This window comes from Dendropsophus ebraccatus, chromosome 6 (genome assembly GCF_027789765.1).
Source record: "Dendropsophus ebraccatus isolate aDenEbr1 chromosome 6, aDenEbr1.pat, whole genome shotgun sequence".
Classification (NCBI taxonomy): domain Eukaryota; kingdom Metazoa; phylum Chordata; class Amphibia; order Anura; family Hylidae; genus Dendropsophus; species Dendropsophus ebraccatus.
The window spans coordinates 127,606,333-127,750,511 of NC_091459.1; the positions used below are offsets into that span (position 1 = coordinate 127,606,333).

A 144,179-nucleotide genomic window follows, 5' to 3' on the forward strand; every position below is an offset into this window, starting at 1 on the left:
GAGCTGGGGGGCGGTCCGGGTCTTCTTCCTCCTCGGCGTCTTCATAGAGAGTGAATGGGATGGAAAAGGCTGCTGGTGCACATGCGCACCAGCAGCCTCTTCATTGGCTTCATTGGCTTCATTGGCCCGATTGGCTGAGGTTGCTGGAAGCCATGTGATGCGCTCCAGCCAATGAAAAGGCTGCCGGTGCGCAAGCGCACTGGCAGCCTTTTCCATCCCCAGGACCTGGAAATCAGAGACATCGCTGGACGGCGGTGACGGTGAGGCGGACGGCGGGCGAATGGAGTGGCGATCGTCACCGGAGGGATGGTGAGTATGGTGTCTGTGTGTGTCTGTGTTTTTTTTTTTTTTTTGGGGGGGGGGGTCCCGCGGGAGTTGTCCTTTAAGACTGTGGTTAATACCACAGATTTTCTTCACCCGTGCCCATGCTTTAGTCCATTACAGTGCATAAAGTACACCGCCACCTTGTGAACTGCGAGTCAGCCCCGCTTCCAAAAAACTCAAGATGTTATCAAAGTATTAACCTCGTCCCCCTCGTCCCCCAAGGGCTGATTATGGTATATTATAGAATTCTGGAGTTGTATCACCAGTCTGGCATAGAGAAACCTCCCTCTTCCTTACGCAAAGTAAAGCTACAATATTTTATGCGAACACGTTTGCGTCCCCAGATCAGCTTGTTAAGTACCATCTCTATTCCTCTAAACCACCGGTCCGATATCCATATTGGAGATGCCCTTAAATTATATAGGATCTGTGGTTGGAGGACCATCTTTATCAAAGCCAACCGGTCGGCCATCGATAAAGGCAATCTGGCCCAAATTTCTACTTTTTTTTTCCATTTTATACAACAAAAGGTTTAAGGTTTAGTTTAGGGCAACAAATAGTTAATTTACTACCACATCACCGGCCTATCTCCTCTGAAGTCAGCATTGACCTCTCTGACCTCTGAATATCGGCTTTAACACAGTTCCCGCTGTGTAATCCTTTGTTCTCTGCTCTCTGCTGGCGACTAATCTCCCTCCTCCCCCCTTCCCTCTTTATAGGTTACACAGGGCCCGAATGATGTAAAAGAGTGGAGATTTCCTGATAATGAGCAGTGAATGAGAGAGGAGGGAGGGGGACCTGGGGAAAGTCTTTTTGAATGCAGATAATTGCCTGGACTGATTTCTGCAAAATAAAAACAAAAATCGACAGTGACACTTTAACCCTTTATGGTCTCAGTAATGTTTTTACTTCACAGCATTCCAGCTGCCGGAGCTTTTTTGGTTTTCCATTATTGCAAATATGAGTTTGTTTGTTTTTTGGTATGTTTGCTACTTTGTGTCTTTCAATGGTATCATTTTATTTACAGCCATGTCCACATAAAGGTTCAAAAATATGTTTACTTTAGCAAGAACAACATTTCCAAGTGATTTATTTATAAATTTTTATGTTTTTGTTTTCCAGAGCATTCTCATGGATTTTTTTTTTTCCTGGAGCTTTTCGGATGTTTTATGAACACTTTTTAAAGTGTTTTAAATTATTGATGTGTCGAAAAGCTCAAAAAAATATATCTTTTTTTTTTTAATATAAAAATGACCATAAAGATTTATTTTTTTTAAATTGTATTACAGTCTGTAAAATCATGCCTGTAAAATTATACTACACATCTTCTCATTGAAGGGAAACACCGGCAAATTGTTCTTTTTTTTTTTTCAAATCAACTGGTGTCAGAAAGGTACACTAATTTGTAATTTACTTCTATATACAAATCTCGTCTTTCAGGACTTATCAGCTGCTGTTTGTCCTGCAGTAAGTGGTGACGCATGGCTCTCTGCTGCCACTTCTGTCCATGACAAGAACTGTGCAGAGCAGTAGCAAATCCCCATAGAAAACCTCTCCTGCTCTATTCAGTTCCTGAAATGGACAGAGGTGGCAGCAGAGAGCACTATGTCAGACTGAGAAGAATATACCCCTTTCTGCAGGACATACAGTAGCTGATAAGTACTAGAAGACTGTAATTTACTTCCATTTGAAGACTGCAAAAAAAATTGTAGAAAAAAGTCAGCTCACCGTGTGAATATGTCCCAATATTAACGGCAATCCTCTTGGTAAGGAGCAGGTGATAAGAAATGGGCCGTTCACCCAGGTATGTGGTCCATAAAAGTAGAAGGAAATCACAGCTCCAAAAAAACGTGAAAGAGTTAAAATGTCCAAAATTATGAGGCTTGTCCCCAAAACGCGTAGACGTGCTGTTTTTAACATGGTTGTTGTTTTTTAATATGCTTTGGAATAAAGATTTTTGGACATTTTAACTCCTTCACATTTTTTTGGAGCTGTGATTTCCTTCTACATTTGAAGACTGTCTATCTAAATTGGCCCAGTTTAGTTAATCTGGGCCATCAGGTTCTGAAGAAGAGGAAGGAGGTGAGACCTGGCCTGGAACTAGGACCAGCAGCATTGAGGAGGGCTTGTAGACACACATACACAGTAGCAACATTTCCAGATGAATGGGACGAGTACTTGAATGGTTGCTGATGCTATACAATGGCCAAACTCGGTCTATGATCAATTCCAAAAGATTTCACAAGGTCCAGTGTGTGGTTAGGCTCTGGTCACACAAGTGTTAGTAAAGCTTCCATTGACCTTTGTCGTATTTTTAATGCTGGTACTCCTAAAATACCCATAAGTCAATGGAATCCATCAAATTTTGTTGCCATCTGTTAAACAGATCTAGTAGTGCTGTCGTTTTGTTATAACTAGTGATGAGCGAGTACAAAAATCCTCGGGTGCTCGTTACTCGAACCGAATATCTCCCGATACTCGAGTGCTCGTTTCGAGTAACGAACCCCATTAAAGTGAATGGGAGACTCAAGCATTTTTTGAGGGGACTCAGGTTCGGTAGAGGGAAGGGCGTGTGAAAACCTGTGAACCTCAGAAATTGATGGAAACACAACGGAAATGGACAGGAAACAGCAGTGGCAGCATGTATGCATGCCTATGAGGCTGCCTAATGGCACCATTATGCCTAATTCTGTGCAACAGCCTGGTTACAACAGAGGTAGGCATATGGACCACCAAAAAAACTCAGCCTGACACAGCATGGCAGTGAGAACACAGAAAACCATTAAAACAGAGGTAGCATATCATGAACCACCCAAAAATTCAGCCTGACACAGCATAGCGGTGAGAACAGAGCGAACAAGGTAGAAGCGGTAGCCAGTTAGCCCTCCAAAAATTATACCAGACCTAGAATGGCATTAAGCACACAGAGAATCCTTAAAGCGACTCCGTACCCACAATCTGACCCCCCAAAACCACTTGTACCTTCAGATAGCTGCTTTTAATCCAAGATCTGTCCTGGGGTCCGTTCGGCAGGGGATGCAGTTATTGTCATAAAAACAACTTTTGATCCGGCAGCACTGTGTTTAACGGCCGAGGCTTACATTTGTATATGCATTAGGCTGGCACCACCTCTATGTCCCTTCTCCCCACCCTCCTCATTATTAGGAATGATCCAGGAACATTTACTGCTGTTTGAGCTTTGCACAGGTGTATTAACGATCCAGCCCATGTGCCGGGCTGCCACAGGAGGGGAATAGGAAGCAATCTGCCTGGAGTATTCCTAACGATGAGGAGGGTGGGGAGGAAGGACAGAGAGGGTGTGCCAGCCTAATGCATATACAAATGTAAGCCACGGACGTTAGACACAGCGCTGCCGATTTAAAAGTTGTTTCTATGACAATAACTGCATCCCCTGCCGAACGGACCCAAGGACAGATCTTGGATTAAAAGCAGCTATCCGAATGTACAGGTGGTTTTGGGGGGGGGGGTCAAATTGTGGGTACGGAGTCGCTTTAAAAGTGAGTGAGGAAGCAAGCGAGCCTCCCAAAAATTAGGCCAGACACAGCAGGGTCGGGAACACACAGAGAACCATTACAAGTGAGTGAGGAGGTTAGTGAGGCTCTCCAAAACTAGGCCAGACAGTGCAGGGCCTTGAACACACAGAGAACCATTACAAGTGAGTGAGGAAGCAAGTGAGGCTCCCCAAAACTAGGCCAGACACAGCATGGCAGTGAGGACACAGGGAATCATTACAAGTGAGTGAGGAATCAAGTGAGCCCACCCAAAAATTGGAGTGAGTCCAGGGGCTGGGATATGTAGTGGACATGAACCCAGGTGCTTACAGCTAACTGGCTAGGCCTGCTGTAAGTCATCACTCAACATCAAGAGTACACTTGATGCCTCTCGACCGGGGGTGGTGAGGCCAAGGCCACGGCTAGACAAAAAAAATAAAATAAAACAGCTGGCCGTTTGGCGGGGGGCGCGATCGGCGGGCCCCGGGCAACCAGTCCCGCTCCTCCGCAGACATAGTGTGACGTCAGAGCATGGCAGTGTGGACACAGAGAACCATTAAAAGTGAGTGAGGAAGTAGTAGTCAACATGGATGTCAATTAAGGCCCAGCAGTAGTCAACATGGATGCCAGTTAAGGCCCAGCAGTAGCCAACATGGAGGCAAGGGCAGGCATACCAGTAGTCAACATGGATGCCAGTTAAGGCCCAGCAGTAGTCAACATAGATGCCAGTTAAGGCCCAGCAGTAGTCAACATGGATGCCAGTTAAGGCAATTTTACTGTAAATTTCCCAAAATATGTATTCACCTGAAAAAATTGTTTCAGGTAAATTCCAAATTGTCTGATCACTGCCACCAAAGGCCGTGTCAGCAACTGCAGGGCTGCATATGCCTTGGTCCCAGCATATTGCTAGTGCTGGTAGCATTAGAGTATACATTACACCTCGGGAAGCTGTCTGTGTCAGTAGTGCTGCTGTGTCAGTCATCACTCGGGCTGCAGCACTACTGACACAGACAAATTCCCAGCTCATAGTAAAACTTTCTGATGCTTGCTGACATCATAGCAGCTGCAGTTGGGGATAGGGACTCTGAGCAATTGTCCTCTTTGCTTCCCCCCTTTACGTCAGTTTTCCAAGTATCACAAGCCTAGGACCTTTGTGGGCCTCTGACCGGGCCTAGTAGATTGTGGCTGCCCAAGCTACCACTATGGGGGACTTATACACCACAGGGTAATTGCAGTGGAGTGGAGTGAGCGGAGACATTTTCTGACAGACAACTGGATGCTATAGGAGAGACACATAACCCATAAATTACCAACATTAAGGCAATCACTAAAGAGACTGTATCTCCAAATTGGACAAAGTTATTTCTGATAAAAGACTCCTCAATTCCCAGTATTTGGCTTTCTGCACCACACCATCATGGGCATCCTAACTTCCCCCCAGATGACCACTGCCACCTAGAGCATCCCTTGGGGGAATGAACGTCACCTTACATCGCTGTGCAGCTTCCCCCACCACCACCACCATGCTAGCCCATGGGATTGTGGGATTGTCCTGCAGACCACTGTCTGGAGAGCCTATGACTGTACCAATGTTTTCCAGGACTCCCTAGGACTGCATAAAACTTCTTCAGCCACCAGGAGTCAAATGTCAAGCATTTGGGGTGTGGCCAAACTTTAACGTTCGGCAAGTTCGTTCATCAGTAGTAAATACAGTTTTGAAATGACTCACTGAGGGAATCTTTATGGTTGTCCGCCAGTGGGTAGAAAAGTGCAAGGTTGTAGAACACATGAAGGTTGAGCTGCAGTTTTCTATTGCAGGATGCAGGTCTGTATGGAGACGTGATTCCCCCCAACATATTTTATTAAAGGTTTTTAAAATATAACAGTGCAGACAGATACATCAATATATATTTGATCTGCTTTTGGTTTTCAGGTCTCCCGTGAGGGGAAAACTAGGCAATCAGTTGGGATCAGTAAGCGAGCAGCAGAAAAGAGGTAGTGCTTCAGGGTAATCTGTGGCTTCCGATACCCTTCGAGAAATATAAATAAAAAAACAATCTTCCGAGTTGGTACAATGAACCTTTTACAAAAAGAGTTACATATCTGAAAAGTAGGAAGCAACCAGGAATGAAGTGGTGGGCAAGTCTACCAGGTGAAAAAGAACAAGCTGTAGGCTTCCTTGCAGTGCCAGCAGGTGGAAGAGTTTTATGAATCATAGAGGTGACATTAGTGGTTTTATCCCACCAGGACAACATTTTTGTTGCTTTGAGCTGGCGTAGGTTTCAGAATCTTCGCACGGACTGGATTTATGTAGAGACAATGCACTTCTACATAAATCCCCTGAGCTTCGGAGCTGTGGGGACATTTGTAAGCCCGGCGTAAAAAAACTTCCGACCAACTTCATAAATGTCTCCCATAGTATTTCCATCAGTATTTTGGTCAGTCTTTTATCAACCAAAACCAGGAGTGGGTTGAAAACACAGAAATTTAGCAAATCTTTCCAAAATAACCAAAAACAAAGGATAATGTAATAAATCTGTAGACAACATAGATTCGGCGGAGAACCTCTTGAAAAGTTATAATGACATACATCATGTCCCATGCCGCCATTGACTGAATAAATAGTCTATCTGCGAGATATGGCACAAATCTCAAAGGGTTTGGGGGAGTTTGTGGAACCCACTCCAGGGGTGAGGTCCAGGTTGGCTCTAGGTACAGGCTTAAAAGTGAAGTTCTGTAATAGTGTTGTGAAGAAGAGGAATAGCTCCATTTTCGCCAAGGTTTCCCCAGCACAGCTCCTTTTACCTATAGGGAAGAACAGAAAACATTGGTGAAAAATGTCTGATCATCGCAAATTACAACTGGATGAAAAAAAATCCGGAAATATTTGGTTTAAAGTTGTGGGAATTTGACCTGTTACAATAGATGGTTGTTTTTTCCAGTCTTTGTTACTTCGCTTCCATACGGACAAACAATCTATATAGGACTTGCCCATCCTAGTCCTTTAGTCTCATAAGCATAATCTCTGCCTACCCATATTCTGCCAGGTCATTCCTGGAGTCTACTTGTATTTGACCCACCTGGGGACCTGTAGTAGACAACACACAGCTGCACTCAGCACCTGATACCTAAGAGTCCAAGAGCCCTTCTTGAATATCAGAAGACACCAGAACGTGAGGGGCTTCGGTAAAGCTTTTGGATCTCAATGGAAATTGTATAAATTACACCAGTGTATTAATTCCCTTTACAAGATCACAGATCACAAGGTCATCTGATGAGGGGCAACACCCCGAAACAGCTGTATGTGGATGGTTACCTAGCCTTGGTTTATCCCTTGTCATTACATTGACTTATAGGGCCACTTAATATGGTGGTTTTGGGGGTTTCCTAACAGGAGCTGCCCCTTGGCCGGGTCCTTCCCGGAGGGATATCTGGCTAGTCCTGAGTTTTGAGACTCTTCAATGAGGCTCCACTGGCTCCTCTTTTGCAAGGTCATACTGTAGCAATACAAGGCTAGGAACTTTACAGGGAGCCACCTGCCAGAAGACACTCATGAGTCTTGCAATAGGAAAAAAAAAAAAAAACATCTGGGCCAGACTTGAATGATGGATTTAAGGCAGATCAGAATATTATTGGGAATGCCAACCTTGTGGGAAACAAGTCATCCATCCAGGGATTGGTTGCACATCCAGAATCATCCTACGACCATTACACAATTTTGCATAAGTAATATCATTGCTTAAAGTGTTTCTAACTACCTCTACCCTAAGGACTTTAGGTCACTTTCCAATGGTAGATGAATAAAAGTAGGAAAATAACAGAATATGAGGGAATCTGGTACAAGAAGTGAATACTGGATTTAGGAAATGTGTCTCGGAGGAAAGAGTCACTAGATGCCACAAACTTCAAAGCATTGTTTATAGACAGTAAACCACTTTAGAAAGGATAAATGTAGAATGTGGCCACCTGGACTTTCATCAAGGTTAGTTAAATGAAAGACCAGAAACAACACAAGCAAATATTACTTTACTGAAAGAGTAGTAGATGCTTGGAACAGACTTCCAGCAGATGTGGTTGGTGAATCTACACAATAAGTAAATGTAATAAGTAAATCTATCCCAAGATAATAAGAAAGGAAAAAATATACGGGTAGACTAGACGGACCAAAAGGGCATTTTCTGACAACAATCTGTGTCTCAAAATGTAACTCCTATATATATATATATATATATATATATATATATATATATATATATATATATAAAAATAAAAAATTATATATTATATATACACACATAAAAGTATTACCTATGGAGAATGGTATGAAGGCCTCATTCTTTTTGAAATTTCCTTTTGAGTCAAGAAAATGTTCGGGGTAAAACTCATACGGCTTCTCAAAGTAAGTTTTCTCTCTGAGTATGGAGTGCAGCAACGGGAAAACAACAGTGCCCTGAAGGGGAAAAAATAAGTTATGATGTATACATAACAAATAACAGAGATATCATATGATCGAAAAGTAAGAAACATAAACAGATAAAACAAAAGTTTATTACAGATATGTGTAATACTACTGCAGATTAATGAGTGTCTCATGGCTGTGGATGGCAGATTGTTGGCCGCTCCCAGGCCCACACAGGCTGTGGCGCATTGAACATTGTGCTGTTTAATGCTGTCTGCTGAACCTGGCCATTTAGCTAAGGAGTGTATACAGTTAAATGCGGCAGTGTGAATGATAAAGCGGGGAGCCATTGGCTCTCCGCCCTGCCAATCATTTTTGTGGCCAAAGGCAGCTCTATCCCCCAGCTCTCCAGTGCACGAGTGTGCATGGAAAGCAGAAAGGAGAGCAGATGGCAGAAGACTGCAGTGCTGCAGCCATGTAGCAGGTAAGTACAGCTTTTTTTCAGTTAAAGAGGGGGATGCCTACATGGGGGTTGAGAGCTAAATACTGGCTGGCTAACTTAAAGCAAAAATTTTTTTTGGAGCATAAAGTCTACTGAGGGGACAGCACTGTCTACCAGGTGTGACTACTTTGGAAGGTTAGTTATGATGCATACTGGGGGGGGGGGGGGGGGTAATGATTAATTTTGGTGGCTCACGGTGCTCCAGTCTGACATGTAGCTTACTAATGACATTCAGCTCCCAGGACACATGACCCTGCTTTGAGGTGTTCATCATACAGCTGAGCATTGTTTCTTACCTTTGGAATAAAATACCCTCGGAATGTGACATCTTCTGACGTTGCATGTGGCGCATTATTTGGTACAATATCCCCAACCCGTTGAATTTCATGTATGACGGCGTCTGTATACGGCATCTGTTTCCTGTGCTCCATCTGAGGTTGGGCCGATCCGATCACTCTTTCAATCTCATCATGTACATTTTCTGCCAGAGAATGGATCAGATATCACTCATTCAGGTCTGTACAGCTAAACAAATATTAACGTCATGTCTAAAATGTCAGAACAGCAAGACAAGATTAAAAGGGTACTGTCAATTTTGCTCAAAATTTCCCCAAAATTATTTGGAGTCTTCCAAATAATTATTTTACAAGTCGTTGAAAATTAATCCAAAGTTGGCCGCAAATTTCGCGAGATTGACTGAGCTTTAATCCTAGAGACTGCCACCAATGGCTGCGTCATGAACTGCAGGGCTGCACATGCCCTGGTGCCAGCATAGGACTAGTGCTGCTGCATGAGTGGATGTCTATATAATCCATGTGACCCTTAGTATATATATTACACTTTGGGAAGTTGTCTGTGTCTCTAGTGCTGCAGGTGCGGCACCGTATAGCAGAGGGAGAGGGGGTAGCTGTCAATAACCACTCTGTTACACAATGCCGCTGCTGCCACGCTACTGACGTAGACAGCTTCCCCAAGTGTAATGCCTGTTCTAATGGTAATATACATTAAGGGAGGCTCAGTATATAGTAACATCTTGCTGTGCCAGTACCAAGGCTTGTGCAGCCCTGCAGTGGCTCCTGCAGCAGCAACATCATGGCCTGGATGAGCAATTGCCCGCTCAGCCAGTCAGTGACTGGGGCAGTGTCCCACCCCATCACTGATTGTCTGGGCTAGAAATCACTTAGCCCTAGTGCAGCTAGTGGACTGGACTAATAGGACCCCAGCTGATGTGAGCAGGATCCCGGAGCAGTGCTATGAGGCATGGGGACAGGTGGATTAACTTGTTTGTTATTTTCTCACACACCCCTGCCTGCCATTTTTACTGTTCATGGGATTTACAGTGATTTAAAGTATCTCAAGTACCAACAGTATACCTGCCAAAGCAGTGAGTCTTAAAGGGGTAGTCCAGTGCGGAGGCATTTTTTTCCCGGGACCGGGGAGGAGGTGGCTGAGAGAAAAGACGTCCACTCACCTCCCCGGTTCCAGCGGCAGGTCCCGCATTGCGGCGCTCCGGTCCCCGGCCGCTTCCTGGTGTCTGACGCGGGCAGTAGACATGACAACTCAGGTCCGCTCAGCCAGTCATTGATGGAGGCGGGATCCGTTTCAAGTCCGCTCAGATCCCACCTCTGTCACTGACTGGCTTAGCGGACCTAAGACGTAATGTCTCGGCCCGCATCAGACACCAGGAAGCGGCCGGGAACCAGGCACCGGAGCGCCGCAATGCGGGACCTGCCGCTGGAACCAGGGAGGTGAGTGGACGTCTTTTCTCTCAGCCACCTCCTCCCCGGTCCCAGAAAAAAAATGCCCCCGCGCTGGAGTACCCCTTTAAGTCATAAGTATAAAAGAAATCTGAGTCAGCAAACTCTCAAGCTATTGTATTTTGGTATCTTGCTTATGAAAGGACTGTTTATAATGTGTACTGCACCTTTAAGAAACAACTTCAGTAAAAGTTTCTACTATTCAAGTTAATTCTGGACTCTGTGGCTCATCTGTACTAACTAGCCAACTAGCAACCTCTTGGTTACCACAACAATTGTTCACAGCACCAAGATATAAGGCTTTTTGTTAATATGTAAATGAGGCTCAAGTGTCCAAAGGGCGTTCCCTAGCAGGACAGGAGCCCAGTTAACTTCAGCACATATCTCTTTTTCTAGTAACACTTGATCATTTTTGAGTCGTAGAAATCATTATAAATCTTTTTCTTTTTGTAAACATAATATCTTACGCTGAATTTCTGGATATTTCATCATGAGCAGTAGACCCCATCTCAGTGTGGTTGATGTGGTCTCCATCCCGGCAGCGAACAGGTTTCCTACCAGTACAGTCAGGTTGTCATTGTGGTAAAACTCTGTGGATTCTGGCTTTCCCTACAAAGCACAAAAGAGAAAATCATATTCTGTTTTAAAAAATATTTGTCCCCTTTCCACAGGATAGGGGACAAGTATGAGAATGCGGGGGTTTCAACCTCCATGCCCCCTGCGGATTGCTTTATTTTTTGTTTAACTTTACTTACAGTGACATGGTATTAATAAAAACTGGCATCAATGACAAGTTTTCTTGTAGTAACTCTGTGACTGTTACATTGCCCTTTACCACTACATTAAATTTTAGGGTTTTGGGGTCCCCAGGTCAATAGTACTATCCATATCAGGTATTCATGTGAACATTTTTTCACTAGTGTGTTTTTCTATTTTATTTATGCCAAAAGCACAATTATCCTGTTATTAGGTTTTCTGGGTTATTGGATTCCAGATTAAAGTATTATACAGTACATATGAACTGTATGCATACTGATTTTAAAGGGTACTCTGAAAAAAAAATGTTTTCAAATCAACTGGTGTCACAAAATTATACAGATTTATAAATCACTTATATTTATTAATAATAATAATAATAATAATAATAATAATAATAATAATAATAATAATAATAATAATAATAATAATAATAAAATCTTTAGGTACTTAGTCGTATGCAGTGCAAAAAGTGAGTTTTTTCTTCTTCTAGACATTGTGCTCTCTGCTGCCACCTCTGACCATGTCAGGAACTGTCCAGAGCAGTAGCAAATCCCCATAGAAAACCTCCCCTGTTTGCAGTCCAATGTTTGGGACTGTCTAGTTCATTTATTATTCTCCTACCAAATAATCATTTGACCTATGTTAATATAAGCATTGTATTATGGATGATTATTTGTTAAGTATAATCTTTATTTGTTAAGATAATCTTTAATAAAAAATATTGAAACAGAAATCCTCTCCTGTTCTGGACGGTTCCTGACATGGACAGAGGTGGCAGCAGAGAGCACAGTGTAAGACTGCAAAGAATACACCACTTCTTGCAGGACATACAGCAGCTGATAAGTGCTGGAAGAATGGAGATTTTCAAATAGAAATAAGTTAGAACTCTGTATAACTTTCTAAAACCAGTTGATTTAAAGTGACACTGTCACCCCCTTCTTGCATTATGCATTCTCTACTCAGGTGTAATGGGTACATTTTGCAGTTTTCATACCTTGTTTTATATCATACGTCATGGTGCTTGTTCCAGTAAAAAGTGATCTTTTATCATCTGTGGACTGTGCTACCTGGGCGGTGCTTCACGGACGAAGCACCACTGAGCCCCGCCCACATCACCACTCTAGGCCATGCCCTGGTGAGATCATGGGTTCATAGGCTCCGCCCCCTGGACAGCTATTGGAACAGGCCAGCCTAAAGGTCTAGGTCAACCCATGCCAATAGCAGGGCCTATGCACCGTTGATGTCACGGGGGAATTACAGTGGCGATGTGGGCGGGGATAAGTGGTGCTGTTGCCGTGAAGCCCCGCCCAGGTAACACAATCCACAGATGATAAAAGATGACTTTTTACTGGAACAAGCACCATGACGTATGATATAAAATAAGGTATGAAAACTGCTAAATTTACCCATTACACCTGTGTAGAGAAGTCAGAATGCAAAAAGGGGGGGGACAGTGTCCCTTTACAGAACATTTATTTTCTCCATTGTATTCCTTAAATGGGGAATTAACAATAATTGATACAATGTGTATAATACTCTACCTCTTGTTGCTTGGCCAGGAAGGCGTCAACCAGGTTCCTCTGGTCATTGATATCCAGTTCTTTCTTCTGCTTTGTAAATGTCGCTCTTATAAATGACTGAAACTCTCTGATGTTTTCAAAAATGGTTCTGTGGGGTCCGGGCAGCCAGTCCATCAGTGTCGGAAAACTATTATACAGCTAAATATAAAAATATAAAAATCGAGTGTCGATCAGTAGGGGTCTCACTGCTGGGATTGTCCCTGTTCAGGAGGACTAACTAGGAAAAGTGCGCCATAGCAGCGATCCTACTCAAGACTAGTAATGATCGAACAGCGCTGATGTTCAGATTCGTGCAAACTCGAACCATTGACTCCCGCAGCCTGGGCCATTGGTTGTATTCCTGTTTTCCAGGCGGGACTCTGCTGTCTCCACTTCTGAAGGAGTCAAATACTGATGGTTCGAGTTCGTATGACCTGAATGTCAGCGCTGTTCGATCATCTCTACTCAAGACGGCTCCTTTAAAAGTCTATGGGGTCCGTAGATGGAGATGATTGACAGCAGGGAACTGCAATGGTCCCCGATTATTCTCCTGATAAGCTAGGGATCCCTAGCGGTGCCGTAGCAAACTGACATGTCATTGAATAGCAGCCGAAGAATAAGGCTAGATTCACACTGCGTTTTTGCAATCCTTTTTTTTCATCTTTTTTTTTGAAAAAACGGATGAAAAACGGATGGAGAAAACGGATGCATTAGTGTGCATCCGTTTTTCCATTGACTTCCATTGTAAAAAAAAAAAAAAAAACGGATCCGTTTTTTTTAACGGACACAAAAGTAGTGTCAGCTACGTTTTTGTGTCCGTCAAAAAAAAAACTGATCAAAACGGATGGACACAAATGCATCCGTTTTTTTTGCAAATAACGGATGAAAAAAACGGATTGCAAAAACGCAGTGTGAACCTAGCCTAACTAGTATTATAAATAAAGGAATAACAAAATAAACAAATAAATAAATACACAAACATAATAGATCAAATAATACAATTGTGACTTACCCTAATCCATGGTTTCCCTGTAAGTGTTATATTTTCATTGATTAAAGCCAAAAGCCTCTGTATGGTCGGATCCTCGTAGTCGAATCGATGACTGTGCAGTATGGACACAATGATATTGGCTACGGCTGCATTGATGCTTGTCAAATTATCAAAGGGTTTTCCTGAAAAATTTGAAAATATATTGATAAAATAAAACTCCATGTGTATAAAAACCATATAAGGGTAGCTTCACGCGTACCGGATTCACAGCGGATTTCACGCTATGAGTTTGCAGACAAATCTTCTGCGAATCCATGTAGTGTGAAGTTCAGTGGGGTCACATACCCGCAGCGGAATTTTCATTTTTTGCGAGTATGTAATCCGGCGAAATTCGCTACAAACTCGCAGCGTGAAATCCGTCAGGAATCCGGTACGTGATAAAATTAACTTTTTGCCAAGAGGTGCAGGATTTGCAGTAAAACTAAGAGGGTTCTGTGTTGCAGAGTTTTGCAGAAACCTTGTGTCTATACAATATCTATTCTGTATCATTGCACTTGAGAATAGATGGCCACCGCTCACCATTATAGGATCGGAATCTCTGCACCAGACATTCGGCCTCCTCAATAATCTTCTCTTCTATGGTTCTCTTCCCCATCCCATAGTCCCGTAGTGTCGAGAGGGTAAATCTTCTCATCACTTTCCAGTTCTCTCCATTGGAAAAGACAACCCCTGAATAAAATAAATGTACGTCATACCATCCACACCACAGATTTTCAGGTCCAGTATGAACAAGCATACAGTATGCAACTAGCAGTTGCAGTGCAGTGAGTTGCAGTGAGCACTATGGTACCTACTGTATATGTACCACCTATGTTGGTGCTATAGCAGAAAAAAATTCTTTTATCATTACGTCAGTTGCGGATTTTGCACTGCCATTGGTTTTGAACCCCTGTAGACGCCATTTAAGAAGAGAGCGGGCTGGGAAAGTAAATGGGGGGAGAAGCAATGCAGCCTGAGAGCAGGTTTGAAAAAAAAAAAAAAAAAAAACTTTACCGTTGTTGCCTAAAAATTTTACAGTCAGGGGTTGAATGGGTCGGTCAGAGAAGGCATCAGCGTGGTTGATGAGTGCATCCTTAACCGCTTCATAACCGCACAGGACCACTGTCTTTGTCATGCCTATCTGGACACTGAAGACTGGACCATAAGTCTTAGCAAGCTGTGAACACAAGACATGTCATGGTTACCATGGTTTATCTGTCATCTGTCAGCTCCCTGACATGGACAGAGGTGGCAGCAGAGAGCACTGGGTCATACTGGAAAGAATACACCACTTCCTGCAGGACATACAGCTGCTAAATACTAGAAGGATTGAAATAGTTATCAGCTGCTGTATGTCCTGCAGGAAGTGGTGTATTCTTTCCAGTCTGACCCAGTGCTCTCTGCTGCCACCTCTGTCCATGTAGAAAACCTCTCCTGCTCTGGACAGTTCCTGACATGGACAGAGGTGGCAGCAGAGAGCACTGTGTCAGACTGGAAAGAATACACCACTTCCTGCAGGACATACAGCAGTGTATAAGTACTGGAAGACTTGAGATTTTTAAATATAAGTAATTTACAAATCTGTATACTGTAACTTTTTGACACCAGTTGATTAGAAAAAAAAAATCTCTGAACTAGCCCTTAAAAAGAAAGTAATAGTCTTTTCCATATCCCAAAGTCTCAGATATGTGTTATGTGGCCCCTGGAAATAATACAGTTTGACAATATGTCCCTTAAAAAAAATTCTAATTTGTGTCCTACCTCCATGAAGGTTTCATAAGGTTTTGCCATGTTGATCGTGAGAATATTTCCAATGATCGGTAAAGGTTTTGGTCCAGGTGGAAAGTTTTTATCATTTTCATGTTTTTTAAAAGCATTGATGAAAAATAAGATGACAATGATGGACAAGAGAACTGTGACCAGGTCCATAGTGAGTGCGGCGTCTGTGAAATGTAGATAAGGATAGGCTTTAGAATGTATCGTAACAAACTGAAAGGATTGCTTTATGATTAGAAATGAGCAAACCGGGTTCGGGTTTGAGTCCATCCGAACGCGAACTTTCGGCATTTGATTAGCGGGGGCTGCTGAACTTGGATAAAGCTCCAAGGTTGTCTGGAAAACATGGATACAGCCAATGACTATATCCATGATTTCCACATAGCCTTAGGGCTTTATCCAACTTCAGCAGCCACTGCTAATCAAATGTCGAAAGTTCGGGTTCAGATGGACTCCAGCATGCTCCAGGTTCACTCATCTCTATTTCTGATTCTATGTGTTGCTATTATAGGGAACATACAGTACAGTCACCCAAAACATGTTTGTGTAGTTTTTGTCAGTTTTCTTTTTATGCTGCTCAAACGTCTTTGGGTATTGTACAATTCACAGACAGTCGGACATTCTATTTGGAGGTTATGGCCTTGTTCACACTACATAAGTACCGTAGTAATCACGGTAAGGCAGCGCACTGGTTGGCTGAGGGAAATCTAGAGACCAGGAACTCCCGAAGCACGCCATTTATGTATGCACTGGGCCACCGGGGGTTAAGGGGGCTGCCTTTTAGGGATGCCAGTTCCGCTGGGAGTATGTAATCTCATTGAATGTAATAATTAAGGACCCGCAGTGGATTTGGCTCCAAACTCCCAACGTGAAATCCGCTGCGGATACATTATGTGTGAACCCACCCTTAACCGTTCAGGACCAAGGACGTAACTTTACGTCCTTTTTTCCGGTGCGTTCCCGCTCAAGGACCTACAGTTACGTCCTGGGATGAAATGGGCCCATCTCACGGCAGGTCCCGGCTGTCAGTTATAGCCGGGCCACCCGCCGCATCTGCCGCAACCCACGCTGAGCACGGATCACGGCAGTTAACACTATAGGTTCTGCGATCAGGCCTATCACAGCACCTATAGTGTGGAATAGAGGGAGAGTCTTCCCTCTATTCCCATCGGGGCTGTGCAGAAGAGATCACACAGCCCCAAAGGTTGCTATGACACCAGAAGGCTTCCCTGACGCCTTCTATGTCATAGCTATGGTGGCTGAGCGGGGTCAGCTTTGCCTATTACAGGCACATTACAATGCAATGCAGATCTACATTGCAATGTAATGTGCTTGTAATCAGGCAATGAAATAGTGATGTCCCCATGATGGGACATTAAAATAAAGTATAACAGTAAATATAAAACCCACACACAAAAATAAAGTACACAACACATAAATTTCCCATAGCCCCCATTGCAATAATAAATGTAAAAAAATAAATAAAAAAAGTACACATATTTAGTATCGCCGCAGGCGTAATGACGCTGGCAATAAAAGTATCTCATAACTAAATCCGCACAGTGACCGCAGAAAAAAAAATCTGAAAATCACTAATTTTGTCATTTTTTCATGAAATATTGGCAATTTTTTTACACCCAAATTGTACGGATATCGGCCAAATTTTACCACTAACCAAAAGTGCGATATGTCGCGAGAAAACATTCTTAGGATTGCTAGGATAAGTTCTAATATCACTGAGGTATAACCACATAAAGTGAGACTGCTCAGGTTTAAAAAATGGGCTCTGGTCCTCAAGACACTTTCTGGACCGGTCCTGAAGGGGTTAATGATGCTCTTCTGGTATGATATATTTTTTGGCGGGTATTATCTAGTTGTAGGTGTGTATTGATTGTAAAGGGGCCCTTTTATCTTTTCCCTGTTTGGGATCCTATTCCTTTGGTGTGTGTATGCTGAAACAATGCAGTTTTAGGCCATGTTCATCCGACCGGGTCACGGAACGGCTTGTCTCTGCAAAGATCATCCCGGACGGTTTTGCAGTACCGGCTGGATGATCTTTCCAGCCACAGCGTTCTGATGCGGCTGGAGCCGCTCGCTTCATAGTGTGCACTGACAGGGTTTCCTACGGCTGCAATTCACTGAATTGCGGCCACAGAAAACTGACATGTCAGTTGTTTGCGGCGCCGCTTGGGGTCCCGGCCAGAGTGTATACTCCAGCTGGGATCCCATAGATAAACATGCAGGGTGTATTGGCGTACAAAGTACGGCCGTTGTTGCCGATTGCAACAATGGCCGTAATTTTACGCTGTGTGAACATAGCCTTAGTCTATGTTCACACAGTGTATTCTTTGTTGCTAAATATAGCAATGGTGGTTTGTGTAAAAAAAAGAATAGAATTCACACAATGTATTGCACAATGACCACTGTTCCCCTTCAGCCCTGGAAATAATTGACTTGGGAACGATTTCCGGCTGGCAGACTAAACAACAGTATATTCTCACAATGTATGGCTGTGCTGACAGTGCTGAGGTCAATAGTTAATTGAATTGCAGGCACACCCAAAGGTGTCCGTAATTCAAATAACCATTCAGTAGTGTTCTGCAGCCAATATTGTAGGATCGGACGCAGAAACATGTAAAAATGCAGCCGGAACTGTACTGTAATGCATTGGTCATTGTATTACAGGGTATGAACATAGCCTTATAGTACAAACCCCAGCTGCAGCAGAACCTCATAATACACCCCAGCTGCTGCAGAACCTCATAATACACCTCAGCTGCTCCAGAACCTCAGAATACACCTCAGCTGCTGCAGGACCTCATACTACTCCTGAGCTGCTGCAGAACCTCAGAATACACCTCAGCTGCTGCAGAACCTTATACTATACCTCAGCTGCTGCAGAACATCATAATACACCTCAGCTGCTGCAGAACATCATAATACACCTCAGCTGCTGCATAACATCATAATACATCTCAGCTGCTGCATAACATCATAATACACCGCAGCTGCTGCAGAACCTCAGAATACACCTCAGCTGCTGCAGAACCTCAGAATACACCTCAGCTGCTGCAGAACCTCAGAATACACCTCAGCTGCTGCAGAACCTCAGAATACACCTCAGCTGCTGCAGAACCTCAGAATACACCTCAGCTGCTGCAGAACCTCATACTACTCCTGAGCTGCTGCAGAACCTCAGAATACACCTCAGCTGCTGCAGAACCTTATACTATACCTCAGCTGCTGCAGAACATCATAATACACCTCAGCTTCTGCAGAACCTCAGAATACACCTCAGCTGCTGCAGAACCTTATACTATACCTCAGCTGCTGCAGGACCTCATACTACTCCTGAGCTGCTGCAGAACATCATAATACACCTCAGCTGCTGCAGAACCTCAGAATACACCTCAGCTGCTGCAGAACCTTATACTATACCTCAGCTGCTGCAGAACATCATAATACACCTCAGCTTCTGCAGAACCTCAGAATACACCTCAGCTGCTGCAGGACCTCATAATAATGACCTCAATTCATTACGGAATACCCCCATATGTCTAACAATCTACCAATGTAAATCATGACCTTGGTCCATTCTGTGCCATTTAATAGACAGTATTACACAGTGTTGCAGCTGTACACATGGTACAGTATATATAGTAGCTTTACACATAGTATATATAGTAGCTCTCCCTGAAGAACTGCATGTATGTAAAGTCAAAGTCAAATTTGGTAGAAAAAAAAATAAAACCTTGTTCCTCACCTTGTGCAGTGCAGAGAGTCCTGTAGCTAGAGTCCAGCAGTGGAGTCTCCAATCTTTTCTCCTCCCTCAGTAAATACACCGGGTGTTTACAACCCAAGAGATTACATAAGTCCATGAGACCTGACTTGACCCCACAATCTCCAGGAAATGTAAGGAAACCTGCCAGTGTTATATCCAGGATTAGAGGACGTAGTTGCTTTCTTCCAGAAACAGCTCCACTCCTTTATACTCCATTTGTGTGTGGTATCAAATCACAGCTCCATTGAAATGAGTCGAGCCAAGATGTAATACAACGGGCAACCTGAGGACAGGTGTGGCGCTGTTTCTGAAAGAAATCAGACATGTTTTTCTAATCCTGGATATTTCCTCTATGTACTGTAGATTGACCTTCTTTGACCTCAGCAAAGTTTTTTTTGCCTTTGCCTCACTGCAATGCAGCTGCTATAAATTTCTTTGTTTTTTACTATTGTCACTTTTTTTTTTTTATCAAGTAGCACTGTAAGGGTATATGTATTGTTGTGTATGTGATTTTTGATATGTGGTTCTCATTGTGTCGTGAATATGATATGTCCATATACAAAAAGACAAATTTGGTCACCTCTCCAACAACACCAGTCGGTTTTTTGTGCGTCTGATATGTCCATATAATTTGGAAAGTAAGATGTCTAAGAAAGGTGGGTTTATACGGACATTTTTGCTGAGTTTTTTTTTTTTTTTTTTTTTTACCTTCAACGCTTATCTTGGTGTTTTTTCATGCAATTGTGTTTTGTTTTTCTTTTTTTCCCTGATGTTCTTGACTTTAGGTGTGAATGGCTTTTTTTTTTTTTTTTTTTTTGTCTTTGCAGTTTTTGTGTGCTTCCAGGAGTGTCGTTTCCCCCCCCCCAGAATAAGTGGGTGAAAAGAATAGGAAAGTTGACGCCCTCTTTTGATGTCATTTCCTCAGTAGAGTTCTAGTTGACTCCACCCCTGAGGATTCCTGTCCTCCTTGTAGGTGGCTCATGCTTTTTCCCAGGACATTATGCAGGAAAAGTAACTAGGCTGCACACATAGCACGCTGTTATGTCTGTGATATCAAGAAGGAATAAAAGACTGGAATAAAAGATTGGCCTCTTCAAAAACGATTCCAACACAGAGTTCACTTACTAAGAAATATAGAATAAGGCATACTTTCATACTGGGTGAGCTTAGGCACATCTACTACAGGTCTAGCAGGCATGGCGGACTAACAGCACCAGCACACCAAGAGAAAAAAACACAATGAAAAAGCACTATACACATAAGAACTGGCTTTTTTTTTTTTAACAAACAGAAAAAATCCATTGAACTCTATGGGAGAGAAAAGCCACAGAAAAAATGCCAAACCCTCAGCGTGCTGCGTGTTAGATAAAACTGCAAGAAACACACTACCAAAGGGCCGAGAGCCCAAAAACACACTTTACAGTGACTTCCTACATTTTAGGACGTAACTTTTAATGCTAGTAGCTACTTATTAAAAACAACCCCTCATTATAGAAATTTGGTGCTGACACCATTCGTAGGAGCATGATCAGGAGGAGGGCCCCACCAGATCTGATATCAGAGCTCTAGGGATTTGGTGGTATACAGCTGGCAGCAGTGTAGCTCAGCAATAATAACACAATACCTACAGAAGAGAGAGGTGGAGATCCATGGGAAGAAGCTATTGGTGTAGAGCAGAATGAAGAATAGGTAAGAGGTGAGACAAGTTTATTTATTAAAGGAAAGTTGATACGAGTTCTCGATCAAGACACAATAGCACCGACTAGAGGAAAGGTGACCCATGCTTTATGTATATGGAAAATAACAAATCGTCTCCATTTATCATAATAATGACCAAAAATATTATACAGTGGTGCTTTGGATTACGAGCATATTTCGTTCCAGGACTGTGCTTGTAATCCAAATCCACTCTTAGGGTAGCTTCACACGGGCGTATTAGCTGCGAGCTTTCCGCAAAAAATCGCATCTAATCCGCACGGTACATATACACAACACAATGCGAGTTGAGTTTGCCATTGACTTACATTACTAACCGTCTCACAGCGTTTTCACCTGCGGTTTTATCGCTTGGTTAAACTCGCAGCTAATACGCCCGTGTGAAGCTACCCTTATGGTAACTTCACACGTATTGTATCGCAGCTGATTTTCTGCTGCGGTTCCGCAGCAGATTTGACTAAATGAATGGACACAGCATTAAGTCTGCACTGTAAAATCCGCTGCGTATCCGCAGCAGATCCGCAACAGATTTCATCTAAATAACTGAACACAACATCAAATCTGCTGCGGATCTGCTGCGAATCCTGTATGTGTGAACGCACCCTCCTTAGGGTAGTTTTACACCTAATGAATCCACAGCGGATCTCATGCTGCTAATTCGCAGCGCAAACTGCTGCTGATCCGTGCCCTATACCCGCTATGGCAGACAAACTCGTAGCGGGATGTACAGCGGGGGGTAATGGGGCGGGCTGCAGACATGCGAGTTTGTCTGCCATAGAGGGTATAGGGCATGGATCAGCAGCGGATCACGCTGCGATTTCACAGCGTGAGATCCGCTGCAGATCCGTGAGGTGTGAAACTACCCTTAGGGTAGCTTCACACGTACCGTATTGCAGCTTATTTTCTGCTGCGGATCTGAGAGTTAACCCTATAGATACTGTGGTCAGCAAGACCGCAGCACCTATAGGACTCCTGACACTCTCCATTGTGTGAGCTGTCAGTGTTGTGCGGCTGTTACTCAATGAATAGCGGCCGCACAAAACTGACATCAGTTTTTCATGCGGCCGCTAAGGATCCTGGTCGGAGTGTATACTATATGTATATACTCCAGCTGGGATTCCCTCTGACTACAGTGCAACATAATTTTTCTATGAATCACAGCCATTGTTGCAAATCAAATCAACACAACAAAGTTGTGTTGTGTGAACTTAGCCTTAATGTGCTCAAGCATGGGGTAGCAAAAAAAAAAACAAAAAAAAACATATACTTACCTTCTTTGCTCTCCCACCGCCGCTGCTGTCACAGAAATTGGGATCGTATTTGGTACATGACATTGCCTACTCAGCCAATCATTGGCCACAGTATTGTCCCACCTCAGCTGCTGATTGGGCAATGTCTTGTGTCAACCCTGATGACAGAAGTGATTTGCCTGAGGACTTGGGCCCTGTAACAGCACTTCCGCTTCCTTGAGCGCATTTAAAAAGTCTATCCAACTAACCATGAATACGTTAAAGAGGATGTACCACCAGGTACATCCTCTTTAAGCTGAACCCACGAATCGAACGGCGCTTTTCGGACCGCGGCCCGGTTCCCGTGCAGGCCCGGTTCAGGCCCTGACCGATTAATAGCTTAAGAAGGGAGATGCCAGCTCAGCCATACAGTCCTGTCTCGGGCCTACGTCAGTTTGAGGAGACGGCTCCATAGACCTGCATTATGGGGCTGTCTCAACATATGGCACAGATCCAGGTGAGAGCGCTGAGCATGGACTTCTCCTGACTCGTTCTCCCGATTAGTCCCGGTCTGAACACTCAGACTCTGGCCGATCAAAACTTTTGACATATCTCTCTGAGATGTCAAAGATTCATTTTCATGACAATGCCTCTATAAATATTATTATTATTATTATTATTATTATTATTATTATTATTATGAAGCACCGTCGCACAATTCATATAGTAAGGGGTTAAGTACATAAGACAAATGCAAGTCCAGTAAATAGGAAAATAAAATGACAGACTGGTATAAAGGGAAAGAGAAACCTTCCCCGGAGGCCTTACAGTGTACAGGGAGAATGGGGGGGACCTGGTAGGTAAGAGCAGTAGTTGTTCATGACCGATCGCCAAACCATTAGTCGTCCATCAGTAAAATCTCCCAGCTTTGTCCTCCACATACACAGAAACTTTCGTCATGGCTGAATGATCCTATGTTTTCTATGGAAAGGAGAGGGTTGAGCCGCAACCAGAGAACTCTGGCAAGTGGCAGGTAAAGCTGACAAAAATATAAGGTGTATGGGGACCTTTACTTTAGGTTGTAGGCATATCTGAAGAGAAGGATTTATAAATTACTTTGGTGGCGGAGAGTCCGATTTGTTGAGGTAGCATGTCCCATATGGAGGAAACTTGGTAGAAGAGATCTTCTATCACTAAGATAGTTCAGCGAGGAGCAAACAAGACAAGAGCAAAGAAGGAGGTCTTCTGAGGATCAGAGATTGTGTACAAGGCTTTTTTGTTCTTCCTTAGGCAAGAAGAATTTAGGTAGAAGAGTAGATGCCCCGGGGAAGAACCTTGGGGGAACGTCAACAGTGAGGCAGCGAGGTGAGGAGGTGGTGGGTGAGCGGGAGACGTTGAATGTTAAGTTGTAAAATTTATCTACGGGATATAGCACAGATTTCAAAGGGTTTGGGGGAGTTTGTAGACCCCAGGGCAGGGGTGAGGTCCAGCTTAGCTCCAGGTACAGGCTTGAAAATGAAGTTCTGTAACAGTGTTGTAAAGAACAGGAACAGCTCCATTTTGGCCAAGGTTTCCCCAGCACAGCTTCGCTTACCTACAAGGAAAAACAAAAAATTAGCGGAATATGCCTGATCATTAGTGATGAGCGCATACTGTTCGATCGAATAGATATTCGATCGTATAGTAAGGTATTCGATCGTATCGAATATTATCGAATAGTTAGCCGAATATTCGATAAATATTCGATGAGCGTTCAAATCCCCCTTCTTCCCTGTTTTTTTCCCCAGTTTTTTTAGCCAATCAACATGCAGGGAGGCTGCCAAAGCCCCTTGGTGTACGTAGCATCGCGAGAAACGAGAATAACAATGATTAGATGGCATAGTCACATGACCCAATAACATATATATGTGTGTTCATCCAGTGCTACGTGCTGCTACGGCATACATAAATACAAAGGGTAGTGCAAGCACTCTGCTCACCAAGTGCTTTGTGCTGCTGATACGTGCTAGACTGCTAGATCTAAAAAAAAAAAAAAGAGTAGTACGTGTGTTCATCCAGTGCTACGTGCTGCTACGTCATACATACAGTAAATACACAGGGTGGTACAATCAGGCTGCTGTGCTACTATAAGGCACTCTGTTTACCAAGTGCTACCTGCTACATAATACAGCCGACCAGCTGCACCTATAAAATATTCATACACCCTTTAATAACCAGGTAATTCACCTGTATAACATCGACTTGTGACTTTATTACCGGCGATTTTGGGGTGTTAGATGCTTCCCCTGCTGTCCCAGTTGCATTCCAGTGGTGTTGGCATCATTTCCTGAGGTGTCATTGTGGACTTGGTGACCTCCAAGTGGTCGAATAGATGTTTTTCAATAAACGAATACTTGTTCCCATAGACTTTAATGGGATTGAATATTCGAATAAATAGTCGAATATTGGGGAGATATTTGAACGAATATCAAATATTCGAATATTTCACTATTCGCTTATCACTACTGAGTTATTGAAATAAGATTTTATAAATATGTGCTCATATAATTAAAGTGATGCCAGTATTCGGTGCCCATTCTTGTCCAAAACTATACACTCAACCCTAGACAGAAGTGGTCATTACCAACCTAGAAACCTATATTAGAAAACTTACTATTACAGTGTCTTCCATATAAAGCAGAGATGTATAGTAGCTAAGAGGGAAGCAGAAGTAGCAATTGCAGCTGGTCCCTGATACAAAGATACAAGTACTTGATACTTGGAGGCTCCTTGTACATCTTTTACACTGGGGTTTAGGAGGTTACACCTCTGGCATGTAGTGAGCCTTTCCTTTTTGAAAATCATAGATGGGTCATGTTTTACTTTAGTATTTTTCAATACATTAGATCTGAAGAAGTAAGGAAATAATAGAACATTATGGAGTCTAACTAAAGAATATAATGTGGTGATCTGAACATTCATGATGTGACCCATCAAAAAGCCATACTTTATAACTATTACCTATAGAGAACGGTATGAAGGCCTCATTCTTTTTGAAATTTCCTTTATCATCAAGAAAATGTTCTGGGTAAAACTCATTGGGTTTCTCAAAGTAAGTTTTCTCTCTGAGTATGGAGTGCAGGGATGAGAGAACGAAAGTGCCCTGGAGGGGGGGAAGAAGATATGATATATACTTTATAACTAGTAGAGTATACATAAAAGTACAGAAAATAAATTAGTATATAGGATCTGTCAGCTCTACTGTGTGGTGTAGTATAGAGGATGTGTCCTGTGTGGTGTAGTATAGAGGATGTGTCCTGTGTGGTGTAGTATAGAGGATGTGTCCTGTGTGGTGTAGTATAGAGGATGTGTCCTGTGTGGTGTAGTATAGAGGATGTGTCCTGTGTGGTGTAGTATAGAGGATGTGTCCTGTGTGGTGTAGTATAGAGGATGTGTCCTGTGTGGTGTGGTGTAGTATAGAGGATGTGTCCTGTGTGGTGTAGTATAGAGGATGTGTCCTGTGTGGTGTAGTATAGAGGATGTGTCCTGTGTGGTGTAGTATAGAGGAGGTGTCCTGTGTGGTGTAGTATAGAGGATGTGTCCTGTGTGGTGTAGTATAGAGGAGGTGTCCTGTGTGGTTTAGTATAGAGGATGTGTCCTGTGTGGTGTAGTATAGAGGATGTGTCCTGTGTGGTGTAGTATAGAGGATGTGTCCTGTGTGGTGTAGTATAGAGGATGTGTCCTGTGTGGTGTAGTATAGAGGATGTGTCCTGTGTGGTGTAGTGTAGAGGATGTGTCCTGTGTGGTGTAGTATAGAGGATGTGTCCTGTGTGGTGTAGTATATAGAGGATGTGTCCTGTGTGGTGTAGTATATAGAGGATGTGTCCTGGGTGGTGTAGTATATAGAGGATGTGTCCTGTGTGGTGTAGTATATAGAGGATGTGTCCTGGGTGGTGTAGTATATAGAGGATGTGTCCTGTGTGGTGTAGTATAGAGGGGGTGTCCTGTGTGGTGTAGTATAGAGAATGTATCATGTGTGGTGTAGTATAGAGGATGTGTCCTGTGTGGTGTAGTACAGAGGATGTGTCCTGTGTGGTGTAGTATAGAGGATGTGTCCTGTGTGGTGTAGTATAGAGGATGTGTCCTGTGTGGTGTAGTATATAGAGGATGTGTCCTGGGTGGTGTAGTATATAGATGATGTGTCCTGGGTGGTGTAGTATATAGAGGATGTGTCCTGGGTGGTGTAGTATATAGAGGATGTGTCCTGTGTGGTGTAGTATAGAGGATGTGTCCTGTGTGGTGTAGTATATAGAGGATGTGTCCTGGGTGGTGTAGTATATAGAGGATGTGTCCTGGGTGGTGTAGTATATAGAGGATGTGTCCTGGGTGGTGTAGTATATAGAGGAGGTGTCCTGTGTGGTGTAGTATAGAGGATGTGTCCTCTGTGGTGTAGTATAGAGGATGTGTACTGTGTGGTGTAGTATAGAGGATGTGTCCTGTGTGGTGTAGTATAGAGGATGTGTCCTGTGTGGTGTAGTATAGAGGATGTGTCCTGTGTGGTGTAGTATATAGAGGATGTGTCCTGTGTGGTGTAGTTTAGAGGAAGTATGTGAATAGCGTATTATTCAATCAAATAGCTATTTGGTTGAATACTATTCACTCATCACTAGTAAATATATACAATCCACATAAAATAACAATTCTAAAACATCTTTTCTGTAGTTACAGATAAAATATAGTTTGTTGTCCTTACTCTGCATTGGATGCTATAAGTAAGGGGCTTATTGATGCCTGTACTGACACTCGGGGTACATGACCCGCAACCCCTTCCCTTAGCTATAGCCAATCTCATATCCAGTATTCAGCTGAACATTGTATCTTACCTTTGGAATAAAATATCCTCGGAACGTGACATCTTCTGACGCGGCGTGGGGTATACTAGTAGGTACAATATCCCCAAAGCGTTGAATTTCATGTATGACGGCGTCTGTATACGGCATCTGTTTCCGGTGCTCCATCTGAGGTTGGGCCGATCCGATCACTCTTTCAATTTCATTGTGCACTTTTTCTGCCAAGGGACGGATAAGATGTCTCTTATTATTCAGATGTACACAGATAATGCTGCCAAACAAATCTTAACACCAGGCCTAACAAAGGTTCCAGAACAGAACAATAAGCCCCCGATACAGTCACTTTGGGTAGTTTTTACATAAACTTTTCCTGTTTTGTGGCCCAATTTGTGGGATTCTCTTGAACAGTAGAATCTATGGGGTATCTACAAGAAAAAATTGTAACCTGCTGTTCAGTCAAGGAGACACATGGTACCTTCATATATCTGTCTGTTTCCTGAATATAGAAAAATGCTACTATTTTCCAGAGCTAATGAATTGCTGTAATCTACCCCTGTCCAAACCTCCTTTAAAGGGGTACTCCGGCGGGGGGGGGGGGCTATTTTTTCCTGGGACCGGGGAAGAGGTGGCTGAGGGAAACGACGTCCACTCGTCTTCCCAGTTCCAGCGGCGGGTCCCGCATTGCGGCGCTCCGGTCCCCAGTTCCCGGCCTCTTCCTGGTGTCTGACGTGGGCCCGAGACGATACGTCTCACGTCCGCTAAGTCAGTCAGTGACAGAGGCGGGATCTGAGCAGACTTGAAACGGATCCCTCCTCCATCACTGACTGGCTGAGCGGACCTGAGACGTCACGTCTCGGGCCCGCGTCTGACACCAGGAAGTGGCCGGGCACCAGGGACAGGAGCACCGCGATGCCGGACCCGCCGCTGGAACCGGGGAGGTGAGTGGACGTCGTTTCCCTCAGCCACCTCATCCCCGGTCCCAGGAAAAAAAAGTAGTCCGTTAACGCTAGATGTGAACCCAGCCTTACTATATAGCTATTTATGCACTAGTATACCTTATATTTTTTGCCCATTTTATTCTTACGTTGAATCTCTGGATATTTCATCATGAGCAGAAGTCCCCATCTCAGTGTGGTTGATGTGGTCTCCATCCCGGCAGCAAACAGATCTCCAACCAGTACAATTAAATTGTCATTGTGGTAAAACTCGGTGGAGTCTGACTTTCCCTAAAAAACAAAAATAATAAAATAATCAACCTCTCAGTGTCTTAAGTGAATTTTCATTTTCTCACTCCCCTCCCCCTCCCCCAGTGTTTAACTCCTTCATGATAGAGGTCATGGATACACGGATGTCAGGGTTAAATTAATGCAATGTTCCTCCTTCTAAGAGCCATAGCGCTTTTATTGTTCCACCTACTTGGCTGGTTGGGTGATCTCTAGTTTTTATTAGCATCTAGTGATGAGCAAATACTGTTTGTTCGAATAGATATTAGATCGAATAGTAAAGTATTCGATCTATCGAATATTATTGAATAGTTCGCTGAATACTCGATAAATATTCGATAAGCGTTCTAATCCCCCAGCTTCCGGTTGATACCTCCTAGCGGTCGAATAGATGTTTTTCAATAATCGAATACTTGTTCCCATTGACTTTAATGGGGTTGAATATTCAATCGAATATTCGAATATTCAGGAGATATTTGTACGAATATCGAATATTTCACTATTCGCTCATCACTATTAGCATCATATTGGTGTAAAAGAAAAAAAAATATGCTCACTTTTTATAATTCTTTTTTTCTGATATACATTTAAAAAAAAGAAAAAAAAGAAAAAACAGCAATCCTGAACCCCCCCCCCATCCCCCGTTAACACCATTCACCATGCGGAAACAATAATGTTATATTTTAATAGATTGGACAATTCAGCACGCTACGATATGTAATGTTTACTTTATTTACATATTTTTATTTTTCTGTGACTCCTCCATTGGTCTCCTAAAATTTGACAAATCAAGAGCAGTGTTGGGGAGTGACGCATACTGTCCCCTTCTTCTCCTGGCTTTACCTAGAGATTGGTCTCAGAGACCCAAACAAAGCAAAACTTTTAACATTTCAAAAGTTTTCGTAAATTACAGTATTTCCTAAATACTTTCTGTATTGGGTGACAGGTGGCCCCTTAATAGGGGATCTATTATGATTCTTACTATTGACCCCCGCTATTTTATGTGAGCCAAAGATTATCAGATTATCTAGATCCCACCTCTTGTTGCTTGGTCAGGAAGGCGTCAATCAGGTTCCTCTGGTCATTTACATCCAGTTCTTCCTTCTGCTTAGCAAATGTCGCCCGTATGAATTGCTGAAACTCTCTGGCGTTCCCAAAAATAGTTTTGTGAGGTCCAGGAATACAGTCCATCAATGTCGGAAAACTATTATATAACTAAATACAGATATATAAGTAAAAGTAGGTGTTATTAAAGAGGTATTCCTTTTTTTTTCTTTTTTTTTTACATTTCTTCAACCTATTATTAACCTAATATGCCTTTTCCCATCAGTCACTAACAGGCCTTATTCTGATACATAGGCCTTTTAATGGCGGGACTGGAATAAGGTTCTGCTATGCTCCTGCCTACAGTAGTAGTGCACTGTGTTGTATGAGGATTCAAAAGATTATCAGTTAATATACACTAGTGTAAAAGTGAAAAAAAAGTGCAATAAAACTAAAAAATATATACATTTATGGTATTGCTGTATCTGTAAAACATGCTATATCATTATTTTTACCGCTCACTGAATAGCATAAGTTTAATATATATATATATATAAAAAAAAAAAATTATTAATAATAATAATAATAATAATAATAATAATAATAATATAATAACATTTTTCCATTATCCCTCCAAAAAATGTTAATAAAAGTAAGTAGGTTTCATGAATCTCAAAATAGTGGTAATAAATTGGTTATTATAGTTATTATAGTGGTTATTTATTTATTTGTTTCTGTGTTACAGCAAATTGTGAAATTTAGAGACAGACCAAAATTGGCCATAAAAATAAATAAATAAAAAGTGAGATGTCACACTATGTGGATGCCTAGTGCTTTCAGTTGTCACCTTAAAGTGAATCTAGCAACAGGTTAGGCAATCTAATTTTGGTTATAGATTGTAATAGGGCCTTTATTATGTTGGAGCGAATATGTAAATAAGGGTGTCGGGTGCACTGGGGGGGGGGGGGGGGGGTCCAATTTTTGCTGAATGGGCATTACCAGACATTTTTCTATAATTTTAAATCGGTTAGTATTTTGTGTTAATTAAATGTTACTGTCTTCATTATGTAAAATGAACGCATGCTGTATAAATGTCACTGGACTTTTGTATTGATGCTGTAATGGCTTTGTTTTCAAATCTTAAAAGCTCCATCTAGTGGATATTAGCATACACTGTAGTCTGCATGAAAACCCTGTCTGTAGCCTATGACCCTGATGACATCATCATCTTCAGCTATTAATCTCAGAACTAAATCCTTCTCCACCGAAGTCTTTGCCAATGCAGAACCGCTGATATGATACTTGGATAGAGGATTCCTCTTCCCCAAGTGCAATTTTTTTACATTGAAACATTGAACTGCACTTTCTGTTGTTTGGACCACTTATCTAGCAAAGATAAATCATTTTCCATAATACTGACACCTCCAGGAATATCAACCCTATTGCACACTGTGTCATCAGCAGACAAACCTTACCTACCAAACCTTCTTCTATATGACTATCCTTACCTACCAAACATTCTCCTATGTCACTATCCTTACCTACCAAACCTTCTCCTATATCACTATCATTACCTACCACACCTTCTACTATGTCACTATCCTTACCTACCAAATTTTCTCCTATGTCACTATCCTTTCCTACCAAACCTTCTCCTCTGTCACTATCCTTTCCTACCAAACCTTCTCCTATGTCGCTATCCTTACCTACCAAACCTTCTCCTATGTCACTATCCTTACCTACCAAACCTCCTCCTATGTCACTAACCTTACCTACCAAACCTTCTCCTATGTCACTATCCTTACCTACCAAACCTTCTCCTATGTCACTATCCTTACCTACCAAATCTTCTCCTATATGACTATCCTTACCTACCAAACCTTCTCCTATGTCACTAACCTTACCTACCAAACCTTTTCCTATATCACTATCCTTACCTACCAAATCTTCTCCTATATGACTATCCTTACCTACCAAACCTTCTCCTATATCACTATCCTTACCTACCAAACCTTCTCCTATGTCACTATCCTTACCTACCAAGCCTTCTGCTATATCACTAACCTTACCTACCAAATCTTCTCCTATATCACTATTCTTACCTACCAAATCTTCTCCTATATCACTATTCTTACCTACCAAACCTTCTCCTATGTTATTAACCTTACCTACCAAACCTTCTCCTATATCACTATTCTTCCCTACCAAATCTTCTTCTATGTCACTATCCTTACCTACCAAACCTTCCTCTATGTCACAATACTTACCTACCAAACCTTCTCCTATGTCACTATCCTTACCTACCAAACCTTCTCCTATATCACTAACCTTACCTACCAAACCTTCTCCTATGTCACTATCCTTACCTACCAAACCTTCTCCTATGTCACTATCCTTACCTACCAAGCCTTCTGCTATATCACTAACCTTACCTACCAAATCTTCTCCTATATCACTATTCTTACCTACCAAATCTTCTCCTATATCACTATTCTTACCTACCAAACCTTCTCCTATGTTATTAACCTTACCTACCAAACCTTCTCCTATATCACTATTCTTCCCTACCAAATCTTCTTCTATGTCACTATCCTTACCTACCAAACCTTCCTCTATGTCACAATACTTACCTACCAAACCTTCTCCTATGTCACTATCCTTACCTACCAAACCTTCTCCTATATCACTAACCTTACCTACCAAACCTTCTCCTATGTCACTATCCTTACCTACCAAACCTTCTCCTATGTCACTATCCTTACCTACCAAACCTTCTCCTATGTCACTATCCTTACCTACCAAACCTTCTCCTATGTCACTATCCTTACCTACCAAACCTTCTCCTATGTCACTATCCTTACCTACCAAACCTTCTCCTATTTCACTTATAAACAAATTAAAAAGAACAGGAGCTGGAACAGACCTAGAACCGTAATGGCACACCACTTGTAACCAGTCTCTACTGGGAATAATCGCTATTAACAACCCACTGATATCTATCCTTCAGCCAACCACAAATCCACTGAACAATCCAGAGATTAAGTCCAATTTTCTCTAACTTTTCTATCAGCTCTTTATGGGGAACTCCATGGAACCCTTCATCCAGCACTTTTTTGACATAAAGAAATCAATGAGATTAGTCTGACATGATCGGCAGTAAAGCCATGCTGGTTTTGAAGACACATTAAAAGAAAAAAAAATCATAACATTTAAATAAAAATAAATATATAAATAAAAATAAATAATTTAGAAATACAAATAAATAAAAACAAAAATAAAATTCTGACTTACTCTGACCCATGGGTTTGCAAAAAGTCGTACATTTTCATTAATTAAACCCATAAGCCTCTGTATGGTCGGGTCCTCATAGTCAAATCTACGACTGAGCAGTATGGCCACAATGATGTTGGCTACAGCTGCATTAATACTTGTCAAATTATCAAAAGACTTTTCTGAAAAAAATAGAAAAACATTTATATTTTGTTTTACTGTCTTCCAGTAAAGTAACCGATGCACCTCCTCCTTGTCTCCTCCTGCACCATCTAAGCTGCCGTACAATCCTACCTAATGATGATTGAGACCATTTGGGTGCCTCCTACCAAGGGAAAATATTCAGAAGGCCTCATGGCTGAGGCTATGTTCACACTATAATATAATATAATATAATATAATATGTTCTCTAATTTTAACCTTGTGTGTTTAAAATTAGAGAACATATTACCTGCCTGTCCAAGGGGGTGATTTATTGCATTATATGTCCTTGTCACAAAATGTACATTGGCAGAACCAAAAGAGGCTTATACATAAGAATAAATGAACATATTTATAATATCCAAAGAAAGTATGAAGGACACCCATTGTCAAATCATTATAAGGAAAAACATCAAGGAAAACTAGAGGGTTCAGAATTTTGTGCCATAGAAAAAGTGAAGAGTGACTGGAGAAAAGGAGATTACATCAAAAAAACGTCAAGAGCTGAAAGTAAACATATATTCAACTTCAATACAATCACACCAGCAGGCCTAAACTCGGAAATAGAACTTTTTGCATTTAAATAAGGACTTTGAAAATGAAGCCTTTCAGGATCCAGGTCACCTATAAAAAGCTGTATCAAGGGAAGGCCAGATCTTCTTGACAAAGAGGGGCGTATCCCTCGAAACATGTCGAAGGTTGTTTGACCATTCCAGGCTTCCTTAGGAGACGTGACGTCACATTGGAATCTGAAGGACTCAAAGTTCTGCAGTGGGAGAGAGGAGCGTAACCGGCCGGAACGCGACCCCCCCCCCCATATTATATTTTCGAGGACTCAGACAGCCAATTACTACTCGGATATCCGGGAACTGATTTCACCCAATGTGGAGAACATTAAGGCAATCCACACTTTTGGGTGAGTGACACCTATATCGTATTATTTTTAAACACTGACCATCACTGCGTGGATACAAACAGGGCAGAGGAACGTTTTTGGACTGCTTGACAGTCCACTTGTATATATACCATCACATAACATAGGAAGAGGGCCAGCAAACACACATTAGTGTATACTAATACAACTGTTTGTTTCATCCGGCTAGACAGGGTATCCATCTAGCAGAGTCATCTATTCCTCTAGTTGCTGCACTCACACAGGAGCCCGATCAGCCACATTTTTACACAGATTATCTCCAATTTACTGATTACAGGTAACAGTAATCTGACACGCAGCTCCAACAACCTACATTAACATCTATATTGGGTTGTGCAAACAATATAATATAGGCAGCGCTTTTTAAGTACAAAAAAAACCCCATGTTCACACTACGTAAGTCTCCGGACGTAGCGTGTTCCGTGAATAAGCGGCCGGAGACTTACGTAGTTTGCGTACAATGGAAAGTATACGATCTACAGCTGCACAGTTCACACTGTGATGAGCCAGACCATTGTTTGAGGACGAAAATGCTGTAACTTACGCCCGTAGCGTTACATGCGGTCCCGTACGTAGTGGTGATTTCTTCATTTTTCCAGCTTTTTGTGCTGATCCAAAAGGTTCTCTGGGGTGTCCGGGGCTAGGCGAAGATTTCCAAGTAAAAGACCGCTGTCAGATCGCTACGTAGGGCGCTCGCGAAGCGTAAGTAGACTGCGGGCGTAAGTTCGCGCTCTGTACGCGCTCACTTCCACTGGCTGCTGCGAGTCCTCTTCTCTGACCAGTGATTATACGCCGGAAGTCACTCGCTTCCATGCATTCTCTATGGAAGCGCGTGACTTCCGGCGTTCAAATTACAAGGGAGAGAAGAGGAATCACAGCGCTGGCGGAAGTGAGCACGCGCCCGATGTGAACGGCACCACAGGACGGAACTGACCGACGGGAACGGGACACCGATCATCTTCTTTAAGTATACTTGACAGCGGCTACCCGGGGGCCGAAAAAAAAAAACGTGAACTGCTTCTTTAAGGAGCAAATTTCGGCAGAGAAATGCTTTGACACCGCAGAAACATTGACCGCATTCACTTTGATGCTGCACATGTTGTGCTGTATATGACAGGCGTACGTTTTCAAAACAATGGTGTCAGAAAGTTATACAGATTTGTAAATTACTGCTATCTGTGAAAAAAAAACAACTCAAGGTTTCCAGTACTTATCAGCTGCTTTATCTACCCTTGATAGAACAATGCAGACTTGAACATATTGTGCAGCTTGGACATTGGACATTGATTTCAGTTAGGCCTTATGCACACGTTCCGTAATTTACGGATCCGTATTTCCGTATCCCAGTTAGTGCACATTGAAGTCTATTGGGCTATTCACACGATCAGTAGCAGAAATGGATGAAAATCAATCCGTAAAAAAAAAAATGACATGTCCTAGTGCGGACCCAGATTTTTTCACGGATGCTCTCATTGACATCAATTGTCTACGGATTGTTTGCGGATTGCAACATGTTTGGCATCCGTATTTCCATAGAAAAAATATGGATAACTCATGCTCCTATTTGCACAGCAGTATATAGAAGTGCTGGGATCTATAGTTCTCCGGATCTCTGTTGCTGCACACCGTATGCCGATTGTAGCAGAATCCTATCGTGTGCCGATTGTAGCAGAATCAGTAGACGAATGTATTGAGGCAGTGTTGGTGATGGTATATCAGAGAGCTGGGATCTGTAGTACTCCACAAGGTGAAGACCATACAGAAGGGTGCCTGCTCGGAACATTGCATACTTTATATTGTGCCGAATTAAGCTGACAGGCTAACACTGCTCACAGTCTCTTAATTGATTAATTGATACTTTCCTAACCACATAGTAAACACCAATTTATTGTGCTAATTGGTAATGATGATTGGCAGCTGGGGTACAAGTACCAATTACCTCAATAAATTGGGGTGTTTACAATGTTGTTAGGAAAAGTATCAATTAATCAATTAAGAGCACTAAAGGCAGAACGACACAGGAGGATCGCATAGGAGATCGCATCAGTACCGCAGGAGGGGTCTGATGATGCCGCAGGAGGGGGTCTGATGCCACAGAGGGGGTCTGATGCCGCCGCAGGAGGGGGTCTGATGCCGCCGCAGGAGGGGGTCTGATGCCGCAGAGGGGGTCTGATTATGCCAATCCCTGCCGAGCACGGAAGCGTCCCCGGTTGCCATGGTGATCGCAGGAGGGGTCTGATGATGCCTGTAAAGACCGAGCACAGAAGTGTCCTCCTGCAATCACCATGGCAACTGGGGATGCTTCCGTGCTCGGTGGTGATTGCAGGCATTATCAGACTTCCGTGCTTCCGGATGCAATACGTCCAACCCGTAATTTTTAGCGGGTGGTTTCCGGACCTGAAAAAATTACGGAACGTGTGCATAAGGCCTTATGGTTTTGCTATCTCGAGATGATTGAGACATACACCCACCCTCTCCACATCTTAGAAAAAGTATTACTTCCGAGATGTAAAATGCAGAAGGCTTCTGTTCCCTAGACAACCCCTTTAAAGTGAATATACCAGTGAATGCCCCCAGTGTGACGTTGTGCCCTCCCACCAATGACGCGGCTCCATTGATTCTAATGGAGCCCTGTCACAGAGGGGAAGGCAGAACGTCACGCGTGCTCGCCTCCAGTGCTTAAGGCCGGGATGGTGCCCGGGAATAGTCCGGTCTATTCCCGGGTACCAGCCCGGCCTGAAGCACTGGAGGTGGCCTATTGATGTAAAAATCTTAAAGTGATGTACCTGTTGGTACATTCGCTTTAAGTTTATTAAACCACAATAATCTTTAAAAAGTTACAATAAATTAAGACATTTCAGCCAGAATTTGCAGGAGTCCCAGTAAAACTTATTACTATTATTAGAAGTAAAGGCCCTCACCTTCATAGGATCTGAACTTCTGCACCAGACACTCGGCCTCCTCGGTGATCTTCTCTTCTATGGTTCTCTTCCCCATCCCATAGTCTCGTAGTGTGGAGAGGGTAAATCGTCTCATCACTTTCCAGTTCTCTCCATTAGAAAAGACAACACCTGAATAAAATAAATACATTTTATACCATCCATACCACATGGGACTTCATGAGTTCCAGTATGAACAAGCCCATGCCAAAGAACAGGTTAGTTATAAGGGAATAAATTTATTTAACCCCAAAAGCAAATTCAACCCGAAATTCCCCAAATCTTCAGTTTTACAAAGGCAAAACTTGCGGATTTCATTCAGTAATTGAAGTGGAAGCCACTATTGCTTTACATTGAGAGCATTTGTAGACACACAACTTTGGCCTTGAACTTGCGTCAAGCTTTCCTGTAATTTATTGTCCCAAAAATACCTTTAAGGGTGTTATCCAGTGCTACAAAAACATGGCCACTTTCTTTTAGAGACAACACGACCCTTATCTCCAGTTCAGGTCCAGTTTGCAATTAAGCTTCATTCACTTCAATGGAACCGAGCAGGAAAACCCCGCCCAAGCTGGAGACAAGAGTGGAGCTGTCTCTGCAAGAAAGTGGCCATGTTTTTGTAGCGCTGGATAACCCCTTTAACTCATTTTGATGGGGAAGAGAAGCCCCATCTCCCTTGAGTAAATACAGAAGCAAGACTCATATTCGGCCACCTCTCCACTCACTCTCTGTAGGTCTTATGAATATAGCGGAACATAGCTGAAACGAGATGATCTCTGGTAAGCTGTTATCATTGGGGGAAGCTGCCAGAGTCTTTAATAGACTGGCCATATTGCAAAAAGCCCTATGAGGGGCCTTACACTTTATATAATAGGGGGGTCCCTCACACCTCCATTACATTCAGAAATAGTACCACAACAGGGTTCTTTTGGTTGAGGAGTCAAAACACTATTAACATTTCGGGAGAACCCCTTAAATGTGCACTTATTGGGATTTCCAAAGGTCCAAAGGTTACTCCAAGAGATATTCTAATGCAGATCCGAAAATCCATCCTATACCAGGGCCATAGGCACTCTTTGTGTAGCCATATAGTTAGTATGTATGGCACCATGAAGGTAATCCCTTCTAGAGGCAAAAAATATCATATAAAAAAAAATATAATTAAATTAAAGGAATGCTTACCATTGTTCTTTGAAAATTTCTCAACCACTGGTGCATGGGGTCTGTCAGAGAAGGAATCAGCATGGTTGATGAACGCGTCCTTAACCGCTTCGTATCCGCATAGGACAACAATTTTTGTCATCCCTAGGTGGACAGTGAAGATTGGACCATATGTCTTGGCAAGCTGTAAACACAAGAGATGGCATGGTTAGAGATGAGGGAACCTTGAGTGGGTTCATAAATATTAAGGTGGCACTCGGCAGTGACGTTACCCCGGCCACTAAGGGAGCTGGTAGTTCGGTGCACCAAAGGCTATGGCACTACCCCAATGCACCACACTAACTAAATTACATGAAAAAAATGGAGGATTGCAGAAAAGTGAATGTAAGAAAATTACCTTCTTCCATACTGTCCCTGGCAGCAGGTTAGATTCTTCCATCCTGCTGTTATTTTTCCTTTAAAGGACAATCTAGGCAAAACTTTTACCATGGTATGTCTAGTCAAGACCCTGAGTCCTTGCACACTCAGTAAAACATGTTCATTCTTTGAGTGTAGAGGAGAAACCTGTTGCTAAGGGGTGCCTCCTGGTGAGGAGATCACCAAAGCACCCTGACATTTAGTTCCACTCAGTTGCAAGTATTGGGACACAAATAGGGAAATACCGGGGTGGCCCCTTTTACGCCAAAGTCTAACTCAGTATTGTGACATGACAAGGGTAACACCAAAGCCAGGCATCCATCCACAGACAGCTGTTTCAGGGTATTTGCCCCTCATCAGTGTGGAGCAGGATTCTGGCTAACAGGGACAATGAATCGTAGACCAGCAAAACACAATTATCACTGAGCTCAGGGAGATCAGCAAAAAAATTCTTTGGAGTCTCCATTGATACATTGGCCTCTAAAAAATGTTAATATGCAAAAAAAGAGGTCCATGAAGCCTCAGTCATGTGTCTCAACAAACGGGAATAGCCAAATATCCCTCCTGGGAATTAAACCTGTTGTTAAGGAGTGGCTTCTAGAGAGGAGGGAAAAAACATGAGTGCTCTATACCCCTATGCTTCACTGTACTATTACAGAATTTGTGTCCTACCTACCTCCATGAATGTTTCATGAGGCTTTGATAAATCAACAGTTAGAATATTTCCAATGATCGGTAAAGGTCTCGGTCCCGGTGGGAGGTTTTTGTGTTTTCCTTGTTGCTGATTCATAAGAGCTTTGGCCAAAAACAAGATGACAATGATGGACAGGAGAACTGTGAGCAGGTCCATGGTTAATTCCTGTAGAAAAGGAAGATAGGACAGGAATGATTCTCATGTACAAATATATAGGAGACTTTTTGTGTTTTAGAGACCTGCAAAAAAAACCCAGAATGGATTATTTTATTTCCTGGATTTAACATTTTATATTTTTCCATAACTCTTAATTTTCCATCCTCGGCGTCATGTAGGGGCTTGCTTTTTTCCAGGACCAAATTTACTTTAGAACAACACCCTTCTTTTCACCGTAAGTTATACTGAAAATAAATAAATAAAATGATGGTCGTAGTAGTATAAGCAGTAGGTGGCTAGGCCTCTCTCTCCTGTGTGTAGCTCTGAGCTCTGGAATGAGTGAGAGTATAGTGCTGTACCTATTCACAGCTCTACCCATGGGCCCAAAATGCTGTTAAGACGGCCCTGCTTGTTCTCCTCTTTCTGTAGCAGTTTTCCTCAGCTGTTCCTCTGACAGCTTCTCTACTTGTTCTTTGTTTGCTTGTCGCTTCAACAGTTAAAGGGGTTATCCAGCGCTACAAAAACATGGCCACTTTTCCCCCCTCTCTTGTTTCTGGATTGGATGGGGTTTCAAACTCAGTTCCGTTGAAGTAAATGGAGTTTAATTGCAAACCGCACCTGAACTGGAGACAAGAGAGGGGCAAAAGTGGCCATGTTTTTGTAGCGCTGGATAACTCCTTTAATTAACTTGTCTCAGCTAATCCATATCTCAGCAGGCCTAATTTAAAGCATGTTAGCATACTCCATGCATTTTCTAGTAAGTTCTAAAAAAAAGCTGGAACTTCTACACTACCTAAAGCAGTACCCACTAAAGACTATAGGTGTCACTGTTGCCCAACAGTTAAGTGTAGTGTGTGTGAGGCAATGTAACCCATTATTTGCCTGACAGTAACATTGGAACAGAGAATACATACTGTAGCATACTTAAATAAGAACATGTTACTTTACAAAACATAAAAAAAAAAAAAAACACATAGTGAACAGGTGGCATCCTAGGCCCAGCCGCAGGAATTGCGCTCTGGTTTACTACATCAGTGTTATCTAGGAAGGCACCGGTGCCCACCCTGCACCACCTGCTTTTGCTATGACTACATTGTAAAAACAAAGAATTGCACAGAATAGAGAGTGCCACTCCTTCTAATGACAAGGTTGTTACATGGACTTTGCTATGTGAGTTGAGCATAGGATTATTTATTTATCTTACACTATCGTGATGTTCTGCCATAGGACACTTTTATGTTTTATTTTGCTATATGTTTTGGCTGCTGTGTCTTTCTTCAACCATCATAATACACCTCAGCTGCTGCAGAACATCATAATACACACCTCAGCTGCTGAAGAACCTCATAATACACACCTCAGCTGCTGAAGAACCTCATAATACACACCTTAGCTGCTGCAGACCCTCATACTACACTTCAGCTGCTGCAGACCCTGATACTACACCTCAGCTGCTGCAGAACTGGATACTGTAAATGTTATGGAAAAAAATATAAATAATAATACAGGAGCAGGATAAGTAAAGTAGATAAAAGGCTATTTCCTTGAATTCCAATAATACAGCAGCTTGGACTACTCATGTAGAAAGCACTAACTTCCCTGTAGACCCCTTGTAGCTCCTCACAGAACCTTATAAGTCTAAGACTCCTACAGTCATTGTAAGGCATACTATGTAAATCATGACAGTAGGAAGCATGTAGCATAGTGGTAGTGTCACCTATGCAGATACACATATATACTATGGAGTTCAGGACTTTGTTTCTTACCTTGAGCAATGCAAAGAGTTCAGAAGATACAGCAGCGGAGTCTCTGATCTTCGTCCATCTATGGGGGAATCTTCACTTCTTATAGAATCAATAAATCAGATGACTGCAGCCTAAGTTACTACATGACCTGCTCCTCCCCACCATACAGTCTCCAGGAAGAGGAAACATACAACCTCAGCCTTCTGTTATGTAGAGATTAACTCTTTATGGCCTCAGCACAGTGGCCTGTACTTGCTTTGCTGCATTCCGGCAGCTACAGCTTTTTTTATTCGTAAAGGGATGGCACCAAAGTCGCTCTTAAAGGAGAACTCCGGGCAAAATCTATTTTTTATTATGTTATTACATAAGCAAAGTTAAACAACTTCCTAATGTACACTATTTATGGGAAATTCACATATAGTTCTATATAGTACATCAGACACATCAGACAGGCTTCAATTTCTCTAAAAAAAAGTGACGTCTCGTCCCGTCTGTATGTACCTGAAGGGTCCAGCAAGGGGTGCGGTATATGTAGAAGTATATAAGTAGAAGTCTAGGCAGAAGTATATGTAGTACAATCATCTCTGTCCCCAGCCCCCTCCCATGCAGCGGGTGAACTCTTTATTTACCATCTATCCCTGTCCCATCTGCCTTCCTCCCTGTGCAGGCGGCGCGCACCTCCGCCAGTGGCATAGACACCATTTTATGGCCGGGCCGATTCCGCCATCCGCCGAAAGAATTGACAGAGATGGCAGAGAGGCGCGCCACCATGAACGGTACAAGCAACGGTATCCGCCTGAACTTCTCCGCGTGGATTACGTAGAGTAAACATACCCTCACATTGTAAAAACCTCTATAGTATCTTACCTTGAGTTGGCAAAAACATGTAGTTATTAAAGAAGAGGGAGCTCAAACAGCTCTATTAAGCATCACATGCAACCACCAGCCTCTTTCCTTTATTTTTAGTTTGTAGGATTTTTATTCCGATTGGAGCTCCAAAAGGGTTAAACACAGGGGCACAACTAGGATTCATGGGACCCCAGGAATCTTAGTGTCTGGGAAGGACTGTCACCAGCCCACCCTATCATCCCACGGGTTGGGGGGGGAGGGGCTGCTGCCGCTGTGATTGTTGTCCCAAGATGCTCTTAGATGCTGCTGGGAGGCAGCTAGTACCATGGAGGCAGGCCATGTTATACCAGGGGGGCCCAGCCCGCATGAGCCCCATAGCAGCTGCGTGGTCTGCCTCCATGGAAGCATTCCTTTATATTTCCCACTCCTTTTTATTCCACACCTGGCTTTGGCACAGAAAAGGCAGTGGCAGTTTTCCAAAAAGCTGCCGTGTGTGAAACCAGCCTCAGGTTGGTCATTTATAGGGTTTATTACCTAAAATATATATTTTTTAAATTACAAGATGAAGATATTTGACATGATTTCACAGTTCACATATTTTATGTTAAATTTCTGATGGCTACCGCTGCAAGGAACCAATATAGGCTTCTTCTTTCTCATTTTCCATCAGCAGATTAATTTTCAGGGTTTATGTATCAAAACCTGATTTACTGCAGATTTAAGCTATGTTCACACAACATATTTTTTACGACAAGAACGGCCGTTGTTTGCCATTAAAACAACGGCTGTTCTTCTCATAAAAAAATGTCATGTCAATTATTTCCTGTCGTTGTGCATTGAAATCAATGCAATTTTCACTGCAACAATTGTCGTTGTTTTTGAGTGCCGAACAACGGCCATTGTTCATGCAGTGTGTGAACATAGCCTAAGGGCCCTATTACATGGGACGGTTATTGTGCGAATTATCATTAAATTGTTAAAATTTTAACAATAAGCGTTTTGTGTAAATGCAGACAACGATCAAATGACCAACGAGAGATCGTTCTCCAATCGTTTGGTGCTGACAACAAAATCACTGTTAACAGGGGCAGATTAACTTTTCAATAGGCCCCAGGCTGTTCACCAAGCCTGGGCCCCCCACCCCACTGTAACTATGGCGGCACTAGTGTGGTGTTCATAGTACAGGATAGATAATGTCATGATGAGTTGTGCAAAATTGTGGTAAAAAAGCATTTTTTTTTTTTTGCAAAATTCATGGCAGAGCTGTAGCCAGGAGACAATACACCACTGAAAGTATAAGTCTTTTAGGATGGCCATGGGCCCCCCAGGAGCTCAGGGCCACCGGGCTACCGCCCAAAACGGCTCTATTATAATCTGCTACTGACTGTTAATCTTTCACTGTAATTCCACATTCATTCACTAATCGATCAGTGTAATTCCACATTGCTCTTTTACTTGCTGGGATCAGATGGAGTAAACAATCGTAGAACCAATCGTAACTAATGACTATCGTTCTGTGTAATATGGTGAGTGGTTTCAGGTTTACAATAAACAATCTCATTTGAGATTGTTTATCGTTAATTGTTAAAAATGTCTTCATCTAATAGGACCCTAAGGCTATGTTCACATGCTATACAAACAATGTTGTTTAACGCTACCTACGAACGATCATTAATTCCATCCGTAGGTAGCATAAACAACATGCGTTCAGGGCGGAACAACCATTGTTTGTACATAGTGTGAACATAGCCTTAGGCTATGTTCAAACATAGCATTTCCGTCTAAATTTTCCAAATTTTAAAGGAGAAGTCCTGTGAAAATTTTTATTAAAGTATTGTACTGTATTACCCCCCAAAAGTTATACAAATCACCAATATACGGTTATTACGGGAGATGCACATAAAGTGCTTTTTTTCCTTGCACTTACTACTGCATCAAGGCTTCACTTCCTGGATAACATGGTGGTGTCATTTCCTGGATAACATGGTGATGTCACTTCCTGGATAAAATGGTGATGTCACTACCCGACTCCCAGAGCTGTGCGGGCTGTGGCTGCTGGAGAGGATGATGGCAGAGGGACACTGAGAGACACAGGGCACTGGAGGAACACTGAGCATCCCTTTGACATCATCCTCTCCAGCAGCCACAGCCCGCATAGCTCTGGGAGTCGGGTCGTGACATCCCCATTTTATCCAGGAAGTGACATCACCATGTTATCCAGGAAGTGACATCACCATGTTATCCAGGAAGCGACATCACCATGTTATCCAGGAAGTCACACCACCATGTTATCCAGGAAGTCACACCACCATGTTATCCAGGAAGTGACATCACCATGTTATCCAAGAAGTGACATCACCATGTTATCCATTAAGTGACATCACCATGTTATCAGGAAGTGACATCACCATGTTATCCAGGAAGTGACATCACCATGTTATCAGGAAGTTACATCACCATGTTATCCAGGAAGTGACATCACCATGTTATCAGGAAGTGACATCACCATGTTATCCAGGAAGTGAAGACTTGATGCAATAATAAGTGCAGGGAAAAAAAGCACTTTATCAGCATTTCCCGTAATAAGTGTATATTGGTGATTTGTATACCTTTTGGGGGGCAATACAATACTTTAATAAAAAATTTCACCGGAATTCTCCTTTAAGCACAAATTATTATTTTTTTTTTCTTTATACGGTGGCTCAGTGGTTAGCACTGCAGTGCTGGGGTCCTTGGTTCAAATCTTACGAAGGGCAACATCTGCAAAGAGTTTGAATGTTCTCTCTCTGTATGTTTGCCTGGGTTTCCTCCCATACCTAAAACATGCAGTTAGGTCAAGCCAACCTAGATTGTGAGCCCTAATGGGGACAGGGACAAAAATTTATATACTGTGTAAAGTTCTGTGGAACCAGTTGGTGCTATACAAATAAAGCTTTATTGTTATACTAGAGCTAAGTGTCCTATCTGTTGTTTTTATTGATTCCAACAGGTACTTTTTGATTATTTTTTCCTCCCTGAAATATGAAGTTACTACAAATCAGCCATATTGGTGTTACATTTACGCCATTTACCATGAAGCAGAACTAGCATTATGTTTTAGTAATATAACAATTACAAATAACAATATGTTTATTTTTGTTTACATTTTTTTTTTAATTGGAAAAGTAGGGATTTGAATAATAAGGGTTTTCATATTTTTAAACTTTTTTTATTTACAATTTTTTTTTACACATTTGAGAATTAACAACAATAGAGGGGTCGTTATATTTTCAATTCCCACAGGCATTGATCATTTAGATTGGTGCTCTGCCCTGCCTGAGACAGACTGCTTAGTCAATATGGAAGGCACAAAGGGCCTAGTAAATGCTTCCAGCTGCCATTGTGACCAATTGGCACCCTGAAATCGCTTGGTAAAGGTGATGAACATTTATGCAGTTAAATGACCGACATCAGTGCTATCGCTGATATCGGTAGTTAGCGGTGAGTGCCAGTTGCCAATGAAGTGAACTCAGCTCTTAAAATAACTTCATACAGCTCGACCGCACATCTGCTGTACATATATGGCCCAGAGTGTTAAAACGGTTATCCAGGATTTAAAAAATACAGCTACTTTCTTGCAAAAAGAGCACCACCCCTGTTCTTAGGTTGTGTGTGGTATTACAATTTTTTTTCTCGAAGAAAGTGGACGCATTTTTTCTAACCCTGGATAACCCCTTTAAGTGGTTAAAATCCTAGCACATATAGGCAACATGGATTCCGTGGTGAACTTTAGTATTATCATCATCTTCATATAATCAGACTCCTTATATAATAAGGGTTTAAAATACATAACATACAGCAAGACAGAACCAAGTACAACAAATATGAATGACAGACTGGTACAGAGGGACAGGAGACCTTACCCATTAGTAGAGATGGTCGAACAGCAGAAAATGCTAGGTTTTGTCAAACTCGAACCTAGCCGAACCTTCAGCATTTGATTTCTGATGCCTTCCCGGTCCGTGGGGAAGGAGGAGAGAGCCCGGGGACCACCTGAAATACAGTTTATTACCTAGGCAGAATCCTGGAATTCCAGGTGGTCCCCGGGCTGTCTCCTCCTTCCCCACGGACCGGGAAGGCATCAGGAATCAAATGCGGAAGGTTCGACTAGATTCGAGTTCGATAGAACCTAAAGGCATCTGCTGTTCGATGATCCCTAACCACAAAGGCGTATATTCTACAAGATGTGGAGTCACTAGACAGGGAGTGAGAAGTGGTTCATACAATATTATGTTAGCAGCAGGGTTATTGGAGGTTGGCAGTCTTTCTGAAGAGATTTAAGTCACATTTGAAGATCTAGATGGTGGGTAAAAGTCCTTTTTGTTGGGCAGTGAGTTCAAGAGCAGAATCAAAGGTGACTCCAAGGCAGTAGAACCATTGACTGTAAGTAATAAGATTACTCTGAGGCATTGGAATGAGATGATAGACAGATAATGGATTTCATGTTGAATTGTAGAAAAAGGAAGATACTGCTGACATATATTCTGGATCCTAAAAGGCAGAAGATTGACATCCTGACCGGAGAGGTAGCTTGATAGAATGTTCGGTGCAGTCCTAGGCCAGTATAGATCAAGTAAGGGCCCCATGACGGAATCATGGGGGACTCCAACAGGGATTGAAGGCGAGGAGATGGAGCGTAAGATACACTGAACGTTAAGATGCTGAGGTATGAAACAATTATGATGACAAAGGTCTCATTGCAAAGTTTAGCTGCGAGATATGGCACGAATCTCAAAGGGTTTGGGGGGGTTTGTAGACCCCAGGGCAGGGGAGAGGTCGAGTTTGGCTCCAGGTACAGGCTTGAAAGTGAAGTTCTGTAATAGTGTTGTAAAGAACAGGAAGAGCTCCATTTTAGCCAAGGTTTCCCCAGCACAGCTTCTTTTACCTACATGAAAAAAACAGAAAACATTAGTGAAAGATGACTGATCATCTGAGATTACAACTCAATGGGAAGAAGTCTATTAATAAGGCAAAGTGATCGGCACTCCACAATAAAAGGAAAGAGACGGCACCATCGTCCACATAGGGTATAGCAATATATTATCGCATCTGTCCAGTTAGGTTCCACGTAACAGTAAGCGGTGATCAGTTCATACAAGGGTAAATGTAATAATCACCAATAGAGACACAGTGACGGCACTCACCAAATGCTTTACTGATGGGGTATTCCGGGAAAAATTTACTTTTCCCTATCCTGTGGATAGGAGAAAAGAAAGAGATCACGGGGTCCGACCCCTGAACCCCCTGGAAATCTCCGTATTGGACCCCGTCGGCTCTATTCATTCCTATGGGGGATAGAATGAGCCGAGTTTGCCGGAAGAGCTCTGTACTAGGTTTTTTCCGTCGGAATGAATAGAGCCCGGGTCGCGTGTCAACCCGGGACTATACACATAACAGAGTCGGCGGGGTCCGATATGGATATTTCCGGGGGGTTCGGGGGTTGAACCCTTGGCGATCTGCTACTTTTCCTCTATCCTGCGGATAGGGGAAAAGTTATTTTTTCCTGCAATACCCCTTTAAGACAAAACTAGCAGGGCTAAAATCAAGCTTACAATCAGCAAGTGGCGGTCCTTTTTTTAAGTCACATTGCTTCTTCCAGCTCACATACTGTACATGCATCTAAACAAGAGGATCTAGTGAGTGCCATCTCTATCGGTGAAAAGTGATCGGCACTACACTCCTGTGTCTTCACATCTCAACCTATATGAGCCATATGAAGCTTTGTTGCTGAAGATGGTTATGCAGTCAAAATGAAAGGTGCACAAATGGTGCGGCACTGGGAGCTAGAGTGTTAAGTTATTCCAGGAGCGAAGCTTTTAAGATAACACCTCTTAACAACTTAATAGGAGGTACAAAAATTACATAAGATGGCTGACCTGGCTGTTTTCAGCTTCCCAATCATCTTGGGCGGCTGCAAGCAGGCTAGTAACAGCCAGGAAGGCATTTTTTGTTTTTTCATCCATGGGAAAACCCCCTATAACTGAGAAGTGACGCATATAGTGCATGCCTTGCTGTTCCCTGTATAAATACGAATTGACAGTAAAATCCAATAAGAATCTTCCCAAGACAAATGTCTGAAGATTTGCCATCTTTAATTGTTAGTGCCTTTGCTGTGTGAGATTAAAATAATGATCCCAATGTTTGCCCAGAATTGCAGGGAGCATTCTACTGAAGTCATCTTATAGCAGGTGGCAATTGGAGCAATGGCTGCCATTACTCACCTAATAACATGTACTAAAAAAACGAAGTATTATATCTGTAGGTGCAGCAGGGTTATTGCTATATGTTTTGCAGAGGTCCAGATGCAAGGATAACAGTATATGGAAATTGGAAGGTCCAGTTATAGATTTTGCGCTGGGGTTTGGGAACTTCCACCTCTAGCATTCGGCGAGTTCTGCTCTGTGCAAGATCAAGGAAGCGTCACGACTAGAGATGAGCGGATTTACATTACAAACTAAGCACATCTCTTTGTTTGCTCGGCAGTCTGCTTATATGCCGGCTTCCTTTGATCTCCTTGCCGCTCCATGCCATTCCACCCCGGGTGCCTGTAAACTGGATGTGACCACTCTTACGAAGAAGTAATTTATTAGAAATCTTACCTATGGAGAATGGTATGAAGGCCTCATTCTTTTTGAAATTTCCTTTAGGGTCAAGAAAATGTTCTGGATAAAACTCATCCGGCTTCGCAAAGTAAGTTTTCTCTCTAAGTGTGGAGTGCAGGGATGGGAAAATAATAGTGCCCTAGAGAAAAAAAAAAAAAAGAGATTACAATAATTACGATTGACAACAAAATGATATTGTATAAAACTCTAGGAGGTGAAACACCAGGACCCAAGTTGTTCTATTAAGCTAAACTAAAATATTTTTTTTACAGTTGAGATGTTTGAATCGGTCCTGTGTGGTGTAGTATAGAGGAGGTGTCCTGTGTGGTGTAGTATAGAGGAGGTGTCCTGTGTGGTGTAGTATAGAGGATGTGTCCTGTGTGGTGTAGTATAGAGGATGTGTCCTGTGTGGTGTAGTATAGAGGATGTGTCCTGTGTGGTGTAGTATAGAAGATGTGTCCTGTGCGGTGTAGTATAGAGGATGTGTCCTGTGTGGTGTAGTATAGAAGATGTGTCCTGTGCGGTGTAATATAGAGGAGGTGTCCTGTGTGGTGTAGTATAGAGGAGGTGTCCTGTGTGGTGTAGTATAGAGGATGTGTGGTGTAGTATAGAGAATGTGTCCTGTGTGGTGTAGTATATAGAGGATGTGTCCTGTGTGGTGTAGTATAGAGAATGTGTCCTGTGTGGTGTAGTATATAGAGGATGTGTCCTGTGTGGTGTAGTATAGAAGAGGTGTCCTGTGTGGTGTAGTATAGAGAATGTGTCCTGTGTGGTGTAATATAGATGAGGTGTCCTGTGTGGTGTAGTATAGAGGATGTATCCTGTGTGGTGTAGTATATAGAGGATGTGTCCTGTGTGGTGTAGTATAGAGGATGTGTCCTGTGTGGTGTAGTATATAGAGGATGTGTCCTGTGTGATGTAGTATAGAGGATGTGTCCTTTGTGGTGTAGTATAGAGGATGATGTATCCTGTGTGGTGTAGTATAGAGGAGGTGTCCTGTGTGGTGTAGTATAGAGGATGTGTCCTGTGTGGTGTAGTATAGAGGAGGTGTCCTGTGTGGTGTAGTATAGAGGATGATGTGTCCTGTGTGGTGTAGTATAGAGGAGGTGTCCTGTGTGTGTAGTATAGAGGAGGTGTCCTGTGTGGTGTAGTATAGAGGATGTGTCCTGTGTGGTGTAGTATAGAGGATGTGTCCTGTGTGGTGTAGTATAGAGGAGGTATCCTGTGTGGTGTAGAATAGAAGATCTGTTCTGTGTGGTGTAGTATAGAGGATGTGTCCTGTGTGGTGTAGTATAGAGGATGTGTCCTGTGTGGTGTAGTATATAGAGGAGGTGTCCTGTGTGGTGTAGTATAGAGGATGTGTCCTGTGTGGTGTAGAATAGAAGATCTGTTCTGTGTGGTGTAGTATAGAGGATGTGTCCCCCTGAGTGGTTTAGTAAAGAAGATGTGTCTTGTGCAGTGTAGTATAAAGGATGTGTCCTGTTTGTTGTAGTATAGAGGATGTGTCCTGTGTGGTGTAGTATATAGAGGATGTGTCCTGTGTGGTGTAGTATAGAGGATCTGTTTTGTGTGGTGTAGTATAGAGGATGTGTCCTGTGTGGTGTAGTATAGAGGATGTGCCCTGTGTGGTGTAGTATAGAGGATGTGTCCTGTGTGGTGTAGTATAGAGGATCATGTGTTCTGTGTGGTGTAGTATAGAGGATGATGTGTCCTGTGTGGTTTAGTATAGAGGAGGTGTCCTGTGTGGTGTATTATAGAGGATGTGTCCTGTGTGGTGTGGTGTAGTATAGAGGATGTGTCCTGTGTGGTGTAGTATAGAGGATGTGTCCTGTGTGGTGTAGTATAGAGGATGATGTGTCCTGTGTGGTGTAGTATAGAGGATGTGTCAGATCTCCTGTGTGGTGTATTATAGAGGATGTGTCCTGTGTGGTGTAGTATAGAGGATCTGTTTTGTGTGGTGTAGTATATAGAGGATGTGTCCTGTGTGGTGTAGTATAGAGGATGTGTCCTGTGTGGTTTAGTATAGAGGATGTGTCCTGTGTGGTGTAGTATAGAGGATGTGTTCTGTGTGGTGTAGTATAGAGGATGATGTGTCCTGTGTGGTTTAGTATAGAGGAGGTGTCCTGTGTGGTGTAGTATAGACGAGGTGTCCTGTGTGGTGTAGTATAGAGGATGTGTCCTGTGTGGTGTAGTATAGAGGATGTGGCCTGTGTGGTGTAATATAGAGGAGGTGTCCTGTGTGGTGTAGTATATAGAGGATGTGTCCTGTGTGGTGTAGTATAGAGGATGTGTCCTGTGTGGTGTAGTACAGAGGATGTGTCCTGTAAGTTGTAGTATAGAGGATGTGTCCTGTGTTGTGTATTATAGAGGATGTGTCCTGTGTGGTGTAGTGTAGAGGATGTGTCCTGTGTGGTGTAGTACAGAGGATGTGTCCTGTGTGGTGTAGTGTAGAGGATGTGTCCTGTGTGGTGTAGTATAGAGGATGATGTGTCCTGTGTGGTGTAGTATAGAGGATGTGTCAGATCTCCTGTGTGGTGTATTATAGAGGATGTGTCCTGTGTGGTGTAGTATAGAGGATGTGTCCTGTGTGGTGTAGTATAGAAGATGTGTCCTGTGTGGTGTAGTATAGAGGATGTGTCCTGTGTGGTGTAGTATAGAAGATGTGTCCTGTGCGGTGTAGTATAGAGGATGTGTCCTGTGTGGTGTAGTATAGAGGATGTGTCCTGTGTGGTGTAGTATAGAGGATGTGTCCTGTGTGGTGTAGTATAGAAGATGTGTCCTGTGCGGTGTAGTATAGAGGATGTGTCCTGTGTGGTGTAGTATAGAGGATGTGTCCTGTGTGGTGTAGTATAGAGGATGTGTCCTGTGTGGTGTAGTATAGAGGATGTGTCCTGTGTGGTGTAGTATAGAGGATGTGTCCTGTGTGGTGTAGTATAGAGGATGTGTCAGATCTCCTGTGTGGTGTTATATAGAGAATCTTTTGGCTCTCCTGACAAATCTTTAGTTTAATTTTCCGCGGCAACAAGGTACCAGTTGACAATTTCAAATGGAATTCAGTAGGGTAGATTACAGAGAAAACAAGTGGTACAATCCAGCGCTCACCCTTAGTATGTTTATGCCATGTTTACTGCTAAGGATAAGCGGTGGGTTTTACCTGTTTTCCTAAGTCCCTCTGGTCTTAGTTTAATTTTTTTTAATTCTTCAGGAAAAAGCAATTTTCAATAAAATTTCCCCCAAAAAAGTTCTATAGGCTTTCTTGGAGGTCCTTTATCTCGTAGCTCTTCATTTAGATGCCCTACCCAAGCAAAAGGAATCAATGCCTCTACTGGCACTCAGCAGCCAGAATACATGGCCCACTAGCCCTTTGCTTTAGTCACACCTCTGCTTGAATATATCCAGTATATATTTTATTACCTTTGGAATAAAAAACCCTCGGAATGTGACATCTTCAGACGTTGCATGTGGAACACTAGTTGGTGCAATATCCCCAAACCGTTGAATTTCATGTACGACAGCATCTGTATACGGCATCTGTTTCCTGTGCTCCATTTGAGGTTGGGCCGATCCAATCACTTTGTCAATTTCATCATGTACTTTTTCTGCCAAGAAGAAATAATATGTCACTTATTATTCAGGTCTGTCGCCCACCGATCCTGAGAACATGGATATAAATCCACCACAATGAATGGACCGCTCAGTCTAGACACCCCAGTTGGTGCTTTATTCATTCTCTATGGGGCTACTAACTCTTCCCAGTGGTGAACTTGGTGGCCCCGTAGGAGAGCTGAAGGCTTCATTTATTGTGGGGTGATTGTGTCCTCATTCTCGGGATTGGTGGGGGTCCTTGTGGTCAACTATCAGCCCTGTGTCCCCTATGCTATGGGTAAGAGATAACAAGCTTAGGTGGAAATACCTCTTTAATCTGAATTTATTTTAGGGCAACACTGTATGTAAAAATACACATACACTATTTTAAGCTACAGTTTCATAGTAAATGTAGAATAAGATTAAAAAAAAAAAAAAACTGCAATCATCATAAAAAAACGCACGAAATATCAGGCCAAACAAGCGCAAAAATTCTAGTTGTAAAACTACTAAATAAAAATAACAAACAGTGCCGGCCTGGAGCATCACACATCACTTTAGCAGATGGAAGGGGCCTTTACATTGACTCCCCTACCCTGCACAAATTTCTGAGGCGGGAGAAGTTGGCCCTGCCACACCGCTAAAGCTTTTGGGTGGGCTCAACTACCTGCTGGGGGCATTAACTGAACTGTGAGGTAGGTAACTACCTTCTGGTGGTATCTACTTAATTGTCTACATTGTCTGCACTGTCAGTTATGTCTGACCGATGTCTTGTACCAAATTAATATATAGTAGATTCACTAAAATGAAGATAAAAAAAAATACATGAACTAGAAACACTCACATTTTTGATCCATAGTATCCCTTAAATTCATAGATATTGTATAAGTGTAAGTCTTACGTTGGATCTCTGGATATTTCATCATGAGCAGTAGACCCCATCTCAATGTGGTTGATGTGGTCTCCATCCCAGCAGCAAACAGGTTTCCTACCAGTACAGTCAGGTTGTCATTGTGGTAAAATTCAGTAGATTCTTGTTTTCCCTACAAAGTACAAGAGCCAAATAGCTAGAACCATCTGTTTGATGAGAGTAAGCCCTTACCGTATTTACTACGGTACTATGGTACCGTATTTACTACCAATCTATACCATGCAGTAAACTCCCCAATAAATTATTTACGGTATGTTTTTATGATGTTTTTGTGAGGATGGCACTTATATTAAGCCTTTCTGTGAAGGATGGCAAAAGCTGGCCCTATAATAGGGGGTCCTTGCTAGTGGTCCCCTCTATTTTATGTATGTCACAGACACACAAGTGCCAGATTATTCGATTTTCTATTCTTGATCCCACCTCTTGTTGCTTGGCCAGGAAGGCGTCAACCAGGTTCCTCTGGTCATTGACATCCAGTTCTTTCTTCTGCTTTGTAAATGTCGCTCTTATAAATGCCTGAAACTCTCTGATGTTCTCAAAAATTGTTCTGTGGGGTCCGGGCAGCCAGTCCATCAATGTCGGAAAACTATTATACATCTACAAACAGAAATACAAAAATCTTCAATGATACGGCAAGTATAATAGTCACAGTGATATTAACAACAGTGTCTTACATCTAACAAAAAAAAAAAAAATCAGTCCTGCATTTTTCTTTTAAAGAATTTTCCAAATTTAAATTTTCAGAATATTAGTTTCCAATAAGTACAGGAAAAAGCTGGCTGTCAGTATAGTTGTGTGTGCAGCAGTTCTGCTAGAGCTGAGCTGAGCAAAGCCACCATACACAGTGACACTGACAGCCAGCTTCCCCCTGTATTTATTGGAAATATTACAAAGCACTACGACTTTTCACATGCATCACTGGTAATCCGGTGGCCCAATTGGCATTGATGCCAACCTTAAGAACTGCAGTGACTGGTATAGTTTGGCAGACTGAAGCAGCAGGGAACAGCACAGAAATCTCAGTCTTTCCTTTATGACCTGTTCTCTGTTTAAAGTCTGTTTCTGGCTTTGGATTCAAAGATCTGTCATATAAATTTCCGTGTAAACACACCATAAGGCACATAAATTACTAAATCTATATAATCCCATTTCTAACTTACCCTGACCCATGGGCTCCCAAAGAGTCGTATATTTTCATTGATTAAACTCATAAGCCTCTGTATGGTCGGGTCCTCATAGTCATATCTATGACTGAGCAGTATGGCCACGATGATATTGGCTACAGCTGCATTAATACTTGTTAAATTATCAAAGGGCTTTCCTAAAAGAAAAAAATATTTATACAGCATTTATACATTTATATATTTACCAAAAACAATAAAACGTTCTTAGGGTACATTCACAAGTACATGATCTGTTGCATACAGATATCTGCTTAATGTGGAGGAGCAGAACACCTGTCCAAATGATGGATGTTTTTCTCCTCAATATTGACTTATCACTTACCCCTCCCCGTCCATGTCTATATGGCATTAAGCTGTATATGTAATGCTGTGTTACTGTAAATGGGGGTTACTACCTACTGGCGGCCCAAATGCAAAGATGGGACCTAACTACTATATGGGGGCAAAAGGACCTAACTATAAAATATGGAGGTGGGGGGCAGAGGGACCTTACTACTATACGAGGGCTAAGACGAACCTAACTACTATATGGTGGCACAGAAGGACCTAACTACTATAGGAAGGCTAAGAGGGACCTAACCACTATAAGAGGGCTAAGAGGGACCTAACTATTATAGGAGTGTTAAGAGGGACCTAACTACTATAGAAGGGCTAAGAAGGACCTAACTACTATATGGAGGCACAGAGGGACTGAAAAAGAAACGTAATACAAAGGTGAAAAACTGCATAAAACTGCTATGTTTACAGCCGATGCCCAGCAATTACATTTGGTGTCTGTAGTTTCTGCACTTTGACTGCCTCTGTGTGAGTTGCCCTTAAAATGGGCCTCTTAGGTTCTGTCTTCCAAGGGCTTGCTAAATCCTGGAGCCAGCCCTGTTTTTACCCCTGCAGTTAACAAAGACTATGATAGAAACTAGAAAACTATGTACTCCAGCATTCTGGTGTAAAAAAATGTTGAGCAACTTTTTGACTTTTTCATCACTTTATTCCCTCAAGGGTCAATACCATTCTCTTTTTTGAAATCTTTGCAGGGCTGATGGGTACAGTACCCTATGACAGAAATATGTGGACTATGCACCGCCAATATTACAGGGGGCTCAGTAAATGACAGGAAAATGAATAGTACCAACCAAAAAGAAAGGAAAGGCCTGTCATATATACTCATTGGCACAATAAACAAATAAACAAGAAAATATGTATGTTTATTTCACATGAATCACAGTAATGTAAACAGTTAAAGACATCTAAAAACACAGAAAATAGATCAAGAGTGCCCCACTACATATAGGGAAAAGCCCCCAGGACACTCCGATAAACAAAAATGGTAAAAAAAAAATCTGGTTTCCACACTGCGGCCATTAACCCCTGTTGAAGTTCCCAGTAAGGAACAGAACGTGTGGGAAGCAGTGGACCCCAACATGGACCTTCTGATTATTTGGTTGTTTTGCACATCATCATTGTTTACAGTAGTGTGGCATAGTCATCACTTCAGATTTATTGGTTAGATATGATACTTGTAATTTTTGCTTGTCGGAGTGTCCTGGGGGCTTTTCCCTACATGTATTGGGGCCCCCCTGATTTTTTGTGTGTTTTTTTTTTAGATGTTTTTAACTGTTTATGTCCCAGTGTGATGTTTGTTACTTTGATTCTTCTTTATTTGTTCGGTGTGCCAGTGGGTATATATGACGGACCTTTCCTTTCTTTTTGGTGGGTACAGTACCCTGTAACAATACAGTGTTTTAGGTTCAGATTTTATTTTCCTCCATATTATTGTATTACCAGGATTACTACCAGGACAAAGCTTACATGAATTTATGCATTTTTACTATAATGCTTTAATACTTTTTCATTCTCATCACATCCTCTTAAAGCGACTCTGTAACCACAATCTGACCCCCCCCCCCCCCCCCCAAAACCACTTGTGCCTTCGGATAGCTGATTTTAATCCAAGATCTGTCCTGGGGTCCGTTCGGCACGTGATGCAGTTAATGTCCTAAAAAAATAACTTTTAAACTTATAGCCCCGTGCCCTACGGACGTGGCTTTGAATATCTGTGCCCTAACTTTGCACCACCCCTCCGTCCCTCCTCCTACCCTGTTCATCTTTAGGAATGCAACTGGAACATTTTCTCCATGCTGAAAATTTGCACAGGTGTCTTAACGATCCAGCCCTTGCGCCGTGCTGACACTGCTGACGAATAGTAGGTAATCTGCTTGGAGCATTCCTAATGATGAGGAGGGTGGGGAGGAGGGGCAGAGAAGTTATGCCAGCCTAATGCATACACAATCTAGGCCACTCGAAAAACAGTCTTGCAATTTTGGGGATCTTTCTTTTCTATTGACCTTACTGTTTATAGCCGATGATCCAGTGACCACAAAGAAAGCAGCAACCAATACGTCCACTTAGAATTGTTGGTGCAGAAGTAGACAAGTTAATGGCTTTCCACTACGGATATACAAAAGTCTACATGATATTCCATATAAAAGCCTACATATGCCTAATACAACAATGCAGACACCTTATTTAAGTTTAGAGAATTGCCAAAATCTGTATTAAAAAAAATAAAGAAAACTAAAGTGAATAAAGAATCGACATCTCACCTTCATAGGATCTGAACTTCTGCACCAAACACTGGGCCTCCTCGGTGATCTTCTCTTCTATGGTTCTCTTCCCCATCCCGTAGTCCCGTAATGTAGAGAGGGTAAATCTTCTCATCACTTTCCAGTTCTCTCCATTGGAAAAGATAACACCTGAATAAAAATGCATACATTAGACCATTCATAACATAAGGAACAAGGAGCCTCCATACTGGTGATCAATATGGATTCTAGGGGGAAAATACTAGTGAGTGCTCAATGGGCTGTAAATGGGTTGTCTATAAACTACTCTTACTAGTAGAGAAGGGTCCCTTACACCTACATTACATTCAGAAACAGTATTACATCTTTAATAGAGCTCATGGCATATGCTAAAATGTATAATATCAACTTTTTGCACTGCCACATTGCCAAGCTGGTAAAGGGCAGTAGCTTGACATGCCTCCTTGTTTCTCCTCCCTGCTCCTTCTTAAATGACATACAGGACTAAATGTGAAATTCTACACTGCTACTGGTATCCATGGCACAGACATGGTATTTCAGTAAAGGGCTTGGCTATGATGAGCCATGTACGTCATTTAAAGGGAACATGTCACCTGGCATTACGCGCAGAGCCCGCCCGACCCCCCCGGTGGAGTCCCAGATACTTACTCTTTCCTGCAAATCCCTCTCATGGCCCTGGGCCCCTGGACGGAGATCTCGCCTTCGGAAGCCGTGCGCGCGCTCTGCAGAGATGAGTCCGAGGCCCATAGAGAATGACGGCTCCAGTCATTCCCTATTGGCATCGGACTCATCGCTGTTAATTAGCATACAGCGCGCGCTCACCTTCCGGTGCTTATATGTCTGTCCAGCGCCCGGGTCCAGGAGCGGCACTTGCAGGAAAGCAATCCTTTGAGTTAGAAAAGCAATTGAGTACTTATGGATGTTCCCTAGGGGCGATAAAAATGGTAAAAGAAAAATTTAAAAATGTTTTTAAGGATTAAAATAAAAAGCATTCCTTAATAAAAGTTCAAAAATATAAATAAAAGTAAAAATGAAAAAATGTGCATGTACAATTGAACTGATAAAAACTTTATATCATGGCAAAAGAGATGAACCCTTAACTGCATAGATGTATCTTCTGGCATCAATAGGTCAGTATTTCTTTTTTTAAGACACTTTAAAGTAGCAAAATAAAACAAACTCCATATAAACTGGGTAATCACAGAAGCGCTAATATGTATGCGCGCACTCCGGTCACTGAATCTGCAGGCACGGGCTAAGCATACAGGACCTGCAATCCGTCATATCATTGGGGGTGCTCTGCTTGTAGACACCGTTCATAAAGTCCTTCCAAAGAAAGTCAGTAGCGGCACTCACCCATAGGTTCAAGACGCTTTATTTCGAAGGCAGGTAACAAACAAACGATCCACAGGAAGAGCTACGAATCGTTTCACGCTACACACGCATGAACTGGCTCGAACATGACAGTGTGCTACATGAAGTGGCACACAGACATACGTTTTGTCTATAGGAAAACACGCACAATAGGGGATCGGCTATCTAGACCCATACACACAGAAGAAAATAAAAAACGCACATGGCTAGAGAGAGAGACTTACCCTTGGGTAAATTTAAGTGTGGTCATTGTCCCCATTGTAAGTTTAATGCGGAATCTAAGTTCATCTGTTTATGTGGAGTGAGTTGGGAAGTGAGGCAGTTCATTACCTGTCGGTGAGGTTACTTTGTATATGCAATAGTATGTCCCTGTAATATGTTTTACATAGGGAAAACAATCCGCAGTTTGCAAGTTTGTTTTAGAGAACATATAATATGAGTGACTACTGGAGTAGGAGCAGCTAGACTGATTGCACATGTTAGGGAAAAACATGATAGTGACCCTACTGTGCTTAAATTCTTAGGTCTAGAACTGATCCGTAACAATCCAAATGGAGGGGACCGTCAAAAAAAACCTAGCAAAAGAAGAGGCGTCATGGATCATCCGGACGGGAGCGATGGGCACACTGGGACTAAATGATAGAAACTAAATGTCTGCCTTTTTGTAGATTCCTCTTGTTTCTTTGATTTTAACAATTATAACTTCGATATGTTTATATGTGTTTTGTTTTGTGCACATTAGCAGTTGTTATAGTGTATATTATCAGTGCATGCTGACGTATTTAAGCTGCACCTGTGACGTAAGGGAGTATGAGCCCCTTGATGCGCGTGTAGCATGAAAAGATTTGTAGCTCTTCCTGCAGATTGCATTATTGTTTGACTGTTACCTGCCTTCGAAATAAAGCGTCTTGAACCTATGGGTGAGTGCCGCTACTGACTTTCTTTGGAAGGACTCCATATAAACTGGGATGTTTTACCCCTAATGTAGTCTTGTACAATTTCTGTATATATATATGGATTGTGTATGGAGCTCTGTTTGTCAGAAAGAAGGCCGGTTATGTTATATATCTTCGCCCTGTTACCAAATAAGTATAATAGAATGTACATAATATATTTTATTATATATTCTATTAAAGAATTGGTTACCATTGTTCTTTGAGAATTTTGCAGTCACAGGTGCATGGGGTCTGTTAGAGAAGACATCGGCGTGGTTGATGAGCGCGTCCTTAACCACTTCATAACCGCTTAGGACAACTGCTTTAGTCATACCTATCTGGACACTGAAGACTGGACCGTACGTCTTAGCAAGCTGTGAACACAAGACATGTCATGGTTAAAGGAGCTATCTAGGTGTGGATTCACAAAGCATGTGTTTTTTTTTTTTTCATCAGAAACAGCACCTTACCCCTGTGGATCATAATATCTTTGAAGGGGCATATCTATAGGGCACCAAACAAGAGAGAAGGTGATCTCCAATAGATGGCCTATACACTCAATACACCATGAATGTCTCAGGACATTCTAGGAATTATACAATATGACAAATTAACCCTTGTACCCATACTTGATACTATCACAAAATTGGTGTCCTACCTCCATGAAGGTTTTATGAGGTTTTGACATGTCGATGGTAAGAGCATTTCCAATGATCGGTAAAGGTGTTGGTCCCGGTGGGAAATTTTTGGGATTTCCATTTTGCATCAAAGTCTTTGCCAAAAACAAGATGACGACGATGGACAAGAGAACTGTGACCAGGTCCATGGTGAATTCTAGAATAGGAAAACGAGACAAGAGTGATTCTTGTGTATAAACATATAATGAAAAACATCAAAAACCCATATATTTGTCTCAGTCATACCTGCAAGGAACCAAGCCTGGAGCAAAAGTTGTTAAGGGTGAGACTACAAGCAGAGGCCTAGCTATAGAGCTGGTGTAGCAGGTAGAGATGATCGAACAGCGCTAATGTTCAGGTTCGTAGGAACTCGAACCATGGGTATTTGACTCCCTCAGTCTTCCCGTTCCGTGGGGAAGGTGGAGACAGCCCGATTCCCGCCTGGCCCAGGCTGTATTCCTTGGGCCGCTCCACCTTCCCCACAGAACGGGAAAACTGCGGGAGTCAAATACCGATGGTTCGAGTTCCTACGAACCTAAACATTAGCGCTGTTTGATCATCTCTAGTAGCAGGCCAAATTAACCCTCACCCAGATTATAGCCAGGTACATTTTGGCCTAGACCAGAGTATGCCTGGACTTTAACCCCAGGTATAGTCTGGACTGGGGGTATACTCTGACCTGTTACGCCTGGATGGGGATTTGCAGTGTCCCAGAACATGCAGACTACTACTCCTATTATGCCCATTTCTACTGCTATGTCAATGCCTGTTCTGGTAATTGTTTGCACTGCAACTGCTGCTGGTTTTTCCCTGGTATTCTCAGGCTATGTCTATTCTTATGCATATTCTTATATATTCCTGTGTACTATTACATTGTTCGGTGGTATGCAAGGCTGTTGATCACGTGACCGTGCCAGTGCTCTGTAACCATGGTTCCTCCAATGGCCGACTAGCTCTGGTCAGGAGCAACCATGTGACCTCCGACTTCCTCATAACAAGTTAGACTTCGCGTTGCTGCTGAGTGCAGCCCCTGCTTCCGAGCAAGGAGGTGGTGTGTGTTCCTTCTCCTGCCTCAGAGGAGCTGGACGTGTCGCAGATCCCACTACACCATTAGAAGTGTGGGTCAAGTGCTCTGCTGTATTCCAGTTATCGGCTGTATCTGCCTGCTCAAGTGTCCGGAGTCTTCTCTCTCATCTGGGTGTCATTCCGTTGTCTCTCATCATCGCTACAAGTATTCACAGCAAGTATTCTTCTCAAGTTAAACTACCCAGCAACGCTATCTCTCTCATACTCCTACTCCCATCATCCGGCACGTATTCTCACAGCCTATGCAGCATCACTCTTGCTTTACATGTTAAAGTCTGCAATATACCCGGTTGCATCCGGATGAAACTGTTACCACAAGTTACCTCATCTACAATAAAACCGCTGTTACTGAACCCTGGCATTGGTGTCTACTAGCTGGTGCCCCGACTAGGTGCAGCGAAGAGTCGCATGCCCATCATCACCCGCAGATTCCACAGACCGGCCCTACAGCTGTGCCGCCCTCAGGCCTATACCGTGATAATCTAATACCCTGCAGCTGCCCCTGTTATTGCCCGCTCATAACACCAGCACTGCGGAAGTGGCCCCCAGGGGCCAGGGCATCGCCGATTGTTCTGCCCTCCAGCTCCAGCCGAAGTCAAGGCATGATGGGAATTGTATTTTTTGCAATATCCGGAGGGCCGACCGTTCCCCATCCTGGCTATAGAGGATGAAGAGGCTGCAGTCATAAATGGAATTGAAGGGACACAAGTCCCACTGCAACATTATATGGTGACCACTGGCGGAACTACCGCCGTAGCAGCCGTAGCGGCTGCTACAGGGCCCCGCCGCATCAGGGGCCCGTGACGCGGGCCCCTGGAGCATACATATCCTGCAGCACCCGGCGGCTGAGCATGCCACCCGGGTGCTGTAGCCGGGGGCCGGTCCCGTGCTCCTCCCGACCCAGAGACTCCTTTCCCCAACCATAGGGAAAAGGAGTCACTGGGCCAGGAGGAGCACGGGACCGGTGCACAGCGCTCCTGTCACCCCCTGTCTGATGCGCGGCTGCCGTCTGATGCCGCGTCCTAGCCCCGGCAGCGCGCGTATCATAGAGTTCTGTGTGGGCTTGTGCTGCGGTTCGACTTCCGGCACAGAGACGTGTGCCGGAAGTCGCGGCCACAGGCCCACACAGAACTCTATGATACGCGCGCTGCCGGGGCTAGGACGCGGCATCAGACGGCAGCCGCGCATCAGACGGGGTGACAGGAAAAAGGCTCGACGGGGGAGCGTGTTGTTAGGTGAGTTTTTTTCTTTTTTTTTAAACTTGCTTTCCTCGGACGGGGGGGACGGGGGGGGGGGGGCGGCATATATAAGGAAGGGGAGGGAGGAAAGAAGGGGGCATCTATAAGGAAGGGGGGGGAAGAAGAGGGGGCATCTATAAGGAAGGGGGGGGAAGAGGAGGGGGCATCTATAAGGAATGGGGGGGAAGAGGAGGGGGCATCTATAAGGAAGGGGGGGGAAGAGGAGGGGGCATCTATAAGGAAGGGGGGGGGAGAGAAGGGGGCATCTATAAGGAAGGGGGGGGGAGAGAAGGGGGCATCTATAAGGAAGGGGGCATCTATAAGGAAGGGGGGGAGAAGAGGAGGGGGCATCTATAAGGAAGGGGGGAGAAGGGAAGGGGGCATCTATAAGGAAGGGGGCATCTATAAGGAAGGGGGGGAGAAGAGGAGGGGGCATCTATAAGGAAGGGGGGGGGAGAAGGGGGCATCTATAAGGAAGGGGGGGAGAGAAGGGGGCATCTATAAGGAAGGGGGCATCTATAAGGAAGGGGGGAGAAGAGGAGGGGGCATCTATAAAGAAGGGGGGGGGGGGGAGAGAAGGGGGCATCTATAAGGAAGGGGGGGAGAAGAGAAGGGGGCATCTATAAGGAAGGGGGGGGGGAGAGGAGGGGGCATCTATAAGGAAGGGGGGAGAAGAGAAGGGGGCATCTATAAGGAAGGGGGGGAAGAGAGGGGGCATCTATATAGAAGGGGGGGGGAGAGAAGGGGGCATCTATAAGGAAGGGGGGGAGAAGAGAAGGGGGCATCTATAAGGAAACGGGGGGAGAGAAGGGGGCATCTATAAGGAAGGGGGGGCAAGAGAAGGGGGCATCTATAAGGAAGGGGGGGGAGGAGAGAAGGGGGCATCTATAAGGAAGGGGGGGAAGAGAAGGGGGCATCTATAAGGAAGGGGGGGAGAAGAGAAGGGGGCATCTATAAGGAAGGGGGGGAAGAGAAGGGGGCATCTATAAGGAAGGGGGGGGAGAAGAGAAGGGGGCATCTATAAGGAATGGGGGGAGAAGAGAAGGGGGCGTCTATAAGGAAGGGGGGGAGGGGGACATCTATAAGGAAGGGGGGAGAGGGGGGCATCTATAAGGGAGGGGGGAGAGGGGGACCGTCTATAAGGAAGGGGGGGAGGGGGACATCTATAAGGGGGGGGAGAGAGGGCCATCTATAAGGGGGGGACACCATAGGGGGAGAGCAGGCCATCTATAAGGGGAGAACATAGGGGGAGAGGGGGACAACATAGGGGGAGAGGGGGATATAAACGTACAACATTGGGGGAGAGGGGAACATCTATAAGGGGACAATAAAGGGGGAAAGGGGGCCATCTATAAGGGACAATATAGGGGAAGAGGGGGCCATCTATAGGGGGGGCAACATAGGGGACCATCTATAAGGGGACAACATGGGGGGCATCTATAAGGGGGACAGCGGGGGGGGGGGCAACATAAGGAAGCTATCTATAAGGAGGGGCGACAGAGAGGAGGGCCATATACTAAAATGGGATCACATAGAGTCAGCCTGCCCACTAAATGTGGGTGTAAAGGGGCCAATACAGATGTGCAGTTGGTAGAGATGGTGATGGTGAGTGTGGAGCCTAATATGTCTGTCTGGCAGATTCTGTGGATTCGTGGCCCGGAAAGGTTCTCATAACGGCCCAGGACGGATGGAAAAGAAAATGAAAAGGGAAGAACTCCGATCAGAGAAGACGTCTCCTGTAAGTCACCTGATGTAACTGCACTGTAATTTTTATGGTGTACAGAACCTGTGTAGAGCTGAGTGTGTTGATGGCATAGTGGTCGGTCAGAGGAGGGGGGCCCCAATCAAAAGTTTGCTATGGGGCCCAGCCATTTCTAGTTACGCCCCTGATGGTGACAGTATTATAAACACATGCTAGAGGGGCCCTTGATTGGAAATACAAGTCCTCCCATTCTATTCAACCCACTTCTGGCTTTGGCTTAAAAACTCTCAGTTTAAAAAAAAGAAGAAGTGCTGTATGTGATTCCAACATCAAAGCCTACCGTAGTCATTCTATAGTCCTGTATTTTGCAACTTCTTGAATTATAGACGCCAATGTAAACTTTGCCCTAACATGTAATGAAGTAGAATGATTCTACAGGGATTCGCGGTGCTCCACATACACAGCTTATCTCCTACATTACACGCAGCCTATCACTTCTAAAGGAAGCTCTGTTTCCTGTGCTAGCTCGTAATGACTGACATATAGGCACAGATTTATCAAAGGGTGTAAAATAGACACTGGTGTAAACTGCCCACAGCAACCAATCACAGCTCAGCTTTCATGTTACCAGAGCTTAAAGTGTCACTGTCGTGAAATTTTTTTTTGCAGAAATCAATAGTCCATGCGATTTTAAGAAACTTTGTAATTGGGTTTATTATCCGAAAAATGCATTTTTATCATGAAAAAGCAGTTTGAAGCTCTCCCCCCTGTCTTCATTGTTCTCCTATGGAGAGAGCTAAAGAAAATACCAAAACAGGACAACAAAGAGTTAATCTACAAACACCTCACCCGTTATCTCTTCTGACCATCACCAGTGACCTGTCTGAGCTCGGATTACAGCTGTCACCCAGCTCCGTGCCTGTAATCCTCTGTTATCTGCTTTCTGCTGCCGGCTAACTCCCTCCTTCCTCCTCCCCCCTCCCCTCTCCCTAGAGCAGACAGGGTACGTCTCCTGCAACAAGTCACAATTTTCAGATTTTTCAGAGTGGATGAAAAAGAGGAAGGAGGGGGGGACCTGGGAAAAGGCTTTTTACATGCAGATAATGGCAGATTTGGCTAATAAACCCAATTACAAAGTTTCTTAAAATCGCCTGGACTATTGATTTCTGCAAAAAAAAAAATACGACAGTGACTCTTTAAAGCTTAGCTGTAATTGGTTGCTTTGCACCCTTTGATAAATCTCCCCTATAGTGTTCAAGTGTGGTACATCTCATAATACACCTCAGCTGCTGCAGAACATCATAATACACATCAGCTGCTGCAGAACCTCATAATACACCTCAGCTGCTGCAGAACCTCATAATACACCTCAGCTGCTGCAGAACCTCATAATACACCTCAGCTGCTGCGGAACTTCATAATACACCTCAGCTGAAGCAGAACCTCATAATACACCTCAGCTGCTGCAGAACATCATAATACACCTCAGCTGCTGCAGAATTTCATAATACACCTCAGCTGCTGCAGAACCTCATAATACACCTCAGCTGCTGCAGAACCTCATAATACACCTCAGCTGCTGCGGAACATCATAATACACCTCAGCTGAAGCAGAACCTCATAATACACCTCAGCTGCTGCAGAACCTCATAATACACCTCAGCTGCTGCAGAATTTCATAATACACAGCTGCTGCAGAACCTCATAATACACCTCAGCTGCTGCAGAACATCATAACACACCTCAGCTGCTGCAGAATTTCATAATACACAGCTGCTGCAGAACCTCATAATACACCCCAGCTGCTGCAGAACCTCATAATACACCCCAGCTGCTGCAGAACCTCATAATACACCTCAGCTGCTGCAGAACATCATAACACACCTCAGCTGCTGCAGAACCTCATAATACACCTCAGCTGCTGCAGAACATCATAACACACCTCAGCTGCTGCAGAACCTCATAACACACCTCAGCTGCTGCAGAACCTCATAACACACCTCAGCTGCTGCAGAACATCATAATACACCTCAGCTGCTGCAGAACCTCATAAAACACCTCAGCTGCTGCAGAACCTCATAATACACCTCAGCTGCTGCAGAACATCATAACACACCTCAGCTGCTGCAGAACCTCATAATACACCTCAGCTGCTGCAGAACATCATAACACACCTCAGCTGCTGCAGAACCTCATAACATACCTCAGCTGCTGCAGAACATCATAATACACCTCAGCTGCTGCAGAACCTCATAACACACCTCAGCTGCAGCAGAACCTCATAATACACCTTAGCTGCTGCAAAACATCATAATACACCTCAGCTGCTGCAGAACCTCATCATACACCTCAGCTACTGCAGAACCTCATAATACACCTCAGCTGCTGCAGAACCTCATAATACACCTCAGCTGCTGCAGAATTTCATAATACACAGCTGCTGCAGAACCTCATAATACACCTCAGCTGCTGCAGAACCTCATAATACACCTCAGCTGCTGCAAAACATCATAATACACCTCAGCTGCTGCAGAATTTCATAATACACAGCTGCTGCAGAACCTCATAACACACCTCAGCTGCTGCAGAACCTCATACAACACCTCAGCTGCTGCAGAAAATCATAATACACCTCAGCTGCTGCAGAACCTCATAATACACCTCAGCTGCTGCGAAACCTCATAATACACCTCAGCTGCTGCGAAACCTCATAATACACACCCAGCTGCAGCAGAACCTCATCCTACACCTCAGCTGCTGCAGAACATCATAATACACCACAGCTGCAGCAGAACATCATAATACACCTCAGCTGCTGCAGAACCTCATCATACACCTCAGCTGCTGCAGAATCTCATAATACACCTCAGCTGCTGCAGAACATCATAATTAGAGATGAGCGAACCTGGAGCATGCTCGAGTCAATTCAAACCCGAACTTTCACCATTTGATTAGCGGTGGGTAGTCATTGGCTGTATCCATGTTTTTCAGACAACCTTAGAGCTTTATCCAAGTTCAGCAGCCCCAGCTAATCAAATGCCAAACGTTCGGGTTCGGATGGACTTGAACCCGAACTCGGTTCGCTCACCTCTAATCATAATACACCTCAGCTGCTGCAGAACCTCCTCACACACAGCAAAGCAAGGCTCAGTTCCTTTCCTACAGTCTAATAGGCAGTGTGAAGCATGTAACTGCATACATGGAGCTAGTGGCCCCTGTGCAGATACATGTATACCAGAGAGTTGTAGCTCACTTTTTGCCGTGGGGAGAGTCCAGCAGACACCGTCCTCTGATCTTCCTTCCTCTCTCTGTGAATCTGCTGCTTTCAAACTCTTAGAGACACAATAAATCAGATGAGTGCGACCTAAGTTACTATATAACCTGCTCCTCCCCTCTATATGGCCTCTAGGAAGGGGAAGCATACAATCCCGGCCTTCTATTATGTAGATTAACCCTCTATGGCCTCAGCACAGTGTGTTGTACTCGCTTTGTACCACATTCCAGCAGCGACAGCTTTTTTTTTTTTTTTTTAAGTAGACGTAGATAAAGGAGGACATGATTTGTATGCTTAAGGAGACTCTGTCAGTAGGTTTATGGTGTCCTATATCAGGGTAGCATAAACTAGTGACAAAGAAGCTGAACAGAATGATATATCATTTACATTGTTCTGTGCAGAGTATTTGGAGATATTCTTCTGAATAACATGGACCATAAGTAGTCCTCTCAATTATGTGCATGAGCCCAGTAGTTCTGGATATTCATGAGAAGCAGAAAACTCCGCCCACCAGCTGCTGATTGGCAGTTATCTATCCATGCTGTGTATAGGCAGTCACCTGTCAATCAGCAGCTGGAAGGCGGAGGGAGAGATTTGGCAAGAATCCTATTCTCCTGCATATTAGGAGAACTGCTGAACAGAATGATGTAATTAATACTCCGATCTGTTTTTTGTCACTAGTTTATGTTGCCCTCATTTATGGTGGAATAAAGCTAGTGACAGATTCCCTTTAAGTTGTATTTTTTGTACTCGTCAATGATAAACTTAAAAAAAAATATATATATTGCATGGGGGGGGGTCCGGTCCACTTTACTCAATTATTTGATGGTTTCGTTCTAAGCGGGGTAACAATATGTAATTCTGAGTTTTTCATGTAATAAAATTTAAAATAAGAAAAGCTTAAACATGGTAAATATGTGTATTTCTATGTTTGCTTATTTGTTGAAAGGAATACTCTCATCTCAACTAACATAGTTATACTTGCAGGACTTTGCAGGTACATTTATATAACAAACTCGTCTCTTCTCCCTATATGCTGCTCTTTGCCTCCCATTGTTGACAGCCTGTTATCTAGGATACTGACGATGTCCGCAGATAGTTGCCTTTCAACAGGTTGAAAATGACCATAGCATCAGTGGTGAGCCGCTCAGTCTGCTATTAGCGGCAGCAACACACCACCGCTGACATAAATAGGCCATACGCTACTCCCACTTGCTGTCCGTACGTGTAATAGCACAAAAAGGGATCAGGGTATAAGAGGGAAGCGAGTGCTGATCTGACAGGTTGGCGCTCACTTCCTTCTCTAGATCGTCATGCCATGTAATACGGCCCTTAATCTTTTTATTCCTGACCTGTTCTCTGTTTACAGTCTGTTCTTGGCTTTGGCTTTAATAATCTGTCAGATAAATCTGTTTGTATAAAAACACCTCAAAGCCATGTTCACACACAGTATTTTTGTTCAGTTTTTTCGTCAATATTTTACAACCAAAAAACCAGAAGTGGACTGAAAACACAGAAAGGATCTGTTCACACACTGTTGAAATTTAGTAGCTGGCCATCATTTAATGGCAAATAATTGCTGTTATTTTAAAACACTGGCCGTTGTTTTAAAATAAGGTCAATTATTTGCCATTAAATGACGACCATCTACTCAATTCCAACAATGTGTGAACAGAGCCTTTCTGTGTTTTCAATCCATTCCTGGTTTTGGTTGCAAAATACTGACCAAAATACTGAGCAAAAATACTGTGTGGAACGTAGCCTAAAGGAGTTGTCTGACTGTTTACACTAATGCTGCGTTTACACGGAACGATTATCGTGCGAATTCGCACGACAACGATCAAATACGAACGATAATCGTACGTGTAAACGCTGCGAACGATCAAACGACGAACGAGAAATCGTTCATTTTGATCTTACAACATGTTCTAAAATCGTCGTTCGCAAAAAATTTGCAGATCGTTCAGTGTAAACAGTCGTTCACCGACTTAACCAATGTGTGAGATAGGCTTAAGTGATCACAAAACGATCGCAAAACGAATTTCCGTACGATATATCGTACCGTCTAAACACTGACCGTTAAGAAAAAAAAATTGTTGCTCCGACATCGTTAATCGTACGATCGGGCCAATTATTGTTTCGTGTAAACGCAGTATAAAGCACATCTATCTCAGGCAGCTCCCATACACAAGTAATGAAGCAGCAGTGCACATGTGCGACCACCAGTACATTCTAGCAAGGGACCCAGGATCCTGTTCTCAAGATTGTAAGGGTTCCTAGCTGTCTTTTTAAGTGAAGATGTCTTAAAGGGGCTTTTCCGGCCAAAATAGATTGATGCGCTGTCCTCAGGATGGTGGTAGTATATTACTATTGATATGTGACTCTATTTTCTTTAAGGAACTTTCTACCTAACACTAAGACATTGTGCAAGGCCTAAGGAGGCGGAGGAGCTTCACAGAGGGATTCAAAGAATGACAAATATGGTGATCATGGTCCGCTCCCTTCACGAGGCTTAACCAGGTCTTATGTTTTTCACAGAATGTTTCTTTCAGTAGACGTTTTCACTACAACAAGTGTAAACAGATTTTTTTCCCCCACCTTCCTTGCAAACAAAGTGTGCTTCACCTTTCCTCCACCCAAAGCTATTATGTCCTGATATAGATCTGGTGTCACCTTTCCGCTAGTAGATAATCCCGGCTCACCTCTTACCTGTCTATTACGTAATCTCTGCACACACAAACCTCATCCCCCCGACTATTAGCACATCACTGCTGAACTGTCACTGTCATGTGCTGTAAATGCAAAGACAACCAAGACTTCTTCAAATATTATATTCCAAAGTGTAAATTGCACATTTCCACCCTGTTTGTCTTTGTTAGATTTGAAGTATATGCATCCTTCCATATGTATATTTATTTATAAGGACTTGAGAAAAGTCCAGGTCGGACCAAGGTGTTGTGTTATTATCACTCAAATTTTTCACTTTAAGTGTCACTGTCATCATAGAAAACTTTTGAGATGTCAAAGATAGTGATGATCGAACAGTGCAATTGTCAGGTTCGTTCGAACTCGAACCATCGGTATTTGACTCCCGCAGTCTTCCCGTTCCATGGGGAAGGTGGAGACAGCCCGAGTACTGCCTGAAAAACAGGGATACAGCCTATTACTTAGGCTGTATCCCTGTTTCTAGGCGGTACTCGGGCTGTCTCCACCTTTTCCAAGAAACGGGAAGACTGCGAGAGTCAAATACCGATGAAACCTGACAAATCGCGGTGTTCGATCATCTCTAGTCATAGAGACAAGTCAAAAGTTTTGATCAGTTCGTTCGGCATTTGATTAGCGGTGGCTGCTGAACTTGGATAAAGCTCCTAGGTTGTCTGGAAAACATGGATACAGCCAATGACTATATCCATGATTTCCACATAGCTTTAGGGCTTTATCCAACTTCAGCAGCCACCGCTAATCAAATGCCGAAAGTTCGGGTTCGGATGGACTCTAGCATGCTCCAGGTTCGCTCATCTCTAGTCGCAAGCATTAAAATCTGATTACATGTTGGCATCCAGGGAGAGTCTTTTCCCTAGTGATATCCCATCACTTTATAAGATGAGGAAACCCTTTCAAGCCTTGTTATCATTTCTGCTGTAAACAAAGCGTGCCTCACCTCTCCCCTACTCGAAGGCGGTAATAACTCATAGAGGTCTCATGTCACCTTTCATCTGGAGGATATTCCTGGCTCACCTCTCACCTATCTCCATGACTCAATCGGCTTTATTACATGGGTCTCTGCCCTTCTCTCCTTTGCAGGTGTTTCTATATTACTGCTGAGCTGTCACATTCAGTGCTAGAAAGAAATATTAGAAACACAGACGAGTGTCAGAAGAAAAAGCCCCCCGGGTCCATCTAGTGTGCCCTTATTTTATTTCCTTTCATATTATCGGAGGATAGATATACATATATAACAGGCAGGTTTACATTAAGTTATTGTAGATCTACTGTACCAACCACCTCTGCTGGAAGTTTGTTTCAAGCATCGACTACCCTTTCAGTAAATTAAAGAGAAAGTCTTTAATGTCCTGAAGTAAATGAAATGTGACCACAATATTTCTAAAAAGGATCCCTAAGTGGTCATTAACCCTCTATGGCCTTTCAATAACAGTTGATGGGCTCACTAAATCCGCAAAGGTCTATTTTAATGGGCTAATTTTCCTCAAGTTGCAACCAGGGCCGTATTAACAGCTGCTGCCGTGATTGCCTAGTGGTAAATACGGACCAGGTTGCAACAGTTTGAGTGGATACGACAAACAAACTCCTGCATTGTCTCCCTTCACTTCAACTACTACTACTCCTGCTACTACTATCACCATGCACAGATTCACTTTCACTTTCCAGCCTTATCCATCATGTTCTATTGTGTATTACTGTTTTGCTGCAGTTTTTGAATCACTGGTACTGCTTCTACTAGCCCATACATAGCCATATACCACCACCACTAGCACCACACAGCCACACATCTCCTGTCTTGTCCATCGTGTTCTACTATTTCTTCCTCCACCACTACTATTACTATTAGCCCAACACAACTGCATATCTCCTGCCTTGTCCACCATGTATTGCTACTGCCACTGCAAGGTACCCTACCATGGTCACATAGGATTTGGTAAAGAAAAACGAAATACTCTGGTGTTATGTGCATGCCTGTTCACTCCAAAGTGCAGTCCTCCGCCTGTAAAATAAGACAGAGACTGTGCTTATGGCCATGAATTAGTTTGCATATTTCCTGAAAGACTAATTTCAGCCCTTTCAGTACTCCACAGGTTCCACCACATCTGTCTGGTTTATTGCGCTAGCTCTAGCCAGGCTGCAGTTAGTTTATACTGAGTTGTGATAGACAAAAGCCTTCTCCACTTATCTCCTTTCCCTGTCAGTCCGTGTTCTGTGTGAGCTGGGTGTCAGAGAGCTGGTCCAATCACACCCTGGACCGGGACTCTTGAAGTTTTAGCTGGCATTTTGTATTTGTTTGGATTCCTTGATATTCTGACCATCTTTCTGACGTTTTGTACTGTTCTACTATCTCTAGTTTGACCTGTATCTCACTGACTATTCTTTATTGTGTTTGTTTGTCTGTCTTGTCTTATTCTGTGTTTCACTTACCCAGTGTAGGGACCATCGTCAGGTCGCTGACCACCTAGGGAAAGGCTAGCAGATAGGCAGGAACAGTCTTGGAGGGCTTATATCACATCAACTGTTGATTTAGATTTTGAAAGGTATAAGGACAGTGACTAGAGATGAGCGAACCGGGTTCGGGTTTGAGTCGATCCGAACCCGAACGATCGGCATTTGATTAGCAGGGGCTGCTGAACTTGGATAAAGCTCGAAGTTTGTCTGGAAAACATGGATACAGCCAACGACTATATCCATGTTTTCCACATAGCCTTAGGGCTTTATCCAAGTTCAGCAGCCACCGCTAATCAAATGCCGAAAGTTCGGGTTTGGATCGACTCGAGCATGCTCCAGGTTCGCTCATCTCTAACAGTGACCCTTTATTGCCAATGCTCACGCTTCTTTTTTTTAAGAAGTGTAAAAAATTTGATGTTGATGTTTGATATAGCCTCAGGAGACCTTAGAGTGGCATACATGTCTTTTCAGGGTAGTTGTGATACTTTTGAATCTGATCTCACATTTGATCTAGACAAATATTTTGGATAAATTAGACCCTAAACAAGTTTCAAGTAATGTGCCCTTCTGTAGTGGCCAATAATTAATCATTTCACTGTCATAAACACAAGTCCACAAGTCTTGACACAGAGTTTATGTTCTAGTAGTTTATCTCTGTTATGTGCCATATACCAGATAGTGAACTGATAAATGACTGCTGACTTGGACAATCTGTCAAGGTCCTGAAGTCTATATACTCTTGTTGATACTTTTGATACTCATTTTACAAATTTTCTCTAAAAGATATCTCCACCCATCTTTAAAAATTTTCTATGATGCTCATTTTGACCAACTTTCATCATAGTCTCACAGTTTTAAAGTCTATATTGAATTCTTTAGGAGAAGTTAGTGATCCATGGATACACTTGAATTCTAGATGGAGTTACATATTATTATGGAATATAACTATATAATAATGAATTGGATTGTAAACTAGATTTGCATTTCCAGGGAAATACATAGGGGGACATTTTTACGCCGATCTGTCCCATCTGCGCCTTAAAAAGGCATTTACGCCTTTTTAAGGCGCAGATTGGGCAGATTGGCGTACAAATATTCGCAAATGGTATTTTTGCAAATATTTTTTTTGCATCTACCCCATCTGAGCCACCTTTGCCAGTGAGGCGGAGAGGGAGCCTAACGAGGGGAGCCTAACGAGCATTTATCATTTTTCCGGTGGAAAAATGGTACTGAAACCTACGCACGCTCTGGGCTGGTGTAGGTTTCAAAATTTTTGCAAGGACGGGCTCCGTGCGATCAGGATTTATGTAGAGGCAGTGCGGGGACATTTGTAAGCCCGGCGTAAAAACTTCATAAATGTCCCCCGTAGTTCTTAAAAAGAGCACCCCTTTTACAGTGACTTCTCTTTAAGAAAAGCTTTAACTCTATATACCCTTCCTTTAAGAGTGACTTTGTTACAGTCCCTTAAGGAGCGACTTTGGTGCCAACCCTTTAAAAGAGACCTTTCTACTGTCCCTTTAAGATCAGCTTATGTACTGTCCCTTTAAAAGCAACTTAGGTACCACCCTTTGAAGAGCAACTTTGGTGCTGTCCCTGTAAGAGTGACTTTGGCCACGGCCCTTTAAGTACTTTAAAACTGTCACTTTAAAAGTGACTTTAGTACTGTCCCTTTAAGAGTGACTTATGTCCCGTCCCTTTGAGAGTGACTTTGGTACTGTCCTTTTAAGAGCTACTTTTGTACAGAGCTTTCAAGAGACTTATGTACTGTTCTTTTAAGAGCGACTTTGGTACTGCCCTTTTAAGAGCGACTTTGGTACATTCCCTTAAAAGGGGTTATCCAGCGCTAAAAAAGCATGCCCACTTTCTTTGAGAGACAACACGACCCTTGTCTCCAGTTCAGATGCGGTTTGCAGTTAAGCTCCATTCACTTCAATGTAACTGAGCAGCAAAACCCCGCCCAAGCTGGAGACAAGAGTGGTGCTGTCTCTGAGAGAAAGTGGCCATGTTTTTGTAGCGCTGGATAACCCCTTTAAGAGCAACTTTGGTACTGTTCCTTTATAAGCGAATGTGACCATGGCCCTTTAAGAGTGAGTTTGATACAGGCTCTTAAAGAGCGACTTCGGTACTGTCTCTTTAAAATCAACTTTGTTACCATTACTTTAAGAGCTAATTTGACTCACCTGTGCTACATCACTGACTTACCTCTGCTACATCTCTGACTCAGCTCTGCTACATCACTGACTCAGCTCTGCTACATCACTGACTCAGCTCTGCTACATCACTGACTCAGCTCTGCTACGTCACTGACTCAGCTCTGCTGTATCATGTGGGTATCAGCTCTGCTACATCACTGACTCAGCTCAGCTGAGTGCATCTTTTAGGCAGGTTGTCTAAGTAGCGATGTCCCTATTCTGCCTCCATGACCCACCACACTGAATTGAGCAAAAAAAAAACAACAACACAAAATTTAGGTAATTGATGAAAAAGCAATAATTTTCTATGCATTGTGAGTTCCTATATACCAAATACTACATTTTTACATGATAGTGAGGACACTTGAAGATGCAAATCAACAGAAAGTGTGTGTCTCTATGACTCATGGTATAGGTATATTACGTAGTTGGGCAGTAGATTAAACCGACAAGTGGGGGACATTTCCCGTATCATTACACTCCTGGAAAGAATTCTCACGTTAAACGGTGACAATAGAGATACAAACAAAAAACAAGAAATAACCTTGAGGTCTCAGCATTTTTTATAATGTTTTATTATAAGTAAAATATATAGGATATACAGTCCATTTGAGAGGTTCTCTATTTGCAATTAATTATTTATTTTTTTCAAGATGATCGACAATTACAGTAACTAATAAAGATAACACGGATCGAGCATGCTCCAGTTCGATAGTTCAGCATGCGAATACCGGTGTCAGAAGAAGTTGGATGCAGCCCTAGGTAGTCAGGGCAAACATAGATACCGCCTATGGCCTACAGGTCTCATGCCAGCATTTTACTGAGCATGTAGTCTATCTGCGAGATACGGCACAGATTTCAAAGGGTTTAGGGGAGTTTGTAAATCCTAGTACAGGGGTGAGGTCCAGTTTGGCTCCAGGCACAGGTTGGAAAGTGAAGTTCTGTAACAGTGTTGTAAAGAAGATGAACAACTCCATTTTGGCCAAGGTTTCCCCAGCACAGCTTCTTTTACCTATAAGAAAGAACGGAAAACACTGGTAGAAGATGACTGATCATCTGAGATTAAAGTTCAATGTAAAGAAGATTATATACACATTTATAGGGAGATTTATCGAAGGGGTGTAAAGTAGAATTGGCTCAGTTGCACCTAGCAACCAATCAGATTCCACCTTTCATTTTGCAAGGAAATTGTGAAAAATTAAAAGTGGAATCTGATTGGTTGCTAGGGGCAACTGAGCCAGTCTATAGTCTGTTTCTGACTTTGGCTTCAAATCTTTGGCAGATAATCTGTCAGATAATATTTCTTTTTTACTTATTATCTTTTTATTGAAAATTATATGGAACAATAAAGAAATGCAGGCTTGCCATAGTGGAAAGTCACAGCAGTAAACCACTTCACAGTTTAACAGTTAACAAATGTGAAATATGTGAATACCACAATAGAGAAAACACAATATTAACGTTGTATAACTCAAAGAGGGGGAAAAGAAAAAAAAAAGAGAAAGGGGGAAGAAAGGAAAGGGGGAGGGGAAGATCCCTTGATACACTCTTCAGAAAGAGTAAGGATAGTCCGGTCTTATGGCCTCCTGGGTATCAAGGAGAGGAACAGGAATAGAAATAGAGGTCGAAATAGAAGTCAAAATCCGCGCTTCAGAATAATGGAATAACCGCAATGGAAAAAACAACATACAAGAGAAGGTCTCCCAGTAAGGAAAGGCCGAGACAATATCTGAAGACATTATGTCTCCTTTAACCTATGGCTGTCACGGGGGGTGCCCGAGAAGAGATTGGGGTAGGAGGAGGAGAGGATAGAGGAGAGTCTAATGTAGACATGGACACTTGGGAATATTCCTCCGAACCGAGAAAAGTTAGCCAGGGGAGCCAACATTTCCTGTATCTTTTGGAGTAGTTCATGCTATCAGAAAGGAGTTCCTCCATTCTATGTAAATAGTGGACTTCAGCGCACCATTCCGCAATTGTCGGGGGAGAGGTCTGTTTCCATCTTCTGGGGATAACGGCACGAGCAGCTATAAGTAAGAAGCATGTTAGGGAGTGCAGAAGGGGTCTTAACGGGCCAGGTATGAGAGAAAGAAGTGTAAGGTGAGCAGAGTTCTGTAGTGATTGACCGGTAATGTGGTTTATCAGCCTCAACACTTCCGTCCAAAAAGGCTGAAGCACTGGGCAGCTCCACCAGATGTGGGACATAGTTCCCCGTGTGCTATGGCAGCGCCAGCAGCGATCGGAAGTATTAGGGTATATCTTAGCTAGTACTGCTGGAACTTTGTACCAGCGAGAGATCACTTTATAGTTAGTGCAATGCGTCTTACATGACATTGAGGTCTTATGGCAGGGCATAAAGATTTTCTCCCAGTCTTCAGCAGAGAAGGTTTTGCCGAGTTCCTTTTCCCAGCTTGAGAAAAAAGAAGGAGGCACTGTACACAGTGAGTCTAAGAGGAGCGTATAGATAGTGGAGGTAGGTTTCTCTATCGGCGAGGTAGCTATACACAAAGATTCAAAAGGAAGAAGAGATCGCCTCAGACGAAGCCTAGTCCCATGTCTACACACAAAAGCAGCCAGCTGGTTAAACTCAAGCTTATGGCGGGCGCGTCTGAAGACCGGTCGTGTGTCTGGGAAGGGTAACTCATCCAGGGGGACAAGTCCAGAGGGGGATAGGAAGGTAGAAAAGGTGACTCCTGAGTGTGCAGTAAAGCCCAGAAAAGAGGGGGCCTGATTGGTGTGAGAGAAGTCCGGTTGTCCAAAAAGAGGGGAAAGGGGGCCATCCGGGAAGTAGCCTTTGGTAAGCAGAGGATTGCTTTTACGCAAAGAGGCTATAGAGCGCGTGATGGGAGGGGAGAGGGGATTGATTGAGGAGACGGACGAGTCTGATGACAACCACAGGAGGGAACCTGGATCAAGGGGTGCCGTGTGTGACTCCAGGAGGACCCATAACTTTAAGTGTCTGAAATGGAAACAGTCCAGGACCCTGTTAAAAATAGCAGCCTGATAGTAGGCTCTACAGTCGGGGAGGGCCAGACCGCCTTTAGCTTTGGGCCGGGTGAGAGTAGTGTGTGCAATTCGTGGCTTCTTATTGGCCCAGACAAAACGGGAAAAGAGAGACATCATGGTGGAGAGGTACGCTTTAGAAAGGACAGCTGGTACCGCCTGGAACAGGTACATTAAGCGTGGTAAAACATTCATTTTTAGAATATTAATACGACCTATCCACGAGAAATCTCCCCTGTCCCATTTTGTAAGGTCTGCCTTCAAGGTCGACAGCAGTGGGTAGTAGTTTTCTGAGACAATAGCCTCAGGCGACGGGGTAACGTGTGTGCCCAAATATTTTAATGAAGTTTTGGTCCAGGAGAAGGGATAATTATCTTGGAGAGATTTTCGCAGCGAAGAGGGTATAGAAAGCCCGAGGACTTCACACTTGGACGCGTTCAGCTTATAGTTAGAATAAAACGCGTACGTGCGGATGGTGTTCATAAGAGATGGAAGGGAGACATGTGGGGATGTTAGAAATAGCAGCAAGTCGTCCGCATATGCAGAGCAGAGATGGGTACGATTGCCGATACAAAGACCCTTAACATCGGGATTACCCCGTATAGCCACTAGGAGATGCTCCATACAGAGGACATATAGGAGAGGGGATAGAGGGCAGCCCTGACGGGTACCATTGCGAATTGCAAAGGACTCAGATAAAGTGCCATTAATACGGACTCTGGCAAATGGGTTCTTATATAACGCCAAGATTCTATTGATCATAGCAGGGCCCAGGGCAATTTGGCGGAGTGTGGCCTCCAGAAATCTCCAGTCCACCCTGTCGAAAGCCTTCTCGGCATCTAGTGACAGCATAAGGGTTGGAATGTTGTGAGAGTGGGCGTAGTGAGCGAGAGAGAAGGCTCGGAGGGTATTGTCTCTGGCCTCTCTTTTGGGGATGAAACCCACCTGGTCAGGGTGGATCAGAGACTCCAGGAGGCCAGACAAGCGCGTCGCCAATAGTTTTGCATATAGCTTGGCGTCCAAATTTATCAGCGATATGGGGCGGAAACTAGAACAAAGGTTGGGGTCCTTTCCTTCTTTGGGGATTACCACAATATGAGCCTCCAAAAAGGAGGAAGAGAGAGGATGCAAGTCAGAGATATTATTAAAAACTGAGAGTAAGTGAGGGGCGAGGTCCGTTCTGAGTTCTTTATAAAACTTTGCAGAGTACCCGTCAGGGCCGGGGCTCTTACCTGCAGGGAGGTCTCCCATGGCTACAAGAAGCTCTTCCGATGAAAAGGGTTCTTCTAGGGAAGCGGAAATATCTGGTGAAATGGTGGGAAGGGCTGTATTCATAATATACTGAGTGAGAGATACATGGTCACTAGGGGTAGGGTTATTTGTATGTGGGGGCGGGAGATGGTAGAGGGAGTGATAGTACGCACGAAAGGTTTCGGCTATTTCATTAGTCAGGTGCGAGATCCGTCCCGACTGTGTTGTAATGGAGGGGACGAAAGTGGTGGCTCTCTTGTCTCGTAGCGCTCGGGCCAGCAAGCGACCTGGTTTATTGCTCCAAGCATAAAATGTTTTGCCACACACCTGCATTGCTCGTTTGTGCCGCTTATGAAGGGCATCCCTAAGCGCCAGGCGAGTGCGAATCAGATCCTCGAGTGTGTCCTGTAGGCCTGACTGTTTGTGGTTTAGCTCCAGGTGGTGTACTTGTTTAAAGAGATCTGAGATCTTTGCAGAGGCCGCCCTTTTGAGGCGTGTGCCATGACTGATCAACACGCCGCGTAAGGTGCACTTTAAGGCCTCCCATTTCATGCTTGGAGCAGTATCGTCAGCCACATGATCGGCTGTAAAGTGGTCTATGGTGCGCTTAAGGTCAGTAAGACAGACTGTGTCTTCCAGAAGAGACTCATTGAGTCTCCAGGAGTGGTGAGGTTTTGTGCGAGGGAGAAAAGAGAAAGAGGAAAAGACTGGGGCATGGTCAGAGAAGAGAGTGGTCCCTATGTGTGAACTAGTAAGAAAAGGTAAAGACGCATGCGATGTGAGGATGTAATCTATTCGGCTATAAGATTGTCGGGGGAAGGAGTAGAAAGTAAAATCTTTGGTATTTGGATTCATGATCCTCCAGGAGTCACACAGTTGGGCATGGTGGAGAGCACGATGGAGGGCTTTCAATTTAGAGCAAGATAGAAGAGAGCGTCCAGAGGACGTATCTAGGAGGGGGTGCAGGGGCGTGTTAAAGTCTCCACAGAGGATTATTTCCCCTTTTGCAAAATGGTTGAGGTCCCCGATCACCTTAAGCAGGAAAGGAATCTGTTGGCAGTTGGGTGCGTAAATATTGGCCACCGTAATCGTCAGGCCCGCTATTTCACAGATTAAAAACAAGTATCTGGCGTCAGGATCAATTCGTGAATTTAATATTTTGTGAGGTAAGGACCGGTGGAAAGCGATAGAAACTCCTTTCGTCCTATTCTCGGGATTAGGAGCATGGAGCCAATCTGTGTAATAGCGGTTTCTAGACAGGTCAGGGACATGGCCAGTTTTGAGGTGGGTTTCCTGCAGAGCAATAATTTTGGCCTTATTCTTGTGGAGTGAGTAAAGGATGTTAGATCTCTTCTCGGGCACATTAAAACCCTTAACATTAAGGGTCGCGAACATGAGATCAGCCATTTACATATATTATACACTTACTGCTATACCGAGGAGACCTTGACCTGTACATTGAGGCGTGGATGCAAGAGAGAGAAGGATCGACCGGAGGGACCTGGAAGAAGATAGAAAAAAGGGGGGTGAACATATAAAAAGGAAAAACCAAACATAACAATAACCAAGGAAGCGGACCAAAAGGGTACGCCAGGGAACTACTGAAGGCAGGAAAAATGTCTGCCAAGAATCCTATGGAAAGGAACTCCATAGGGTCACCTATGTGGGAACGGGGTTGGGTCGCTGGTTGGAGGACACGTCCTACGGGTCCGTCCATGGCCCTATGAGTACTAGTAGGGTACTAAAAAAGCACCCGGTATATGTTGCTAGCGGGAGCTACATTAGCTTTTAGTAATCAGGGGAAAATGGGTCAGAACAAATCAATGCAAAACAGAGCAGTAAGGGGGTCTATCTGCACATAACACATAACCAGACAGTACTCGTGGAACAATCAATGTGATTTCTTCTGTCGCTGGGGAAGCGGCTTGTAGTGAGCATCAGGCGAGTTCGTCGGTCGGGTGGGGCGATGGTCCACGTTCTGACCAGGTGGGAGCAAGATGTCAGAGCAGAAGCGTTCCCATTCGGACAAGTCTACAGGAGGTAGGTCGAGAGCTGTCCGGAAACTCGATAAGTCTCTTGGTTCACGAAGAGTAGCAGAAGTCTCAGCTGTGCGGACTATGAGGGAAAATGGGAATCCCCAACGGTATTGAATGCCTTTGTCTTGTAATACTTGTAAGAGTGGTTTTAGGAGTGCTCGTTGTTTCAATGTAAGCAGTGATAGGTCGGCAAATATGGAGATCTTCGAGCCGTTATATTCCAGAGATTGTTGCGAGCGTGCTTTTCTCATGATGTCCTCTTTTACCACATAGTAATGCACCCGGCATATAACGTCTCTTGGGCGGGTGGGATCGGATCGTCTGGGCTTTAGAGCCCTATGGGCCCTGTCGATCTCGATGTAGGTCTCAAGGGGTCTGTCTAAAATCTTGTTAAAGATATGAGTGAGCACTTTGCACAGGTCTTGCGTACGGACCTCTTCAGGGAGTCCACGGACCCTCAAATTGTTCCTGCGATTTCTATTTTCCAAATCGTCTAAGCGATTAGTCAGCATGCGTTGTGACACAGAAAGTTTATCTGTTAGTATAGTAAGATCGTGTATACTTTTAAAGGCGCTATTGTTAGCCTTTTCAAGAGCCTTCGTACTTGCTTGCAGCACCGTGACCTCAGTCTTAACCGCTCCCAATTCCTGTCTCCAGGTCTGTTCGAGGTCCCTGGCTAGCATTTCCATATCTTGCTTGGAAGGCAAAAGGGCCAGGAGGGCCTGTAGTTCAGGATGCCCCTGGAGAGCAACAGCTGCCATTTCAGGAGAAGGTAAAGGGGCATGCAGAGTAGTTGAAGCAGGAGTAGGTGACTGTGAAGGAGCAGGCCTATGTATGACTGAGTCAGCTGAGGAAAGTGATGAGGAGGACAGAATGGCATCCTCAGAGGAGGAGTAGTAGGCAGTCACTGCATGTTTCTGGGAATGCTTAGAGGGGGTCTTGAGGAGCTTACGTTTAGTCGGAGGACGTCTGGTGTCCTCTGAGTCCGATGAGGAAGCCTGGTCCGCTATGTCTGACTCCGGGCTGTGTAATTCCGGAAGGCTCTCTGCCGTGTCAGTGACAGGGGACCCCGTGTGGGAAGGAGAAGCAGTAGACCTTGCAGAGGTCTGCAGATGCGGCCTACCATCCTGTCCCTCAGGCTGTTCTAGTGGTTGGGCGAGAGCCGCTGACGTGGCTTCGCGGCCGACCGGAGTGCCTGGCTGTTTGCTGTGCGGCGGAGCGGGTGCCGCGATGCCTAGTGTGGCTTGTGGTCCCCCTGAGGGCTGATGCGAGTCCCTGCTGCGGCGCAGCTCTGTCGCGGCAGGAGACTGTGTGGGAATGCCTGGCGCCGCCATCTTGGAAGGCTCCGACCGCACCTTGTGTTTCTTCTGGCGGTCCGGGAGCGGGTTAAAGAAGGCAGAGATGGACTGAGACGCGGTCAGGTGGGTGCTCGGGTCCTGCTCTTTCTTTTTCTGGCTCTTTCCCCTCATAATCTAGGCTCTGTCCCTCTGAAAGCTGCGGTCTTAGACGGAGCTCCTTTCAGTCACGTCTTCCCTCCAGCGCGTCAAGCCACGCCCCCGTCAGATAATATTTCTGTGTAAATGGAGTCTTACTCTATTGGTTGTTATGTTGCTTCTACATGGAAAGCCAATCAGTGTTGACAAAACCTGCATCCATATTACCATCAGAGATTTCTTCAAAACCTCTGACAGTAGTTCCATCAGATGTGATAGGAGAAATTGTTTTACATGCAGCGCTACATACACCATAATGGAACCCAATAGACCCCATTATAAGTCATTGTACTGTGGGACACTAATACTTATATACACAATTATGTGCTAATAATTGATAAAATTGTAAAATAAAGGTTAATTTTTGTAAGTTTTTGTACCCTGCTCAAATCTACTTTTGAATTGTAGCTTCCAGTTAGAGGTGAGCCGAAGCGCTCATTAAGCAAAGCGAATCGCTTATCAAGCTGCCGGGCTTCCTGCACTGCTCCGCTCCCTGCCGCACCACTCCGGGTGCCAGGGAAAAGCTTGATCCAATCCTAGGAAACTAGGAGAAGTTCCCCAGGATTGAATCCAGCTTTTTCCCGCATCCTGGAAGGAGTGGCAGGGAGCGGAGCAGTGCGGGAAGCCCGGAGGCGTGATCAGCAGAGCATCGATCAAATGAAGCGATTTGCTTCGCTTTTTTCTTCGGCTCATCTCTACTTTCAGTTACTATGATTGTTCATCTAAACAATAAATTAAAGAGCTTTGTTTGATCTGTGCTCCGCTCATAAAGCCCACCATCTTTCAGCGCTGCTCCGCTTACTGCTGCTCCACCCCAGGTCCCGGGAAAAAGCTGTACAATTCTTGGAGACGTTTCCCAGGATTGGATGCAGCTTTTTCCCAGCATCCTGGATGGGCTTGATGAGTGGAGCGCTAAGCACTTTGCTTCAATTAGATGAGCGATTCGCTCATTTCTAGTTATGATGTTGAAACCTTATTTTACAGAGAGCACAATCCTACAAAAGATAGGCCTGACAAAATGTGGTCATCTAGATGTTCAGGTTGTGACCGGTTGTGTAAGAAAGCCATGCATTAGAAATGTTACCTAAAGAGAATGGTAAGAAGGCATCATTCTTCTTAAAATTCCCCTTGGAGTCAAGAAAATGTTCTGGATAAAACTCATCCGGCTTCTCAAAGTAAGTTTTCTCTCTGAGTATGGAGTGCAGCAACGGGAAAACAATTGTGCCCTGGAGGGGAAAAAAAGTTACGATGTATATACTTTTTACCAAACTATATTGTGGAGATATCAGCCAGTGAAACAAAGGCCAGTTACACATCACCATTCTGCCTTGTCCCGGTACCTGTGTCCAAGCTACTAAAGGTCTAAAGTTGTTGTGTGGCTGAGGAATCTCCCAACGTATCTTAATCTGTGTCATGGTATTGTTCTGAACTGTGCTTCATACATTAAGCAATTATGGACATGCAATTGTTAACATTTCTGAATTGCCACTCTGAGTGGTCACATGTCAAGGATATAATAAGTTTGGTCGCATGACCTCTCGGGAAGCTTCTGTTTGATGTTTGGTCTGAGAGAGGAGTAACCAAGGTTCAGCCCTTTTTTAGGGTTAGGGGCAATGACTGCAAACCAGGGGACTGGAACTTACTAGTGTTTCCCAAGTGAAGTGGTAGAAGTGTTTTAGTCTATTTATGTGTAAAAAGCCTTAGGCCTATTTAGATTAAGTTTCCAGTTAACATCTACTACAAGCAGGAGACCAAAGACTTGTGTTCAACAAAGTACAAAATTCTGTTCCTGTTGCTACCTTCACCTGATGAGACAGATCTGGGTGGAGAATGCAGTCTTTATAGCATTGTGCAAAGTCTAGGATGTTCTTTCCAAGACTGTCTCCAGTCTATGTTGGGAGAACAAATCAACTTAAAAGAACTGTTCTGAATCCAACAGGATAAATTGGCAAGAAAGAAAAGGGAATAGCTGGGCAAGGACTCTCCTGTGACACTTAAAGTGGTTGTCCACAGAGCATTCTTTCTGCTCTCTGGCACCAAAATATTTTTATGCCCCACCTTCCAAAAGGGAGGGTCTAGGTCCCAATCATGTGATGTCCAGTATCTGCACAGTATCATGCAATGACAGAGTATAACATCACCAAAATGAGAGTATCCAATACAGCATATAGCGGATGCATACTGTTTAGCTAACAATGCACAGTAAATGCTACGGTAAACTAACAAGAATCACAAGAACTAAATGGCAGAAAGCAAGAGGCTTCAGCTATCTTCTGCTCCCGGACAACCACCTGGGATTGTAGTTTTTTTTTTTTAAATACATTGTTTTAAAACAGTTTCATTATTATATATTCATTAAAATAAATCCAGACTTTTTATTATACTCAGCAGGGGTCTCACTGCTGCCACCAACATTTGTGTTTGGAACCGCAGGGCTGTACAATTCCAAGTGCACCCCCCCCCCCCCCCCCAACACACACACACACACACACACACTGTATAGTCTTATTAGAATATACAATACCAGGGGGGGGCACTATAAATTTTAATATTGTAAATTACCTTTGGAATAAAATACCCTCTGAATGTGACATCTTCAGATGTTGCATGTGAAATATGATTTGGTACGATATCTGCAAACCGTTGAATTTCATGCACAACGGCGTCTGTATACGGCATCTGTTTCCTGTGCTCCATCTGAGGTTGGGCCAATCCAATCACTCTTTCAATTTCTTTGTGCACTTTTTCTGCCAAAAAGAAATAAGATAATAGGCCTATTACTGCCCAGCATAAGGATCAGCTGACCAATAAATTAAAGGGAACCTAGAGGGTCCTAGAGCCCTCACAAATTAAGTGTTCTGCCGGGCTCTCTGCAACCTCACGGAGCAAAAACACAGACCTAGAGCCATAAAGATTGTGACTTACTTTTCATGGCAAATGTGGAACACATAAAAAAAAAAAAGGTATGCTTCAGGGTCACATATAGGTACACCATGGAGGACACGTATGAAGCTCCAAAACTTATCTATTTGCACATGCATGGTTTACAAATATATTTTTGCATCTGGACCCTCTATATCAGTCACACCAGAGGGATGGGTAGGGGGAATAATGGGGGGCGTGGTCTCTGTGCCAGTCGAATTTAACATGTTAACAAAAGCTACTCCAGTTCTGAGAGGTGCAATGCCTCTAAAACCTCAACATGAGAGAAAGTCAAAGACAAAAATAAACCTGTAGTGGTAAAAACAAAATCCCAGAAGTCATGTCGAGAACCATTATAACCATTAATCTAACAAGTACTACTATATTACTGTACCTCACATTGAAGCATATGTTTTCTTCCATGAAATTGTGAAGGTCAGTTCTAAGGAGAACTTCCTCAAGGACACAAACAAATGAAAAAACTTAAATTTAACGGGGTAAATTCAAGTCTCACCTTGAATTTTTGGGTATTTCATCATGAGCAGAAGCCCCCATCTCAGTGTTGTTGATGTGGTCTCCATGCCGGCACCGAACAGTTTCCTACCAGTACAATTAAGTTGTCATTGTGGTAAAACTCTGTGGATTCCGGCTTTCCCTACAAAGCACAAAAGAGAAAAAAAAAAAAATATATATATATATATATATATATATATTTTATTTTTTTATTTTATTTTTTTTTTTTTTTTTTTATTTAGCTCTGAATTGTTTCTTGTCTATGTTAGTTTTTTTAAAAAGGTTGTTGCTAGAGTTGAGCAAACTTTGAGCATGCTCAGGTTCATTTGATTAGCAATGGCACCTGGAGTTGGATGCAGCCCTCGGGAGTCCTAGAACTGTGACAAAGTTTGCTCAACTCTAGTTGTTACAGCAATCAAATGTTTTTATACTTGTCTCAGGGTGCTTTAAACAACAAAAACTTTCATGTACACTTGCATTGTCACTGTATTTGTCATTTATTGGTATGGCTAATGTAAAACACAAAATAGGAGCGGAGAAGCGCAAGCCGTCCCACTGAAAGAGACGGCAGACAGGATTCTCCGCCACAGAATTCTGCCGTTTTTACTCTGTATAAACATACCCCTATGGCCGGGATCGGTGCAGATTGTTTTCTCTATCTTTATATATTTAGTTTTTTTATGTTAGCCATACAGATTTTACTCAGTGTGAACTGGCCCTTACCATTCTGATGGCTTCCAGTCTCTTTGCTACTTCCTGCTCCCTTTGACTTGTTGTACCTGCAAGAACTGTCCTCACAGTTAGGGTCCTATTCTACGGAGAGATAAATCGGCTGATTATCGCTCCGTGAAATAGAGACAACGATCAGCCGATGATCGTGTCATCGGCTGGTCGTTTATTTAGGTTTAAACCTAAAATCATCGGGCACGGACCGCGCATCGCTTTGTGGAATAGTGATGCGCGACGGGCGACCAACGATTTCACAAGCACCATGCTTTACCTAAACATGTTGCAGGTCTTCTTCTGCGCTCCTTTTCCCTCCCGGTCCCGCACACAGCAGCAGCTTTGGTGCGGCCTGTCTTGCTGACAGACCGCTCAGCCAATCACTGTCCAGGACCGCCAGGGCCAGTGATTGGCTGAGCGGCTCAATGATTTTAGGTCTCTATTCCACCGAGCGATAATCAGCCAAATTGGGCAGATTCGGCCGATTATCGCTCCATGGAATAGGACCCTAACTGTGAGGACAGCTCTTGCAGGTGCAACCTGCAACATGTTTAGGTAAAGTATGGTGTTTAAACAAGGGCTGTGAGGACATCGGTAATGATGTCCCTGCAGCCCTCGCTAAACAATTATCGTGCCGTGTAATAGGCCCAGTAAACAAGGGCCAATCTAGCAGATCAGCGCTCATTTACATGATTGATCGAGCCCCCATCGGCCAGTGGAATAGGACCCTTAATCATTAACTGCAGCAGTGAGTCGCCTCAGTCAGTGATAGGCTCAGTCAGTGCCCCCGCCCGGGCAGCATCAGTGATAAGATGCTGGGATTGGGGGAACTGTACAGATATGTCATTACAACGGTGTGCATATCTGTACAGTTCCCCCACTCCCAGCATCTTATCACAGATGCTGCCCAGGCGGGGGGAAAAGTCAGTTACAGGCATTCCACGTCCGTGTTCCGTGCGGAAAATGGAACTTGTGAATGCAGCCTTACTGTAGGGACAATACATCAGAGAAAGCCAGAAGCAGGAAGCCAGAAGCCGCGGGGACCATGAGTGGCAGTGGCAGAGGAATCGGTATAGGCAAGTATATTTACTGTTTTATTTAATTCTATAGAAATAGAAGGGTTTCTATGGATATGGTACTGTTAAGGTGTTATTTCCTAGAAGTAACGAATGCCTATGAATGGTGTGATCCTCTGTTACCTATGTGTATAGGTCTCACCATTTAGTGTAATCCTGTCTGCAATAAAAAAGGAGGATGCTGCTGAAAGTTTTCTTTACAGAGCAGAAAGTGCAAGCTTGTTATTAGGCTTAGTGGCCAGAATGAAAACTCTCTCTTGGGTGGCAAAATGTGGAATGATAATAGGAGATTTTTTTTATAGTCTTACCTATGGGTCTCTCTAAATTCTATAGACACCCCTTCAACAAGTTCCAGATTACCAGATTTTTTTTAAATGCTCAATTCAGAATGACATTTATCCATTTTTATTTAAATAATTGTTACAATATGTACTGTACCTCCTGTTGCTTGGCTAGGAAGGCGTCAATCAGGTTCCTCTGGTCATTTACATCCAGTTCTTTCTTCTGCCTTGTAAATGTCACTCTAATGAAATCCTGAAATTCTCTGACATTCTTAAACACTGTTGTATGAGGTCCGGGGAGCCAGTCCATCAAGGATGGAAAACTGTTATACAGCTAGGTACACAAATGACTAAAAGTCATAATCAATGGTAACATATATTGTAATTGTAGGTGCTATTCAAAATCATAATTCTATGGAGAGAAAAAAAGACAAGGTATCACATCCATAAACTTTTGACTGACCATCTGCTTCTTAGCACTATATATTACTTATATCAGGAATTAGTTACAATTTAATCAAAGTGTATAAGCCCTCATACCGCTTCAAGGTTCCTGATTGGTTCAAGGTTCCAACATCTCTACAGGAGGAAGTGGCCCTCTCCATAGAATTACTGCTATAAGCAATCATGCATCATATACCCACACATGGGTCTGTATTAATAATAATAATAATAATAATAATAATAATAATAATAATAATAATAATAATAATAATAATTCCTTTAAAGGGATATTCTGATTTATCCAAGTAGGTACTTTGCATTAAACTTTTTTCATGTATACATTGCTAAACCATTGTTAAACAATGTATTTGGGCTGCCCCTCTGGACACTGCTGAGGTAGATAGTGGTGAATGTCACTATTTTAGTGGAACTGAGTTGAATCTTTTGAGAACTTTTATAAATAGCGGAGCAAAAAGATCAGTTGAGATGTCTCTATTATGGTTGAGTGGGTTCCTGCACAGGGATTGGAGGGGAGGTGGAAAGGTGACGATCCACTTTGCTGTTTTATTTTTTGTGGTTAATGTTACAAAAAAGACCTGACTGACATATAAGCCATTTACCTTTTTTTTTTTAAATTATTATTATTTATTTATCGGTGCTTTCCTTTTATGGTATATTTTTCTCTCCATCAGAATAGTATTGTTAAAGGAGAAGTTCATAAATTCAGTTTGTACAGGGGGTGGGGCCGGGTCACGCTTTAGGGTACCATTGGCATTCTCCAACTCTCAGTTCTACAACATCACCACCCGGTTGATGGATGCCCCACTCAGCCAGTAAGTGACTGTGGCTGTACACCGTTGCAGTCACTGATTGATGGATGGGGCATCCATCAGATGGGTCAGGCTTTTTTCCCCGAGTCAACATGTTATCAGAACTGAGAGAAAAATGCCTTCTGGCAGGGGTCCCATACCTTCTGACATGGCCATTTGCGGGCATGGGGGGAGGAAAGTAGTTGTTACCTATTATGTTCCCCCCTGACGGATGTCAAATTAAAAAAAAAAACGCTCGACTTCTCCTTTAAGGGTGCCAATTAGTTCTGGGAGCTCTTTTGGATACAATGTTTTGCAACTGCCTTATGTACATAATGTAATATTTTTGCCACTGCCAACTTCTTGTTATCCCCTCCAAAAAGTTCCTCTATGTATCACAATATGCAGACTTTGGGAGATAATGTTGAACCACAAGAGCTCACCAACCCCAGACCATGTGTTTCAACTCTGCCATGTCTTCAAGGCAGTTCAACAACTCCCTAAGGTTTATGCTCTACAGGGCATTTGGTTTCCTGAATGCCCTATGAAACAAATAGTGGGTTCAGACCAACTAGAGCATGCTCAAAGTTCACTCAACTCTACCCATCATTGTAAACATAACATTGTATGATAGATAAAATAATACAATTGTAACTTACCCTGACCCATGGGGTTCCTAAAAGTCTTACATTTTCATTAACTAAGCTCATAAGCCTCTGTATGGTCGGATCCTCATAGTCATATCTATGACTGAGCAGTATGGACACGATGATATTGGCTACGGCTGCATTGATGCTTGTCAAATTATCAAAGGGCTTTCCTGAAAAATTAGAAAGTCTACATTTATTTATTAAAAAGCAAACAAAAAAAAAGCTCTCAACCGCCGCAATCCCGGGTGCCTCATGTAGCCCGGGATCGCGGCTATTAGCGGGCACGGTCCACTCGCTGTGCCCGCTAATTAGATAATCGGAGGCAGCTGTCAAAGATGACAGCTTCCTCCGATTACCGGATTCAGCCGTTCCCTGGTGTCTAGTGGGGGAGATCGCTCCTCCGGGACGTTGTCGCGGAGGAGAGATCTCCGTTACTGAAGGCAGCCGGGGATCGGTCCAAGATGGCGCCGTCCCCGACTCGGCACTCATTTGTTTTTGGCTGCAGCAGCCGAAAGCAAACGAGTGCCGATCTCATTGCCGATCTCAATGAGAGATCAAAGTTTATATACTAGAAGTCCCCCAGGGGGGAATAACCCTAACCCCAGGGGAGCTTCTAGTATATGTGTAAAAAAATAAAAATGAAGTGTTGTTGTCAATAAAAAGCCCCCTCCCCTAATAAAAGTCTGAATCACCCCCCTTTTCCCAGGTTATAAATAAAAGTAAATAAATAAACATGTTTGCTATCACCGCATGCGTAATCGCCTGAACTATTAATTAATCACATTCCTGATCCCGCACGGTAAATGGCGTAAGCGCAAAAATATCCCAAAGTGCAAAATTGTGCATTTTTGGTCGCATCAAATCCAGAAAAATTGTAATAAAAAGCGTTCAAAAAGTTGCATATGCGCAGTCAAGGTACCGATAGAAAGTAAACATCATGGCGCAAAAAATGACACCTCACACAGCCCCATAGACCAAAGGATAAAAGCGCTATAAGCTATACGTATATTTGCTAACAATGGTTTGAATTTTTTACAGGCCATCAGATAAAAGAAAAGTTATACATGTTACATATCTTTTTAATCGTAACAACTTGAGGAACATGCATAACATGTCAGTTTTTCCATAGGACACACGGCGTAAAAACAAATTCCACCCAAAGAAAAAGAATTGTGTTTTTTTTTTCAATTTCACCGCGCATATAATTTTTTTCTGGTTTCGCAGCATATTTTATGCAAAAGTTCAGCCTGTCATTGCAAAGTACAATTAGTGACGCAAAAAAAAGGGCTCTTGTGGGTCTTTAGGTGTAAAAATGCAAGTGCTATGGCTTTTTAAGCACAAGGAGGAAAAAACGAAAATTAGCTTGGTCCTGAAGGGGTTAATATTAATATTAAAACCACCAAATATTCGGTAGTTCCCTCTCGTGCCACCAAAACAGCCCAGTACCATCAAAACAGCCTAGTGATGAGAGAATAGCGAAACAAAGCCCTTCCCAATTTCCCAGGACTGGATCCAGCTTTTCCGACACCTGGGTTCCGCAGAGTGTGGAAAAAAAGTTCAAATGCAGACGGTTGATAAGCTGTTTGTCGATCAAACAAAGCACTTTGCATCGTTTAGACTGATGATTCACTCATCTTTAGCTCTGATCCATTAAGGCCTGAACTTCACAAGACCACTTAAGGTGAACTGTGGTAACTGCACCAAGATGTTAGCAGTAAATCATTATGGTGTAAAGTGCAGTCTCCATGGATCGATCTTTTTTTTCTTGCATAACCCACCGATGCTCAATCAGATTGAGATCTGGAGGATTTGGAGGCCAATGTTCCACGTTTCTATGTTCCCAAACAGGTTTTGCAGTTTGACCAGGGCATAATCTGATTAAAGAGGCCACTGCTATAAGAGGGGCCTGCTGCCATAAAGGGGGGATCTTAGGGGGGGATTATCAAAACCTGCGTACTCTGTCTTAAATATTCCCCGTCCCCCATTCCCCGGCTGAGTTCACTAAGAGGTGCATGCCTCTTAGTGAATCCGGTCGGCTGGGTGTCCGAAACTGTGCCCAGTGTACTAAATCTACACCTCCTTCCAGCAGTTATAGATTTTGATTATAATTTACACCAGCGATCATGCGTAAACCATCATAAATGATGTGCGTGAGGAGGCCACTCCTCCTCCCCGCCTTGCCGCGCCCCCCTTGAGGGGCAAATCAGTCTGACAGCAGATTGGCTGTCAGTAACTCAGATACTGAGCTGTGAACAATGGGAGAGAAAAAGCAGCATATCAGGAGAAGGAGGCAGTTTGCCAAATGGATGTATTTGCTAAATTATTAATTGATAAGTCAATCAATTGATTGAAAAGTACTACAACTCAAAAGCTATGTTCACACAACGTATTTATTTATTTATTTAACAACAGACGTTCATTTCAGTGAAAACAATGTCTGTTGATAATGAATTAATACGTTTGCATTGATTTCAATGCAACAACGGCCATATATTTACACACAGTATACACTACGGCTGTCGAACTGCGGCCGTCGAAAATAAAGAGCATGTCTATTTTCTATGACTGCTGTTTGGCGAACAGCAGCCTTAGTAAATAATTATGCACACAATGTAAAGTACGACCATAATTTACATTGTGTTCAATGCTTAATTGAAATGTGGGCACGCACACCTGAAGGTGCCTGCAATCCAAATAGGGAAAAAGAGAATGTTCCTTCAGCCGATACGGCAGTGGATGATGTAACACAGCGACTGTAGTTTGCCGCTGAATACAGCATCCAATGTAAACTACGACCGCTGCATTACAGCGTGTAGACATAGCCGAATTATGTAAGTTGGTTGCAGGGCCGGCGTTAGGGGGGGGCAAAGTAGGCACTTGCCCAGGGCCCCCATCCCCCAGGGGCCCCCTAGCTCCTTCCTTCATTAGTGGAGCAGGAAGCAGAGCAGCACAAGCAGCTCCCCTGCTCCACTAATGAACGAAGGAGCTGAGCTGTGAGGACGGAGCGCCCCTCCTGCAGAGCTGCCTGTGCCCTACAGAAGAGGAGGAACGGCAAGCCCAGGTAAAGAAATAGAGGGGGGGGGGTGTTAGAGGGTCACGGAGACTGGGGGCGGGACTTGCGGCCAGGGGGCGGTGCTTACGGCCGCGGGTGGGCGGAGCCTCGGGTGTCTTTGTAAAACAGTAACCCCCTCCCCATATACTAGCCTAGCGAACAGTATACAGGAAGGGGGCAGGGGATCTTGTATGATGCAGTCCCCCCTTCCACCATATACTGTTCAGGGCCCTCCTCCCTCTGTATCTATGGCCACCAGGCCCTGAGCAGTACATGATGGAGGTGGGTGCTGAATCACACAGTATCCTGTATGATAAAGTACCCCCATATCTCTCCTCTGCTCTACTACTACCCCCAATACTACTCCTAATACTGCTCTACTATTACCCCCAATACTACTCCTAATACTGCCCTACTATTACCCCCAATAGTGCCCTACTACTACCCCAATACTACTCCTAATACTGCCCTACTATTACCCCCAATACTACTCCTAATACTGCCCTACTATTACCCCCAATAGTGCCCTGCTACTACCACCATCAATACTACTCCTAATACTGCCCTACTACTACCCCCAATAGTGCCTTACTATTACCCCCAATACTACTCCTAATACTGCTCTACTACTCCGAATACTACTCCTAATACTGCTCTACTATTACCCCCAATAGTGCCCTACTACTACCCCCAATACTACTCCTAATACTGCCCTACTACTACCCCCAATAGTGCCCTACTACTACCACCATCAATACTACTCCTAATACTGCTCTACTACCCCCAATAGTGCCCTACTACTACCACCATCAATACTACTCCTAATACTGCTCTACTACTACCCCCAATAGTGCCCTACTACTACCACCATCAATACTACTCCTAATACTGCTCTACTACTACCCCCAATAGTGCCCTACTACTACCACCATCAATACTACTCCTAATACTGCTCTACTACTACCCCCAATAGTGCCTTACTACTACCCCAATACTACTCCTAATACTGCCCTACTACTACCCCCAGTAGTGCCCTACTACTACCCCCAATACTACTCCTAATATTGCTCTACTACTACCCCCAATAGTGCCCTACTATTACCCCCAATACTACTCCTAATACTGCCCTACTACTACCCCCAATAGTGCCCTACTATTACCCCCAATACTACTCCAAATACTGCTCTACTACCCCCAATACTGCCCTACTACTACCCCCAATACTACTCCCAATACTGCTCTACTACTACCACAAATACTGCCCTACTACTACCCCAATACTACTCCTAATACTGCTCTACTACTCCTCCCAATACTGCCCTACTACTACTCCTAATACTGCTCTACTACTACCCCCAATACTGCTCTACTACTACCCCCATACTGCCCTACTACTACCCCCAATACTACTCCTAATACTGCTCTACTACTACCCCCAATACTGCTCTACTACTACCCCCAATACTGCTATACTACTACCCCCATACTGCCCTACTACTACCCCCAATACTACTCCTAATACTGCTCTACTACTACTCCCAATACTACTCTACTACTACCCCCAATACTGCTCTACTACTACCCCCAATACTGCTCTACTACTACCCCCAATACTGCTCTACTACTACCCCCAATACTGCTCTACTACCATTGCTATTATTACCTCCACTCCTGATACTACTACTACTCCCAAAACTGCTACTCCCCTTATCTACTACTACACCCCTCATCTTATATGCTTCTACTATTGCTACACCCCTTATCCACTATGCCTATACTACTACACCCATCAAAAAATAAATAAAAAAAATCGAGAAAAGAAAAAACGAGATTTTATTTTTTGCCCACATCACCCCAGCCCTAGGAGATGCTATGTGCTGGGGGCGGGGGGGCATTTAACTATCAGTGGAGATGCTATGTGCTGGGGGGGGGGGGAACAGGGGAGATGCTATGTGCTGGGGGGGGGGGGGGTAACTATCAGGGGAGCTGCTATCTGCTGAGGGGGCAACTATCAGGGGGCTAGCTAACAGGTGTAAAACCTACAGTGAGATGTCTCCTATATTGGTGGATACTACATACTGGGTGGTGAAGGTAACTACCAGAAGAATTACCTACAGAGGGATACCGACTATATGTACTATGGAGGCACAGAGGGACCTATCTACTATATAGGGCACAGAGGGGTCTTATTTAAGGTCACAGAAGATCACCCCACCTCGAGCAGCGCGCCAACCGCTGACAAAAAAATATCGGGACCTTAAATTGCTGCTACAATGTTTTAGCATTTGGGGCCCCACCTTCAACTTTGCCCAGGGCCACATTTTGTCTAAAACCGGCCCTGGTTGGTTGGAAATTCCCCCCAAAATTAAAGTAGAAAAACAACCTCCAAAATTGTATCTAAAATTTTAATTTACATATCATGAGATAGGCCTAAAGGTTAAGAGGCTGTTTGACATATTTATATTGGGGCACTGGAGATAAGAGCTACCCATATTCTTCCTTCATTCACTAGCTAGATTATAGAAATAAGTCCCTCACCTTTATAGGATCTCAGTTTCTGCACTAAACACTCGGCCTCCTCAATGATCTTGTCTTCTATGGTTCTCTTCCCCATCCCATAGTCTCGCAGTGTGGAGAGCGCAAATCTTCTCATTACTTTCCAGTTCTCTCCATTGGAGAAGATAACACCTGAATAAAAGAAATATGTTATATCATCCATACCATATGAGACATAAACAACTAATGTTCTTAGTAAAGAACAAGTCCCCAAATAATCAGGTAATTGAGAGGAACCCCTCTGGCTATTTTTCTGCTTCTGCCTTTTTTCTCCATATGTTATGCAGGGCCGGATTAAAGGGAGGGCACAAGGGGCACGTGCCTAGGGGCCTCCACCACTAGGGGGCCTCCACCAGCCCAAACCCGGAAGTGGTGTCAGGGAGCCAGTCCCACACGCAAAAAGCATGTGGAAACCCTACCTGGACACAGCACTGGCCACACTGCATGCTGTCCAGGGAGGGAGGTGTAGGGTTAATCCTGTGTAAGCATCTCCCTCCCAGCAGGCTCAGACTCCCCCCTGGTGGGTCTTTGAATGGATTCTTCCTATCAAGCTTCCGGGTGCCTGTCTCCTGCAGAGGTCCTCACTCCCCCTTGCCCCTCCCCCTCACTGAGGAGAGGACTGCGTGGGACCTTAGCAAGGAAACCTGATCTCTCCAGCAGGGATGTGACATCATGGAGCATGCTGGAGGATCTGTCACAGTGGCTGACAGGCTGAAGGAACAGAGAAGAGCCAGAAGAGAGAAGACCTGTCATCTGCCCATATCAGGTGAGTATGAGGTTTTGTTTTGTATTGGCACATCAGAGCAGGGGTATATACTATAGAGGCATATATCAGAGCAGGGATATATACTATAGGGGGCATATATCAGAGCAGGGGTATGTATTATAGGGGCATATATCAAAGCCGAGGGCATATACTATGGGGGCATATATTAGAGCAGGGGTATATGGGTATATACTATAGGGGCATATATCAGAGCAGAGGTATATATATATATATATATATATATATATATATATATATATATATAGAGCCTGTGTGCAGCCTATGATATATTGAGCCTGTGCGCAGCCTATAATATATAGCCTGTGTGCAGTGTATGATATATAGCCTGTGTGCAGCATATGACATATAGCCTGTGTGCAGTGTATGGTATATAGCCTGTGTGCAGTGTATGGTATATAGCCTGTGTGCAGTGTATGGTATATAGCCTGTGTGCAGCATATGACACGTAACCTGTGTGCAGTGAATGATATATAGCCTGTGTGCAGTGTATGACATATAGCCTGTGTGCAGCATATGGTGTATATATAGCCTGTGTGCAGTGGATGATATATAGCCTGTGTGCAGCATATGGTGTATATATAGCCTGTGTGCAGCATATGGTATATAGCCTGTGTGCAGTATATGGTATATAGCCTGTGTGCAGCATATGACATGTAGCCTGTGTGCAGCTATATATACCATGATCCTTAGGGTATATTCACATGTAGCATATCCGCTATATATTATACACAGCATTTAAGTACTGCTGTTTACTGCTTCAGGTCGTTTATATGGTTGGGAACTGAAGATGGGACCTAGACTTGCAAGTCCAGGTTCTGCCTGTGATTCACAACTGCATATGCTAGCTATGGTGGCTAACACAGTGGGCAAGAGAGCACAGAAAGTACTTAAGTACTGTGTTATTGCATTGAATTAAGCTGGAACACACTGCAATGCTCTCCCCTTCCCCATCCTGTCTATAGGGCCTGGCATCTTCCTCTGGACTGCAGCCTCTAGTGACCATCACATGCAAAACAGAGGAGGATGCTGAGCCACACAGCCAGGAGTGAGGAGGGGTAGGTGCTAAGTCTCCTACAGTAATTAGCCACCTGTATAGAATGCTCTATGGTTTATTTGTGGGGGAAGAAAATGGGGGGGCCCCAACAACCTTAATCCGGCCCTGATGTTATGTATGGCCACCATACTACAGAGGTAATGCTTCTAGACAGAAATAGCTCCCTAATATGGAATCCTTTGTATAGGAAGCATATCTACATCTTGTACATCTTGTAAGGTCCCAAACTGTTAGAAGGAGAACATGAATGAAGTAAAAGATACATCCACTAAAAGTCATCATTGAGTTCTGAAGTATCCAATCGATGGGACCCACACTGATTACGGGAATACAAGTAATTAGAGATGAGCGAACCGGGTTCAGGTTTGAGTCCATCCGAACCCGATCGTTCGGTATTTGATTAGCGGGGGCTGCTGAAGTTGGATAAAGTTCAAAGGTTTTCGGGAAAACATGGATACAGCCAATGACTATATCCATGTTTTCCACATAGCCTTAGGGCTTTATCCAACTTCAGCAGCCACCGCTAATCAAATGCCGAAAGTTCGGGTTCGGATGGACTCGAGCATGCTCCAGGTTCACTCATCTCTACAAGTAATGTGTCCTCCATGTAAATGAATCAGAAGTCAGACATGCTTACTGATTGAAGTACTGTATATAAGGACTGTTCTCCACAGTTGGTGGCTATATCAATGGAGGAATTATTAACTTATTTAGTTCAATGAATCTGAAAAAAAATGGCAATGCATGTCCAACCTTAACTCCATTCAAATGAGATCCCCATTGTGGTGACCTGTGTCGATTCCTGCACATCAGTGATGTGGTCAAATTTAAACACAATTTAATTTTGCAGATATAGGTTAAAAGGGTCGGTCAGAGAAAGCATCAGCGTGGTTGATGAGCGCGTCCTTAACAGTTTCATAATCACACAGGGCTACAGTTTTTGTCATGCCTATGTGAACACCAATGACTGGGCCATACGTCTTAGAAAGCTGGGAACCCAAGAAAGTACAGGATTTTTGTTAAGGGTAATGCGTCATCAAAAAATTACCTAAATTAAGTTTTTATGTTAAATATATTTTTCAAGAATTTTTAATTTTTTTGGCCAATTTTACTATTTATATTATAAATTAGTCCTGAAATTGGGCGGTTTTCATTCTCAACACTTGGCCTAAAACTCTAAACTGAGACTTTCTGTTGTGTCTGTGATGATAAGGAGGAAGCTGTCGTAGAGTAATTTATACAGTATTAGACCATGTTCACAAATTGTGAAACACCAGCCGTTCTGGAACATAATCCCGGCCAATACTGCAGGAGCAGCCAGAATATCTTAATTTCTGTTAAATTCGGATGCGGGCGCATCCGTGTGCGCCCGCAACCCAATTCAACATTGCACATATTGGAGAGTGTAGCCGGAGCTGCACTCTCCATTGTGTGAACTGACATGTCTGTGCTGCTGCTATTCAATGAATAGCGGCCGCACAAAACTGAAATGTTAGTTTTTTGTGCAGCCAGATGAAATCCCGCCGGGCCGTATACTACGTGTATACGCTCCGGTCGGGTTTCCAATAATTTAACTACAACTTATGTTTTGCATAAATCACGGCCGTTGTTGCAATTTGCAACAATGGCCATGCTTTATGTAAAATATATGTTGTGTGAACATGGCCTTACAGTGAAAGGTATCACCAGTAGATAGAGAAGACAATAGGTGATCTTCACAGCTCAGCCTCCCCCTCCTTATAGAATGACCTTTGCAAAGGTCACAGAATATACTCAATATTTTCCTATTCATTCCAATGGAACAGATCCTGTCTATTATTGCCCATGTCCATGGGGCAACCCTCATCCCTCTAATAGGTAGAGCATTATATTATAATGTATGGCATATACCGTCAATATGTCATGGATGTCTTACAGAATTCTTTTAAAGTTCTAAAGATGTGTCCACCCTAAACTTTTCTAGAATCTATTTATTTATTTCCTCATGATACAAATTCAACACGTTATGCAATTCATATTACAATCACAGGGTAGTCGCTCATAAACACATACGGTAAAATTGTACCATTCCTAAGGACCATATACAGATATCTCTTTACTTGTCTTTCCTCATGGCTCCCTGCACCCCAAAATGTAAGACAACAAACTTAGTGGGAAAAAAGGGATACTGCGTCAGGAGATGGATATACTCTTTGAGGGATATTTATGAAGATCGGCGTACGAGTACGCAGGTCTTAATTTAGGCTCCACCTCAATTGCCCCGCTGTATTTACTAAGAAGTGGATGCCTCTTAAATCCGGCCTGTCCTGCTCCTGCCGTACCCTAGCAAGTGTGGATTTATGCCATGATTTACGAGAACGTACAAATCTATGCCTTCTCCCTGGTGTAAGTGAGGGACACAACAATAGTAAATGTCATTTTCCCCCTCTTTAAAATAATTAAATTTGTGTCCTACCTCCATGAATGTTTCGTAGGGTTTTGACATGTCTATAGAGAGGATATTTCCAATGATCGGCAACGGTGTTGGTCCCGGTGGGAAACTTTTATTATTTCCTTTTTTGTGGTTCCTAAAAGCATTGGCCAAAAATAAGATGACAACGATGGAGAGGAGGACGGTGACCAGGTCCATGGTGAGTGCGAGTTCTGTGAAAACAAACAAGACAAAGAAAGAGACTGGCCATTTTGTGGTGTGTTTACTGTATTTTGCTTTGTGCTGACCAATGGCACAGTAATGGTGAGAAGCAGCAATGCTGAGCTAAATCACAGATGACTCCAAGGGCAATCCACAGGCCCTTGTGCCTTCAGGAGACACAGAAGCTGTACAGATGTACATGCTCCCAAGATAGTAGTATGATTTTACATAGTAATGGTCTACTTATGCTTAGACATCCTGAAAACAGTTCCCTGCTTTTTAATCCATCACATTATTCCTAGACACTTCCAGTATATGGTCCATTGGTAGCTCATTATAGAGCACCCCCATGGGTCTAACCATCCACCAGTCTAGTAACCATGAGGTGTATGTAGTGTTGTAAATCATGAGCTCAGTCCCTATCATGTGTTATAGTCGTTTGCAGACTTTTTCATGGTAATAGTGGTCCCTGCACAGCCTTATGTATGATATATTTCTGCACTATGGAGTTGAAGTCAAGCTTGACGATAAAAAAGAAATAAAAAATAAAAAATTGTGATTTCTTACTTGTGAAATGCAGACTTCAGCAGATGTCCCAATCAGATCCCTCGATCCTCTGTCCTCCTGCTTTGAACCTTCGGCTTTTAAACTCTTAGAGAATGATTAAACACAAGGAATTTACCCTCATACCTTCATATATACTGTACATAGTCTTCACCTAAACAGTCAGGCAATGAACTAGAGTTCAATGCAGATTAAAAAAAAGCATAATCAGTGAGGACAATTATAAAAGGTATAACCATTTTATGAGAATGATGGGTTAAGGTGACATACTGTACCACTGGTGAAGTTGTAATGCTGAAACATGTTGGGTGCAGGTAATTCGATCATATGTGCACCATGTAACATGTTGCAAATAATAAATGTCATGTAGAAGAACTGACACTTGTAGTTTCTGCTCTGCTTACAAAACAGTAAGTCAGGGATGCTTCATGTATTCCTTGCTTACTGTTAGAAGAGTCCCTGGGCTGGATGCTCTGTACCCTTCCTAGGAAATCTGTACTGTGCCCCTTAGTAAGCCAGTGCTGCCTAATGCCGCAGCATTCCCTAGGGAAGAGCGGAGAGTGCTTCTAAATGTGGCACACAATCCCCTATATAGGAATATTCAGCAAAAACCAAGGCACAATCTGCTGTTACCCAGGAAGTTCTTTCTCTTCTTTTTTACAGATTACTGGATTATTTTGGAGTATGGTAGATTACAATGACCAGTTATCAATAAGGGGTGGGTATTTTTTATCAAATACATTTTTTCCTGGTGTAGTGTTTTCCTCACACTTATGGCTTAGTAATGAAGCCATCTGATTTTCCCCTACTAAGCAGAGGCATAGTGTTATTTTGGCCTCCTGGCCAATCATTGACTGTTATTTACATCGTTATTACCTCCTACTTACTCATATCCAAGCCTACTTCCCACTTCTCTCCGTCTTATCCCTTCTTCTATCTCATTTCTACTAAAACATGAGTTCTATATTCATCATATGAGAAGTCCATTGCACCATCCCGACAACTTTACATCCATTCAGGCAAGTAGTTTCTATGGTCTGTGTATTTTATACTTACCTGTGTCTGTTCCTCCCATAGATAGCATCCATAACAGCTAGTGTTCAGAGGTGTCAGCCACATCTCTTCCGAGCTCGACTGTGTTGCTTTCTTTTTTTCTTCATCCTAACAACAAGGCACATTCCCATTGGATTTTGAAAGAAACACCTCAATGCCAATTGGCTCCCTAGCATCATATGATTAAAACCCATAACACCAACAAAGCCTGCTATAGTAAAGGTCATATTGCAGTCCACAGCCTCATTCTGACATTCATACGCACCGATCAGCAGCTGTTTAGAATATTTAATGCTAAAACATATTTTCCCCAACCAGTCACACTTGAGCCCGTACCGTTTTATACACATTGGGGGACATTTATTTAGTCCGCCGGACTTAAAAATGTCCTCGCAGCTCCGACAGCATGGAGATTTATGTAGAGGCGCACTGCCTCTACATAAATCCCATGCGGGCGAGTTCGGGCGCCAGGAAACCTACACCAGCTCAGAGCTGGAGTAGGTTTCCTGACTATTTTATTGCAAATAAATTGATGAATTGAGCGGACACTGAGTCCACGCCCCCCGTTCTGACTCCTCCCACCCCCTCCCCGCCCACCTGGGTACAGGCAAAAAATGGCCAGATGCGAATATCATTGATAATTGTCCACCTATGTAGTTTTGTTTATCTTTTACCCGTATAATATCATGACCATTCATTACTTAAGCCCCACTCCCAAAAGTTTATGAGCTGTTTGCACATGTATTTATATGCAGTAACTTGTACTCCTCTATGCAATTTTTTTTTATCTGATGAAGAGGTTATGCCTGAAACGCCCTATAATATATGCACTATTTTGCACAAAAAATTACTATTATATTGTACCTGAAAAATTTTACTAAGGCAGCGCCTTTTACACTGTTTAAATATTGGTCCCTCTATTGCTGGGAGCATCCCGGGCACCTGACCCACGACCAGCACCTCACTGACAGGGGTAATATGCACAAAGCCCACGGGGCTCCAAGGAGAGAGTCTATATCGCTCTCCAAACTTTTGATTACCCATAAAACATCCCACGAGGTGGCGCTGCCCTCCGTGGCTTTTACTCTTTTTCTTCACGTGATCCTGTCAGCTGAAACTTGTCTTGCTAAACATTCATATATTCGATAGGCTGCTGATCTATGAGAAGAAATTGTTACATGTCCTGTTTATCTATGGGGTCATATATTAACAGTAAAGTTATATTTTAACTGTACAGTCTAATCCCTTTTGATGGTAAAGGCAGCGAGAAAGGGAATGGAAGATTACATAGATATTAGGTAATTATAAAGTCATGGGGGGAGATTTATCAAACATGGTGTAAAGTGAAACTGGCTCAGTTGCCCCTAGCAACCAAACAGATTCCACCTTTCATTTCTCACAGGTGGAATGAAAGGTGGAATCTGATTGGTTGCTAGGGGCAACTGAGCCAGTTTCACTTTTCACCATGTTTGATTAATCTCCCCCATTGTATATAACCCTTTTTTGCCTTGCAGTTACTTTCTAAAAAAAAAGTGTCCATGGCTATTTACTACCTATGTAACACAGCGTGCTTCACCTTTCCTCTACTCATCATTGCTGTCTGACGGATATCTTCTGTCACCTTTCCTCTAGAGGAAAACCTGATTCACCTCTTACCTGTCTATATTTGTGAGTCAATCCGCTCCAACCAGCTCCATCACTTGGGTCTCCACCCCTCTCTGTAGGTATAACCATATTACTGCTGAGCTCTCACTATCTTTGCCATAAGGGAAATACAATGAATACATAAAATGTAAGCTCCAAAAAAAGTAAGAAAACCACAAAGTGAACACCGTTAGGCTAGGTTCACACTACGTATATGTCCGGCCCCATATTTTTCGCGGCCGGACATATACGTATGAAACTCCGTCCGGGACTTTACGCAAGTTGCGGCCGGATACGTAAGGACCCCGAACTTACGCCCGTAGCGTACTTACGCTTCCCAAGCGCCCTACGTAGCGATCTGACAGCGGTCTTTTACTTGGAAATCTTCGCCTAGCCCCGGACACCCCACAGAACCTTTTGGATCGGAACAAAAAGCTAGCAAAATGAAGAAATCACCACTACGTACGGGAACGCATGTTACGCTACGGGCGTAAGTCACGGCATTTCGGTCCGGAAACAATGGTCTGTTTCATTTTTTACGGCGCCGCATACGATCCGGGCGTAAGTTCGTATGTAGTGTGAACTGTGCGCCCGTAGAGCGTATACTTTCCATTGTACGCAAACTACGTAAGTTTCCGGCCGCTTATTCATGGAACGCGCTACGGCCGGAAACTTACGTAGTGTGAACGTAGCCCCCACCTGCATTTCTAAAATATTTTTTTTGTTTGTTTCAGTACTGAAATATATTGTATGAAATATATATTCTATATTATGTCATTACAAAGTACAACTGGTCCTGCAAGAAAAAGTCCTCTTATCCCTCTGTATGGAAAAATCAGTAACGGTGGAGCAGCCAAAAGCAGTGAATAGAATGTGACACTCAACCAGTGCTTTTCCCGTCAATACTCATGATCATCACAGGGTCCATCGTTCCTCGATCATTAGAGATGAGCGGATTTTTTCGGATTCTGCCAATGGCTGTATCCCAGTTTTCCAGGCGTTCATTAGGAGGTATCCACCCGCTGCACGGAGCGAGCAGACAGCGGGAATCCGACGCCGATCGTTTTGGTTCTCACGAACCATAAATCGGAAAAGTCCGCTCATCTCTACCGAACATAGGTGGTGGCTTAACCTAATGATATCTTATTACTTTATGAGATGTGGAAACCCTTTTAAGGTTTGTTGTCATTTCTATGAGAACTGGAAACAGCTATTTACTTTCACTGTAAACAAAGCGTGCCTCGCCTCTCCTGTACTCGAGTGTTTACTCATAGAGGTCTTGTGTCACCTTTCATCTGGAGGATATTCCTGGCTCACCTCTATGACTCAATCACCTCTGCACCAGCTGACTCCATCACATGGGTCCTCTGCAGGTGTTACCGTAATACTTCTGAGCTGTCACATTCTTTGTTAGAAAGAGAAATGCAATGTCCTGGAGTAAAATGAAATGGGACCTTCAGAAAGGGATCAGAACAATGTGTGTCAACCCTCCCTGGCCGTTCAATACTAGTCAATAAAATCAATAATAACTAGAGTTGAGCGAGTACTAAAATTCTCGGGTGCTCGATACTCAAGACAAATATTTACCGATGATCGGGTGCTCTTTTCGAGTAACGAACCCCATAGAAGTCAATGGGAAACTCGAGTATTTTTGCAGGGGACCAAAACTCTTCACAGGGAAGGTTGTGTGAAAACCCGGAAACCTCAGAAAATGATGGAAACAACATGGAAATGGACAGGAAACGGCATGGAGAGCATGCATGGACGCCTATGGGGCTGGCTTATTGCAAAATTACGCCAAATTATGGGCTCCCGGCTCTCTCCCCCATGTTCCTGTATTTCCTCCCTCGCTCCAACTTCTGCTCACTGTCGGGCCAGTAGTCTCCTGAGTTAAAGCGACTCTGTACCCACAATCTGACCCCCCCCAAACCGCTTGTACCTTTGTATAGCTGCTTTTAATCCAAGATCTGTCCTGGGGTCCGTTTGGCAGGTGATGCAGTTATTGTCCAAAAAAACAACTTTTAAACTTGCAGCCCTGTGCCCTATGGACGTGGCCTAGATTGTGTATGCATTAGGCTGACACAACCTCTCTGTCCCATCGAGTACCCTAAAACTTGAACGAGTACCAAGCTTGGACGAGCATGCTCGCTTATCACTAGTTGGCATACAAGTAGAAAATCACTTTAGACTTAACTCGACTAGATTTGCACCAAGAACTGTAGAGGTAGTGAACGTAGAATAGCAGTGCTGGCTTGGTTTCGTGCTGAGAAGAATACAGTGAGTTGAGAGCAGTGAAGAAGAGTAAGTTGTGTAAGTTTAAAGTAGTGGAGATGAGTTTGTCTTAAGAGTCCTAACCCAATGTAGTACTGTGCTCTGCCGGAACTTTAGAAGAAGAAGAATACTTGAGAAGAATACTTGAAAGAAGAAGAATACTTGTGCCCGTGTTTCGACTTTTGTCGCTGTAACCACTGGGCGGTTGCCCTACAGTGTTGGGTTACCTGTCCTCCTAGGGTGACACAAGCCCCAGACCTTGTTACCTGAGTTGAGCAAGGTGTCCAAAGTTACCTGGTTTCACCTGCGTTGGGAGACAGAGTTTGTTTTTGCTCTCTCTGGATCAGTTTCTCTGCGTTGGGATACTGTCCTGCACTTTTAGAGATGTTTACAGTGTGGGTCAGGGTGATCTCTGACTTGTCCTCTCTGCTGGTGTTTAGCACTACATTAGAGGTAGAAGAGTTGTTTTAAGGAAAAGAGTCTCTGTGTCTTTCATACGTCTGTCTACTACCACACTCCAGACTAGACTACACTGGACTGGGTAGGGGGACCTGGCAGAACCAGGGCCCAGCTAGACTACAACAAGGACTGTCTTGTCTTGTGTCCTCTCTCTACAGAAACTTGACTTAGACTGACTAAGTGTGTCTACACTTCCTCTCCCTGTGTAACAACCTCTGTGAGTGGTGAAGAAGAGAGTGCAAGAAGAAAGGAAGATAGAGATAGGTGGAAGAGAAGAGCAGTTCTCATTGCTGGTGCAGATCCTGAGCAAAACATTAACCCTTAGTTCACTACAGCTGTGCATAGTACAGAAATGAATATACATAATACTGACATCTAGTGGCAAAATTAATACATGACTTTATTACCACTTCACTTTAAGTTACAGTCTTTTAGGCTTTAGACCTTTAAGAGGGGTGTTTAGACTAGTCACGCCTGTGGTGGGACACCACACAGGTTTTTGCAGGCCCTTGGAGGGCCCATCATCCATTTATCCATTATGGACTCATAATTCCATAATCCACACATTATGTACAATTACTTGAGACACCACTAACACACTCAAACACACATTACTGAAACAAACATTACTGACACAGACTCATTACTGATACACACAGTACTGACACAAACACTGACACACACAACACTGACTGACTGACACACATTACTGACTAAATGACTTAATGACACATTTTATGACTGAATGATGCACACATTCCTGAATGGCTAACACACACAAACACTGACCAACTGACTCACACATAAACACAGCACTTACATCTCAGTGTTCTTCCTCTTTGTCTCTGTCAGGCTGATCTCCACACTATAAGACTGAGGACAAATAGGTCATGTGATCAGGTCCTTCACCCCTCTTTCTCTCTGCAGGATGTTCATAGGTCCGGCTGCTTCTCTGGTGTTGGGCCCACAGACCCTGCATTACAGTGAGCAGGCTAAACATTACAGTACCGGGCTCCTTTCCCTCTCTAAGCCCCTAGAGGCCCTATGGGCCCTGACACTTGCCCAGGAACTTAACGTCTATCTGAAGTGTGGTTTGAGGAAAGAGTCTCCAAGGAGTCTCTTATGTGGTGTAATATAGAGTACCTGTCAGCTCTCCTGTGTGGTGCAGTATAGGGGATCTGTGTATACGATGCGTATACGCTCCGGCCGGGATCCCATAGAAGATAAGGTAATGTGTTTCAGCGTACAAAGTATGGCCGTTGTTTCCGATAGAAACAACGGCCATACTTTTACGCTGTGTGAACATAGCCTTAGGTTGCATTCCCATCTTTTCAACAATTATTTCTGTGGTATACATTGAAAGCATAGGAGAAAGGGATACTAGCATATACCACAACGGGAATCTGCCAGACCCGTTCATTCACATTCGGCACATTTATAAGCATTAACTGTTTTACACTATAACTTCAAAGTGTTGTCAACCAAATACTTCAGTCCCACATAAAAATGTCATACACATTCAATGGAATCGATCTGCCAATGTCCAGCCATTTTATACACTGGCGTCGTATTCTCCTTGGCCGCAATGTAGAGCACAGAGCCATGTGTTGTATAGGTGTGAACATAACCTTATTAGATCTCTCAGATCTCCCATGTGGTGCAGTGCCAAAGCTTTCACTTTCTTTAAATTCAGAAAGTCAGCTTGCGGCTCTACACTTGTACTGTAACTATATGCCTTAGCCAATGAGCATCGAATCATATTAGTGTGTACTGACACAGCACCCGCCACATAGGCTACAAGCCCTCCACCCAGTTATTTTCCCTGAACTGAGTTATCCAGTTAGGCTATGTTCACACTACGTAAGTTTCCGTCCGTAGCGCGTTCCGTGAATATGCGGCCGGAAACTTACGTAGTTAGCGTACAATGCAAAGTATACGATCCCGGCTGCACAGTTCACACTTCATACGAATTTACGCCCGGATCGTATACGGTGGCGTAAAAAATGAACCAGACCATTGTTTCCGGACGGAAGGCTGTAACTTACGCCCGTAGAGTACCGCGCGGATCCGTACGTAGTGGTGATTTCTTAATTTTTCCACTCTTCTATGCCGATTCAAAAGGTTCTGTGGGGTGTCCAGGGCTAGGCGAAGATTTCCAAGGAAAAGACCGCTGTCAGATCGCTACGTAGGGCGCTCGGGAAGCGTAAGTAGACTACGGGCGTAAGTTCGCGGTCCGTAGGTAGATGGCCGCAAGTAGTGTAAATCTCCGTCCGGACTTTTAAACGTATATATCCGGCCGCGAAAATATAGCGGCCAGATATATACGTAGTGTGAACGTAGCCTTATAGTGTAAATTTATTCTTTGTTACCGAAGTTCTCCTTTAGGGTACGTTTACACATATCAAATACGCCTCGGATTTCTCGCTGTGAATTCACAGCGAGACCCGCTGGGGATCGCTGCCCAGTAAACCCTATGGGCAGCGGGATGCACATCCCGCTGCAAGTTTGTCTAGCCCGCCCCGTTAACCCCCCTGCCCACTCCGGATTGCTTTGGCGGGGCAGCGCACTGATTGGCCACTCTGGAAGTGTCGAGAACCCCCGAAGCAAGCCGGAGGGGGGACTATGTAAAGTATAAGCTCCGGCGGCCGGAGGGTTAACAGGGCGGGCTGCTGACATACTCACAGCGGGATGTGCATCCTGCTGCAAGTTTGTCTTCCCATAGAGTGTACTGGGCAGGGATCCGCAGCGGGTCTTGCTGCAAATTGGCAGCGAGAAATCCGCTGCGGATCCGGTACATGTGAACGTACCCTTAAGGTAATTGATAAAAAAAAAATTTACCAAAATATACATTAGTACTCAATGTCTTCTACACGCAAGATGTTTAAAATGGCACAAAAGCAACACAAACAGTGAACCAATTTGGGCCAGTAATATCCTTGTTGTTTCAGTTAGAAGCTTTTGTAAGCTTTTATTAATATATAAATATACAAGCTATACAATTTCTATCTCACTTGCAATTATTTATTTTTCCTTCAATCTGTTGACCACACTGGCAGTATCAGGGTCTGATATAAGTGCTTTTTACCCATTTTCCACCAGTATCTTAGAGCTACATTGGTCTTTAGCTAAAGAGAGTCATGTGACATGGGCTGTTTACTAGAGACATGATGACCAACAATTACAATCAAAATAGGCTCAAAATTGTGCACTGATTAATTTCTGAACTCCGACTTTATAAAAGTGAATGTTCTAAATCCTTCTGGCACATGGTTTTTGTATCATTTGCACAGATATAGAGTTAAACTATAAACTCTTATCGGTCTGCACCCATCTCTACAGAATACATAGAAGCTTACAGCTTACACTGAACTCAATAATAACACAGTATTCAGTATGCTCCCTCTAGTGGTAGCTTCAGGTAGCCAAAATTGTATTATTTTACTCTATAAAGATACAGAGGATTTATAGCTAGGTTAGCCTCCCTCCTGCCTTATATGGCTGATAACAGAGGACAGCAGGATAAAATTCAATTAATATCACTAGTAGCAAATTATTTAGTAAAGAACCTCTTTAACCCCTTCATGTCCGAGGTTGTTCATGCCTCAATGTCCAGGTCAAATTAATGCAATGTTCCTCCCCGCCTTCTAAGAGCCACAGCGCTTTTATTTTTCTACCCATATGGCTGGTTGTTTTGGGGCTTTTTTTGCGCCATGATTAGAATCATATTGGTGTAAAAAAAAAAAAAAAATTGGATTGCTTTTTATTATTTTTTTTTTTCTGATGTATGATTTAAAAAAAAAAAAAAAAAAAATCAGCAATTTTTTTTTCTTTTCTTTTCTTCATTTACGCCATTCACCATGCAGGAACATTTTACGCCATTCACCATGCAGGAACAATAATGTTATCTTTTTTTAATTACACTTTTTTTTAACACTTTTATTTTACTTCAAAACATGTGATCATTAGATTGCATATACTGATCTTCGTTATGCCATAGCATAGCATAGATCAGTGTTATCAGCAATCGGTGCATAGAGCCTGACTGAGAGCAGACTCTATGCACAAATGGACAATCCAACAGGACGGTGGTAAGTGGCTTACCCCTACCCGTCGGTACAAGCAATCAGGTGCTTAACCTGTCACTGACTTCCTTAACTGTCATAATAGCTACAGACTGCAGTGTTTAAGGGGTTAATGACAGGCAGCTGTGGTATTGCAGCTGCCTGTCATTATCTCCAGCCACAGCCAGACTGATGTGTGAGGTCCTGCTCTCACTGCAGCGGTCCTGCACACATCCACAGCCCCTAAGTGTCAGGAAGGTATATATACACGTATGGCAGACGTGAAGGGGTTAAACAATTACAATGGCATACAATAGGTCTCTTTACAGCATTGGCTGAATACAAAGTCTATCTGCGAGATATGGCACAGATCTCAAAGGGTTTAGGGGAGTTTGTAAATCCTATTGCAGGGGTGAGGTCCAGTTTGGCTCCAGGTGCAGGCTGGAAGGTAAAGTTCTGTAATAGTGTTGTAAAGAACAGGAAGAGCTCCATTTTGGCCAAGGTTTCTCCAGCACAGCTCCTTTTACCTACAAGGAAGAAAAATGTAAACATAAGTCGAAGATGACTGATCATCTGAGATTACAACTAGAGATGACGGACCGTCGGACTTTTGGTCTGACAGCATCAGCGCTCTCTCATCATGCCTTTGATCCCGGCCGCATAATTGCGCTCCCACGAATATGGGGCCAGGATATTCCAGGGAATTCAACAGGGATTCCCTGGAATATCCTGGCCGCATATTCCTGTGAGCGCAAGTATACGGCCGGGATCAAAGGCATGATGAAAGAGCGAACCAAAAGTTTGAGCAGTTTGCTCATCTCTAATAAAAACCTGATAGAAAAAAAGATTCTGTAAATATTTTTTTTAGAAAGCTTTGAGGCTTTGATGTGTTAAAGGGGTCATCCTCCCGAATTAGGAAAACACGGCCACTTACTTCCAGAGACAGCACCACTTTTTTTTTCCAATTTTGGTGGTGTTTGGCAATGCAGTTGCGTTAACATGAATGGAGATTAATTGGAAATCACCTCTGAACCCGAGACACGAGTAGTGTTGTCTCTGGCAGAAAGTGGCTAACCCCTAGATAACCCCTTTAAAGCGATACTGTATCCAATAAACCACCCCTTTCCTAAACTACTGGTATTGTTCGTTTGATGAGAGTAAGTCCTACTTGGATGTGTCTTGGTTGGCCTTCTTCCTCCGTTCCCTCCTCATCATTAGAAACACCCAATAGAACGCATTGGGGGAGATTTATCAAACATGGTGTAAAGTAATGGCAACATACGGCCCTATTATGCAAAGGATATCCGTAATTTGGATAATATGTATGTTATTCAATCTCAAAATGTAGGTAGACGAAAAAAAGATATTGGGGGAGATTTATCAAACATGGTGTAAAGTGAAACTGGCTCAGTTGCCCCTAGCAACCAATCAGATTCCACTTTTCATTCCTCACCGACTCTTTGGAAAATGAAAGAGGGAATCCGATTGGTTGCTAGGGGCAACTGAGCCAGTTTCACTTAACACCATATTTAATAAATGTTCCCCATTGAGTTTCACTGATTCATTAGGTAATTAACATGGGAATACAGGCAACGTGGGAAACGTGGCATCTATCTAGGCTTTCTTGGAACATGAAGATCAGTGACAGACCATTGCACAATTGTTAGAATTGTAGAATAAAGATGGCCGGAAATTTTTGTCTTTCTTCTTTGGTCAAACCACCACTATATTTAATCACTTTTGAATTGTAGTTTACGGTAGCCATAGTGTTGAGTCATTGATTTAAACAGAGCACAACCCTTTTACAAAGGATAAGTCTAAGGAGAGGTCATCTAGGTGTTCATGATGTGACCCCCACCCCCATTAAAAAGCCATGCGTTAGAAATCTTACCTATGGAAAACGGTATGAAGGCCTCATTCTTTTTGAAATTCCCTTTAGAATCAAGAAAGTGTTCTGGATAAAACTCTTCCGGCTTCTCAAAGTAAGTTTTCTCTTTGAGTATGGAGTACATCAACGGGAAAACAACAGTGCCCTAAAGGGGAAACAAAAACGTTACAATGTATAAGCTTACCAAAAAATATTGTGTAGATATTAGAGATGAGCAAACCGGGTTCGGGTTCGAGTCGATCTGAACCCGAACGTTCTGCATTTGATTAGTGGTGGCTGCTGAACTTGGATAAAGCTCTAAGGTTGTCTGGAAAACATGGATACAGCCAATGACTCTATCCATGTTTTCCACATAGCCTTAGGGCTTTATCCAAGTTCAGCAGCCACCGCTAATCAAATGCCGAAAGTTCGGTTTCGGATCGACTCGAGCATTCTCGAGGTTCGCTCATCTCTAGTAGATATCACATACAGTATGACCATACCGCCTTGTCCTGGGACCCATATCCAACCTAATAAACGTTATGTAGTATGGTTGAAAAAGACACGTCCATCAAACTCAACCAAGGACGGGATGGATAAAGAGAAGGGGGATGGATGATGGGTAGGTTCTTTGCATATGCATTTATGTTATTTTGTTATTTATACTGGTTCTCATATTATATTGTCTTAATATGTGTTCTCATAACTTGTAACACCACGTTACTCCTCCCAGTGAGATATTATGGACATGTAAGGGTTAACACTATTCTGTATTGCCTATCCTAGTTGTCGAGCTGATCTGCAACACTCAGCATTTGATTACCAGTGGCTGCAGAAATTGGATGCCACCCTAGGGCTGCCAGGACAATATGGACACAATCATAGGTTGCATCAATGTTTTCCTGGCAGCCCTAGGGTGGCATCCAATTTCTGGAGCCACCGGTAATCAAATGCCTAGCGTTTCAGTTGCCAAACTCTAACATTTTGGCAGATCAGCTCATCACTAGTTGTTACATATCAATGCTGTGAGTTTGGTCACATGACCTTCTCTCAGGCATCTTCTATCTGAAGTGTGGTTTTAAAAAAAAAAGGAGTTTTTAAAGAGACTCTGTCAGCAGGTTTAGGCTCTCCTATATCAGGGTAGCATAAACTAATAACAGAGAAGCTGAACAGAATGATGTATCACTTACATTGTTCTGTGCAGCTGATTCAGAGATATCTGCCTGAATAACGTGGATGATTCATAGCCCTCTCAATTATGTGCAGGAGCCCAGTAGTCCTGGATATTCATGAGAAGCAGAAAACTCCACCCACCAGCTGCTGATTGGCTGTTATCTATCCATGATGTGTATAGGCAGTCAACTGTCAATCAACAGCTGGAGGACAGAGGGGAGGGGTGTGGCAAGAATCCTATTTTCCTGCACATTAGGAGCACGGCTGAACAGAATTATACAAGTAATACACCAATCTGCTCAGCATTTATATGACTAGTTTATGCATTCTTAATTTAAGGCAGTTAGATATTCCCTTTAAGGATGTCAGCTATGGTATACACTGGCATCCTAGTCATTAGTAGAGATGATCAAACATCGGAAAATCATAGGTTCTATCGAACTCAAACCTTGTCGAATCTTCCGCATTTGATTCCCGATGCCTTCCCAGTCTGTGGGGAAGAAGGAGACAGCCCAGGTAACGCCAGGAATTCCGGGATTCAGCCTAGGTAATAGGCTGTATCCCGGAATTCCAGGCGCTACCCGGGCTGTCTCCTCCTTCCCCACAGACCGGGAAGGCATCGGGAATCAAATGCGGAAGGTTCGACAAGGTTCGAGTTCGATAGAACCTATGATTTTCCAATGTTCGATAATCTCTATTCATTAGCTGCTGATGTACAGCATAGAAATTTGTATCGGATAGGTATGATCCCAACCTTGGAGGATCTACAAGTTCTTTCATGTGGTGCAGAACAGAGGTTTATTTTCTTGGACCTGAAATTTAGCTTGGCGACCTGCATTTATTTGCTGTTGCCAATGAAAAGGGGTCTATTAGTGTGCTTGTTCTTACTGACCCAGCACCCACTGCATGGGCTACTAGTTATTCCCCCACTTTGAAGTATCCAGTTCCAGTACAAATATTAGCTTTGTTTCTTACCCTTGGAATAAAATACCCTCTGAATGTGACATCTTCAGAAGTTGCATGTGGAAGACCATTTGGTACAATATCACCAAATCTTTGAATTTCATGTACGACAGCGTCTGTATACGGCATCTGTTTCCTGTGCTCCATTTGAGGTTGAGCCGATCCGATCACTCTTTCAATTTCTTCTTGCACTTTTTCTGCCAAAGGAAGCGTAAAGATGTGGCTTAATGGGACTAATATTTCCCTGCACAACGATCAGCTGTCCAATAAGCAAAGGCTTGTACTTCAGCTCATGGGATTGATTTTGTAGACCTATAGAACAGTGTTTGTAGGCAGCCAATGTGCTGCCAACAATAATGGAAGTACCACACATCGATCCAGCGATTCAGATGATTGTTTACTTACAATATTTGGCCTCTCTAAATGGTCCTACACTTGTACATAGCCTATTGATGCCTATTTTAGGCAACTATCTAGCCATGTAAATAGACTCTAAACTCAACAATTTTAATGCTTAAAGTGTAACTGTCATTTCAGTGATATTTTTTTTAGAAAACAATAAATATGAACAGTATAAGCAATTTTAAGAAACGCTGTAATAGGTTTCATTTAGGAAAAGTTTTTCCTTCTGTACTAAAAAAAAAACCAGTTTTTTTTTGTTTTTTACTTGAAGACGTCAAGAGTTTTTCTTTTATTATAAGTATATAACAAATCTCTGGCACTTTCTGAAACCATTTGAAAGAACCCCCCCCATTTTAAGCTACTAGTACTACTCCACTGCCTTACTGTAAAGCATCCTTTTCCTGCTAAGAAAGTAGAAAAATCAATACCAATGAGGACTGCCCTTATAGGTCGGAGGAAGGGGGGGGTAAATAAACATTTTAGCTAGGTAAACATAATTCTTACTTTGAATTTCTGGATATTTCATCATGAGCAGTAGACCCCATCTCAGGGTGGTTGATGTGGTCTCCATCCCGGCAGCGAACAGGTTTGCTACCAGTACAGTCAGGTTGTCATTGTGGAAATACTCAGTGGATTCCGGCTTTCCCTGAAAAGCACAAAGCAGCTAAATATTTATAACCTATTATTAGGCTTAGTGGCCAGGATAAAAAATATTATTATTACATATAGATAATGACCTGACAAATTCCCTTTACTATTGTCTCTTAAAGGCATTGTCCCACAAAATGGAAAAACAAAATAAATCCCACGACTAATACACCACTATTCTAGAACTATCTATGGAGACACAGTAGCAGTACAGAGAAGAAGTTAGTGGAATCTGCTTGGCGCAAACACCCCTTCTGGAACACCGGCCACATTCCCTGTGCTTTATCTGAATGGAAAGAACTCCTGGCACTGGTGGAGAATAGAATTTAGGCTTTTATTAAATGTGACATGTTTCAAAGGTACAATCCCCTCTTCATCAGGCCTGATGAAGAGGGGATTGTACCCTTGAAACATGTTGCATTAAATAAAAGCCTACATTGTCCTACTGTGACTGACACCGAGGATCCACCCTGGAGAATCCGCAGGTGGTAGGCAGCATCCTTTATTGATCCAGAGCGCACATTAGAGTTGTGCCTAATTGTTAACGACCCACTCAGGTGAGCGTGCATTTGCACACACATGCATATTCTTCCAATGTGTGTTTTGACCTGCACATGCAGCGCCGTTTGCGTGTTTTGTTCTCTTTGCATATACTATCTATGGAGAAAAACGTCAATGTCATTTTCACTCTTTTTAACCTCCCTGCAGCTTTGGTCTCTTTAACTTTTGTGGGTGGCATTGGTGTGATTATATGGCCAGCAAGCAACAGTAGTCTGGCTTCTAGTAACTGGAAATTTACCAGAGCTCACCTTGTATCCCTCCACTGATCTATATAAAAAGTAACCCCCTCACACACAGCTCTAAAGATCTCTTGTACATGGTGCTATGGGATGTTACTTTCCTGAATTGTTTTCCTGAGATGTCGAGGAGGAAGCTACTGTATGTCTCTTTCCTTGCTTCTCGGCACCATTTCGTTGCAGTTAGTCATTTGTTCCATGGTCCACTGAGACTGTTAGGGGCACTGGGGCACCTGTTAGGAGCACTGCCCACCCCAATAGCGCCTATCCAGCTCACCCAGGCTGGCCCTCTCCACTCCACAATTATTGTTAGAAAGGGACAGGTCAGCCAGATCGGCACTATGAGGGTGGGCAGTGCTTCTAACGAGTGCCCCAGAGCTCCTAATGGTCTCACCGGACTGGGAAGAACATTACTTATTGAGCCAAAGCGCTGCCGAGGAGACATACCTACCTTCTCAGCATCTTTGGTAAAAGGGGGCTAGATGAACCTGAACTGCTGATACTTCCCCTTTAATTATTTTTATAAAATAATTGTTACACTGTGCCTCCTACCTCTTGTTGCTTTGTTAGGAAGGCGTCAATCAGGTTCCTCTGGTCATTTACATCCAGTTCTTTCTTCTTCTTTGTAAATGTCGCTCTTATGAAATCCTGAAACTCCCTGATGTTCTTATACACTGTTCTGTGGGGTCCGGGCAACCAGTCCATCAATGTCGGAAAACTGTTATACAGCTAAATACACATATAAAAGTCATCAATGTTAATATAGATACTTATAGTAGGTGCTATTATAATCATGCCTTACACACACACACACACACACACACACACGCACGCACGCACACACACACACATACATAGCACCTGTATCCACTGTTGCCTGACTATTTAACTATGTTGCTGAACAAAAAAATCTGGCATTGTTCGAGAGTTCATTTAATGGTCCCTAGGGGCCAAAGAAGGAGACAAAGGGCTTTATATGGGAGCAGGGAACAGGTGAGTATTATTATTCTGCATCTACTCTACTTCTACATGTGAGCAGCCGGGCATCCAGCATATTCATGGCTGCTCAGTGAAACCCAGAGGTGAATCACAAGGATTTCAAATGCAATTTTTTTTGTAAAATTCTGAAAAAATTCTATTACTTGTTAATCCGTTTGCCCCTTAAAGGCGCCCAACGTTTTGTTTTTGTTCCCAGAGAGCCAGGGAGAGAGTTGCATGTAGTTAGGTTCAGCCACCTACTCCCCGGCTCTTGGAAAAAAAAAAATGTTGGACGTTGGACTTCCCCTTTAATTATAAAGTGTTAAGAGCATTCTGACTTACCCTGATCCATGTGCTTCCCAGAATTCTTACATTTTCATTGATTAAACTCATGAGCCTCTGTATGGTCGGATCCTCGTAGTCAAATCTATGACTGAGCAGTATGGTCACGATGATATTGGCTACGGCAGCATTTATACTTGTCAAATTATCAAATGGCTTTCCTGAAAAATGTGAAAGTATATATTTATTTTAAAAAAAAGCCAACAATGTTGCTATATATTGTCATAAGCTGTAATATTAAAACCACCAAGCACTGCGAAGCTTCCCTAATCCCACCCAAACAGCGCTGACCTATTGAGGCCAGATCTCCACAAGACCACTGTAGGTGACCTGTAGTATTTGCAACAAGATCCTTCTGGGCAGTGCGGTGGCTCAGTGGTAAGCACTGTAGTCCTGGGTTCAAATCCTACCAAGGGCAACATCTGCAAAGAGTTTGTATGTTCTCCCTGTGTTTGCGTCGGTTTCCTCCCACACCCAAAACATACAGATAGGTTAATTTAGATTGTGAGCCCTAATGGGACAGGGAGAGGAGGAGGAAGAGGAAGAGGAGGAGGAGGAGGATCACTCTTGTTTCAGTAATGACAAACTGCTCAGCCAATCACAGGCTGACTTTTTGCAAAGTTTGAAGTGAATCTGGGTTCAGTAGGCTCGGCTCGCTCATCTCTAAAATTAACCCCTCACCTTCATAGGATCTGAACTTCTGTACTAAACATTCGGCCTCCTCAATGATCTTGTCTTCTATGGTTCTCTTCCCCATCCCATAGTCTCGTAATGTTGAGAGCGCAAATCTTCTCATCACTTTCCAATTCTCTCCATTGGAAAATACAACCCCTGAACAAAATGAATAAACATTATACAGCGTAATCAAATAGGACTTAAGTTCCTATCAGAGAACTCTACGGCCAGCTGTTTTCTTTGGGGGAAGCTGCCAGGGAGTCTTTAATGGGTTGTCCATGCACTAGTGAAATTGATCCACAGCAACATTTGTAGCCGTTATTCCCTCTGCTTACCATTGTTCCCTAATAATTTTGCAATTATAGGTTGAAAGGGTCGGTCAGAGAAGGAATCGGCATGGTTGATAAGAGCGTCCTTAACAGTTTCATAGTCACACAGGACAACAGTTTTTGTCATGCCTATGTGGACACCGATGATGGGGCCATACGTCTTAGCAAGCTGTGAACCCAAGAAAGGACAAGGTTATCGTTAAACAGAATGTGTCCTCAGAAAAATGACTAACTGTATAAGTTTTAAGTATTTATGTTAAACATGCAATTTGTACTTTTTTTTTTTTTTTTTTTAGTAATTCTGAATTAGTAATTAGTAATTCTGGTAGTAATTCTGAAAATGTGCACTTTTTATTCTTGCCACTAGGCCTAACACTAAGCTGAGACATCCTGTTCTGTCTAGGATGATAAGGATGAGACTGCTGGAAAGTGATCCATACAGTATTAGGCCATGTTCACATGTTGTTTGAACATCGTCCGTTGTTTGACCCGGCCTTTACAGAGGTCATTCCACAGGAAGTAAGAGGCAGAGCTGTAAACAAAATTTATTGTCTTCTCTATGAATGGCCGTCACCTTTCACCGTAAGGCCATGTTCACATGCTGTATGTGGACAATAGATATTGGCCATGTTGCAGGTTGCAACAACGGCATGTTTATTGCCACTGTGCTTTTACATTAGCGTGTATAGAACAACGTCAGTAGGGTATAAACGCTGTATGCACTATGGCCGGGTCAAACAACGGCCAATGTCTGAGGTGCTCAACAAGCCTATACTACAGTTTTGGCATTATAATCGTCACTTTTTTTAATCGGAATGCGGGCACGTTCGGGTGTGCCTGCACTACATTTACCCATAGAGCAAAATGTAAAGCATTGCCGGGAGTCGTACTTTACATTTTGAGTGCAGGCTATCTTTTGCTTCCGCTGTTCACTGAATAGCGGCTGGACAAAATGGACCCGTGAGTTATTTTGTGTGGTCGCATAGAACACCGGCTGTAGTGCATACAGCGTGTATACACTATTGCCGTTGCTCTATACACACTAATGTAATAGCACACTGGCAATTAACAGTGGCCTTTGTTGCAACCTGCAACAACGGCCGTTATTTATTGCCCACATTCAACGTATGAACATGGCCTTATGATGAAAGGTGACAGCCATTCATACAGAAGACAATAGATTATGTTCACAGCTCAGCCTCTCGCTCCCTGTGGAATAACCTCTGTAAAGGTACAGAACTTGCTCAAGATCCTTTCCTATTCATGTCAATGGGAATTATTCTGTCTACACATGTGTCCACCCTAACCTTTCCTAGAATTTACTTAAGTTGTCATGCCACAACTTCAATACATTATGTGATTTACATCACAACAAAAGGATAGCCGATTATGGACACATATAGTATATACATCTCTAGGCAGAGTATTGTGTTTCTTTTTTCTCTAAGCTAGTTGGCTAAAACAAATTTTTGCATATTCTGAACCATGATCCCTGATCCCAAGAAATGTTACAACCCCCCCCCCCCTTTATATAATTACAGAATTTGTACTTTACCTCCACAAATGTTTCTTGAGGTTTTAACATGTTGATAGAGAGGATATTTCCAATGATTGGTAAAGGTTTTGGTCCAGGTGGGAAATTTTTACCATTTTCCTTTTTGCTGTTCTTAAAAGCATTGGCTAAAAATAAGATGACAACGACAGAGAGGAGGACGGTGACCAGGTCCATGGTGAGTCCGGGTCCTGTGAAATCTACAAAGGACAAACAAAACATAAGGAGAAACTGAAGGGATTTGGTTAATGTTCCACATTGTGTTATTAAACTATACGTATGCTTTTACAATAATCATTTATTGTTTCAATACAGAAAAAAATATCTCGATTATACAATAATATTTTCTTACATGGTGACAGTCTTTGCAACTTCTCAGACATCTTGGTTACCGGTATATCCAGAAAACAGAACCATTGGAATCTTTTACAATATTCTAGACATGTCTAGTATACGGTCCAATGGTTGCACATCCTAGAGTACTCATATAAGTCTAAAAGTCCACCAGTAACCATAAGATGTTCGGTAGTATTGTTATTCATGAGCTCAGTTTCAATCAATGCAATCTAATAGTAAGGTGTTCAGTAGTATTGTAATTTGTGAGCTCAGTCCCAATCAATGCAATCTAATAGTAAAGTGTTCTCTAGTATTGTAATTCATGAGCTCAGTCCCAATCAATGCAATCTAACAGTAAGGTGTTCTGTAGTATTGTAATTCATGAGATCAGTTCCAATCAATGCAATCTAGTAGTAAGGTGTTCTGTAGTATTGTAATTCATGAGCTCAGTCCCAATCAATGCAATCTAATAGTAAAGTGTTTTCTAGTATTGTAATTCATGAGCTCTGTCCCAATCAATGCAATCTAATAGTAAGGTGTTCTGTAGTGTTGTAATTCATGAGCTCAGTTCCAATCAATGCAATCTAATAGTAACTATTAGATTACACATATACATATACACATATACATATAGTATATACATCTCTTGGCACAGTATTGTGTTTTTTTTCCTCTAAGCTAGTTGGCTGAAACTAATTTTTGGATACAAATTACAATACATGACAATAATTCATGAGCTCAGTCCCAATCAATGCAATCTAATAGTAAGGTGTTCTGTCATATTGTAATTCATGAGCTCAGTCCCAATCAATGCAATCTAAAAGTAAGAAATTTGCAGTTTCTCCATCATGTTGTTAAAAAAATAAAAAAAAAATAAGAACTTTATGCCTTACTTTGTACAATACAGAGACGTCAGCAGACTGAACAGTTAAGTGGTTGATCCATCGATCTCATGTGTTCTCGCTGTAAACCTTCAGCTTTTACTCCCTTAGAGAATCATTAACCATTTGATAACAATGCAAGGTATTGGTTAACTAATGGTAAAGTTACCTTTGTACATACTGTAAATAGTCTGGTACCTAAACAGTCAGGTAATTGACCATTAGTACAGTCTAATAAACCAGAACCAGAGAGAATGAGTGGATCAAATATATAAAGTTGAGTAAATAGATGACAATTTCTTCCTTTAAAGTAAACTATGTCACATATCATACTGTACCATTTTACGAGAATGATGTTTTAAAGGGAACCAATCACACTAAAAACACTGTTACAGCTCTAAATATGTTCCTATATGACCCCTAGCACTGTTTCAAGACATAAAAGCAAACACTGTGAGTGTTACTTATATGTCCTGCAAAACTACTTTGTAAAACTCACCCATCTAGTCATGTGGGTGGTCCGGAGCTCCTAAATAGTGACGGCAAGCGGGAAACCTCGCCCACAATCATGCCTTGCAGTGCTGACACTCAGAGACTGTCCCTGCGTGATGCTGCCGATACACCGATGCTCCCAGGGAGGCATGATTGCCGGCAAGATTTCCTGCCAACTGTAACTACTTAGGAACTCCGGACCGCCCACATAACTAGATGGGTGAGTTTTAGAAAGTCGTTTTTCAGGACATATAAGTAACACTCACAACATTTACTATATGTCAGGGAACAGTGCTAGGGGCATCTAGGGATGTATTTAGAGCTGTAACAGCGTTTTTAACATGAATAATTCCCTTTAAGCTGATATACCACTGGTGAAGTTGAAGGGATGCTGAAACATGTTGGGAGCATGTAATAGATCAAGTGAGGCTCATGCAATATTCTGCATGTAATACATTAAAAGAGAAGTAGGGCAGTAGTAGACCTTGCTCTACTTACAGAACAGTAAGTCAAGGATGCTTTATACATTCCTTGCTTACTGTTAGTAGACTCCCAGGGCTGGGTAATTTTTGCCCTACCCAGGAAATCTGTACTGCACCCATTAGTAAATCAGAGCTGCTTCCTACAGAGCCGGCTTACAGTTAACTGTTTAATGCCACTGAAAGTGTACCAGAGTGTGGCACACAATGCCCTGCATGGGATTCATCTACAGAAACTGGCTCGCTGTCTGCTCTTGCCCAGAAAGTCCTGTAGAGTTAAAGCAAAGACTGTGCTGAACCAGTTATTTTCTTCTTTTTAAAGATTACCATATTGTTTTGAAACACGTTAAATTCTGTGGATTATGACTAGAGATGACCGAACATTGGAAAATCTTAGGTTCTATCGAACGCAAACCTTGTCGAACCATCCGCATTTGATTCCCGATGCCTTCCCGTACTGCATCCTAAAATCCCGGAATTCCAGGTGGTACCCGGGCTGTCTCCTTCTTCCACACGGACCGGGAAGGCATCGGGAATCAAATGCTGAAGGTTCGACAAGGTTTCGTGTTTGATAGAACCAAAGATTTTCCCATCGCCCATCGCCTAATTTTTTTTTTTTTTTTTTTGCATGATTGGAAATACAAAATAAAGCAATAGTATTGCTTTGCCAAAATTGCTTTCTTTTGAAGTTTGACCCTTCCATCTCACTGTCGTTGACAGCTGTTGCCTAAAATCCTAGCCCAGCTGATAAAGGAGATGGGAAAACCCCTTTAAGCTTTTTGGCTACTATGACATTTGGCTTTTAATTTTCCATATAAACACCTTTCTTGAATCCACAGTATGTCATAATAGAGACCTGGTGTCACCTTTGCTCTAGCAGATAAACCTGGCTTATCTGTTGTCACATACCATCCCCATCACATGGATCTCCACCCTCTACCATCTTCCTGCTGAGCTATCACTCTACATGGGACAACATATGCTGTGAACACTTGTTCTTGGGCAGATCGTTTTTTGGGGGTCTTTCTAGTTCCTTAATATTTACCACCTGTCTATGGCATATCACATCAGATAATGGGGGTATGACTGTCCACACCCCTGCATTTCAGCTGTTTATACAGATTGTATTACTCTGAAGAGTTTTCCACCCCCCTTCTTGCTCCTTGTTGCTCGATACAACATGGCTCTATATGTTTAGTTGTTGCTGTGCCTTGTATTATAGCTCTGTCCTATATACAGTACTTGAATAAAAGTAAAGCGCTATAATAATAAATGGGACTACTACTACTAGCCCTGCACAGCCGCACATCTCCTGCCTTGTCCATCATGTCCTATACTGTACTGCTGCTGCTGAAAACCTCCCTATGCACATGATAAACTTTTTATTCTAGGAGACCTCAGTTTAATACATGACTTTTCAGGCGAATGGGAAAACTTTTGATTTAGGAGAAACATATTGATCCCAAATCAAATCTTTCAGCTGATTCTTATGGTACCCCAATTATTTTTTCAGCTTTAGGCTATGTTCACACTACGTAAGTCTCCGGACGTAGCGTGTTCCGTGAATAAGCGGCCGGAGATTTACGTAGTTTGCGTACAATAGAAAGTATACGATGTACGGCTGCACAGTTCACACTACGTACGAACTTATGCGAGGATCGTACGCGGCGCCGTAAAAAATGAGCCAGACCATTGCTTGAGGACGAAAATGCCGTAACTTACTCCCGTAGCGTAACATGCGGTCCCGTACGTAGTGGTGATTTCTTCATTTTTAAACTTTTCTTTGCCGATCCAAAAGGTTCTGCAGGGTGTCCGGGGCTAAGCGAAGATTTCCAAGTAAAAGACCGCTGTCAGATCGCTACGTAGGGCGCTCGGGAAGCGTAAGTAGACTGCGGGCGTAAGTTCGCGGTCCGTACGTAGCCGGCCGCAACTAGCGTAATCCCCGGCCGGAGTTTAACACGTATATGTCCGGCCGCGAAAATATGCGGCCGGACATATACGCAGTGTGAACATAGCCTCAAAGGGAATCTGAGCTGCAATCCATATTCTAAACTGCTGAAACTGTTATATATCTGTTAGGACAAGGAGACACAAGGTACCTTTCATATATCCAGCTGTGCTTCCATTACGTAGGAAAATGATTTTATTCTCTGGTGCAAAAGGACTAAGGGCTGTAACACCTCCTCTTTCCCCTTCCTAACCCTTTTTCTGCTTGATAGACGGAAGCAGGGTCTTGCTTCAAACTTGCATCGTTTAGAATGAGATTTGCCTTTACTCACCATTGCCAGTCCTTCAGGCCTTTGGACCTAGCTTCATGGAGCAGCACGTGTCATATCCAAATGCAGTATAGATCCGTCCACAAAGAGGGTGCGCACGTACCTTCTCAAAGTCAGTACCTTAATTATTCTGCACCTGTGGCTTGGGTATTTAAGGAGGCTTTCTACACATGCGTCTGCCTGAATATCAAGTTCCTATGGTCCTGCAAAGGTGTTTCTGTGTTTGCTTTGCAAAAGTGTTGCTGGGTTCCTGCTACAGCGTTCCTGCCATATTCAACCTGCCTCCGGTGTTCCTGCTGTGGTGTCCTTGTGTCCTAGTGTTCCTGCTGTCTCATCCCTTTTGCTTCCAGTATACCTCCGTGTTCCTGCCTTGTAGTCATGTCTAGAGATGAGCGAAGCAGGCTTGGTTTAGCGTCATACGAAGAAGAACCATTGACTTTTAAATTCTACTATCTGTCTGCTCTGTGGAAAAGGTGGAGACAGCTTAAGGACCACCTGGATACAACATGGATACAGCCCTAGAAAACCTGGATATAGCCCATCTTGCTCATCTCTAGTTATTTCTATGAAAAAAGAGGCAGTAGCTATTTACCTTCTATATAAACACTGCATGCTTTACCTCTCCTCTACTCTACTCAAGGTCATTGTTATCTGATATCTCGTGTCACCGTTCCTCTAGAGGAAAACTTGTCTCAATTACTTAATCTGTTTTGCTCAAACAGCTTCATGACATAAGTCTCCACCCCTCACTGCTTTAGCCATCACCATATTACTGCTGAGCCCGCACTATGTTATCAACAGAAATAAAAGGAAAATACAATTGGAATAAGTGAAATATAAGCTAAAGAAAAAGGTAGAGAAAAAATAGATTTAATTATATGGGGAAAAAAATTATGATCAATAATACCTGTTAAATATAAAATGTATTGTAATGTGCTACCAGTCCATAGAAGATGGGGGCAGAGGATATTTGCAACAGAGATTGGGCTGATCCTAATCTGGGAGAGATCCAAACTTCATCTGGAATTAAAATCAGCACCATGGATGAGCAGCTGCATGCATACCTTACATCACCATGTGCTAGAGTGCTGTAAAGCCGCCGTAATGGGTCTCTGGCAGAAGAGGAAACGTTATTTGGAGTGATGAATCACACTTCTCTGTAAGGTGTCTGATAGATGAGTCTGGATTTGGTGAATGCCAGGAGAACATTATTTGTCTGTCTGGATTTTTCTGGATGTGTAGTTGGTGGAGGAGGGAATAATGTTATGGGCTTGTTCTTCAGGGGTTGGCCATTATCCTTTAGTTTTAGTGAAAGGAAATCTTACAAAGAAAATTTGGACAATTGTTGCTTTTAGCTTTGTGAGAACGGTTGGGTGAAGACCTTCTATTTCATTATGACTGTACCCCCAACAACCTCTATAGAGGCATCAATTGATAAATTTGGTGTGGGGGAATTTGACTGGCCCTGAGCCCTGAGCGTAACTCCATCAAACACCTTTGGAATGAACAACTATGCCGCACAAGAATGTAATATTATAAATGACACGTGTTGACACAGTGCAGTGTCCCAGAAGCCATGTGCCACTGCTCTTGGTGTATATGTAGGTCAGCACTGAAGGTATATGTATTGTTGGGCTTTCTGTGGATGGTAAAAGTCATGTATTTTTGTTACTAGATGTCATTGTCTGCTATGGTTCTATTATAGCACACAGCTGAAGGGAACAGCAACAAAGGGTTAATGGTGTATGTGTTTAGGCCCATGTTTTCCTGTCTGTCCCCATCTGAAAGATGGCTTGTTGACCAATCCCTGTACAGGCCACCCCTGTTTCCCCAGGTTCCTCGCTACAAATAGCAAACTAGCAAGAAGTCTATAAATAGAGGTGGAGTAGGCCATATTGCGCCCTTTTTAGTTCCAGTCTAGGCAGAGAAAAGTACAAGTTGGTTCCTGCTGAATGTCTTCCAGGCCTGTCCAACCAGCCAGTGCCACATGCGGGTTCTCACAAGTGTATCCTGATTTCCAATGTTCCTGTTAGCTAGCCATGTTTGTTGAGGCTACCACAGGGAACTATGCTCTATCCATGCTGAGGAGTTAGTCTGTTCTTTCCTAGCCCTGAATTCACCAGGATTTTCTGTCTCAAGCTAGCAGATTGGAGACGAGCAACTTTGCTGACGTACCCCGATGCAACTTGCTAGTACCTAAAGGGAACCTCCAATGGCTGGGTCAACCTTAAATGGAGCCCCTACTACTAAACATGTCATTCCGTGCCCTCATCCAGCAACAAATGGATAGTCAAAGCCGTGAGTACAGGTTGTTCTTCGAGATGATCGCCACTGACCCCTTCAGAAGAGCACAGTACTATCTGGATATGTCCCCCTTAAGGTAGTCTGCCTAGTTTTCCCATCTACAACTTACATAAGTCACCTTATAAAGATACTTTGCAAAACTTAAGTTATCGTCTTTAAAACTCAGTACTAATAGAGATCCTGACTACAGATGATTGAACATTGGAAAATCGAACCTTGTCGAAAACTCGAACCTTGTCGAACCTTACGCAGTTGATTCCTGATGCCTTCCCGGTTCGTGGGGAAGGAGGAGACAGCCCGGGTACCGCCTGGAATTCCAGGATTCTGCCAAGGTAATAGCTAAGAGTCCTGGAATTCCAGGCGGTACCCTGGAATTTAGTTTTTTTTTTTTAGCAAATTTCCTTAAAGGGGTAGTGCGGCGCTAAACAATTATTCATAAAATAACACACATTACAAAGTTATACAACTTTGTAGTGTATGTTATGTATGTGAATGCCCCCCCCCCCCCCCCCCCCCCGGAAGTGTGGTGCATTATACTCACCGCATCTTATGTCGACCCCTGTCCGCCATCTTGTGACAATGATGTAGTCTTTTGGAGGCCGGCCGAACCGCTCCATCCGTCCCTTATGCCGGCCCCCCTCTGCTGCGTTATCAGCAGCTCAGCCGCTATTGGCTGAGCATAACTGTGCTCAGCCAATCGCAGCTGAGTACAGTTATGATGCGGCATGAGGGACGGATGGAGTGGTTCGGTCAGCCTCCAAAAGACTACATCATTGTCACAAGATGGCGGACAGGGGTCGACACGAGATGCGGTGAGTATAATGCACCACACTTCCGGGTCTAGCGTGGGTGGGGGGAAACAATAGTTATATCCTGAGGCTAAAACGATGGTTTGAAGAACTGAGGACAGGACTGCCACCCCCAAAGCACCAATCAGCCTGCTCTGTTTATTAGGAGTGGTCTGGGTCAGCTGGGACGAGATTGGTACTCTGGGGGTGTTAGTCCCGCCCCCAGTGCTCCAAACCACCATATTAGCCTCATTATAAGGCTATGTTCCCACAATGTCGTTGTGCGGCCGTTTTTTAGATGACCATCGTTTTGGGCCTAAATGCTACTGTATTTTGTAAACTATGGTTGTAATTAATCAAAATATGACTGTAAATGAAAGCTCTCCAAAAATACGGCCACAAAACAAACATGTGTGAACATACAGTATAGTGCCTATAGTCTAACTGGTAAGTGGAGAGATAGTATACCCTATGAGCCTATCACAGTACTCAAAGGAAGACTGAGATGTGATGGCATAGTATAGTTAACAGGATGTTATTAACAGGGTACTCTGGCAGAAATATTTTTCTTTCAAATCAACTGGTTTTAGAGAGTTATATAGATTTCTAATGTACTTCCATTTAAAAATCTTAAGCATACCTGTACTTATCAGCTGCTGTATGTAATGCAGGAAGTGGCTTTTTTATTTTTAGTCTGACACAGTGCTCGCTGCTGCCACCACTATCTGAGACAGGAACTGTCCAGAGCAGGAGGAGTTTTCTATAGGGATTTACTACTACTCTGGACAGTTCCTGTCTCGGACAGAGGTGGCAGGAGAGAGCACTCTGCCAGACTGGAAAGAATACACCACTTACTGAAGGACATACAGCAGTTGATAAGTATGGGAAGACTTGAGATTTTTAAATAGCAGTAGACTACAAATCTATATAACTTTTTGAAACCAGTTGATTTGAAAGAAAAATATTTTCACAGTGTGTTATAAAGGAGAACTAGTACTGGTATAACTTCCTACAAAATGTTATTCCCATCTTAGGTATACAGCATATCCGCATAATATACAATAAATGTGTTAGATGCAGATGTTCCCTTCCTCACCTTTCTTAATGGCTGTTATCATGTGTGTTTGCAAAATGACTATCAAACAAACATCATGGGGTAGATTTATGAAAGGGTGTAAATATACTCAATCTGCGTAAGGTAAAGATATAGGCACTCACCCACGTATGTGGAATCTTCTCTATTTCAATATATTTTCATAAAAACCTCAGAGAGAGGGAGCATGGCAAACAGGTCTCAGCGTCGCACGGTTCGTGTTAAGCTGAACACTTTATTATACTGTGGCATTATACTGTGATTTTGGGGTGTTGGGTGCACCCAGGCATGCTCCCCCTAATGTCCCAGTGTCATTCCGGAGGTGATTGCATCGTTAGGAAGGTTTCATTGGAGACTTGGTGACCTCCAAGTGGTCGAATTTGGATTTCCAAGTGCCGCTAATTTTTTTTTCCCCTAGACTATAATGGGATCGAATATTTGTTCGAATAGTCGAATCTCGGTGCCTATTCGATTCGAATTCTCGAAAGTCGAATATTTCACTACTCGCTCATCTCTAGTTGGTGCCACTGGTCACCAAATCTAAATACATTATTTGAAAGAATAAACATCAGAGCATTACTCACAAAAGATCTAAATTCGCTGGATTTTTTAGTGTCTCGTAAAAGCTCTTCTACAGCCATCATAAGGGATGCGGGTGTATAGGCTCTCAACGTTGATCGAGACAAGATGGTAACCCTCTCTCCACATTACATTCTCCAAAGCTTGGAGGAATTCACCTGTATCCTTTAGGGATGAGGGGATCGTGGGCAAGAGGGGTCTCAACAGCCAGTTTATATATTTAGATATGGCTTCGGTCGCTGAGCCGATCCCTGCAGTGATCGGTCGCCCAGGGGGTTGGTTCCGCGACTTGTGTATTTTTGGAAGGAAATGCCACCTAGGTTTTTTAACATGTAGGGGTATCAATTTTTCTGCAATTTTATTAGAAAGAAGACTTTGCTTAACGCCCAACTGTAACAGGCTCCTAAGGTGATCCACAATCTTCAAAGTAGGATCATCTAGTTTTTTATATGTAGTGGTATCGCTAAACTGCCTATTAGCCTCTGTGTTATAATATGTAGTGGACATAACCACATTGTCGGACCTTCTTATTGTAAGATCAGATCTTGATTTTAACCATTTTAATGCCCTACTCTAACTAAGGGTTAAATTGGATGGGGCTTTAGGGTAAATAAGGGCTTTAACTTCATTTGTGACTGCCTGGGCAAATAGATCGATGGCACCACCGGGTTCTAACGGGGGACTAAAGGTGGATCTGTTCACACCCTGAAACTCTTTATTTCCATAGGAGCTAACCAACTTCTACCGTCTACTCCCAACTCTAAATCCTGTAGAATATGAATACACTCCCTCTCATTATGAGACAGGTTTTCTGACACACTGAATCCTAATGAACTTATAACTGTCGGGATTTCAACTTTTCCTTTCCTTCGCCTCAGTCTGAACAGTTACTTTTTTTTTTAATACATTAAGTTGGTCCTCTATAACTCTTTCTCGTAGCTTGGGCCTTAGAGAGATCCACTGACACCAATTCATATTCTTTTTTATTTCTTTGCAGAATAATAAGAATGACATTTTTTTGCATGTTCCCCATATGCAGCATTCCAACAATTCACAAAGTCCTGGTCATCTTGATGTTGCGAAGGAGATTTATACCCTCTTAGACCTCTTGGGACTCTCCCACAGTCAGCATAGGACTGCAGGGACTTGATCGTCCGGTTAACGCTATTTTCCAGCGATTTTGTACTTAAAACCTGAAGCTTGTCTTTGGTGTTTCATGTAAATATACACCTGGTGTAAACTGCCCACAGCAACCAATCGCAGCTCAGCTTTCAGCTTTGGTAAAATGAAAGGGGAGCTGTGATTGCTTGCAGTGGGCAGTTTACACCAGGTGTATATTTACACCCTTTCATAAATCTTCCCCTATGTGTCTTTGTGTGACTGGTCACCCAGTGGCTGTCATGTAAACTGCAGCCTGTTAAGGGTTTTCCAGAATATTGTGATATTGTATTGAATTGTATCATGAGAATTTAAAATATTTTACTGTATTCAAGGAAAGGTAATTCTCAGTGGAGCTGGGATAGCCTTTTTGTCTCCACACATCTTTATGGCCATGTTCACACTCACTCACGTTCGGCAACTTTTAAACTTGCAGCCCCGTGCCCAAAGGGAGTACCTGTGCCCTAACTTTGCACCACCCCTCCGTCCCTCCTCCCCACCCTCCTCATCATTAGGAATGCCACTGGAACATTTTCTCCATGCTGAACATTGCACAGGTGTCTTAACGATCCAGCCCATGTGCCAGGCTGACAGAGCTGATGAATAGTGGGCAATCTGCCCGGAGCATTCCTAATGATGAGGAGGGTGAGGAGGAGGGATGGAGAGGTTGTGCCAGCCTAATGCATACACAATCTAAGCCACGCCCGTTTGACACTGGGCTGCCAGTTTAAAAGTTGTTTTTTAGGACAATAACTGAATCACCTGCTGAACGGACCTCAGGACAGATCTTGGATTAAAAGCAGCTATCCGAAGGTTTGGGGGGGGGGGTCAGATTGTGGGTACAGAGTTGCTTTAAATTCATGGGACCTTTCAAAATTAGCCCCACCCAAAAGGGCCATCATCAACTTAAACTAGAATATTGTACCAACAATTAAAATGACGGCCCATAAAGTATATTAAACAACCAACGTTATTTGATATGCAAAACAACGACCGTTATTTTGAGTATCAAATAACAACCGTTGAAAATCGCTGTGTGAACATAGCCTATGGCAGACTCTCGTTAAGGAGAACTAGTATCCCTTTGACCCACTAAGAAAAAAACACTCAAAAGGGAATCTACTGTATCTAGAGTTTCATGCTGGCTGTACCATGGCCAGTATGAGAAACAGGCTCCATTATCACTATAAACTATGATTTACTATGAAAACCTGCCAGGCTTCCTTCTCCCTACCTCTCTATGCTTGATTGATAAATCAGATCCTATTTCTCTACAGAAAGAGATCTACCATTCAAGTCCAGCAGGGCTGGGACAAACTATTTAAGACTATCCCAATGACTCAAAGCTTCCTCAAGATGGCCGTAAACCTAAGGTGGGAGAGCAGTGGGAGCAGGAGAAAAGGTGGATTGGCACAGAAGCCATTTTTCTTCACTTCCTGGATTTCTATCAGCTACCAGTGTGGCAGAACCGTACAGATACGGTAATACATTGTATAGACACACCTATATAACTTTCAATGTACTTTTAATAGAAAACAAATTTTCATTATGTGGAGTTCCTCTTTAAGACCACAACCTCCCAAAATAGTGCACATGTGTCAAGATTTGATCAGTCAAGAATAGCTCAGGTACAATACCATTTGTTGTTTGACAAGAAAAGTGTCTATGAGAGTCCTCTGGTCGTTCTCATCTAGCTGCTCCTTGTGCTTTGTGAAGGTCTCTGTAATAAATGTCCTCAGCATTTTCCTTCACTTGTGAATCAAATCAAATCAAATCACCAGTGAATCAAAGACGGAAAAGAATTATATAACTGCAAAGAGCGAAAAGTAATGAATCAGTTATTTTCCATGCCATCGAACACACCAATTTTAAACAGCAGTTCAGAAAAAAAAAAAAAAAAAATCTTTCAAATCAACTGGTGTCAGAAAGATTTGTAATTTACTTCTATTAAAAAGTCTCAAGTCTTCAAGTACTTATCAGCTGCTGTTTGTTGTGCAAGAAGTGGTGGATTCTTTCCAGTCTGACACAGTGCTCTCTGCTGCCACCTCTGTTCATGTGAGGAACTGCCCAGAGCATGAGAAATCCCTATAAAAAAACTCCCCTCTTCTCCAGACTGGAAAAAATACACCACTTCCTGCAGGACATACAGCAGCTGATAAGTACTGAAAGATTAGATTTTTTTTTATAGAAGTTAAATACAAATCTCTGGCCCTTTCTGGCAACAGCTCATTTGAAAGTGTTTTTTTTTTTGCTGAATTACCCCTTTAACCCATAGACAACTCTGGGCGTACCCGTATGTCCAACAGTCACTAGGGGCATTCAGAACCGCCGCAATCCCGGGTGCCGCTTGTAGCCAGGGACAACTTTTGACGGGCACGGTCCAATCAAAGTTGACAGCTGCATCTGAACACTTACTGCAGCCCTTCCCTGGTGTCTAGTCGGGTGGATCGCCTGGCCCCCAACCCCCCGAGATGCGATGGCGGAGGGGCGATCTTTGCTTCTGGCACCGGCTGGGGTCTGGCACTGATCCTGGCCCGGCACTCTCTTGCCGGAAAGCAATAGAATGCCTATCTCTTTGATCTATGCTGTATAACTATACAGCATAGATCTCAATGAGAGATCAGTGCACTTATACTAGAAGTCCCCCAGGGGGAATAAGCCCATCCCCAGGGGGAATAACCCTAACCCCAGGGGAGAAAACCCTAACCCCAAGGGGAATAACCCTAACCCCAAGGGGAATAACCCTAACCCCAGGGGGACTTCTAGTATAAGCGTAAAAGAAATGTTTTATCTATATAATAAAAATCAAAGTCTGTCTGTCTGTCTGTCCCAAATAGACTTCCAAACGCCTGAACCGTTTGACCCCAAATTTGGCACACAGATACATTGGGTGCCCGGTAAGGTTATTGCGAAGGTCCCGTCCCCGCCAGATGTACAGGAGGGGAGGGGGAGGGGAAAGAGCGCCTCATAGAGATGAATGGGAAAATCTCCTCACTGCAAACACAGGTGATATAATTAGCTGCAGCAGACACGGCAGTTGGAGCCTTAGCAACCAATAGGATTACTGCTTTCATTGTCACAGGGAGCAATGGTTGCTAGGGAAGCTGCCTCACAACATCCACAGTAATAACTGGTAGACCCCCTCCTCCATCTATACAGTACATGTATACAGGGCCCCCTACTCCATCTATACAGTACATGTATACAGGACCCCCTACTCCATCTATACAGCACATGTATATACAGGACCCCCTACTCCAACTATACAGTACATGTATATACAGGACCCCCTACTCCATCTATACAGTACATGTATATACAGGACCCCCTACTCCATCTATACAGGACATGTATATACAGGACCCCCTACTCCAACTATACAGTACATGTATATACAGGACCCCCTACTCCATCTATACAGTACATGTATATACAGGGCCCCCTACTCCATCTATACAGTACATGTATATACAGGACCCCCTACTCCAACTATACAGTACATGTATATACAGGACCCCCTACTCCATCTATACAGCACATTTATATACAGGACCCCCTACTCCATCTATACAGCACATGTATATACAGGACCCCCTACTCCATCTATACAGGACATATATATACAGGGCCCCCTACTCCATCTATACAGTACATGTATATACAGGGCCCCCTACTCCATCTATACAGTACATGTATATACAGGACCTCCTACTCCATCTATACAGTACATGTATATACAGGGCCCCCTACTCCATCTATACAGTATATGTATACAGGGCCCCCTACTCCATCTATACAGTACATGTATATACAGGGCCCCCTACTCCATCTATACAGTACATGTATATACAGGACCCCCTACTCCATTTATACAGTACAGGTATATACAGGGCACTACAGGTATACCAAACTGTGACTGGGTAACACTGCTACACCAGACCTGACCAATACCGCCATACTGTGACTGGATAACACTGCCACACCAGACCTGACCAATATCGCCATACTGTGACTGGATAACACTGCCACACCAGACCTGACCAATACCGCCATACTGTGCTGGATAACACTGCCATACCAGACCTGACCAATACCACCATACTGTGACTGGATAACACTGCCACACCAGACCTGACCAATACCGCCATACTGTGCTGGATAACACTGCCATACCAGACCTGATCAATACTGCCATATATTGTGACTGGATAACACTGCCACACCAGACCTGACCAATACCGCCATACTGTGCTGGATAACACGGCCATACCAGACCTGACCAATACCGCTATACTATGACTGGATAACACTGCCATACCAGACCTGACCAATACCGCCATACTGTGACTGGGTAACACTGCCATACCAGACCTGACCAATACCATCAAACTGTGACTGGGTAACACTGCCATACCAGACCTGACCAATACCGCCATACTGTGACTGGATAACACCATCATATCAGACCTGACCAATACCGCCATACTGTGACTGGATAACACCGCTATACCAGACCTGACCAATACCACCATACTGTGACTGGATAACACTGTCATAACACACCTGACCAATACCACCATACTGTGACTGGATAACACTGCCATACCAGACCTGACCAATACCACCATACTGTGACTGGATAACACTGCCATACCAGACCTGACCAATACAGCCATGCTGTGACTGGATAACACCACTATACCAGACCTGACCAATACCACCACACTGTGACTGGAGAACACCGCCACACCAGACCTGACCAATACCGCCATACTGTGACTGAATAACACTGCCATACCAGACCTGACCAATACCACCATACTGTGACTGGATAACACCGCCATACCAGACATGACCAATACCGACACACTGTGACTGAATAACACTGCCATACCAGACCTGACCAATACCGCCATACTGTGACTGGATAACACCGCTATACAAGACCTGACCAAAGATTTTCTGGCAAGGTGCTACCCTACGCACCAGACCATGGGTGCCTAATGGTAAATACGACCCTGCAGGTATACAGGACACTACAGGTATACAGGACCCCAAAACTATACACTACAGGTGCACGGGACCTCTACCAACTATGTACTACAGGTATACAGGACCCCAAACTTTACACTACAGGTAAATAGGACCCCAAAACTATACACTACAGGTATACAGGACCTCCACGAACTATATACTTCAGGTATACAGGACCTCCACCAACTATTTACTACAGGTATACAGGACCCCAAACTATACACTACAGGTGTTAAGAACTCACCTGCCAGGGCTCCTGCGGCGTCATCTTCTCTCCCGGCTCCGTTGGTCGGCGCTAGGACTCAGTGCCGACGCGGCCGCCCCAGCCGGGTGACGTCACGGAAACCCGACGGCGTCCCTTGTTACCAGGGACGCCGCGGCTCCGAGTCACTCGCGGCGGCCGCCCAGACGCTACAGCTGAACGGCATCATGCTCGGGCTGAGGGGCGGATCGCTTCCCCACTCAGTCCGTAGCATGACAGCTGCTGTGTGTTTGGGATCAGTATAAGTATGATTCGCTTACCAGCTCACTTCGCTGGCTATTAGTTGTCTCTGATCCCAGCTCCCCAGTTCCCTGCATTCTGCCTTATCCTTTCTCTATTATCTTGCCTGGATTCTGACCTTTTGCCTGTCCCCTGACTCTCCGTTTGGTTCTGATTTTGTACTGCGTTACTCGTTCGGTTTCTGACTCGGCTAGTTTACTTCCCGCATTGTGTTTGTCTGTCTGTCTGCGTTTTATGTTGTGCACGTATACAGTATAGGGATTGTCTTCGTGGTTGTCCGCGACCGCTTAGGGTCGACCGAGGCAAGTAGGCAGGTGACAGTGGGTGGGGTCAGATTCAGGGCCCACTGTCTAGTGTCTTGTCTTCACCTGCCATTCCTGACAGAATAGCCAGCCCCATAATTTTTTTACGTCTCCCGTGGATTACTATGGATCCCATTAAGACATTGGTGGAGCAGATGCAAAACCTGAACACGTTGGTACAGGGTCTTGCGGAACGTGTTCAGGAACAGGAGGCTGCTCCACGTCAGGTGACTATGACGACCCCCTCCCCTCCCCTCCCGAACCACCATTACAGCTCCCGGAGAAATTTAAGGGAGATAGAAAGGATTTTCGGGCCTTCAAGGAGGGATGTAAATTATTTTTTCGGTTGCGTCCACGCTCTTCTGGGGACGAAAGTCAAAAGGTGGGAATTATAATGTCCCTTCTGCAAGGTCCCCCACAAGAATGGGCATTTTCCCTACCTCCTAACGCCATTGAGTTAAGTTCTGTGGACTATTTTTTTTCAGCTCTTGGCCTGTTGTATGACGATCCTGATAGGACCGCAGTGGCTGAGCGCCAATTGACCTCGTTACAACAGGGAAAGAGACCAGTAGAGGACTATTGCGCTGAATTTCGCCAGTGGTGTATTCCATCCGGTTGGAATGACTCTGCACTACGGTATCAGTTCCGTGTAGGTCTTTCCGATCAATTAAAAGATTTATTAGTGGCTTACCCACCTCCTGTGTCTTTAGAAGAGATGATGACCTTAGCGATAAGGGTAGATAGACGCATGCGGGAGAGACGGAGAGAGAGAGCAACCACTGGTCCTTATAAGTCCTCACCCTTTGTTTTCTCTCCTCCTAAACCTTCTTCTTCTCTGTCATTACCACAAGAAGAACCTATGCAGATTGGAGCCACTGATGCTAAGACAAGACGCGCCTATCGATTGCAGCATAATCTGTGTCTATACTGTGGCAAATCGGGACATCGTATTCGGGAGTGTACTTCCAGAATTGGATCACCGCCGGAAAACTCCAGCGCCTGAGTGACTATCGAGGGGGTCACTCAGGCGCACAGGTACCGCTCGATAAAAAGAATAAATTGATGGTGCCTATTGCACTTTCTTTAGGGGAAAAGACTATTTCTGGATCAGCCCATATTGATTCTGGGGCATCCGCTAATTTTATTAATTCTGGTTTCTGGTCCAGTCTGGGGGTATGCCCACTTCAGCTTAAGTGCCCGCTGAGTATCACTGGGGCTAATTTTACCCCACTGGCGCAAGGTAAGGTGAGGTATATTACTCCTCACCTCAAGGTAAACATAGGCTCTATTCATTCTGAGTTTCTTGATTTTTTGATTATGGATAATTTGTCATCCGACATTATTTTGGGGTTGCCCTGGTTGGCCCAGCATAACCCAGTGTTTGATTGGCCAAACAGGGAACTCATTCAATGGGGACCGGGATGTGCTTCTCATTGTATTTCTTTGCATCTTACTGAATGTTCCTCCTTGGAAGAGGAGGTCCCCAAATTCTTATGGGATTTTGTTGATGTATTTGACAAAAAATCAGTGGACGAGTTACCTCCTCATCGTCCATACGATTGTGCCATTGATTTAATTCCGGAGTCTAAATATCCTAAAGGTCGGATATTTAATTTGTCTAGGCCTGAAAGGGAGGCTATTCGTGAATATATCAAAGATAGTTTACGTAAAGGTAACATTCGTCCTTCCTGCTCTCCACTAGGGGCAGGGTTTTTCTTTGTTGGTAAAAAAGATGGCGGTCTACGTCCGTGCATAGACTATTGAGAATTAAATAAAATCACTATAAAAAACCAACATCCTCTTCCGTTAATTCCAGATTTATTTAATCAGATTGTAGGGGCTCAATGGTTCTCTAAGATTGATCTGCGTGGAGCTTATAATCTGATCAGGATAAAGGAAGGGGATGAGTGGAAGACCGCCTTTAACACCCCTGAGGGACACTTCGAACATCTTGTGATGCCCTTTGGGCTATGCAATACGCCTGCAGTATTCCAACATTTCGTCAATGATATTTTTTGTGAATATCTGGGTCGTTTCTTGGTGGTATACTTGGATGATATATTAATTTTCTCCCCTGATTGGTCCTCACACGTATACCATGTTCGTAAGGTTATGGAATTGTTGCGGTTGAATCGATTGTTTGCTAAGTTGTCGAAGTGCCAGTTCGGTGTTCAGGAGGTTTCATTTTTGGGATACAAAGTCACCTCCAATTCTTTTGAGATGGATCCTCTTAAAGTAACGGCCATTGAAAAATGGGAGCGCCCCAACAGTCTTAAAGCGTGACAAAGATTTTTGGGGTTCGCTAATTATTATAGAAAGTTTATTAAAGGTTTTTCCGTAATTGCCAAACCTCTTACTGACATGACCAGGCAAGGAGCTGATTTGGTAAACTGGACTCCTGAAGCTGTTCTGGCATTCGACAAACTTAAAAAATGTTTTTCTTTCGCTCCGGTGTTGACTCAACCAGATTTCGAACAACCGTTCATTGTTGAGGTGGATGCCTCAGAGGTGGGAGTGGGAGCTGTTCTCTCACAGGGATCGGAGACGCTCACTAATCTCAAACCCATAGCCTATTTTTCTCGGAAGTTCTCTAGAGCTGAATGTAACTATGATATAGGCAATAGAGAACTTCTTGCCATAAAATGGGCTTTTGACGAATGGAGGCATTTTTTAGAAGGAGCTAGACACAAGATTAAGGTTTTGACTGATCACAAGAATCTTGTTTATCTAGATAAAGCTAAACTTCTTACTCCCCGGCAGGCCAGATGGGCTCTCTTTTTCACACGATTTGATTTTGAGATAACCTTCAGGCCTGGCTCCAAGAATGTAAAAGCAGACGCTTTATCACGTAGTTTTGACATCAGTAGCACTCCCACAAAAAATACTGAAACCATCTTATCCCCCGGGGTGGTGGTAGCCATATTGCAGCCCGATCTGGCTGCCCAAGTAGTAAACTCACAAGCTATGGCTCCTAGGGACACCCCAGAAGACAAACTCTTCGTTCCCCCCAATCTTCATCTTAAAGTTCTGGAAGAGATTCATTGCTCTGTGTTAGCGGGTCATCCAGGCATTGCTGGAACAAAGTATCTTTTAGCTCGTCATTATTGGTGGCCATCTTGGGCCAGAGATACTAAATTATTTGTGGAAGCATGTGAGACTTGTGCTAGGTCGAAGGTGTCTCGTAGATTGCCAGAGGGACTCCTTCAACCTTTGCCAGTGCCTACTCGACCCTGGACCCATATCTCTATGGACTTCATTACTGACCTACCACTCTCCAAGGGTAAGACAGTGATTTGGGTGGTCATCGATAGATTTTCAAAAATGTGTCACCTTACTCCTCTTAGTAAACTCCCTACGGCACGTAGCTTGGCTTTCCTGTTTATTAATCATATTCTGCGCCTGCATGGGGTTCCCGAAAATATTGTTTCTGATAGGGGGGTACAGTTTGTATCTAAATTCTGGAGAGAATTCTGTAGTCGTCTAGGTATATCTTTGTCTTTTTCATCCGCTTTTCATCCTCAGTCTAACGGACAAACTGAGAGAGTAAACAAGTCATTGGAACAATTTTTGAGATGTTTTGTTGCAGGTTCTCAAGACAAATGGAAGGAATATTTACCTTTAGCTGAGTTTGCCCTAAATAATCAAGAGAATCAATCTCTCAAGATGTCGCCATTTTTTTGCAACTTCGGATTTAATCCTAGGTGCTCTTCCATTCATGCCGCTGAGTCAATTAACCCATCCGCCGAAAGGATTTACAAAAGACTGTGCACAGTCTGGGCCCAGGCTCTGCAGAACTTGGTTAAAGCCCAAGAAAGTTAAAAAAAACAATCAGACAAAAGACGCATATCTGGCCCAGAATACAAGGTGGGGGATAAGGTATGGCTCTCTACCAGAAATCTAAAATTAAGAACCCCATCTAGTAAACTGTCGCCGAAATTCATCGGTGCCTATGTAATTCTTAAGATCATTAATCCTGTCTCTTTTAAGTTACAATTGCCTAAGAGTATGAAGATCCATGATGTGTTCCATAAATCACTGTTAAAAAGATATGTTAATCCGGTGTTGCCATCTGTTCTCCCTGCTCCCTTGGTCATCCAGGGGGAGCTGGAGTACGAGGTGGAGAGAATTCTGGATTCCCATTGGGTCCAGAGATCCTTGCAGTATCTGGTTCATTGGAGAGGATTTGGCCCTGAAGAACGCACTTGGGTCGCAAGTAGGGACATGCATGCGCCTCGCCTTGTTCAGCAATATCATTCATGTAACCCTTTCAAGCCGGGTCCTTTTGATAAGGGTCCTGAGGCCCCTTATAAAGGGAGGGGTAATGTTAAGAACTCACCTGCCAGGGCTCCTGCGGCGTCATCTTCTCTCCCGGCTCCGTTGGTCGGCGCTAGGACTCAGCGCCGATGTGGCCGCGCCAGCCGGGTGACGTCACGGAAACCCGACGGCGTCCCTGGTTACCAGGGACGCTGCGGCTCCGAGTCACTCGCGGCGGCCGCCCAGACGCTACAGCTGAACGGCATCATGCTCGGGCTGAGGGGCGGATCGCTTCCCCACTCAGTCCGTAGCATGACAGCTGCTGTGTGTTTGGGATCAGGGGGTCGGGCCAATGGTGTTCTGGTCCGGCCCCCTGACCCAGTATAAGTATGATTCGCTTACCAGCTCACTTCGCTGGCTATTAGTTGTCTCTGATCCCAGCTCCCCAGTTCCCTGCATTCTGCCCTATCCTTTCTCTATTGTCTTGCCTGTATTCTGACCTTTTGCCTGTCCCCTGACTCTCCGTTTGGTTCTGATTTTGTACTGCGTTGCTCGTTCGGTTTCTGACTCGGCTAGTTTACTTCCCGCATTGTGTTTGTCTGTCTGTCTGTGTTTTATGTTGTGCACGTATACAGTATAGGGATTGTCTTCGTGGTTGTCCGCGACCGCTTAGGGTCGACCGAGGCAAGTAGGCAGGTGACAGTGGGTGGGGTCAGATTCAGGGCCCACTGTCTAGTGTCTTGTCTTCACCTGCCATTCCTGACAACAGGTATACAGAACCCCAAAACTATACACTACAGGTATACAGGAACTCCACCAACTATATACTACAGGTATACAGGACCTCAAAACTATACACTACAGGTATACAGGACCTACACCAACTCTATACTACAGGTATACAGCACCTTTACCAACTCTTTACTACAGGTATACAGGACCCCAAAGCTATATACTACAGGTATACAGGAACTCCACCAACTATATACTACAGGTATACAGGACCCCAAACTATCCACTACAGGTATACAGGACCCCAAAGCTATATACTACAGGTATACAGGAACTCCACCAACTATATACTACAGGTATATAGGACCCTAAACTATACACTACAGGTATACAGGACCTCCACCAACTCTATACTACAGTTATACAGGACCCTCAAACTATGCACTACAGGTATACAGGACCCATGAAGTATATACTACAGGTATACAGGACCTCCACCAATTATACACTACAGGTATCCAGGACCCTCAAACTATAAACTACAGGTATACAAGACCTCCACCAACTATACATTACAGGTATACAGGACCAACTATATACTGCAGGTATACAGGACCCCCAAACTATACAGTACAGGTTTACAGGACCTTCACCAACGGTACACTGCAGGTATACAGGACCTCCCTCAACTATACACTACAGGTATACAGCCCCCCCCCAACTACACACTACAGGTATACAGGACCCCCCAACTATACACTATAGGTATACAGCCCCCCCAACTATGCACTACAGATATGCGAGACCCCTAAAAACTATACATTGTGGGTATACAGAACCCCTCCAACTATGCACTACAGGTATACACTAATTCCACTGATTAACTCCTGGGCACCTTAGAACAAATCTAATTAACACACTGACACTTTATACCCGGGCAGCGCCGGGTCCATTTTCTAGTTATTAATAAAAAGCCCCCTCCGCTAATAAAAGTTTGAATCACCCCCCTTTTCCCATTTAATATAAAATAAATAATTAAATAAACATGGTTGGTATTGCCGCGTGTGTCATCGCCCACAATATTAATTTATCACATTTAAAAATCCCAAAGTGCAAAATTGTGCATTTTTGGTCGCATCAAATCCAGAAAAATTGTAATAAATAGTGATGGAAAAGTCAGATCATGGCGCAAAAAAATGACACCTCACACAGCCCCATAGACCAAAGGATAAAAGCGTGATAAGCCTGGGAATAGAGCAATTTTAAGAAACATATATTTGTTAACAATGGTTTGAATTTTTTAAAAGCCATCAAATAAAATAAAAATTATACATGTTACATATCATTGTAATTGTAACGACTTGAGGAACATATATAACAAGTCAATTTTACCCCAGGGCAACAACTGCCAACACCTAGTGTGAACATCATTCCATGATTTCCAAGACTGAACACGGTGCCTCAGTGGTTTACACTATAGCCTTAAAGTGCTGGGTCCTGGGTTCAAATCCCACCAAGGACAACATCTGCAAAGAGTTTGTATGTTCTCTCTGTGTTTGTGTGGGTTTCCTCCCAATACAAACAGATAGGTGAATTTAGATTATTATTCCCTATGGCTGCATCCAATTTCTCCAGCCGCCTTGAGTCACATGCTAAGTGTTCATTTTGGCAAGTCTGCTCAACACTAGTCCTGATGTCTCTTGAGGTCTCACACAACAATCGATATGGTGGCTCTTACATTCATTTCCTTCTTCCTTTTGCTTCCCCTTCCTTTATTTAATAATTTTCTAATGTCCTCATTAGAGATGAGCGAACCTCGAGCATGCTCTGGTTCATCTGAACCCGAGCGTTCGGCATTTGATTAGCGGTGGCTGCTGAAGTTGGATAAAGCTTTAAGGTTGTCTGGAAAACCAATGACTGTATCCATGTTTTCCACATACAGTAACCTTAGGGCTTTGCCCAACTTCAGCAGCCACTGCTAATCAAATGCCGAATGCTCGGGTTCAGATGAACCAGAGCATGCTTGAGGTTCGCTTATCTCTAGTCCTTATATATCCATACATACTTTGTGCCCATTTTAGATTTCCCAAATACCATAGGTTTCATAAGTACAGATCCCCCATTTCCAAGTCTAAACAGCTCTCTGTCCTTTGTTTTCTAACATTATTTGGGCTATGTTCACACTACGTATATGTCCGGCCGCATATTTTCGTGGCCGGACATATACGTGTTAAACTCCGGCTGGAGATTTACGCTAGTTGCGGCCCGCTACGTACGGACCGCGAACTTACGCCCGTAGTCTACTTATGCTTCCCGAGCGCCCTACGTAGCGATCTGACAGCGGTCTTTTACTTGGAAATCTTCGCCTAGCCCCAGACACCCCACAGAACCTTTTGAATCGGCAAAGAAGAGTGGAAAAAAGAAGAAATCCCCACTACGTACGGGACCGCACGTTACACTACGGGCGTAAGTTACAGCATTTCCGTCCGGAAACAATGGTCTGGTTCATTTTTTATGCCACCGCATATGATCCGGGCGTAAGTTCGTACGTAGTGTGAACTGTGCAGCCGGGATCGTATACTTTACATTGTACGCTAACTACGTGAATGTAGCCTTACATTGTTTTTCCACTCCATTCTATATTTTTCTTGGTCATATCCACTATGCCCCAGTAGATGTCGCTGTTTCTTCTCTTTTTCCATCTAATATATAGTGTAGCTACATATATGTCCTATTTATACATGTATGCATGGTTTCCTCACTGCTCTGGCCATCAACCATCATCCCTTATAGTCTTCCTATTACGTTCCTTCACTGGCTCCTCATTGCCCAACAAATTCATTTTAAATTGTTGACCATGACATACAAGGCCATCCACAACCTGCCCCCTCCGTATATCTTTGACCTAATATCCCGCTATCCCGCTGACCTCCAATCCTCTAATGACCTCCGTTTATGCTCTCCCCTTGTATGTAACTCACGCACCCTCCTCCAAGATTTTGCCCGAACCTCCCCCATACTATCATACTCACTACTCCAACACATCCGTCTCTCATCCACCATAATGACCTTCACAATCAACCTGCAAACCCACCTCTTTAAAGTAGGCTACAACCTATAATAATTCTACATCACACTTTGACTAGCTGTCCCTTTACCTTCTGTCTCCCTTCCCTTATAGATTATAAGCACTCGCGGACAGGGTCCTCTATCCAGAGCCATCTTAACAGCACTATGGGCCCCTGGGCAGAGCAGTGAACTGGGACCCCCAACTGACCATTAGAGATGATCAAACATCAGGAAATCTTAGGTTCGATCGAACTTGAAAATTTTCGAACATGCAGCATTTGTTTCCCGATGCCTTCCCGGTCCGTGGAAAAGGAGGAGACAGTCCAGGTACCGCCTGCAATTCCAAGATACAGCCTAGGTAATAGGCCGTATCCCGGAATTCAAGGCAGTACTCGGGCTGTCTCCTTCTCCTACCTTACGGACCGGGAAGGCACCGGGAA

At 43.4% G+C, this 144,179-nt stretch overlaps 4 protein-coding genes and 1 pseudogene across 7 annotated transcripts; all 5 read right to left on the reverse strand.

The window, feature by feature from the left end:
• Positions 1-3,835: 3,835 nt before the first annotated feature.
• LOC138796037 (cytochrome P450 2C14-like) lies at positions 3,836-19,511 on the reverse strand. The gene is made up of 10 exons (XM_069975919.1): positions 19,382-19,511; positions 15,604-15,785; positions 14,857-15,019; positions 14,383-14,532; positions 13,825-13,985; positions 12,795-12,971; positions 10,962-11,103; positions 9,034-9,218; positions 8,145-8,286; positions 3,836-6,641 (listed from the first exon to the last, which is right to left on the reverse strand). Exons 1-10 carry the CDS (start codon positions 19,494-19,496, stop codon positions 6,463-6,465), a joined length of 1,596 nt encoding a protein of 531 aa, XP_069832020.1. The 5' UTR covers positions 19,497-19,511; the 3' UTR covers positions 3,836-6,462.
• Positions 19,512-23,395: 3,884 nt separating this feature from the next.
• Positions 23,396-41,173, reverse strand: LOC138796036 (cytochrome P450 2K1-like). 3 transcript variants are annotated; one of them, XM_069975918.1, is made up of 11 exons: positions 40,979-41,173; positions 39,039-39,221; positions 37,967-38,129; positions 36,767-36,916; positions 32,732-32,892; positions 29,435-29,611; positions 28,258-28,399; positions 27,207-27,391; positions 25,345-25,486; positions 24,324-24,363; positions 23,850-23,938 (listed from the first exon to the last, which is right to left on the reverse strand). In XM_069975918.1, the coding sequence occupies exons 2-10, from the start codon at positions 39,210-39,212 to the stop codon at positions 24,350-24,352; spliced, it is 1,308 nt and encodes a 435-aa protein (XP_069832019.1). In that variant the 5' UTR covers positions 39,213-39,221; positions 40,979-41,173; the 3' UTR covers positions 23,850-23,938; positions 24,324-24,349. The 3 variants fall into 3 exon arrangements, 2 of the variants coding, with proteins under 2 accessions (XP_069832018.1, XP_069832019.1); XR_011363702.1 differs by lacking the exon at positions 24,324-24,363 and adding an exon at positions 24,998-25,231 and having other exon boundaries at positions 23,853-23,938; XM_069975917.1 differs by lacking the exon at positions 24,324-24,363 and having other exon boundaries at positions 23,396-23,938; positions 40,979-41,172.
• A 4,770-nt stretch (positions 41,174-45,943) lies between these two features.
• Positions 45,944-67,106, reverse strand: LOC138796041 (cytochrome P450 2C14-like). Its single transcript, XM_069975924.1, has 10 exons — positions 67,013-67,106; positions 59,715-59,890; positions 59,268-59,430; positions 56,748-56,897; positions 54,124-54,284; positions 53,384-53,560; positions 52,934-53,075; positions 51,862-52,046; positions 48,445-48,586; positions 45,944-46,730 (listed from the first exon to the last, which is right to left on the reverse strand). Exons 2-10 carry the CDS (start codon positions 59,880-59,882, stop codon positions 46,552-46,554), a joined length of 1,467 nt encoding a protein of 488 aa, XP_069832025.1. The 5' UTR covers positions 59,883-59,890; positions 67,013-67,106; the 3' UTR covers positions 45,944-46,551.
• Positions 67,107-75,141: 8,035 nt separating this feature from the next.
• LOC138796039 (cytochrome P450 2K4-like) lies at positions 75,142-99,679 on the reverse strand (annotated as a pseudogene).
• Positions 99,680-108,683: 9,004 nt separating this feature from the next.
• LOC138796043 (cytochrome P450 2K1-like) lies at positions 108,684-131,604 on the reverse strand. Of its 2 annotated transcripts, none has more exons than XM_069975928.1 (10): positions 131,484-131,604; positions 119,464-119,660; positions 117,915-118,077; positions 117,586-117,735; positions 116,905-117,065; positions 116,137-116,313; positions 114,644-114,785; positions 113,750-113,934; positions 111,626-111,767; positions 108,684-110,261 (listed from the first exon to the last, which is right to left on the reverse strand). In XM_069975928.1, the coding sequence occupies exons 2-10, from the start codon at positions 119,635-119,637 to the stop codon at positions 110,083-110,085; spliced, it is 1,473 nt and encodes a 490-aa protein (XP_069832029.1). In that variant the 5' UTR covers positions 119,638-119,660; positions 131,484-131,604; the 3' UTR covers positions 108,684-110,082. The 2 variants fall into 2 exon arrangements, with proteins under 2 accessions (XP_069832029.1, XP_069832028.1); XM_069975927.1 differs by lacking the exon at positions 131,484-131,604 and adding an exon at positions 120,690-120,753.
• Positions 131,605-144,179: the final 12,575 nt, after the last annotated feature.

Excerpts from the sequence above, each read along its gene's own strand:
- LOC138796037 (XM_069975919.1), bottom strand. The coding sequence starts at position 19,496 with ATGGACTTATGTAATCTCTTGGGTTGTAAACACCCGGTGTATTTACTG. Across the intron at positions 14,533-14,856 it reads AAAATTTTTAGGCAACAACG|GGGTTGTCTTTTCCAATGGA; the intron begins GTAAAGTTTTTT and ends TATTTTATTCAG. Across the intron at positions 11,104-12,794 it reads TCCTGGCCAAGCAACAAGAG|GGAAAGCCAGAATCCACAGA; the intron begins GTAGAGTATTAT and ends TGTGCTTTGTAG.
- LOC138796041 (XM_069975924.1), bottom strand. The coding sequence starts at position 59,882 with ATGGACCTGGTCACAGTTCTCTTGTCCATCGTCGTCATCTTGTTTTTG. Across the intron at positions 56,898-59,267 it reads AAAATTCTCAAAGAACAATG|GTGTTATCTTTTCCAATGGA; the intron begins GTAACCAATTCT and ends ATTTTTATTCAG. Across the intron at positions 46,731-48,444 it reads CTTCATACCATTCTCCATAG|GTAAAAGAAGCTGTGCTGGG; the intron begins GTAAGATTTCTA and ends TTTTTCATGTAG.
- LOC138796043 (XM_069975928.1), bottom strand. The coding sequence starts at position 119,637 with ATGGACCTGGTCACCGTCCTCCTCTCTGTCGTTGTCATCTTATTTTTA. Across the intron at positions 117,066-117,585 it reads GAAGTTCAGATCCTATGAAG|GAAAGCCATTTGATAATTTG; the intron begins GTGAGGGGTTAA and ends CACATTTTTCAG. Across the intron at positions 113,935-114,643 it reads GAAATATCCAGAAATTCAAA|AAAAAGTGCAAGAAGAAATT; the intron begins GTAAGAATTATG and ends TTCCTTTGGCAG.
- LOC138796036 (XM_069975917.1), bottom strand. The coding sequence starts at position 39,212 with ATGGACCTGCTCACAGTTCTCCTGTCCATCATTGTCATCTTGTTTTTG. Across the intron at positions 29,612-32,731 it reads TTGCAAACCCATGGGTCAGA|TTATATAATAGTTTTCCGAC; the intron begins GTAAGTCAGAAT and ends ATCTGTATTTAG. Across the intron at positions 27,392-28,257 it reads GAAATATCCAGAGATTCAAC|AAAAAGTGCACAATGAAATT; the intron begins GTAAGAATAAAA and ends GTCCCTTGGCAG.